The sequence below is a fragment of the Ambystoma mexicanum genome, chromosome 8 (assembly GCF_040938575.1).
Source record: "Ambystoma mexicanum isolate Mex_15411 chromosome 8, UKY_AmexF1_1, whole genome shotgun sequence".
NCBI classification, from domain to species: domain Eukaryota; kingdom Metazoa; phylum Chordata; class Amphibia; order Caudata; family Ambystomatidae; genus Ambystoma; species Ambystoma mexicanum.
The window spans coordinates 1,052,388,836-1,052,533,014 of record NC_090929.1 but is presented as its reverse complement, the minus strand read 5'-3'; the positions used below and the strand labels follow the sequence as shown (position 1 = coordinate 1,052,533,014).

General features: G+C 45.6%; 1 protein-coding gene across 1 annotated transcript; it reads right to left on the bottom strand.

Moving 5' to 3' along the window:
• Positions 1-29,817: 29,817 nt before the first annotated feature.
• On the bottom strand, positions 29,818-109,294 carry PPIF (peptidylprolyl isomerase F). Its single transcript, XM_069611025.1, has 6 exons — positions 109,017-109,294; positions 67,493-67,523; positions 65,060-65,148; positions 38,706-38,802; positions 38,143-38,218; positions 29,818-31,819 (listed from the first exon to the last, which is right to left on the bottom strand). Exons 1-6 carry the CDS (start codon positions 109,224-109,226, stop codon positions 31,663-31,665), a joined length of 660 nt encoding a protein of 219 aa, XP_069467126.1. The 5' UTR covers positions 109,227-109,294; the 3' UTR covers positions 29,818-31,662.
• Positions 109,295-144,179: the final 34,885 nt, after the last annotated feature.

Sequence of the window (144,179 nt, the reverse complement as noted above, 5' to 3'; positions counted from 1 at the left end):
TGGAAGGGTTTTTAAAATAAATTTGAAATAATGAGTTTTATAATTAATGGCAATAGTTTGCCTAATCTCATAGGCGTCCAATCACCCGCCAGCGCAGTAGCGCTTAAAAGGAAAGTAAAAATGCAGTTTTAAACAAAAGAATGGAAAGTGAAAAAACGAAAATAACAAACCCACACTGGTAGTGTGTTCCCGCAGCTCTGTGGTGCCTGTTGTCCCCGATCTGGGTAGGGCTAATGATCCCTGATGTGACCACTCCCAAAGCAGATCGGTCTACTGTGGGGAGCGAGGAAGGACTTGCAATCTACGAATGAATGCAGGTTAGAACTGAAGGAAAGCTGGGAGTTGAAGTCCGGCACAAGCACTGGCACTCCCCAAGCCCAGGCACACTAACTGCTGTAGTACACAGTATGCGGCATACAAGGAAATAAAAACCAAATGGAAGGGTTTTTAAAATAAATTTGAAATAATGAGTTTTATACTTAATGGCAATAGTTTGCCTAATCTCATAGGCGTCCAATCACCCGCCAGCGCAGTAGCGCTTAAAAGGAAAGTAAAAATGCAGTTTTAAACAAAAGAATGGAAAGTGAAAAAACGAAAATAACAAACCCACACTGGTAGTGTGTTCCCGCAGCTCTGCAGCGCCTGTTGTCTCCAATTGCATAGCTCATTGGAAATGCTGACTGGGGAACTGCATGTCTGTATGTACAAGGGGCGCTCCTGCACCTGCTCACACAGACAGAAAAGGGTGAAGTGGGGCATCTGCTTACCCACCCTCCGGAAGCTTCCTGTTCATGCAAGCAGGGGCTGTAGTGCGGGAGAGGAAACTTCAGGACCCGTGGCAGAAGGGAAGTTTGTTTACGTTCATGTATTTTCTATTTAAATTATGTGTACGAATGCATGATTGCTTGTGTAAGGTGAATGTATGATGATGGATGCTAATGTGAATGAGAGAGTGCTTGCTGTGTGTATCATGTGTACATGTGTGTATTTGCATGTTCTTTTATTTATTATTTAAACAGTGGTGGCTGGTGATTTTGTTTTTAACTGGAGGTTTGTAAATATTTGTCCCATATATGCCACAGCGACCGAGCCTAGCGAGGGCGCCCGCACCAATCAAGGGATGTTTGTGGGAGGGTTCTCCCCCTGAGAAATATGCTTAAATAATAGATTAAAATGGTGCATTTTAGAGCACATGTTTTCAGAAATATTGGGTAAAAAGCCAGTTTGCAATTTGTTTGTGGGGTAACTCATGAAAAATCCCATAGATGCAAGTCACCAAATGTGCACAGGAGCATTTCTCCAACACATTTTCATGATGCCTTTTGCCACAATGAGTGCCAGTATAACATTTTCACACTGGCTGTGCCCCTACATTTCCATGCTGACTGCACCATTATACCCTAGTATTCCCATCTAAGAACATACTCTTATTCGCTTTGGGCATGATGCCCATAATGATAATATAAGAAAACATGTCATGTATTGGAAGTATCCACACGTAGGAACATACTTCACTTGGCTTTACCATTAAAATTGCATACCAAAGTATGAAAACATGTCCAAACTGGCTGCACTAAAATGCCAGTCAAGCTACATAATAAGACTTATCATGCATGCATCACCAAAGATGCCCCATACAAAATATCATACCACAATAATAAATGACTAGACTGGCTGCATTGAAAAACCAGTCTAGCTACAGATTAACACTTATGCTTGTTTTTTTTTTATCAAAGATGCCCAATACAAAATGTCATGCCACAGAAAGAATAATACCATTGGCCCTGCTTGCTGTATAAAACAAATGCCCAATACAAAATGTCATGCGTCAGTAAGAAATGGCTATACTGGTTGTATTAAAAAAATGCCAGTCTACCTACAATATAACACTTATCATGCTTACTTTAAAAACCACGGGCAGTACAAAATATCATGCCTGCTCCATTGTGCACCAGCGCCTTGCACCGAGGGCCTGATTCTTAACTTGGCACAGTGAACATGCTAAAGAGCAAGATTCACTGCGCAAAATCTGGAAGCCCAGGCTCCACCAGTATTCTCAAGTGGGCCTGGGCGTACACATAGTGCATGACAGTGCACCTTCAGGAATGCACCTGTTTTAGTCATAATGGGCGCAATCCTGAAATCTCTGCAGCATTTTTGTAAAATAACGACATATTCGTGATTTTACCAAAATGCTGCTGAGAAAACGGGTGTATATGAACCCTTTCATATACACCAAAGTAAGCAGCTTCAATGTTGCAGGATACAACGTTGAAGCTTCTTACTTGGTGGCTATGAAAGTGTTCATATACACTGGTGTGGTGCATATGAACACTTTCATATACACCAAAGTAAGCAGCTTTAACGTTGCAGGATACAACGTTGAAACTGCTTACTTTTGGTGTATTTGAAAGTGTTCATATGCACCACACAGGTGTATATGAACACTTTCATATACACCAAAGTAAGCAGCTTCAACGTTGCATTGGGTGCAGAGATGTCTCTATTAGGATACGTTTAAATGTTTAAATGTATCCTAATAGAGACATCTCTGCACCCAATGCTTAATTCTTGTGACACTCCTCCAGAATAACGTCACCAAAATGGTACTGTATATGTGTGCGACTTTAGCGCACATATAAAACTGAGGAGTGCCAAAAGAATACCAGTCTAAACAGGCAGGTAATGAATGTGGCGGTTGCTGGGTTGGTTTTCAGTGAATGATGCCCAGTAAAAACAGCTCTGCCCGCCCCCTGAAGCCCGCCCCCTGAAGCCCAGAACACCTCACAGGCTAACATTAATTGTATGCGTGCAAGGTGCTGCAGTGCCCAATCATGGAATGTTTTACTGGGCATCTATCAGATGCCCATTAATAAATGGCATTCCTTCCCCCATTGCCCTCCAGCGCCTCACATGCACAAATAATAAATTATGTGTACATGAGAGGCACTGGGGGGCTTAGGGCTCAGGCATGACATTGCATCTGAGGCACTAGGAATCCCAGCGGACTGGGCTGGCATTCTTTTCTGGGTTTACCCAGTAAAAAAGGCCATGCCTGCCCCTGGGCCCCAGTGCCTCACACAATTAATATTATTCTGTGTATGCGAGGTGCTGGGGGCATAGGGGTCAGGTATGGTATTTTTTTAATGGACATCCATCATAGATTTCTCCGTACCTCGGTTCTGTCCCTCGGCCTGTCACTCTGACCCTCCTGGTTTGCCATAGCCCTGGGGGAACTGCTCTTTCTCGTGCATCGCCTTGCTCACCTTGCTCCAAGTGTGTCTCAGTGTTCCACCTTTTAACCATGTGGGGAGAGCTAACAGGTACAAGGTGTATGTAATTAGGATGAAGTGCCTGACCCTGCCTGATCTTATTAGTGGAACTGAAAGGTGATAGCTTGAAGGTTTTGAATTAATCATAACCACGGGCAAAGCTCTGAGCAACCCTCCGACCATCGTTTTTCAGCCTGCCAAGCCATTACAGAAGGGGAAAAACCATATGCAAATCAGGCTTGATCCTACCCCAAAAGGGGCAGTCCAGCCGGAAATGCTAGGTCACATCCCTTCTGCACGAGACCACAAGCATCCCCAGACATGTTTCAGCCTTGTTGGGTGTCATCAGTGAGGAGAAGCTTGGGTCTCTAGGCCCGGCAGACTCGGGACCCACGTCTGGGCATACCCGTCCCACTCGGGGTGACTTTAGCAAAACTGAAAGGTGATAGCTGGAAGGTTTTGAATTAATCATAACCACGGGCAAAGCTCTGGGCAACCCTCCAGACCATCGTTTTTCAGCCTGCCAAGCCATTACAGAAGGGGAAAAACCATATGCAAATCAGGCTTGATCCTACCCCAAAAGGGGCAGTCCAGCCGGAAATGCTAGGTCACATTCCTTCTGCACGAGACCACAAGCATCCCCAGACATGTTTCAGCCTTGTTGGGCGTCATCAGTGAGGAGAAGCTTGAGTCTCTAGGCCCGGCAGACTCGGGACCCACGTCTGGGCATACCCGTCCCACTCGGGGTGACTTTAGCAAAACTGAAAGGTGATAGCTGGAAGGTTTTGAATTAATCATAACCACGAGCAAAGCTCTGGGCAACCCTCCAGACCATCGTTTTTCAGCCTGCCAAGCCATTACAGAAGGGGAAAAACCATATGCAAATCAGGCTTGATCCTACCCCAAAAGGGGCAGTCCAGCCAGAAATGCTACGTCACATCCCTTCTGCACGAGACCACAAGCATCCCCAGACATGTTTCAGCCTTGTTGGGTGTCATCAGTGAGGAGAAGCTTGGGTCTCTAGGCCCGGCAGACTCAGGACCCACGTCTGGGCATACCCGTCCCACTCGGGGTGACTTTAGCAAAACTGAAAGGTGATAGCTGGAAGGTTTTGAATTAATCATAACCACGGGCAAAGCTCTGGGCAACCCTCCAGACCATCATTTTTCAGCCTGCCAAGCCATTACAGAAGGGGAAAAACCATATGCAAATCAGGCTTGATCTTACCCCAAAAGGGGCAGACAAGCCGGAAATGCTAGGTCACATCCCTTCTGCACAAGACCACAAGCATCCCCAGACATGTTTCAGCCTTGTTGGGCATCAGTGAGGAGAAGCTTGGGTCTCTAGGCCCGGGTGACTCGGGACCCACGTCTGGGCATACCCGTCCCACTCGGGGTGACTTTATCAAAATTGAAAGGTGATAGCTGGAAGGTTTTGAATTAATCATAGCCACGGGCAAAGCTCTGGGCAACCCTCCAGACCATCGTTTTTCAGCCTGCCAAGCCATTACAGAAGGGGAAAAACCATATGCAAGTCAGGCTTGATCCTACCCCAAAAGGGGCAGTCCAGCCAGAAATGCTAGGTCACATCCCTTCTGCACGAGACGACAAGCATCCCCAGACATGTTTCAGCCTTGTTGGGAGTCATCAGTGAGGAGAAGCTTGGGTCTCTAGGCCCGGCAGACTCGGGACCCACGTCTGGGCATACCCGTCCCACTCGGGGTGACTTTAGCAAAACTGAAAGGTGATAGCTGGAAGGTTTTGAATTAATCATAACCACGGGCAAAGCTCTGGGCAACCCTCCAGACCATTGTTTTTCAGCCTGCTAAGCCATTACAGAAGTGGAAAAACCATATGCAAATCAGGCTTGATCCTACCCCAAAAGGGGCAGTCCAGCCAGAAATGCTAGGTTACATCCCTTCTGCACGAGACCACAAGCATCCCAAGACATGTTTCAGCCTTGTTGGGCGTCATCAGTGAGGAGAAGCTTGGGTCTCTAGGCCCGGCAGACTCGGGACCCAAATCTGGGCATACCCGTCCCACTCGGGGTGACTTTAGCAAAACTGAAAGTTGATAGCTGGAAGGTTTTGAATTAATCATAACCACGGGTAAAGCTCTGGGCAACCCTCCAGACCATCGTTTTTCAGCCTGCCAAGCTATTACAGAAGGGGAAAAACCATATGCAAATCAGGCTTGATCCTACCCCAAAAGGGGCAGTCCAGCCGGAAATGCTAGGTCACATCCCTTCTGCACGAGATCAGAAGAATCCCCAGACATGTTTCAGCCTTGTTGGGCGTCATCAGTGAGGAGAAGCTTGGGTCTCTAGGCCCGGCAGACTCGGGACCCACGTCTGGGCATACCCGTCCCACTCGGCGTGACTTTAGCAAAACTGAAAGGTGATAGCTGGAAGGTTTTGAATTAATCATAACCACGGGCAAAGCTCTGGGCAACTGAAACACGTGTCTGGGGATGCTGTTGGTACTCTTGTTCAGAGGAGAATTGCCTAGAATTTTGGTGCTGGACTGCCACAGGGCAGGACAAAGACTGATATGTTTAGGATATTTCTTCTCTGTGAAAGATAGTGAGCTAAAGACTCTGGGCAAGTCTCTCGCAACCAGGACTAATGTCTGGCAGAGAGACTCCCAGGACCCCCCTTGTCAATTTGCATATTTAAGTAACTTTGGGTCTCACCCCAAGTTACTAGGGGAATCCAGACGTGGACCCCTTGCTCACTATTCTTAGAGAGGCACAGCTCCTCCCTACTGATGAGGTCCAACCAGACCGAAACACATGTCTGGGGATGCTGTTGGTACTCTTGTTCAGAGGAGAATTGCCTAGCATTTCGGTGCTGGACTGCCCCAGGGCAGGGCAAAGACTGATATGTTTAGGATATTTCTTCTCTGTGAAAGATAGTGAGCTAAAGACTCTGGGTAAGTCTCTCGCAACCAGGACTAATGTCTGGCAGAGAGACTCCCAGGACCCCCCTTGTCAATTTGATCTTATTAGTGGGACATGTCCAATGTATTGCATGGGTGGTACTCTTTTTAGCCTCAGACCTCCTCTGCCTCTTTTCAGTGATTGTGTAGTAGAGGGTGGGGGGATTCAGGAAGTTGGAATATCCTATAAAATAGGATGGGACAGGGGTATTTCGAAAAGGGGGATACCATGTCTCGCCATCCGGCGTTCCTCCCCACTTCCTGAGGATCCCACACCCAGGTGATCCTCCCGCACTTGTCCACCCCCAGGGTCTGGATCCAAAGACAATGGCCATCCCCTGGCCACCCGAGTAAGGGGTCCCTGGGGTCTAGGCAGTGAAACGCCATCTGGTTTTTCACATACCCTTTCCCTATGCGATGTGGACAGATCTGTTTTGCAAGGGAACTGGGAAAGAAAGTCAACACAGGGTCGGATTGGCCCCGTGGGCAGGCAGAAATCGACCCTATGGAGTGGGGGCCGGTTTCTGGCCATGCCTGGGCCGGTTTGGAAGAAACAAAAATGAAAAAAAATATATTTGTTTTTTTCCCCAATTATTATTATTTTTTTTTTTGAAAGCCTTTGATCGTTCTTAGGTCAATCAATGATTACCAACACAGGTTGGGTGATATTGTATCCATATTTTTTGTATAAAAAAGAGCTTAAGCGTAAGTGCTATACAAGAACATATCATCATTCGGCCTTGGACGTCTGCTTGGATTTGCAGTAATTTAGTGTACTTAGGAACAATGCTATTTGATGCCACTTCCTGTTTTGTCAAGGGGTGAAAGGTCGTGTTTCATCGCTTCCCGGGATGTCACTTCGGGGTGGGGTCAAAAGACATCACTTCCGGTGATGTCATCAGTGGTCAAGGGTCGTGAGGCGAGAAGTGGGCTACTTTTGTCAGGCGAGGGGTGGGCCACTTTCTTTTGGGTGACCGGGCCTATTTCTTGTCCCAGTCCGACCCTGATTCAACATTCCCCTGATCTTTACCCTTTCAATGTTCCACCGCAAAGCAGTAGGGTTGCAAGTCCAAGGACCATCACATGACATGAGGGTTACATTCTTTCCTCTGACTCATCTAATCTAAGGGTGAATGATCAGTAATAAGGGTACATTTCCTTCGCAGTAGGTAGTACCTGAGATGGAGGATCACCCATTTCATAGCAAGGGCTTCTAATTCTAACACAGTCGTTTTTCTCTCTGGGAAATAGTTTGTGACTGGTAAATAATATAGGATGGTCAAAGCCATCATGTATTTGAAATAGTATGGCTCTTAACCCAGTCACGGAGGCATCAGTCTGTAATACAAACTCTTTCGAGAAGTCTGCCACTTTCAATATGGGGCTCTGACAAAATTGTTTGAGGTTATTTTATTTTTATTTTTTTTTATTTATGTTTTTGGTTTACCAAATAAAACCTTTTACATATGTATTCCTATTTACATCCTTATTTCATTATTCACATTTCATATTATTAAAAATCTGTAAACCAATGCATAACAAAATACATATTAACCTTATAAACTTCCTACTTTGTAATCATGTTTAATCACCCTCCTTTAAAACATATTGCACACATTTCATTACCGCTAAAACTAAACTTATTTTTTTTCCAATTAAAAAAATAATCCCACCATTCCACTGCTGTTAATAATTGGATGTGTTCCAAATGTCTCTCTAAAAATCTCTTTCTTATTTCTGTCAGGGTCTTACAGGTAGTTATTTAGATGAAATAACGACTCTGTCTTCTTATCATTTCCACAATATCTACAGTAAGCATCTGTTCCATGTGTGTCTGTTTCCATGACAGCTTTACTTCTCTTGTGGGGAGCATGTTTAATCGGCAATGCATGAAAAGGTCCCTATACTAGCAAAGAACCCAAAAGATACTGAAGGGGTCGCAATAGCTTTAGATATGCAAAAAGCCTTTGACACTGTATACAGGGACATCATTTACGGGTCGCCAGAGCTCTCCCTTGCGACCTCTAAAAAAAAAAATTAAAAAAATGATTTTTTTTTTGTAATGCCAACTCCTGGGCTGTGGCCAGCACCACGTGGTGCTTTACTTCTGGAGTGGCTGGCTTTCTTGTTCAGGCCCCTTAAAAAAGAAGAAAAATAAGACCAGGAGTGCCGCAAGTCTAACACTTTCAGCACTGACCCTAAATAAGAAAGAATAGGAATACCAAATAATGTGTCTTTCTGAAATTCTATTCAATAATTGCTAGACTCATTAAAGGTTTATTTCAGGCACACTTCAGGGGGTGAGTCACTGATTTAGTCTGTTCTTAAACGCCTCAAATCAGCCTTTCATCCTTCTGAGGTCGATAAATGAGTACCAACACAGGTTGGGTGATATTGGGTGTATATTTTTTCCATATAAAGCGCCTAACCGTAAGTACTATATAATAACACATCATTATCATTTGGTCATGGACGTCTGCTTGCATTCACAGTAATTTGGTAATATGGGCCTATACACACTGGTCTTAATGATACATAGGGCGATCCATTCTTGTATGGAATGTACATCACATTATAGTGATATCGTAACCATGTTTTTCGTAGTGTACAGTGCTATGTGATGCCACTTCCTGTTTTGTCAATGGATGAAAGGTTGTGTTTCATCGCTTCCCGCGATATCACTTCGGGGTGGGGTCAAATGACATCACTTCCTGTGATGTCATCAGGGGGTCAAGGGTTGAGTGATTTCACTTCCGCTCCCCCAGGCATTTTGGTGAAATCACGTCTCCGACTGTATATTGTCCCTTTTTATTCAGAGTCCTAAGCAACTGCGGATTTGGGCCAAACTTTATAAAGTGGGTCTGTATACTTTACACACAACCATTTGCGAGGCTATGTGTTAATGGGACACTATCACCGATTTTAGAATTGGCCCGGGGTACAAGACAAGGCTGCCCACTGTCCCTACTACTAATCGCCTTAGTGATTGAGCTACTGGCTCACTTACTGAGGGCACGACACAGTCCAGCCGGGATAACGCTAGCAGGAAGAGTAGAGCTCATAACTCTATAGGCGGATGATATAATGCTGTACGTGAGGGACCCTGAGAGATACCGGCTAAAGTTACTAAGAGCTGTATGAGAATTTGGGGAGTACTCCAGTCTAAGAATAAACACTGCTAAATCTGAGGTATTTACACTAACAGATGCGACTAAAAGACCCATGGAGCTGCATGGACTCAAATGGGCGCCCCAGAGGGTGAAATAGCTGGGTGTGGAAATAGCATGCACGGCACAACTAGCGCGCACCATCAACTATGGTGAACTTGTAGACACACACTGCGCTAAACTCAACCACTGAAATCCCCTCCCGATCTTGCTTATGGGCTGGGGAGATGCTTCTTCACCAAGATACAAGGGGCATGCTCAATGTTTATATGGAAAGGACAGGCAAGGGCGAGCTGGAAATGGCTTACTAGGACATACAAGCAGGGGGGACTGTCTGCCCCCAACTTCGAACTGTACTTTCTCTCAGCGCAGGCCTATTGTACTGTGTTTTGGGTGGAGGGGTTTCCGCTGTATCACATGTGACACTGGAGACACAGGGCGAGGACACAGCAAGGCTTCTACATGAGCTGGCAGAGGGGGAAGACAAGGAATGACAATCATATGGACCCTACACTGGTTACGTGCAAGGCATGGACCATGTTAATGGGCCACCCAAGAAACACTGTGTTGTATAACCCAGGCATGACTAAATGGGGTGCATCCTACCTGCCCCCAAAGCAAGATGTGAAACTGGCCACGCACTGCAGGGACAAGGGCATAAATCACTTTAGGGACCTATTTCTCGAGAATCAATTAATTGGCTGAGATGTTATAAAAGCAATTGTAAGCGATACCCTGATGCAGAAATTACAGTACCTCAGACTCCGTTCGGCAATAGCAAATAAGTGGGAAGGTTTCCTTGAGGAGCCCCTGTCACACCCAAAATTGGGGTATGTACTCTCTCCTAGCACAGTAAAGAAACCAGACTCTACACTTTACAAAATCACTCTGTCAACCAAGGAATTGCAAGCCCCAGATGTTAACGGTAAGTGGGAAAAAGACTTGGGGCTCACCCTTACGGAGGCGCACTGTTCACAGCTATGCAGACTAACGAAAAATATATCTTGTAACTCCAGGTACCGTCTAATTCATTATAAAATACTGAAAAGAATCCATCTCACCCCGGCCCAACTTAAGAACATGCATGCTACAGCGACGGGAAAGTGCACGAAATGTGGGAGGTGAAGAGGCAGGCATATTTCACATGTTGTGGTCTTGCAGAATGCTTGCTAAGTACTGGGCAGACGTGTGCAAAGCACTGGACGAAATGTCAGATCAGCTTATGAACTGGGACCCAGTGTCATGTGTGTTGGGCCTTGTGTGTAGAATGAGCCCTATCCGGCACAGACTTTTAAATCTAGGCCTGCTCTTAGCAAAGCGAGCGATACTACTACGTTGGAAGAGCAGGGATCCTCCTGGGATTGGAAGAATGGGTGAGTGATATGATTTGGGCGAATGACAACGAGGAATTATACTGTAGCTTACAACCGATGATATGCCGCCCGAAAGATATCTGGGGCGGATTCAGACAATACCTAACAGATAAAAGCATAAGTGAGGACGAACAAGAAGAAGTGTTATAATGTGTGCATGATAAACGCCAACTATGCACACACCTGTATAAATGTAACAATAAGTAATGCAACTAAAAGCAATGTAATGTGAAAAAATCTGTGCAAGTTAAATAAAGGTTTGTTTTTTAAATCCCTAAAATGTGCCAAAAGGGAACTTTTGCAAATAAATGGGCATTTGATTTACACCTCTTATCTCGATCCCAATGTTAATCTCAATTCCATAGTGGCAATCCAATCAAGATATTGAAGCTTTTTAAAAAAAACTTTTACTCGATTCAAAAGAATCAAATCTGCTGTGATAGCACATCCTTTCAGATATTTCTCGCATTTATCCTTACAGCATTTCAATCCCTTATCTAGGGCATTTCCCCCGCCTTGTCCTAGAATGTCAAAGGCCAATGCGCTGTCCGGGGAAATGCATTTTCTATATAAAGATGAGGTTTTCCATGCTGCTATCGATTCCATGGATTGCAACCCCAGCTCGAATTGGATTGCACACACTGGCAACGAGTTGTGTAGTCGCAAGACCTTCCTCCAGAATAGCCCCTCCAGCTTTCCCCATAATTTCCATGACATGCTACCAATGCGTCTGCACCATACGTTAGGATCTGCACCCCCTTCTGCTTATAGAACTTAAGGAGAGGGAGAGCAAAGTACACCCCATACCTCCTATGCAGGGCTGCTCCCTGGGCTACCAATCTTCCAACTTTAGCTCGCAACATCGCTAGATGAGCGCTTTCATCCAGATTTCTGTTGACTATAACTCCTAGGTAGGTTATGGATTCCACCACATCCAATCTTTCCTTATCCACCCTTCATGAATAAAGGCTTAATGTGTCCTGCGTGCCGAAGTACATATAAGACATAATAAGTACTTTGGATTTTATAACATTTATCTGCATTCCATTTTTTTTATATAGATCATAAATGCTTTTAATCTGCGCTGGAGTCCAATCGAAATCTGGTCGATAAAGGTCAAGTTGTAGACATATAGGACCCTGGGCATGTTGATGTCATTTATTGAGGTTGTTATAACAAACATCATCCTCGTCGGTCCAACACATTTTCTGGGGTTCTGCATTTCGTAATTTATCTGTTAACCATGATGTTTTGTCTGAAAATGTTGGGATAAACCTGCGATAATACCCAATCAAGCCCAAGCATGCACTAAGATCTCTTTTGGTCTTGAGTGTGGGGCATCTAGAATGGCTTTCACATTTTCTTGTAGAGGCCGTCCACTACCATTCCCGAAGAAGCCCAGATATTTCACGGCTGATGGAGTCAGCTTACACTTCCTAGGCTTGGCAGTCAATACGGCCTCTCAAAGAGCTCTTATAATAGTGTAAAGCTCGGAAAGATGGTCCTGCCATGTTTTACTGTAGATAACAATATTGTCAAAGTAGACCCCACAGAAATCTGAATAGGGTTGTAGTATTCTGTCCAAGTCGATGAAATGTCACTGGGGCCCCATGCAGACCAAGAGGGTGAACTTTAAATTGGAATAGCCCTATGGGTTTCGAGAAGGCTGTTTTTTTCCTTATCAAGTCAATGTACAAAGACCTGCCAAATACCCTGCAGTTAATCTAGAGCAGACAACAACACTGCATTTTCCAGATTATCTATCAGGTCAAAGATGCGTGGCATAGGATAAGCATCAAAGGAGGAGATGGCATTCACTTGCCTAAAATCTATACAAAATCTCCAAGACTGGTCTGGTTAAGTTACCAACATGATAAAGGAGGACCATGGGCTTGAAGATGGCTCGATAATATTTGCCTTCAGCATATTCTATACCTCATTAATGACTATTTTCTTTGACGCCTCTGGGAGTCTGTGTGGTTTTAAATTAACCACTTTTCCTTTTGGGGTTCTGATGGAATGATAAGTTCCATGTACTCTCCCTGGTTTTTCACAAAATACGTCGGGAAAGCGGTAACAAGGTAATTTAAATGTTTTGTTGGTCTTTAGGTAGTTCTTGGGGAATGAGTTCTAGGTTATCACTCTCCTGGGCCCAAACAGGATAATATGGAAGATTTGGAGGCAGAAGGCTTCTCTTTGCATTCTTTCAGGCGATTTACATGATAAAGCTGGGTCTCTTGTCTTCTATCAGGTTGGGCTACCCTGTAAGTAGATGTTCCAGTTTGCTCCAGTATTTCATAGGGTCCATGCCATTTTGAAACAAGCTTATTTTCAGAGGTAGGTAAAAGAACCAGAACTTTCTGACCGACTGAAAACAATCTAAGGTTTATCTTTTTATCATAGTAAAGCTTCCGTTGTTTGTGTTCTCACAACCTGGTGGCTGTCTCTGAAAGAGAGATTTTTTGCTTCTACCCTTTCTTCTCAGGTGTCCCAGAGCATGTCTAAGACATTTCTTGGTTCTCTCCCATACAATAATTAGAAGGGGGAGAATCCAGTAGATGCTTGAGAGGTCTTTCTCACCGCAAACAGGGCCCAAGGTATCATAAGATCCCAATCTTTCCCATCCTGGTCTACTAACTTTCTTAGAATCGTCTTGAGGGTCTTAATAAATCTTTCTACCAATCCATTGGTTTGGGGATGGTACACTGAGGTCCTTAAGGTTGTAATATGTATCAATTCCTTTATTTCACCCATATGCTTACTCATGAAATTTGTCCCCTGGTCAGTTAGAATTTCTTTGGGGAATCCAACTCTAGAAAGTAATGGTATCAAATGCTTCAAGACTTGCTGGGTGGTGTTATTTCTCATGGGAAAGGCTTTTGAGTACCTGATGGCGTAATCAACGATCACAAGAACAAATTTGTTGCCCAACTTAGAGGTTTCTAGTGGTCTAATAATATCCATCCTGATTCGGGAGAGGGGAACTTCGATTATCGGTAGTGGATTTAATGGGGCAGGTAGAGGAATATGCAAGCTGGTCTTTTGACATATCTTACATGTCTGAATAAAGTTATTTATATCAGCATGTATCCCTGGCAATAGAATTTTCCACTAATGTGAACTTGGGTCCGAGTCTCTGCTAAGTGTCCCCCTGTCAAGTGAGAGTGTTGAATATTCAACACAATTTTCCAATGGGTTTTGGGTATAACCAATTGGGTTTTACTTATGCCTTCCCCTGAGGTTTCTCTACGATATATTAGTCCCTATTTCAGAAAGAAAAAGGGATTTTATTTTTCTTGGCCTTGTCCCGCAAGAATTATTTGCAAGAAAGCCTCTGCCAGCATTGGGTTGTTTCGTTGGGCAAAGGCTATGTCTGGAAGGATGGTGCATTCATCTTTGATTTTGGCCCCGATTTTAAGTTTCTCATCAGCCTCCCCAAAACCTAAGTTACCTCTCTCAGTTTCCTCAGGCTCTTTCTCAATACGGGGAAATAAAGCTCTCAAGAATCCCCTGCGCAATCTTGTCCCCAGAACGTATCTCAAAAGGGGTTTCTCCATGATTTTGCAAGAGCACTTTTAGGTCTCCCCTAAAGTCTGGATCTATAACTCCTGCTAGTACATCCAGACAAAATTTCCAGGCTAACCCAGATGTTTGGTACCAGCCTAACATCACAACCATAGGGGGTATTAGAACTAAGTCAGTGAGACTCAGTCCTCTTTTCCCTGATGGGATTGTAGCCTCTCTACTGCTTCATATCTTTGTTGATGGTTTATAAAGGGTTGGAAAACTATGTTGCCATATAACTATGGTGGGAGTATTCTCGACCATCAAAAGAAAGAGAAAAACAGTCCTAGTTTGTCCTTAGTCAAAATAAAATGGCCTATACTGATAAGCCTAATGCCTGCCCTCTTTCTAATACAATAAATGTATAAACGGAATATGTGATGCAAAAAGTAAAATCAGTGTTCAAAAGAAATGTCATTATGGCTGTAGCACAGGGTAAGGCGGCACACTAGGACCTTGCGACACACTGTGGCTTTCGGACACAAGGATGCAGTTCATTTCATGGACCAGGGCCCACTTGGGCTTCCACGAAAAGTCACAAGTTTTTCTGCTGTACCTCTCGGCTTTCTCTCAATCCAGACCAGGTCAACTTTTAACTTGCAATACAGTTCAACAAAAATTAGTTTTCTTCTGTTTACCACAATTCAGTACAGGTTTCCCTCCGCCAGGCTCAAACCTTTGACTCACAATTTGTGGGGGTTCCCTTCCCCAAGCTTCAATCACACCTTCATAGGCTTCCCTCCATCAGGCTCAAGCCTCCTTTCACTTTCCTTCCGCTGTCGAAGAGTTTCAAAACTGCAAGTCTTTTGCTCTTACCTCGACATGACCACTTCCACCTCAAACGTCACTTTTCCTCACCTACACCAATGCCTCTTGGTAAATGTAGTTTTGAGCACAGTACCTATTGCAAAGTTCAAAGACATATCTCACATCCAGGTTTCCCTCTGCCGGGATCAAACCTAACAGTCCAAACACAGCTCTCACATGCAGGTTTCCTTCTGCCAGGATCAAACCTAACAACAGTTCAAATCTTGCATCTCAGTTTCTTTCTCTTCCCGCTTCTTCTACGGCATTAGACATTTCACAGAGACTTTCGAATGGGCAATCTTCTTTCGCCGGAGCACTCCGTTACTTTGCATCTTTAATTTACAGTTCTCTACAATGCTTTGCTTTCTCTCGCGTCTTATTGGCATGCGCACAACCTCCATTCATCGGATACTGTTGCTGTCAAGTTTCATTTAATACAGACCGGACTTTCATTGCTTTCATCAACTCACCGGCTGTGTTAATTCATTTTTGTCTTTTGCGGATTTGATCCTGAAGTTAAGGTTGATAACACAAGTGCCGCTGCACCTCCCCAACTCTGCCGTTCACCCGGGGGGATGGCTGGTATCCTTGAAACACAAAAGAGGTGTGTCTCTTCCCCCTGGCTGGGCTTCCTTGCATATCCTTCAAGGCCCTTTGGAAGTAACGATCTCTCGCCAGGGTGTCCAAGGTTTCTCTGTACCTCAGTTCCGTCCCTCAGCCAGTCGCTCTGCTCCGCCGGGTTCCCCTTCGCCCTTGGAGTACTGTTCATTCTTGTGCATCGCCTTGCTCCACGTGTCTCAGTGTTCCACCTTTTAACCATGTGGGGAGAGCGAATAGGTACCAGGTGTATGTAATTAGGATTAAGTGCCTAACCCTGCTGATCTTATTGGTGGGACATGTCCAATGTATTGCATGGGTGGTGCGCTTTTAGCCTCAGACCGCCTCTTCCTCGGCTCAGGGTTTGTGTAGAAAAGGGGCAGGGTCTGAGATGTTGGAATATCCAATAAAATAGGATGGGACAGGGGTATTTGGAAAGGGGGTGCCATGCCTTGCCATTGGGCATTCCTCCCTCACTCCTCAAGGACCCCTCACCCAGGTGATCCTCCCATACTTGCCCACCCCCGGGGTTTGGGTCAAAAGGTGATGGCCGTGCCCTGGCCACCTGAGTAAGGGATCTGCATGGTCTAGGCAGTGAAACACCCTTTGGTTTTTCACAGCATCTATGATAGATATCCAGCAAAAAATACCATACCTGTCTCCTGGGCTCCACAGTGCCCAAATTCCCTTCTCTTTGGTATGCCTTGGGAATAATTTCAGTAATTGGGGGTCCAAATGTAGACATTTCCAGTGTCTTGATAATGCACGAGATTTGTGTGGTCTGTAACAATAACAATGGAATATCTTCAGAATGTTTGTTATGCTGAAGAAGTGAGTCCATCTCCACCAGGCTGGCTCTTTCAATGGCTTCTGACAAGACTTCTTTGGGGTAACGTCTCCCTATGAATCTTTCCTCAAGATGCATGCATTCCTGTTGGAATGTTATAGGATCAGAAATAATTCTTTCAAGTCTTAGGATTTGGCTATAGGGATGACTCTTATCCAGGGATCTCGGGTGTGCACTCATGGAATGGAATACATTGATAACGTCAGTTGATTTGTGATATATGTTATTAGAAAAATGATTATTTGTGATCGCTATTTGTACATCAAGTTAATGTTATGTAATTTAATTCTGGAGTGGACCTGTTTGAGGAACTGCAAGAACTTGTCAAGTTCTGTCCTTGTGCCCCGCCAGACTCCAAAAATGTCACCAATGTAGCGTCACCAAAACAAAATCTTATCAGACCAAGCAATGTTCTCTAGTGCATGTTTCTTCTCAGATAAATACATAAATGAATTAGCATATGAAGGGGCCATTGCTGAGCCCATCAACGTTCCTGATGCTTGGGCATAGAAAGTTCCTCTACATGTAAAATAATTATTGAACAGTGAGTTGTAAAAGTTCAATAATAAAGGTTCTATTAGCCCTAAAACAGTCAGGATGTAGCAGTAGCCACTCGACTACTTCAATGCCTTCATTATGTGGGATTGATGTGTAAAGACTACACATATCCAAAGTGAATAGAATCCAGGTGTCGTTAGGAGTATGCAAGCCATGTAGGATATTTAGAAAGTGTGTAGTATCCGTCTGTTGAACCAAGGGTTGTAAAATGTTAACCTATATTGCTTGAGGGTCAAATATGCTTTCGCTCCCTGCAAGAAAAGGTCTAAATGGAGGTACGGTAAGAGGTTTGTGAATCTTCGGTAATCCATAAAACACTGGAGTAATGGGAAATCGGTTGCTCAAAAAAGAATGTTTTAGGGCTGGTCCATTCAATCTCAAAGGCATTTGTTAGAGATTTCTGAATTAGTTCATGAATAGTGTTAAGTGGGTCCCCATCAAGTTTAACGTGCAACGATTGATCTAATAGGGAAGAACAACCTGAATGATAAAAGGAGGAGTCATCACAACAATCGTTGCACCTTTATCAGCTGGTTTAATAGTAAGGCTTTCATCTTTCGCCAATGTCTCAATAATTAGCAGTTGTTTATTTTTAATGTTATAAGGTATGTTCTTCCGAAAATTAACTTTGTTCAAATCCTGTGTAACTTTGGACTCAAAAAGCTTCAATGCTATGCTGTTAATTTTGGGGTAAAAAGTGCTCTTCGGACGTAATTCTAAGGCATCAAATGTAATAGTCTCCTCTTGCATTGGTGGTTGGATATCAAAAAACATCTGTAGTCTCATTTTGCGTAGTAGTTTAAATAGATCATGTTTTCAGAAAATAGGCTGGATTTAGATGTTGGGACAAACCACAGCCCTTTAATAAGTAGTGTAATTCGTTCAGAGGTAAAGGTTTTCGTAGAGATATTGGGCCTCATTACAAGTTTGGTCGTCCAGAAACAACAGCCGTTGTTTCCGGAATGCCAAACTACAAGTCTGCTGGTGGGTGCCTTTTCGCCCGCCAGGTCTGACCCTGGCGGGCAGAACGGCACCTGCCAGTAGACTTTCATGGAAGCACTGGCAGCATTATTAACGGTGCCGGTGCTTCCGCGCTCCCATTCCCGATTAACAGACTTGCCAGCGCCGGATTTACTGGACAATAGGGGCTGTAATGCCCCATTTAATCCGGCAAGTCCGGTGCGAGTAAATCACTACGGTTCTGGTGGCAGCCTGACAGTTTTACCAGCACAGCTACCGCCGGACTCGAAATGAAGCCCATTGACTACTAAGTTATGTTCAGGACTTATTTTGGGCATTGTATTAAATTTCTTCTTACCTCTTCTGTATTTTTTCGTTGTTGTAAAAAAACAGGTCTTTCAGTGAATTAAGGCAAAAGGGCACCCTAGATGTTGTTGCTAATGAAGCTGAATCGGTATTGCAGTGAATGGTTGGATCAGTGGTAAATGGTGTGGGGATTCTCTGTATGGTACTGTTCGTACTACTATCAGTGCTAGGATCAGGTCCTGATCCAGATTGATTGTACTGTGATTGTTATTGGCTCTTTCGGCGTAAAACTCTTGTCAAGTATACAAACTATCGTTCATGTAGTCAAAGGTGACTCTCCTAAATGTTCTTAATTTCCTATATTCAATGTCCTTTTTGTATGATGCCTGTTTGAGATTGATATCCTCCAAAATGGTTGTAAATTCTGAGTTCGATTTAAACTGATTTAGTTGTGTTTTTAGATCTGTAGTCTCAAACTTAGAGAGTTCATCAATCGTTAGTAAAATTGACTTCCTTGATGTTCAAATAGACATCACAAAAGGTCATTTTTCTACTAACGTATACCACAAACCAACTGATGTTAACTACTTCTTCCTTTCCTCTCCTTCCCCCAGAAGCTCACTATCTCCAGAGCTCTGGTTCTCTTTAGGCTGGACTATTGCAACAGCCTCTTTCTTAACCTTCCTGCTTCTACGCTCTGCCCTCTGCAACTCATCAAGAACAGGACTGCAAGACTTGTCCTTGGGCTCAAGCCCAGGAATCGTATCTCTCCAGCACTGAAATCTCTCCACTGGCTCCCAGTGGCTGGAAGGATTAAGTTCAAAACCCTCTGCATTGTCCACAAGGCCTTCTGGGGCCTCAATACCATCAACTCTCTCTCTTACTAAACATCTTCCTTCTTGAGCTCTTCGCTCATCCGTCTCCAACTCCCTTGGGGTCAGTCGCTTCTCCAAGCAGCGAGTTGGTGGTAGATCTCTTTCTTCGGCTGGGGCCTCTGTCTGGAACAGCCTCCCTGAAACTTGAGGAGAACCATCTCCAGTTCCAGAAGCACCTCAAAACCTTCCTCTTTGCTTCTGCTTTCTCTCGTCCTCTCCCCTGCTAAAGTCCAGGCTGAAACTGAAACTGCACTGGTCACCTAGCCACCCCCTGATCTCGGGCCCAGGTCCCCCCCGTCAGTTGCACCCCTGCACTGCCTCCCTGGCAACCCCCGCACTTGGGGACTGTATTCTGTATCCCTACAGTCCCCTACCAGCACTTGACACCTGATGTCTGCACTAGCCTTGCACTTGCCACCAGCTGGCTACACCTTCTACTTATTGCTTTTATTTATTCTATCTATTTTATTATTTATTTTTTTACTGTCGATCCTATGTACTGCACTGCCCTCTCCCTCTTCTCCCCACACTTTTCCCCGTTTCCCTTCCCCTGCACTTGCACGATCTCAAGGTCACCTGACCTAGTAAGATCGTCTCTGTCTTCCCCCTGTTCCTCCTTCCTTGCCTCGTTGCGCTTTGAAACACTTGTGTATAGGAGCGTTTTAAATGCCTTATCATATCATATCATTCATTGCATTTCACAAGGGCACACCCGAGATCTATGACTAAGTCTTCCCTATAGCCAAATCCTCAGACTTAAAAGAATGATTTCTGATCATTTAACATTCCAACAGGAATGCAAGCATCTTGAGGAGAGATTCATGGGAAGAGGTTACCCCAAAGAAGTCTTGTCAGAAGCCATTGAAAGAGCCAGCCTAGTAGAGTGGAGAGTGACTCACTTTTTCAGCATAACAAACATTCTGAATATATTCCATTGTTATAGGTCTCTAGGTTTTCAAGAAAGAGCGCACACATCTCGCAAATTATCAAAAGACACTGGAAAGGTCTACATTTGGACCCCCATTTACTGAAATCTTTCCCCCAAGCCACCCTTGATGGCACACCAAAGAGGAGGGAATTTGAGAGACAAACTTGTGCGGCACCAACTGATTCCCAAAGGACTCTCTGTACACTAAAGAAGGCCACTTTTCACCATTTATCGTGCAGTAATTGTAATAATGTGATTAAAAGTAACACTATTTCACATCTCACACTGGTGAAAAGATTGCGGTAAAACATTATGCGACTTGCGCCTCGTCTGGGATGATCTATTGCATTAAATGCCTGTGCGGCCTTCTGTAAATTGGCCAGACTTCAAGAACAGCCGGGAACGTTGGCTGGAGCACAAATCCAACAGTCATACGAATAACAGCAAATCACCAATTGCAAGGCAGTTTCAAGCACATCATAATATCTCTCAATTGATTTGTGATTCTTGAAGTTGTGAAACAAATGACAAGGAAGACAACAATAGCCAACTACTCCAAAGAGATGTATTGGATAGACCGTCTTGACACTTTTTCCAAGAGGTCTAAATGAGGAATTTAGACTCCATTGCTTTGTATAAAAACATTCTTTATAAAAGGTTACATGTGCAATCCATTGACTGGCAAGGTTGACCATATGTCATGTCATGAGTTCAGTGATATGTACTGGTTACTGTTGTACTGAATTACATATCCATTTTTCTATGAGTCATTGAATCGAGTGAGGATTTATATCCTCCTTGTGGAATCGTGACTACTTAAATTGGTATACCATGCATTGATGAATGACATATTTTACCAGTTCGTGAACTATGCATTCCTCTTTTTTGTGATTTGGTTTTTAGCATATGTACAGCTTATAATCTTTTAGGAAATTATTCTACATGGATGCTCAAATGTCTTACACTCAATGTTATTAATGGAGATGTTGGTGTCCCTTGAGGGAGCAATCAGCTATGTTAGATGATTTTATGACTATCTTTCTGTGTTGTTCAATAGAAAGGCAATGTAATCTTATTTGCTATATACGTGCATGAATACCTTACCATTATTCAGTGATGAACTTTACCATTCTATTTCAAGACACAGAGGCTGGTATTATGCTTCTCTCGCTTTACTCAAACTCAAGCAGCATAAATCACATAACTTTAAATCAAACAATAATCACAAACACAACTCCATTTCCCATAAAGTATTTTGTGTGCGAGTTTCATTCTTTTGATGTCCATGAACCAACAAATCACGTGACTCTTTCCACCAATCATCATATATAATGTCCTTTAACCTCCTTTACACTCTTGTGTCTTTCTTCTTTCTTTGCTGCTCCGGCAGCCAGTTAAGTACCTAGCGTTACATTAACCTAATGAAACGACTTATTGTTTGATGTTATGATAACGTGTATAAGACTGTAATGGATAAGCGCAGCACGTGCAGCGTTCAAGAAAGGTTTGGCAGAGCACATGCGCAAGTTTAGAGTCGATTAGGAATTTCTAACACAAACGCGACAGGAAGAACATTTCGGCGAACGTGTGATAGAGGGCACTGCTGTCATGGAAGTTCGGGGAGCACAACAGTGACTCTCTAAGGGTTCCGGTGCTCCTCATCTATTACTCCCTGTATTGAGTGACAGTTGGCCCAAACAGAGTTGATCTGCAGGAGTGAGAAGGGAGTTTTATCAATACTTGAAATAGATCAAAGGCAGAAAGGTTTCCACAGCGAACGTGCCACAGTGTTCATAGGAGTTAATTAGGTCTTGTCAGACTGGGTAGAAAAGAGCATATTAACAGTAGTGGCCAAATAAGGCACAACAGCTTTTTAAAGCAAAAAAGGAGCTTTTGAATCACGCACATAAGAAATAATATCTGCCCTAAAACAGAATAAGATGGGTACAGGCCCAAGACACCTGGAAATTCATACAGTGGCATTACTGTCCATTATATACCTCAACATGTCCAGCTCAAACGAGGAAGACTGCAGCCTGGCATGGGGGAGATACTACATCAAGCCCTAAGTCAATCCATGGGGCACAGTTCTCAGCAATTGCAGTCATGGAGGACTGGATTAAGTTGTCCAAAGGAATGGAGGAGCTGAACGGGATAAGGGGTACAGGAAAAGATAAAGGAGGAAGGAAAAACAACTGCAAAGCCGAGAAAGGCAAGATCCGCCCACCCCCGGGCTCGCCACGAAAGAGTAAGGGCAAGAGTAAGGCTGCAAGCTGAAAAAGAGAATAGAAATGGTGTGATGACACCTCTGATACCTCAGAGGGGTGTGATGAAGATGAGTGGGATAGCCCATCATCAGAGGAGGTGGAAGTGATATCTTCGGAAGAAGACGGGAGCTCCTAAGAAAAATGAAACAGAGGACAAAGAGGGAGACAGAGATGAATTTGATCCGGACGCACTCATTCACCCGAGGTCCTCAGAATGGGAACCGCCATCCAAGATTGCGGCGTATATAAAAAAAGAGGTTAAAAACACTGCTGGCAAATGAAGCCAGAAACAAATTGAGGGCCGAGTGCCCAACGCCACACCTGCCAGAAGGGAATCGCAGAAAACCCCGACATTGATGACCGCATGGTCATGTTCATGGGGAGGTACGTGAAGTACATAAAGAAAGGATTAGACAGATCCTGGCGATCATGTCAAGATAAGATGCTAGATGAGGTTGGACCACTTACAAAGATAATGGAAATGGCGAAAGAGGCGAAAGGTAAAAATGAGCTTATTGACCCAACTATCTTATCGGGTTGGGCACAGAGAGCTATCTATCTATTAGGAAACACCAACAGGGCGATTATGGCAGAAAGAAGGTCAATTCTGGTAAAGACTGATCCCAAATTGAGCGAGTTAGCCACATCTGAGGCAGCAGCTTCAGTGAAAAGGAAGCTCTTTGGAGATGCCTTTATTAAAGAGCTAACAAAATTCACCAATTCTTATGTGGCGATTGACAAAGCACAAGCCTCTCTGAAGATAGTATTTGGCAGACAGGTTTTGACAGTGCTGGAAGAGGGAGGGGCCGCTCCACCAGACGTTTCTACAGCAACATGTTCCAAAGTGACAGAACACTGGAACCAGGACAAAAGAAAGCCAAACCCTTTCTTCCTGTCAAGAAGAAGAGGAAGAGGGTGGAGACACCCTGGAAACCAACACCAGCCTAACACAGGTGACAAGAAATGCACAGGCGCGGCAAACACAAACGCATATTCCTGCAGTAGGGGGAAGGGTAGCAAAATGTGTAGAGAAATGGAGATTCATCTTTTCAGATGCTTGGATTTTAGACACCGTACAGGGCTTCCACATAGATTGGATAAGTTTACCTAAACAGGTGGCCGAAATTGTTAAGGCTCAGCACCACAGACGAAGAGTCAGTCACTAGATACAGAAATAAGAGAGCTAGCACAGAAAGGTGTTATAAAGCAGGCAACAAACATAGGAGACAGCTTCATAAGCAACATGAGGTCGTCACAAGACAAGGCCGAAAATAAACTTAAGAACACTAAACACGTTCATAGTCTACAGACATTTCAAAATGGAGGGCATACACTTGCTGAGAGACATTTTGTAACAAGGGGATTGGCTGGCGAGAATAGATCTCAAAGACGCCTATCTGACCATACCTATGGCAGCGGAACAGATTTCTGAGGTTTCGCTGGCAGGGGCAAGTTTGGGAATTCACCTGCCTACCATTCGGTCTAGCATCGCCCCCCTGGTGCTTCACGAAGGTGATGAAACCGGTAGAGACTTTCCTCAGAGAGAGAGGGATTAGACTAATTCTGTATCTGGACGACATTTGTATAATGTGCCAGGACAAAACGCTGATCAAGGAACAGATAGAACTTACTTTAGATCTATTACAACAACTGGGCTTCCTCATAAATTGGGAGAAGTGAGACCTACAGGCAGAACAGAATATGGAATTTCTGAGTTTCAGATTAGACACAGTGCAGGGAACATTAAACCTCCCTCTGAGCAAGGTTAACGACAAAGAAAGAGATATGGAACAGGTTAACATCAGAGATGATATCCCTGAGAGACTTTGCGAGAATAGTGGGACGCCTAGCTTTGTCAATACAGGTGATATTGCCGGGACCTCTACATTTCCGGGGTCTTCAGAGACTGAAAATACAACACCTCAGGAGGGGAGCATCCTACGAACAAAGGATACCCCTGTATATAGAGGCGAAAGAGGAACTGCAATGGTGGTTGCAGCACATGGATGCCTGGAATGGAAGGGCAATATCTGGCTCATCCCCGGACCTAGTGATAGAATCTGATGACAGCAGGTGAAGATTGGGATGCCAGATGCAGAGATCTGTCTACAGGGGGCAGATGATCAGGAGAAGAATTACATTTTCACATAAATTGCCTAGAGCAGCTAGCAGGATCCTTTGCAGTGAAATGCTGGACACGGGAGAAGGCACGATCGTTGCGTACACAAGATGGACAACCGGTCAGCAGTTCGCTATATAAACACACTGGGAGGCACAAGGTCAAGAATGCTAGCAGTGCTAGTGAAAGAATTTTGGCATCTGTGCCTACAGAGAGATATCAGTGACAGCAGAATCCCTGCCAGGCCATCAGAACAAGGTAGCAGACTGTAACTACTGATTTCTCAGGGATGCCAGCGATTGGAAGCTGACGAGAATGTTTTTCAGGCACTGCTGGAGAGATGGGGTACATGCAGGACAGACCTTTTTGCATCGAGGTTGAACAAGCAACTTGCTCGGTTTTTCAGCAGGAGACCGGACCTAGAGGCGTAAGAGAGACTCTTTTCTGCAACAGTGGGGTCCGGGCAAAGAATACGCTTTCCCTCCCTTTGCGATGAACGTGAGGACCCTAGCACAGGCGAGCAGACAGCGAGTATCCATGGTAATTACGCTGAATTGGAGGGGTCAAGCATGGTTACAGACCTGCTAGAGATGACCTACGACAATGTGATAGCTCTGCCGAGATTAGATCTCATAGTGAGGGACCCCACAGGAAGGTCAGGTCACGACTAGTGACGGCAGGCAGCCTCAGCTACATTGCATGGGCAATTTCAGGGGAGCCTGACTATGCCAGGATTATCGGAAGAGGCTGAACAGATTATTGATGAGGCTTGGGCACCTGGGACCAAGAAGGCATATAGAACAGCCTGGTCAGGTTGGCACAATTGGTGTGTGGAAAGAGACATACATCCCTCTAGAATAGATGTAATACATGTAGTTAATTCTTTGGCTCAGGTTGCAGCCCAGGGCAGGGTTTATAGAACAATTTAATACAGCCAGTTCAGCTTTTTTTCAGCAGGACACCCGTGAATTGAAGGGTTATCCGTGGGAGAACATCCTTTAGTTTGTAAACTGTTGAAAGGGGTTAGAATAAATAGACCTACAAAACATAAATATGATCAGGTATGGGGCGCAGACAAAGTCTTGAAATGTTTCCTATCATGGCCAGACAAGGATGAACTATCTAGGAAGTTAATTTGTTTACTTTACTTACTGTCATGCAAGAGGGTTTCATATGTAAAGGCTTTAGAGATCAACAGAAAGTCATTATCTCCTCAGGGTATAACCTTTGACATAGTGAAGAGAACTAAAACGTGGTTGAGTTCAATTTCATATCAGGTATTCCCAGAACAACCAAAATTATGTCCAATGAGATGCATTAGAGAATAGGAGTCCATGACTAGGGGAAGGAGAGCCACAGGTGTAAATCAGTTGCTCATAGCCATAAGGAAACAGTTTGGGGCAGTAGCGTCAGCCACGCTAGCGAGATGGATTAGATGGGTGATGACACAGGCTGGAGTAGACACAGATTCATATGGGGCTTCCTCTGTGAGAGAAGGAATGGCCTCTAAGGCTTTTCTGGCAGGAGCTAGACTAGAGGACATCATGAAGGCAGCAGACTGGTCTAAGGACTCGACGTTTAAAACCTTTTACTTTAAGCCAGTGGAAAAAATAGCTACGTTGGTGATAAGTAAACTTTGAACAAGCATAATACGAGCCTGCGTGTCTTGATATAGAATTCAGATTTTCCACACATTTGTTACAGAAAGTCATAATTCTATTAAAGAAACGGAGGCGAAGGATTATCCCACCCAATAACCGATGTAAATGTGAATGTGCTATATTCTGTGATGATGTTATAAAAGATGATATTGTTGGCAAAAAGGTTTATGAATACGTTTTGCATGTCGGTTACCCACGCTGGGGACAGTAGTCTGAAATCCGGTTTGTGTTTCAGGTTCTACGGTGGAGAATAAATCAAATGGGTCATAAGGTCATGGTTTACAGAAACATGAGGAACAAAAGGTTGTGGTTTACAGCGTTTACCGGTTGGGACGCAAGGTTGAATTAAAGTTGGACACAGACAAAGAAAGAGGAAGGACACAGGAGTGTAGAGGAGGTTAAAGGACATTATATATGATGATTGGTGGAAAGAGTCACGTGATTTGTTGGTTTATGGACATCAAAAGAATGAAACTCACACACAAAAGAATATGGAAAATGTAGTATTGTTTGTGTTTATTCTTTGATGATTTTAAGTTAGAGTTATGCTTCTCGAGTTTGAGTAAAGAGAGAAGGATAATCCTTTGCCTATGTGTCTTTAATAGAATTATGACTTTCTATAACGAATGTGTAGAAAATCTGAATTATTCAGTGATTAACTTTTGTAAACCTGGCCTTTTCTCTAATCTTATAGATGTCATTGTTCCTCTTTTACAATGTACGTTTATTTTATTTTTTTTCTCTATACATGCCGTTACTTATCATTTTCTATGAATTTGAATACTTTGAGTACGCCACTCTTGACATTCACTGTCTTTTGTTACAAATGGTCACTCAGTTTTCACAAGCTTCTTAGTACATTCGGGTTGGACGTGCAGTCCGTCATTTAATCCTTCAGTTTGCAGTTCCACCATCCTACTTAGTAGTCTGAAGTTCCAGTTTGTTTTGACTAGCTTTGGAATTCAGAGATGTGCTTTACGCTCTCACTGTCTGGCTAAGCGTTGCTCGGCCTGAGGTCTTTGCCTTCTACCGGGCGATAGATAAACATATGAGAACATGTTTTAAAACTTTCTTTCGTGTATTTGTATCGTAGTTGGTGCCGAACCGTTTTGAGCGTTTCGAACAAATAGTCCTTTTGGTTTTTGTTTTCCAGTGCTTCAGTTATAGTATGAATCCTGGAGAGGGAATTATACAAGATTGATTTTGGACTTGCCTGGTTGGGACGGCAATCCCCTCCGAGTTTTTTCATCTATACCATAATGTAAGTGAGACAGGCCCTTTCCGGGTTTTTGATATTCGGTAGACACAGTACGTTAAATCTTGATTTCATAGAGGACATTTGTTTACATTAGGGTATGAAAGGTGGATTAGATCGCTTGTTTGACACAACTCATTTGAATAGGTAGGTCTTACCCGACACACACGGGGTGCATTTCCTTATTTTGTATTATTTATTTTTCCACATGTGGTACAAGTCGGTGCTATTCTTTTCCTTGGCACAAACTCTGTTTCAGGTGCATTACTCTTGATTCTTTTGATTATTGACACAGGATGGCGATGAGGTCTGGTAATCTAGAACTGTTTTCATTATGTAGATAGACTTTATGTATTATACAACATAATGGCATTTTATTTGCATCTACAGCTGTATCTTTGATCCTGAAGAAGGGGTTGATACCCCAAAACGCGTTGAGCTCATTACATTTAGAATATAAAGAAGCAATTGCGGAATATCTTAAAATTCTGCGCTGAGAATTTTTTCTGCTGGAAATATCTCGGCCAGAAACATTTTCTAGACTGGACTATAATTGTTGCCTGTTAGTACAGCATATAGGTGTGCAGGGGACGGGAGACCTAATTGTTAGGACACCATTGTTATTATATGTGTCTCTTCCTAGTGTCAGGGTTGTTTGTACTTCCCCCTGCTCCCAAGTTGTTTGTAAATTATATTTCTGAGAATTGCTCAAACATTTCAAGAGTAGGTGTGCCTTTAACATACTTTTTCCATATTCTATGGCCACAACCAGTCTGAAAATGTTTTATACTGTCACATATTGTGGGAAAAGGCATGAAAAGGTTTTGGAGAAATGCTCCTGTGCACTGTTGGTGACTTGCATCTATTGGATTTTTTCAGGAGTTACCCTACAAAACCATTTGAAAACGATTTGTCTTTTTACCCAATTCTTCTAAACAATGCGCTCTAAAATGCACCATTTTAACCCAATACTCATTTGTAGCATACCTTCTTGATTTTAACTGTGCAGAGTTTTTCCTTTGCATTCAGCCCTCAAAATCCTTTCTGGGATGTAAAGTTTGGTTGGGTAGCGTTGCTGGACAAACAAGAAAGTCGATGTGGAAGTGACACTCTGTTCAACCAGCTGCCAACAAACGTATTCCAGCAGCACTGGACTTCTGTGATCCTGTTTTTGGTAGGCGTAGGATGGGTTCCCAAAATTCACCTTTACACTGCCAACGCTTGGTTCTGGCACTTAAGCCAGTTGGCATGGGGTCTCCAGATTTTCTCGGGATGGTTGTTTAAGAAAAAAAAATGCATCTGGCCAAGAACCCTTCACGCTTATGGGAACAGTTCAGCACATCTTGAATCCATCACACAACCATACACTGACAAATTCTACTATTAGGAAATGACTACTAGAAACTGCCCCAACATTAATCTGCTCAGTATAGGGGCGGGTTTGTATTGCCATTTCTCCTAACCAGCAATCAATAAATGAACTACCAATGATCACACACACAGAACACAATTATACATCATCCCCTTTTTATCCTCCCAGTTGTCTAGTAGTTTGTATCCCACTCCTGCTTCCCTGATCTTTTTCCTCTTTTCCTTTCTATCACAGACCACACTGACACCCTAGACGAGGAAACAATAGGTCATTATCCCGAGAAGTCTCAGCACCGTAACATCACTATTGTCGTGATGAGTGCCGTTTGAAACCTTTATATAGGTTAGAAGAGATTGGGGGGAAAATAGATCATCTCCAAATTGGGAAAAAAGTAATGTCACTTTGGAAGAAAAAACAAATTCGAGTAGCAACCTGGAGTCAGAAGGAGGGAAGATAAATTAACTGAACATGGCTGCCCGGTGGAATGAATTCTAGAATACTCAGCCAAGAGGCTCGAAAATGGAAAGGAATAGAGGTAACTGAATGTATACATTTATCATTTTTTTTCCGATGAAAAAAATGAATTAGAAAATAATTTTCCAACTGCTGAAAACACTCAGGGTTCATGAATCTGGGGCAGTTGCCTTGGTTTATACCTTAGGGTGGTGCATCAGTGGCGTTGCACCCATAATAGCTACCACAAGCCAATGGCCCATAACGTGCACTAACTGCAAGTCCGCCTTTGCAAGAGTTTATCTCTACCTTGATGACCCAGCAATGTTAAATGTAATGTATACATAGATGCAAAACAGTCACATACGCTAGACACATTCCTTGCTAAAATCAAAGATGCAGGCTACCATGTTTCTTTTCAGCTGAAGCACACCATTTCTGGTCCGGCCACTGTAAGCTAAACTAACCACCCATCAGAGTAATAAAGCACAAGACAAGGAGTTATTAACAAAATATTTTTTATTGAAATTAATCCCTATCCAACAAATGGTAATGTGACTGCTTTAACTACCTGTGCATTTCTGTACCGCATAAACATGGTCAATAACGTACTGTGGTAAACAGGATTACCCATCTGATCCCTCTAGTACTTTTACGACACCAATATATTGGTCTTGGTCTTAACCGGAACAAATGTTTTTTTTCCAAAAAGGGCAATGCTAGTTTGTTTCAAGCATCAATAGGAAAATGCTGCTGGTAGAGATAAAATGTGATCGAAAATGGCCCAAAAGAAGAAAAAAAAAAAAAACAATCAGTAGCTCTGGAAGGAGAAGGGGGAGGGGGCTCATATCCTCTTCACATACTACACGTAAAATCACACTCCCTACAGACTCTCAGTAAACAACACGTGGGCGAGTTTATTAGTTGCAATTATACATGCTTTAACACAGTGAAACAAGGCAAGTCCTCCAATTGAGGTAGAATGTGACGTGCATGGCTTCTAGTAACATTTACATGGTCTCATTTCACCAAGGCTTCAATTACTAGGATTCCTGCCATTCAGAGACACTTTTTGAACCCACGGTATGCCAGTTTTTGTAACAGGAGCATTAACTATTTTACCACCTTGGTAGTTTCAAATAACCAACCAAAATCTATTGCCGGGAAGAGGCAAGTTTCACAAACACATCAAAGTGATAATTGTCTCATCGGGCACAATAAGAAGATGGTGTGTGGGCATATGCGGAGGGAGCTGACGGATTAAATACTGGCACATGTACAAAATAAGGTTTACGGTTGCCAGGAAGCTTACTGGTCCTCGAACTGGTTTGAAATAATATTTTGATAAAGCTGCAATGGTAACTAATACAGTACCATGGACAATACGGTTTGCGGATACCTTCACATTAAGGGTTTGCAGCCATCGAAAGGATGGCCCACTTTCCTGCAGAGTCTTATTCCACCAAAAATCATGGCATCGTTTGAATATATAACTTCAAAATCTCTACTCCACCCATTCTAAAAATACATAGATGTCATTACCATTTTAAATTATCTTCACAGTTGTATCACAAAGCTTTTTGTTCAAGTTTGTCCAGCAATGGAGATTGTTTCCAGCTCGGAAGTGTCCCGCAAGACCGGGATGCCGAATTGTACTACCCTGTATTGGAACACTGAGATAGTGATGAAAGGCATTGCTGCTGGGTCTTGCAACACAAAAGCCTCCATTTTACCCTGCAAATATATGTGTACATGCATGCCTTTATGGGGAGTCTGTGAAATATCGTTATGCCACCTACAAACTCACAAATCAACAAAACCTAAAAAGCACCGCCCAAAGTTAAAAATCAACTGTTCCCACCTACAGGCTGTAGATCTCAGAAGCATTGGTGTAGAGAAAAATTGGTTTCCGTTTAAAGCCTACAGAGTAGTCTACCTCGTACTCCTAAACCACTGATGCAGAGGAGAAGACGCATGGGAAGTCTACCCAAAGTCAAGCCATTTGTCAAATATCTCAAAGTCCTGCCCAAAGACAACCGGCCAATCTTGGTCAAGCCAGTTCAGCTCCCATGGGGGCAGGGGAGACAGACAAAAAAAGCTGTTCCAGACACAGGCTTTACTGACATTAATATTCTCCAGCAATTCCTGGAAAAAAAAAAAGATTTCTCCTAGACAGGTTCATCACTTACAAAAAAACTCAAACACACGGCCCCACACTGACTTTTAGATGTCAACAACTCAAAAAAGTTTGCATGTCTTTGACGCATGCAAGTGCTGCCCCATTTCTTCACAGTTAATGTTCTATAAATTAGGAGTTGCAAATCCAAAGTCCATGGTTCCCTCGGATCAAGAGGAACGCTCCTGGTAGTCTGGCATTTGGCCGCAGTTGGCTATTACAATCTTTTTGGAGGTCCTGCCATTCTTGCTTCCCAGGTTCTCCATTTTCTTTACTACGTTCATCCCGTCTTTGATGTAACCAAACACAACATGCTTATTGTCCAACCTGCCGAAAGAACAAGGAGAAGTCAAACACATCCTCTCTGAAGCTAGACAGTTAAGTTTCTTAATCTTGCAAATCTGCTGGGCCAAACCGATTTAGAGACATCGGCTTTTTTGTTGACACTAATGCAAGCACAATTACTTTCAACAGGTATAGTGAGCCTTCCTATAGCCAAAATAAAAAAAAAAGTGTACCTTTGTCAATTTACAAATAGGGTGTGTTGGAGTAACCAAACATGATGCTGATTTTTATCGCCATGAAAGGATGGGTGTCTTGGTTGGCCTTTCTGGGCATCAAGCCAAGAATCGGCATATAGAGCACTTATTTATTTATTTGCATTTGTATCGCGCACTTGCAGCCCAGGGACATCGAGGCGCTGCTACAAGAATATGTGAATATGTAAGAAGTTTCACATACAGGTTGAGGCGCCTTAGGCTTCCCGGTAGGATACAGCATAGCATGACAGGTTACAGGTTACATACATGCAGAACGATAGAGAACAATATGCTGGTTCTACCTAAGAAGGGTGGTAACAATTTATAGCTTTTAGTTGAACAGCTTAGTTTTAATGGCTTTCTGGAACACTTGGTGGGATTCGATCCGTCTCAGGTGAGGAGGGAGTGCGTTCCAATGTACGGCGGCCAGTGTCGGAAAGCTGGAACCGCCTGTTCGGGCTTTCCAGATTTTAGGTGTGAGGATAGTATTGAAATAGCCTTCTCTGAGGGGCCTTGAGGCAGTATGCCTGGTGATTCTTTGCGATAGGTATGGGGGTGCAAGCTCATGGAGGCATTTGTGGGTGATGGCGAGGGTTTTAAAGACAATTCTCTCTTTGACTGGAAGCCAATGGACCGGTTTTCTCACTTCAGAGATGTGGTCTCTTCTGGATGTTCCAGTGGCTGCCTTGAGTGCTTTGTTTTACACCAACTGGAGTTTGAGGTATTTTTGGGATGTCCCAATGAGGAGGGCATTGCAGTAATCAAGCCTAGACCCAATTATTGCCCTTGCAATAGTAAGGCAGTTCTCACGGGAAAGGAAGGGTCTGGCTGCGTTTAGCACTTTGGTGTAGTACGCAGAGGATGAGGCAATGGCATTAACCTGCCTATCCATGGTCAGGTCGGCGTCCAAGTAGACTCCCAGGGTCTTGACATTGTTAGAGACTTTGATGGGGGTGCTGTCAATAGCGAAGGAAGAGTACTGCTCATCAGGTTGCCCAGGGTAGTGGATGATCCTATGAGCAGGAGCTCAGTCTTTTCGCTGTTGAGAGAGAGCAAATTGTCCGCCATCCAGGATTGGATGGTGGAGTAAATGGAGGCGAGTGTGGTAAGATCAGCATCATAGTCCCCTGTGAGTGGAATAAGCACCTGCGTATCATCAGCATAGTTGGTGTAGGAGATGTGCATTGCATCAAGGATGCTGAATAAGGGTCTTGTAAAGAGGTTGTAGTGGGTAGGTGCAATGCACGAACCCTGTGGGACGCCACATTTAATGTGGCTAGGGGTGGCACAGGCAGTGTCAGAAAATACCTTCATGACTCTCTGCTGGAGAAAGGAGGTGATCCATTCACATGCCTTTGGGGAAAAGTTGGCATCAGTAGCTAGATGGCGACACAAGGTGTTGTGATCAACCAGATCGAAGGCTGCCGACAGGTCAAGGAGCAGAAGGAGCGCAGGTTTGCCTGTGTCTCTAATATCATCCTTTTGGTTCTTTAGGTCTAAGAGGGCCGTCTCAGTGCCGTGTCGGGGGCAGAAGCCGGATTGGCGTAGTCCAAGAAGAGGGTTCTCTTCCAAAAATTCTTGGACTTGCAGGTAGGCTACTTTGTCAAGAATTTTTAGTAAAAATGGGATGGTGGTGATTGGCCTATAGTTCCCTGGGGCCGTTGGGTCAAGGGAAGGTTTCTTGAGGAGCGGGCGAACCCATGCTTCCTTAAGGCCAGATGGAACGTGTCCAGACTGGAAGGACGAATTTATGAATGCAGTAAGGAAAGGAGCTAGGATTTGTGCCGAGTCTTTGATGAGTTGGGCAGGACAGGTGTCACCTTTACAGTTAGAGGGTTTGATGGCTTTGAGCAGGGTGATCACTTCGGGTTCGGTCATATCTCTGAAGTGGAAGGTGGAGGGTGGGGAGGATCTAGTCATGGGGGTTTAGGTGTAACGCTATGTAGGCTGGCTATGAGGATGTTGAGCTTTTTGGTGGCCGCCGATTTTAGTTTGGAATAGGTGGAGTTTATCAAGCATGGCTGACTCAATGCTGTTGCACCAGTTCTCATCTTTAAGGAGAGAGGTAGGTGGCGCAGAGGGCTTTTCCAATTCCCTGAAGATAGTGAATAGTTCTTTGGACCCTGATTTGGCGTCATTGATCCTAGAGTTGAATGTTGAGGATTTGGCTAAGGTGATGTTGGCTTTATAGGAGATGGATATGGCTTTAAAGGCATTCCTTGTGACTTCTGAGGGATTAGCTTTCCACATGAAGAGTGCAGCCCTCTTCCGTGAGCGCTGGTCAAGCAGTTCTTTTGAAAACCAGGCATTAGAGCGTTTGATTTTCTTGGCTTTTTTTAGGGTAACTGGAGCTATGGAGTCAACTGCTTGGGTGACGATTTCTTTGAAGGTGTTGGCTAGAGTTTCAGGGTCTTGTGAGTGCTGCAGGGAGGGGGTAGTAGGTTTGGTAGGGCCTTTTTTAGTCTCGAAGTTGAATTGAAGAAGTGGTGATCAGACCATGGGAGGGGACTATTGGCGACCATTTGGATGGAGCAGTTATGTTGGCTGATCCAGTCAAGGGTGCGTCCTTTGATGTGGGTAGGGTCTGTGATAGATTGTGTGAAGCCCAAGCCCAATCCCAGGCCCAAGGTGGAGAGGACCTTTTTGAGGGATCTGGCGTGGGAGTCCTTGGGGTCATCAAGCCCTAGGTTAAGATCGCCCAGCAGGATGACTTGTGAGGTCTTTTTAATGTTGTCTGACAAAGAGTGGATGAGGGCGTTATGGAAGTCTGTAATAGGACCAGGAGGCCTGTAGACAATATGCAGGTTGATAGTGCAGTTGTGGGAGAAGTATATTTTAAGTGGGAGGTAGTCCGAGTTGTGGACCAATTTCCCCTTCTACTTCTCAATGGAGAGACTTTCTCGGGCAATGAAGGCTAAAACCCCCTCCTCTCTGGGGGGCACGATCTTTCCTGAAGATGGTATACCCTTGTGGAATGGCGAGAGATAGTGCTGGGCCTGAGCTCTCAGTGAGCCAGGTTTCAGTGATAATTAGGATATCGAATTTGTTATTTATGATGAGGTCATTAATGTCTAAGGCAGGTAGTGAGCGGGCGTTAACTAGGGCACACCTGAGGGTCGTATTGGTCTTAGAAGATGTGGAGGAATCATGCAGAGGGGCAGCAGAGGGCAGGGAGAACATGGCGGCATCAATAGTGGGCAGCACTTCATTAATAACATGGGACACAGAGGGCTTAGACAGCGTAGCAGCATGGGTAAAGGGCATCACAATAACATCAATAATGGCCAGCACATCATTAAACACAGGAGCCACAGGGGGCTTGGGCATAGCCAGCATAGCAACGTCAATGGTGGGTAGCATATTGTGGGGCACAGGGGCCACAGAGGCCATGGGGGTGGTATGACCAGTTATCAGAGTAGTGCGCATAGTGCCCACAGGATGCTCAGGTACTGGGAGCGTGGTGGTCCCAACGTTTTTGTTTCTTACAGTCACTGGTAATTGGACCTCAGGAATAGTCTCTGTGCGGGTTCGGGTCTCAGGACAGTATAGGGATAGGTGTGGGCGTGCTGACAACGAAGCGCATCGGTAACCTAATCTTAGGTTACGCAAGATAATTCTGGCCGTGAGGTGTGCCTGCAAGTAAGAGCGGGTGCGCGATCACAGCCATGCATTTCTGTGGCAGGCAGAGAGAGAGAGGGACTGGTTCCCCTTGCTGGGGGTGCATAGCCGTAATTGTAGTTTTTAGAGGCTTACCTTTATACAAGGTGCTTTGCAGCGCCTCCCGCACTTCAGGCAGTGAATGAATCCAGCTTACCATGGAGTTCATTGGGAGGCCAGCAATACAGGCATTTGCCAAGATTATTCCATATTTAACTAATAATTCACATTTCCTCAGACTGACATGCATGCGCTCTCCACAAAGACTGAGCTCCTGGCACCAGCTTGCCCTTCAACACACTAAAACATTTGAAATACTTTAGGTTTGTTTAGAGTTACATATGGTGCTCACAGAAGAGCATATGGGGCTACAAAGTGCAGGTGTCTCATTGAAACAGTGTACACGCGAGGTACCAAAAGGAGTCATTCAGAATTGAAAGGTGTGGTGTTCTATTGGTGCGTCAGTGACTTTTGGCACGCTACACCAGCCCAGCTTAAAGACAGGAAACGTGTGGTGAAGGGCCTGCTTCACTGGATGGCTGTCCAGTCAGAAGACATTGCAGGAAGCTTGGTATGCCAGTTGCAATGAGAGATGGACTAAAATGGAAAGGTGCGTAAAATGATGCAGACAGACCTAGTTGTTCAGATAGGGCCCGATTCATGGAAGTGTTTTATAATGGCACAATCCCATAGGAAAACGTTTCCTGAATCAGAGAGTTCCAGGACGAGAAGAGTGGCTGTGTGCTGCTCTTCCTCACCATCTTGTGCAGGAGCTGCTGATGCTTCAAGGATTCAGGTAGGAATGATGCCCTACAACCCAAGTGCTGGATCCCACTTTTGCAGGTCCCCTACAGGTTCTCTGAAGTCCGGGAGAGGGATCCCTAATCATGCATTTTACCAGACCACTTCCGGGCTAGCCAGCTGGCTTTCAAGAGGGAGAACGTATTCCAGGATGGGACCTAGATCCACAGGCAAGATGTAGGCTCCCTGTCATTGCAGACATGCAATGACCACTGCTGAGAAGGACACAATCATTCCCAAGCATACAAATCCACAAACCCTCCCAAAGAGCCCCCGAAGCTCTACAAAAGGAGACCGCATAACTTGCACACAGGATTCAGCTCCAGAAATGACAGGGGCTGGCCCCAAAGATCAATTAGCCACCAATTCCGACCTCACACGCAGGCCTGGTTGCTGAACCCTAATATGTACACATTGGGCTACTTTGGAGCTCCTAAAAGATGTAGCTACTTGCTGCTCAAACGTGCATTTAAAATGTTACCTGTGCATTCCAATATATATTCGACAAAGCATCCGATGCACTGTAAAGTACCCACATCAATTTGATTACAAATCCCCTTCCCTCTAGTCTCATTAGTCACTGGGTGTTGGCCTCCTGAACATGGCCGACAGGACCATACCCTCCCCAACAGCAGAAGTGCACAAGTTGGGCAACACATTATAGACACCCTAAACAGGTTACAGACATTACGTGAACCCATTAGATGCACCAACGCTCACATTTGGGTCTGTCTCAAATGTAGGGAGTACTTGGAAGTCATAAATGTTGAATTCATATGGTAGTGCTCATTTCTTCTCAGACCAATATGAAATATTTGCAGGCACTGTCTAAATTTAAATTTTCACTCTGGCTGCCTGTAATGGGGCGAAGGGAATAATAAAGATAGATTCAGGTGGCCATAGGGCGCCTAGTGTACAGCCAGCTGTGCCACATATCCCAGCCATACACCCCACCCGTAGGGCTTGCAAGAAGAGGGTATAAATAGTGTTCCGTTCTTCTATGCCACCATCTAAAGCGGTATGTTGTAAAAGCTTTGTGGAAGCATGTGCGAGTTTCCACCAAACGCAGGAGACATGGCAAAGCATTAGACTTCCATGCCTGCATTACCCGCACGAATCAGTGTCCCCACACGAATCAGTGTCTCCCTGCCATTTGTGAAACTTTTGGAGAGCCCCGTCTTTTCAGCCAGCATCACTTAATACGGGTCTGTGTGATTTGTTCGAATTAATTTGACCGTGGTGGAATTGAGTGAATTTTTCCTTTTTCGGTATTTGTTGCCGCAAAAATAAGAGGGGAAGACCTCCCGCAGCCCTCCCTCTGTCCCCCCATATTACCCTAAACTCACCCCCACATACATTTGCAGCACAAATTCGAGCAAAAATGCACAACGATCAAATCCGCTACGATCAAATTGGGTAATACCCTTGATCCAGACATGTCGGTCTGCTTCAACTCTTCAGAAGCACAGCAAACAAAATGCAGTGGTCTACATAGTGCGCTCTAAAGGGGTTAGGGACTAAGTGGTTGCCAGAGGGAGTGACATACTGCAAGCAGAAAGCCTGTACAAAGCATGCAAGCCAGCTACAGAAGCCCAGGCACGGGTCCTGGGGCCTCGAAAATGCATGCACTAAAAGCACCTGTGCAATACTCACCATTCAGTTTGGATAGTGCAGATGAAAAACTGAGATCCGTTAGTATTGGGGCCAGCGTTGGCCATCGAAAGAACACCTACAACAAGCAGGAAAAAACAAGGTTGATACTGGCCGAGGCACGTCAGAAAATAAGCAGAAACAATTGGAAGCTAGGCTACCAAAACAAGCATCGACCCGAGATTGGCTTGTTTTCAAGGAAAGCTGGAAGGTACAGTTTGTGAATGGTGACAAGTTGTAATCGAACCGAAGGCCGTGCCATTGAATAATTTAAAAAAAAGCATTTTTACAGTTGTAAATATGGAATTATGTTCTTGTTGTGTACTGCACTGCTAGAAAAGAGGATTGTATACAGTTGTTTCGACACGAATGAGTTTGTAGTGGAAAGAGATAGAAAAGACATGTGCCTGTGACCAGGGAATTAGTGACGCAGTTTCTGATCACCACCCCCGAGGAGTCAACCTGTGTCACTGCTGGCCACTACTTATCCAATGAGGCCCCAAAATGGATGCCGTGAGAGGCAAAGATCAGCAGGCGTACGTCAGCGAGCCAAAGAATGCATTTACCAGGACCGCTGTGCTTCAGAATGAAGTTCTCATCCGGAAATCGACTGCCGTAAATTGATTTTCCTCCAGTGCCGTTGTGGTTCGTAAAATCGCCACCCTAAAATAAAGTTTAACAAATACGTATTCATGAAACTGGATCTCGCTCCGAACATGCCAAACACCAGTAAACTAACTGAAATCACTGCAAACATTTGAAAACTGCTGACTGATATATATATATATATATATATGGACACTGTACCAAACTGTTCCCACAGTATCACAATATCCCCATAAATGATGTTGAATTACAGTGGCATAACAAACCCTGCCCACCCATGATAAGAGCAAGTCCCGCTTCCGACATACTCTCTGCCTGTGTAAAAAATAGCGTTTAGCTCAGTCATATCAGCTAAAATAAAGATATGCATTTCCAGCTAAATAACGCAAGAAAAACAAGCAATGACAAAGCCAATGGGTTTTGGCTATCACAGGTCTACTGCAGCATCAAAACCTCCAATAAATGTCATGCCTATGATTAAAAGGAAGGCGATAATGGTCATACAAGCACACGTTAATCATTATGGAAACAGGAACAAGCCTTAAGCAAAGAAAGAAGAGCAAAAAAAACTTCCGTCGAACCTCTGACAGTGAGAACACTCTCCATTAAATTGAAAGCCGAGGCAACCAATGGCACCCAAGGCATACACAATGTCCACCTGGCAGCAAATCACAATGCCCGATATATACAAAAGGAGGGACTACCACAAACTTGGTTGTGAATGTATGCGCGTACGTGATTCATCTAACAACGCAAATACCAGTAGATTTTGATCCACCATCTGTCACTTTGATCCAAAAGGTGGCCATCTTTTGGAGGCATGCTGCCATTTTACTGTGTAGTTATTTTAGAGACTGAAGTCCAAATATCAGAGCTCTCCAAACAGTTGGAAGACAAAGCTTGTTACCCTAAACATTAATGAAAAACCTTTTGGAAATACGCTTTCTTACTTTCCAAAATCTATTAATACAAGTGTTGGAGTCATGTAATTTCAAAGGAGGATCGATTTCCTCAGGAACCCATGACCCACCACACTGGGTCCACAAGGATGCAGTCCCCCAAGGGTGCCTATTCCTTCAATAGGTGAATATGTGACCTGCAAAAAAAAAATATATATATATATATATATATATATTGCAGTCTTTTGTGACACCATCAAGATTTTAGAGGATTTTGAGATATGCGATAACCCACCATAACTTTCTTGGAGTAGGATAGTTCACTTCCAGTTCTGAGCCACAACAGCATGGCAATATAAATTATTCCCTTTTGAGGGATAGAAATGCACATGGGACAGCTGCGGTTTATACTGCTGCTGCTGTTCCATTTACAAAATGGGCAATCGGCAATGACCCGGTCATAGATTTAAATCCAAATAGGCACAGGAGAAGACATTTGTTTTCCTGCACATTTCAAAGAGCATTCCATTTGAGAATGCACAGAAACGCCTCATTATTTGCGCAAATGCACAAAGGGGGCGAAAAAAAGACATTGAACATGTACATTCAAGCCCGCATCTCTGGAGCCACTAGCAACACAGCAGAACTTTTCAAAACCTGCAAAGGACTCACCAATCCACTTTCAGTCTCCACCTATCTCCTTCCTTCCCAGGCTCTCTGCACTGCCTTGGCCTCCCACTTCACATCCAAAGCTCAGGGCATCCTGTCTTCACTCTCCTCCACCCAATCTCCTCTCCCATGCCTCCCTTGGCCCCCTCCTCCCAACCCCCTCAAACACCTCCCTTCTGCCCATAGCACTGGATGAGGTCTCTAAAGTGGTCTGATCGCTGTAGGCCTCCTCCAAATAGGTGCTCCCCTGCTCCTCCAGAACCATTAAGGACAACATCTCCTCTCTTGCCCCGGCTCTTGCTGACTTCTGTAACCATTCCTTCACCACTGGCTCTTTCCCTCTAGTATTCCCCTGTGCACCCTCTGTTAAAAAAGCCATCTGCTGACCCCTCCTGCCTGGCTAACTATCGGCCTATCTCTACTATCCCCTTCCTGGGTAAACTCTTGGATAAGTTGGTCCTCCCACAACTGCCCCTCCACACTGATCTTCTTGGTTGCCTTCATGACCATCAATCTGGATTCCAGGCATCCAAAGGCACAGAAACTGCTCTCCTAAACACCCATGAAAACATGCTCGCAAATCTGACTCCAACTCTCCTGCTGTTCTCATTCTCCTCGACCTCTCCTCTGCCTTTGACACGGTCAACGTTTCCATCCTCATAAAACGACTGACACCCTCGACATTACAGACCGGGCACTGGATTGGCTGACCCCTTTCCTCACTATCCGCCCTGCCCAGCTGCAACTGGGCCCTTTTTCCTCCACCACCCTCTACCTGTGGGATCCCCAGAGCTCTATCCTATCACCATGGTTACCTATCTCGCCCCTCTGGCTCACCTGAAGGTGGAGACGTTCTCTCCCCATTTCCAGCGTTATGCCGATGACACACAGCTTTCCTTCAACCTTCCCTCTACTTCCCCAACTTCCTCCTCCCCGACTGGCCGCCATTCAGTCATGGTGTGCAGCAAATGATCTGTCTTAATGCCAGTAAGTCGGAGATCCTCCTCATTGGGATGCCTGTGCCCCTTTTTCCTCCTATCTGTCCATCCTCTTTTGGCCCTGTAACCCCCCACCATCTTGTGAGGCCAAAAACCTAGGGGTCGTCTTAGACTTCGCTCTCTTTCACCCCTCACATCATGGACCTTACTAAGAAATTTCACTTCTAGCTCCACCCCCTCAGAAGCATTTTTTCCTTTTCTCACCTTCCCCCAGAAGCTCAATGTCTCCAGAGCGCTGGTCCTCTCCAGGTTGAACTACTGCAATAGCCTCTTTCTCAAACTCCCCCTTTCCTCCCTTCGCCCTGTCCAGCTAGTCCAGAAAAGGGCTGTAAGACATATTGGCCTCAAGCCCAGGCACTGCGTATCTCCAGCCTTAAAATCTCTCCACTGGCTCCCGGTGGCTACAAGGATCAAATTCTGCATCATCCACAATGCCTTCTGGGACCTGGGACCACGCCATCTCCAACTTTCCCTCCCTAAATACTCCCATGCTAGAGCCCTACACTCCTCTAATTCCAACTCGTCAAACGCTTCTCCAAGCAGAGCAGGTCTCTCTCCTCGGCTGGTGCCTCCCTTTGGAACAGCTTCCCTGCCCATCTCAGACTTGAGCCGGACCTCCTTAAGTTCCGGAAAATGCACAAAACCCTGCTCTTCTCTACCCCTATCCCTTCCCTGCTAATCATCCCACTGCTGCTGTGATTGGTGGCCTGATCCTCATGAATCTCACATGATCCCAGGCCCTCCTCCCTGTTATTAACAGTACCCCGCCCCCCCCCCCACTGCACTGCTCTGCGGGCTCCTGCCTGGTGGTTCCCCATACCACCCTTGAGAGCCACCTGCACTAGCAATTAGCCTGAGGTCCTCCTCCTTGGCTCCCCTTAGCACTTCCTTCCCAGACCCTCCTCCAGCACTTGTCCACCCCTCTGCTCATCCTTCCATCCCCTTCCCTTGCACTTATCCCCAATGTACTTGCACAGCCAAAAGCCAAGGCCTAGTGGACCATGCCTGTATATTACCGTTTTTACCATTGTTATTATTTCACATGTTCCCTTCCCATTTAGCCTTAAGGAGCTTTTGAAACACAATTATATTACAAATGCTCAATAAATATCTCCGATTTGCACATTCACACACACTTTAGGAAAAATGCACAAGTTAGCCAAAAAAAGAAAAAAAAAAACGTTTGTACAATCTATCCCATCCTTGTTAAAATCCACATGGATTTGAAAATGATTTAACCAACTAGAGCCGTGGTGACCTACGGCTTGAATTGGCTCAAACCGATTCGAGACACTTAACAACTCAGCTCAATGCAACTCAGTCATCTAGAAGGACGCAATAGAACAGTTGACAGGGCTTTTATTCAAAAATGTACGTTTTTAGCTCCCTACGAAATGGTAGGAAGGAGTCCACTTTTCGTATGTCCAGTGGGAGACTGTTCCACAGTCTCGGCCTGAAGACCGAGAAGCTAGAGTCTCCCCTGGAGATGCATCTTTAGGGACAGCAAGCAGGTATTTATCCTCTGATCTCAAAGACCTAGTAGGGTGATGAAGGCTCAGTTTTTCCCTCAGATATCGTGGTGCACGGCCTTTTGAGGCACTTGGAAAAAAAAAGACACCCCATCTTGAACTTTATACGGTCCTCCACTGCTAGCCAATGCAGGGAGGTCAGGGTGCATTTTGCCACCCCAAACACCAGTCTCATAGCTGCATTCTGTTCTCTTTGCAGACAATGTATTTGCTTGGCAGGGCCCCGGCGAGCAGGCTGTTACAATGATCCAATTTAGAATTTACCAGGGCCCCTGCCACCATAACCCAGTCCTTCTCTGGTACATATGGGAGAACCTGTCACAGCAGCCGTATATTGTAGAATACTGCTTGAACTTTTGCTGAGACCTGCCCCTCACAGCCCATATCACTCTGCCAAAGATAGCCCAGTTTTCTCACCTTTGACACATACTTCAGGCTTGATCCCAAGAACGATGGAGGGAAGTGGGGGTGCGGGGGGGGGAAATGACTATTAGTTGCCCCCCAATAGATGTTTAAGTCCAAACAGGATCACCTTGGTCTTGCCTGGGTTAAGCTGCAGCCAATTAGAAGACAGAAGGGTATGGTTGGCGCCTAGATACTTGCCTATTTTGGTGAGGGAATCCTCTATGTCATCAAGCCTAATGTACAATTGTGTGTCATCAGCATAGGAGTGAAAACGAATATTATGTTTTTCTAAGATATCTATCAATAGACGAAGATACAAATTGAACAAAAGTGGCGAGCGTGCAGAGTCCTGAGGGACTTCGCAAAGTTGGGGGGAGTGTGTCAGATAAAAAAAACCTCCCATCTGTATTCGTTTATGCTCCCTCAGGAAGGAGGCAAACCATTTAAGGGAACTTTTTGAGGCGTTCCCTACGGTTTAAAGGTGTTCTAATAAACTCCATGGTCAACCGCGTGAAATGCTGCAGATCGGTCAAGCATTACGAGCATCCGCGGCTCATCCCATACCGTGGTTAGGTGAGAGAGAGAGAGAGAGAGAGAGAACAAGAGAGAGAGAGAGAGAGAGAGAGAGAGAGAGAGAGAGAGAGAGAGAGAGAGAGAGAGAGAGAGAGAGAGACTCTTTATGGTCTGCTGATGTTTGGGCGTTTACAGCATAGGTTTAATTGAATTTGTCTCTTCAGCACCTATAGTGCATGCATGTACATTTAAGATGGATCTCTGGTACTCAAAAAGTGAATTACGAATTCAGAGATCGCGATTTTTTTAATTTCTTTGGTATGCATTTCTTCAGCCCTAGGCTGAGACGTGTACCAAAAATCATTAAGAAACAATGGGGATAATTTGGAGATATTGAAATTTAAATAGTGCATTTTTCAGTGCATTTTTCAGTCTCAATGGAAAGCGCCATTAAAACGTGTCCAGCACGTTTTTTGCCATGAATTGGTGGATGAAACTTTAAACTGGTCACGTCAGGTTTGGCAAGATCAGTGGCCTGCAAAAGGTTGAGAAATTTCAAGCTGGGGAAAAACGTAAGAGGAAAGATTTTTGGGCATTTTTCTATGTAAAGTCAAACTTCTAAACCTGTTGAGTCGCCAAGACAGGTGAAAAATCATGTTTTTTTTTGCAAGCGAGAGCCCATTGATGTCTACGGGGAGTCGTAGTGGGGTTGACGCGAAGGTGAACTGAGTCCAGGGCGGGTGAACCATCAAATGTGGGGGAGTTAAGAGGAATGTCTACAGTTCAATGTACCCTGTATCCTTAACTACAGGCACCAGCAGGGCAGCTGCATAATGATAAGCACACACGCACACTTATGCATACTGCAAACATCTATGAAGCCTGTGTTGAGCACTTAAAATACTATACAGAGTCAGACAAATGAGCCAATGCAAACCCTGCCTCTCCAGATGGACCCATCAAGGTCACAGGCCGCTAATGTGCACATGGCCTGTGTGGTGCAGCGCGTGCTGTATTGCATACAGAATTAACCTCACGCTCTCTGCACAAGAGCATACAGTCCACAGACGATCTGACCATGACAAGGGTTCCAGGTCAGAGGTCGAGTCAATACACTACGACCCCCCCCCCCTCGACCCCCCGCACATGGAAAACTGGCTGCAGACCTTACCTCCCACCCTCTCTGGATTTCGGTGGTTTCCATGGTGCTCATGTATTAAACTGATTATAGTCATGAACCAAGCAGCGATCAGCTGAGAACTTCGCACAATAAGCAGCTTGGGAAGTACATCAGTCCAGGTGGGCCACAATCCGTGCAAATGAATGCCATTTGAGCACACCAGGCGGGAATACAGAATGTGCAATGTCAGGAAAATGTAACGCTTGACCCGTTTTAGTTTTATTGCTGGGCCTTCTACAAGCCCGCATGCCATGAGGCACACCATGAGGCAGGTGGCGGATGGATATAGCAATCTGCAGGAGGTCGTGTATGCTCCGCGCTAAGGTGCAGCGCATGCGCTGTCCGATCAGGCGAAATTCCATCGTGAGCTCCTCCCCTCGACACTAAGAGCATTGTGGGAGGCTGGGAAAGACATTTACAAGAGTACATAGTCGCAGCTGGGTAGCAGTCGAAGGCAGATAGAGCATAAAGGCCTGGGTCCCAGTGCGATAGTGCCTTGGGGACACCTCATTCAATCAGGGTCGGCTGAAGTGTTGTGGGTGAGAAAAACAGTCTGAGTGGGCGGTTAATAGCTGCAACATATCACAGGAAAGGCAACCAAGGGGTAGCTGAAACACTAACTGTCCACTGAAAAACTATTAATCGCTCTTTGGAGTCTGCGTCAGCAACTCCCTGACAGAGTAAAAAGGGAACGAGGGGAATGCTGCTGGGTACTGCAATGCCTGAGGTAGGTGACTGCCTTACCAGCAAAGGCAGCCTGTAAGGTGCATGCTTCAAAGCACGCATGTAATGTACTAAACTAGAGAAACCATTTTGCTTTGTGATAAAACCGCCAACATGAGGAAAGCAGCTCGACGCCTCTAAAACTCGAGGCCCATATCAATAGAAAAATGTGAAAGGCCCTGGTGCCATCCCTGGATTTGATCCATAGACTTGACATCGTCAGAGGTCGAAATGCATTGTAAAGGTTGAGACATGATATCATACATTTCTTATTTCCATAAAAACGTAGCACTTTTCTTCAATTTCCCAATACCTGCCTCTCTTCCCTTGACCCACTGGGTCCCCAATACGTGCGGGGTATTTAGCTCTTCCCTGAACAAATGTCTCTCCCAACTTGCCCTAGTGATGTGCGGGAAATAGGGTGCCTTAATCACGATGTGTATTTCCAGCATGCGACAATGAGGTCAATTGTACATTTCCCAAACTGGCCAAGTGACAAGATAGTCATTCTAGGTAAGCCGGAAAGGGAATTTGAACTGCTGCTTGCCTGGCGTTTTCAGTGACTGTGGCAGTTCAACCTATCAACCCTGGACTGTACTCCATCTTGGTAGGAGAACAAACCGAACGACTGGGAAACAATCCCCAATTGAACGAGCACTGCCCTAAAAAGGTACCTAGTTTCCATCTTTCCTACGGACTTGTTAGAGACATTGAAGTGCCCAGAGAGTTCAGAAGAATCGAGGTCACAGCTTGACTGGTTTGCAAAATGAGAAAAGTTTGGATTTTTAACCAATTATTTGTTATCGGTTAGAGGCCAGTCACAGCTTAATTATCCGATGGCCTTTTGGTTGACCCTTATTTTGGGCTCAAGTGTGATTTGTTCCGCAAATAAACAGTTAAATAGAATTTTAACACAACCTGCTAAAACCCCATTTGTTTTTTGAGATTGCGGCTAAAGACCATGCTGTAATCCTGGGCCAACCCAACGCCTGCTTTTCACAGAATATTGCTTGGCTACAAAATAGTGAACCACTATTTTGGTTTTCGGATACACTCCTGGTTTGACATTATGCTGGGCAACCAGGAGCTAAAGGGTGGCCACAGTTGGACCTTCCCAGCCATAGCAGGGGTTTACAAACTCAACCACCATCTCGCGCATACAAAGGGAATCACCAATCACGCCTTTCCCACCCAGTGTTACAAAGTTTGGTCACTGGTAATGTATTGGGTTATTTATAATGCGCTTAATACCTTCAGGTATCCCTCCGCAAATACCTCCCCTCGCGAGCTCTTCGCTCCTATACCTCCAACTCACTCAAGGTGTGTCGTTTTTCTAAGAAACAAGCTGGGGGTAGATCGGTCTTCGGCTGGGGCCTCCCTCTGGAACAGCCCTTCCTGCCACTCTAAAACTTGAGGAGAACATCTCCGGTCCCGGAAGCACCTCAAGACCTTCCCCTTTTCTTCTGCCTTCGCTCCCCCTCTCTCCTGCTGATCTGTTCTCTCTTGGCACCGTGCACCTGGCCACCCTCTGTCTTTTGGGCCCAGGTACCTGCTCATCCTGTCACCCTCCCGCACTGCCTCCGGGCCACCCCTTGCACTGGGGTCTGTATCTGTACCCATACAGCCCCCCCCTTTTTCTTCCTGCACTTATCGGACCTACCCTGTCTGCTGCCTTAAACCTAGCACTTGCAAATTGCTGGCTGCATTACCACTGTTTGTTGGCTTTATTATTTATTTATTGTTATTTATCTGTTTCTCCTCTGCTTCGCACTTTCCATCTCTCCCCCCTTCCATGCACTTTTCCCCTCCCCCTCTCCCATTCCCCTAAGTGTTCTCAATGTCACTGGGCCTTGTAAGATCGCCGTTTTGTTCTCCCCCGTTACCCTCCCTTGCCTTTTCGCGCTCTGAAACACTTGTGTACCAGCGTGATAGAAATAAAATATCAATCAATCAATAGCCAGAGGTTTCTAAGCGCAGACCCGGGGAAATCGAACCCCTTGCTTCCAAGAGGAGTGCGTTGCCCCTGAGCTATCCTCCCAAGACTTGCACTGGGTACCTTGCTCACGTCTATGCAAATGACACATCATTTACACATTTTCTAGCAGGATTGAGGGCCAGTGCTATCCTGGTTCTACTTCTGCCCTGCCACACCCAGCCCCTTGCATTGTGCAGACTTCTTTCTCTAAGGAGAAGGGCTTCCAGCAATCAGTAAACTATGGACACATTCCAGGCTCACCCTGCTTACACAGAAACATGCAAGGAATGGACAATAGATGGGAAGGGAGCTAGTGGATCCATAAGGAGCTGGTAGCTGGCTTAAGTGAGGCTTTTGCTTCTCCACAAGAATGAAGCCCCACAAGGACCAGACCGGGCAGGGTAGTCAGCTGGGCACTTATCACGGTTTCTGAATTGCAGTCAGGGGCTCCCAGGGTGCCCGCCTATGGAATAGGGCTTTCTAGAGCAGAGTTGTTTTTTTTAGTGGTCTTGGCCAAGGGCCTCAACACGGACCCGGTTGTAGACTGCCTTTTTGATCAGTTTCACCAAGCCACTTCACTTGGCAGAACGATGCAGTGGTTTAAAGCTCGCAGAAGGAGCTCGGCACTATATAAAAACACAATAACAAACAAGGTGTGTGAAATGTTGGCCAGAAGTTGTACTCTCCTATTCCAAGCATAAATGCCAGCATGCATCATTCCAGTCGGGAGATGCTAATCCAGTCCTGTTTTAATTTGTCATTGTGAGTTTATAATGCGGAAACGTTGGACTACAAACCCCAGAATGCAAAATTTAATTCTGGCCTGGACGGTCAACTCCTGAATGCAGTGGGTCATGTCGGCATCTTTGCTTGGAATGGGTGCCAATAGTCCAACCTACCACTAATTATGCACCTTGCCCAGAGGTCGAAGCGGGCGGGAGCAGTTGGGAGCAGTGCTCCTAAGTTTTACAGTTCCTATACTTTTATTTTATAAAGAAACAGTTTCAGAATTGTTTCATTTTCAAATAAGTGTAGGAAGAAGTTGAAACTTTCACTTTTAGTGCACTGCACTGAGCGTTCCCTTAAACAGCAGTAGCATGTGTATTGGGGTTTATATTGTGCGTGGGAGGGTGCGTGGCGATGGGGGTTTGTCGGGCATGGTGCAGGCCAGCAGGGAACATAGCTTCACTACTTCTTTTCGTACACTTCCGACCACTGACCTTGCCAGACAACTGATGGATGCAATACCTTCTACCCGACCCCTCCGAATGGGCGCTTACCCAGAGCTTCACACCCTATTCCATAGGGATTCTTGCGGCACAGCCCTTTTCATAATGCCAATTGCTTCGGCACATAAAATGGCTGCTCCAGTTTCTCCAACACTGCACCTGAGACCTGTACCCTGGCAACTGACTCTCTCCCCCCTGTACATTGCTGGCCAAGTTGCTGTGGCGCACAGTGAGTAAAGGTGGCAAACCTGGGGGTGTTGGGGAGGAGACATGGGAAAATCGTGCTGGAGTCAACAACTGAGAGGACATTTAAAAAAAAAGTCTTGGTGCAAGATACACCTTTGTGGCACGTTATTTAAGAACAGCTTATCCGAGGACTGGCAATGCAAACTCTTGCATCAGCCAGGGTGAACTCTTGCCACAGTAGGGTTGTTTGCTCTGCAAAAGCAAATCAGAACATTCAGCAGGCAGGTCAAGGCAACTGGGTGGACGTCTCCGTGCGTGCGTGCGTGCGTGCGTGCGTAATAACCCGTGCAAACACATCTGCGCCCAGAACTGCATCCAAAGAGAACCAACGTCTAACTGCTGTTCTGATCCAGGAGTCGGACACACCTGCACACGGGGATCTCGGAACGCCCAGCTCCCATCTTCGGTTGCCTCCCTCCCCACTCTCATGCCCAGTCCCTCATGAATTGCTTGCTATGCGACAGCTGCACGCACGGTCAGACTAGCGCAAGAGATTGGGCCACTCTTTTGACTGGTGGGCGAGTCAAAGGGACAAATTGTAATTAAAATTCAGCAAACAAGGGGGACTTTTTGGGGTCGAATGTTTTGGATAAGAATATTGGTTCTAGCTGCAGAGTGAAGTAACTCTCAAACTGGGCCACTTTGGCCAAAATACTGGGCCACAGTCGCACGTTGAGCCTGCACTCAGGCATTGCCCTATAGACCAGTCCAAGCTATACAAAACAAGGTCGCTGGGCAATGATGGCTGTGCGAAATGGTTTTAAAACCAAGTAAAAACAAAAAAGTAAAAAACCCAATGTAAATGCAAAAAGGTCTTACTTCCGAGATTCAACTCTTCATACAACATTGGGACTCCAAATCTCTCTTAAACCTCCCCACGCTAAACTCTGAAATCCAATGCATGATATGCTCAGGGTGCCCCACCCACTTAGCATTAGCCATTGCCAAGTATACACGCTGGTTAAGGGTACCAATGCTCTGTCTGGAGTCACCTTCGGCTTTAACTCCTTAACAGGGGCGTTGCTAGGGGGGGGCTAAGGGGGCTATAGCCCCTGATCTTTTGGTTGTAGCCCCGGATAGAATCTCAGGAGCTACAGCCAAAAGACTAGCTAGCCCCCAGTCCAAACAGTTCCGACATTTTCCAGACCTAGCAACTCTCCTGCTCCTTAATACTTTATTCGGTCTAAAAACCATAAAGTACCTTCATGGCCCTCATGTTTTGCTTCTCCAACGTTACAAAAAAAAGTCGTCAAAGCCAGGCTTTCCTGAAACATTCCATCTGTAACAGTGACTTTTGTCCTGCGAGCCTCGTTCAGACACTCTACCTCCCCTAATTACCGCCTTTATCAATGCCTCCTTTCCCACTGGTATAGTCCCTACTAGCCTCAAAGAAGCATGGGTTCTCCCTCTTATCAAAAACCCACACTAGACCCCGCAATCCCTACCAACTACCAGCTAATCACAATTGTCTGCTTCCTACTCGAAATCCTCGACTGAGCAGCCTATATACAAATCAAGCAATACCTTGAAATCAGCGAAATCTTGGGCATGCGCCAATCAGGCTTCCGCCCAGGCCATCGCACTGAATTAGCTCTTATTGGCCTTAAAAAAAGATGAAATCAGGGATGAAGGCAAGCCTGCCCTGCTACTTCCCCTAGATCTCTCAGCTGCCTTCAACCTGGTTGACCAAAAAATCCTAGATCAGCACCTATCCTCCTCTGCCAACTTCTCTTCAGGAGCCTCAGCCTGGATTGCATCTTTTCTAGGGAACAGATCCATGAGGGTATTTGCAGAAAATGCCAGTGCACCACCCGCTCCCATCTCATGCAGCGTCACGCAAGAATCTTGTGTGTCACCAACTTAGTATAACATTCACAAAACCATTATTCACACTCCATTGGTGTATCTTATACAAATTATGCAGAGGACACACAGATCTTACTCCCCCTCTCTGGAAACTACCAAAAAGATTCCTCCTTTCTCAATTCGGTCTCCATGACCCTCCAATCATGGATAGCCATGCACCAGCTTTGCCTAAATTATGAGAAGACAGAGCTTCCCATAGTGCCCCCTCAGTAATAAAAAAATTAAGCCCCCCAATACTCATCTTTCAACATTGAAAAGAAAGCAATCGCAGTCTGTCCCGTGGTGAAAACACTTGCTGTATATCTAGGCGCCTCACTTTCATTATCAAGAGAAGTGAGCCCCATAGCCTCCAGTGCCGCCTATACAACCAAACTAATCAAAGCCTCTAGATCTTTCCTCTATCCAGACAGTTGCAGGACTATAGCCTGTGCCACTATAGGATCTAGACTGGACTACTGCAATGCCCTCTTTGCAGGGAACACCGACGCCAACATCCGAAAAATGCAGGTTATTCAGAATAATACACTGCTGCGCTCAACATCCCCAGAGCGGATCACATCACTGTTGCAAGAAAACGTGCCCATTGGCTTCCGATGCATGAGCGGATCATTTTCAAAACTCTATCCATCAAACATAGATGCCTATCCAAAGTTGCCCCTCCTGACTTATCCCAAAAATTCACCAAAGCCTCTTCCGACAGACCGACCAGAGGAACACACACCCACTGTATCACAGAGCCGAAATTCAAGCGAGCAAAAGCTGTAGGATATAGCTTCCCAACATTTGCTGGCAAGCACTGGAACCTACTCCCACTCTGCGGGCTGAACAATCTTACTGGAACTTCAGGAAAGCCCAAAGAACTTTGCTGTTCACCCAACTCTTCGAAACATTGTTCCTCATCAAGAATGTGCGCCAATGCCTACTTCATACCATGTTCTTTGAGCCAGATGATACCCTTACATGTAACTGGTTTATGTAACAGCACCTTGATGCCCAGTGGTTTAATGTGCTTTATAAATGGAAAAATAAATAAGCACTCATACGAAATATACTAATTAAATAAGCCTAGCATACATTTTATACATACATTTTCAAACTCTTCGTAAAACAGAAAATAAGAGTAGAGTATACTCGCAGCCTCTTTAAAATCCAAAGTTTAAAATGTAACTTCTTATGTTGCCATTATATCTTTCATTTAAGCAACCAAGCCCTGTGGACATAGCGGCCTACTGCAAATACAATGTGGTGCTCATTGACAGATCTACAGAATTTCATAGCTTCAATAGTCGATCGAAGGCCAGCTATCCAAAAACAGGGTCTTGAATATCGGATTCTATGATCTGTCAGTTTAACACATAAGCAAGAAGTGCACATTTGTTTCCATACCCAGGCCACATAATTGGCACATTCCTGATCCGGCCTGGCGCCAGGATTTGGTAAAAAACTCCAAATGAAACATTCCCATCCTAAACCGAATATATACACAGATTGCTCATATGTTAGGTTGTTATGTTATAGTGCTTTTGTATAGCGCCTTATGTACCATTGCTATGATCTCAAAGCGCTGTGGGTTGAACGCCCTCGGGGACCGTGGTCCGTATCAGTTTAGAGAGTAATGTAGCATATAGTGCTTGGGTACACTTGGTATATGTGCAGCCAGTGCACATTGCGCGTGTTGGTTGCACAGTCTAGTGCGAAGTGTAGTGCAGTGGATGGGAGAGATCAGTGTTAAGTCCACAGCATGGAGGGTGATCTCAGAGTCTGCAATCTGGCTGCCTTGGGGCATATGCAAGAGATTAAGTGTGCGGCTAGGCTGATTTTTCTCGTGGGGTATGGCTGTGTTCTACCAGGTTCTTGAGGTGTTATATGAGCGATGTAGGTATGTGTGCAGCTAGGCCAAATTGATTGAGGGGTGTAGCTGCGTTCTATTGTTTGTTGGTGCAAAGTGGAGGTGAGCATAATGGTAGGAATGAGTGTATGTGGTTACTGGTGGGTGACATACTTATATGGGATGCTTACAGAGTCAAGTGCGCCGGGGGAGTCTAAACTGGGGGTTTATGATAATGGATTTCACACTGAAATTGGCCTCAGGGGGCCCATTTCCGGGTCCTTTATAGAATTTTAGGCTGGTTTGGAGAGTGCTTTGTGGGTTATATATGATCTCTTGAGAGCGTTTGCCCAAGCTTAGTTGCTTCTGTAACACAGGTACAGGATTTTTAGTCATTATTCCTGGGTAGTGGTTGCCTCTATTGATACTATAGCGCTAGCTAAACTTTGGAGGCCGAGTTCAGTGCGTGTAGCTTTTAGCTGCAAAAGGCAGGAAATGTATCGGTCTCCGGGCCGATTTCCGTGTCCTGACTGCCCTGCTTTTCCGGGGTGAGGGAGTTAATTTATTGGTCAGCAGTATTCCATGGATCACATGTTATGTTTCAGGCTAGTGCTTGTTCTTGTTCTCACTGGACTTTGGTCATTGGGGAATTGGTTTATGGACTTTAGCAAATCTTTCATGGATTTGCGAAGAGCCATGTTTTTTACTGCTTTACGGAAGACCATGTAATCCGGAGTATGATGAATATGGGGAGGTAGCTAATTCCATACAGTTGGTGCCATTTTGAGAAGGCTGACCCTCCCAGTCTAGCTGAGTTGGAGGCTGGAATCATTAGTAGGAGGGCGGTGCTTGACCTTAAGGTGCGTGATGGGGTGTAGCGGTATAGTCCTCTCTTGGAGGTATGATGGGCTGGACTAGTGCACTGCTCAGTGTGTGATGCATAGGATTTTGAAGGTGACTCTCCAGCTAATGGGAAGCCACTGAAGAGTGCGGCGAGCGGGTGAGCTGTGGTCTCTTCGTGTCAGAGCAAGCAGGAGTTTAGCAGCTGCGTTTTGACCTCTTTGGAGCTTGTTAAGTTGGTAGGACAGAGCGCTTAGGTACATGGAATTCACATAGTCTAGTCTAGGCATGACAATTGACCTAAGAGGGGAAGAAGAGAGAAGGAAAGATACGTCCCAGCAGCCTAAGGTAGTAGTGACAGGATTTGGATATTAGGATATGGTGGTTGGATATAATCAAGGTAACAAACAAAATCGTAATCTGGTTTATCCTCAATATAAACTGATCCCAGGTTAAGTCTCCTAGCAGCAACCAACATCAGCACTTTATTTTGCATTTTTACAGTTCTCTTTAGCCTGATCAGGATGAATTGCTCTATTTTTTTCATTTCCAGAGTGTCCCAAAGTGCAGCCCTATCAATTGCTGTCAAAAACTATCTGAACTCCACAGTCTAAGCCAATAGTGTACTGGTAATACAGATGTTACCTATTGGAATAATATTCAATTCCAGATGATGAAGTGCGGACAGTGAGCTCTGTGGTAATAATACGTTTTTAAAAGATCCATTCTCCACTTTCTCCAATACACCCATAGCCCCAAATTTCGGCACCAAAGGTTGACGCTGGTATCGCCCGCTTTCGATAGAACCCCAAAGCAGGAGAAATTGTTCCTCTCCCATATTTTACACAAAAACAAAAAGAAAGTGGGTAGCACCACCAAATATTCCCAAATTAGAACAAACTTTAGCAAGTTGAGAAGACCATCCACAGTTCTCATGGAATCCAATTCCTAAATAATCGTAAAACCTTGTTTGCTCTAGTTTACTTTCTTGTACATAGATATACAAACTTTTGTGCTTAGTGAACTGTGGCTTGAACACCAAGATTTCCAGTATTCATTTGATATCCCAAGATCCCACATGTGTCCAAGAACACATCCAATGTTGTTCTTAATCCTTGCGGTGAGGTATCACTGGTGTAAAATAAAGCCAGGAAACTATCCTTGCCCATTTTGGGGCAATCCAACACTAACTCAAAACCTTAATTACTTCTTCGATTTATATATTGAAATCAAGGGGTGCAAGGACACAGTAAAATTGCTTTTGCATATATTTTTCCCACAATATCGAGGCGAAAAGTGGGGAGGGGAATGAGCTGCTAGTTCCCTCCCTGCCTCCCTTTTTATAGATCTTATGACTTCTGCATTTCTCCAAGAGGCAGGGACTGTGCCCAATCTCAATAAAGCCTTAAAGATTTTATGCAGTATGGAGCCCCATTAAAGTCCCATCCTTATAAAATTCAAGCAGTATCCCATCCGGCCCGGTGCTTTTAAATTGACCTCATCAGTTTCTCAGTATTAAATTGAAGAATCCCATTCCCAATTCTAGTTGCTATGCTAGGATTCAGTGACAAATTTCGATTCGCTTCAGATTTACCATACAAACTTGCAAAATGCTTTCGCCACACTTCTAGCGTGATACAACACTGTAGACTTGTTTCCCCATTCACCTCTTTTTCCGCAATAATTTTCCAGTAGGAGATATAATCCCCTTCTTCATAAGCTTTTAGAAGTCTCTCCCATCTTTGGGTAGCGTGAGCTCTCTTATTCATTGCTACTATAGACTCAGTCATTTCTATACACTCTGAGCTGTATCTTGTCCACTACCCCGGGGGCCTTTAAACATACCATGATCTTGTTTTTTGCATCTCTGCAGGTTTCATCATACCAACCTGAAGTGGCTATTTCATGTTTTTTTACTCTAGAGGAAGACCCTTAGAAGTACTTTTCTTTGCTAACAGCCATCCAGCCCTGCGGGAAATTCCACCTAACCAGATACCACTAATTTTCAGTGGATTAATAGCTGGCATGTATTTGGGAAATGTATGCGACAGCTGTGGAGAAAAGGTCAGTTGATTGCAGTAGGGTTGTTAAATGGTTTCCTTGTGTCGAATGGTCTCTTTTGGTTTCAGTTTAAATGGTTGCCTCCAAGCTTAAGGGATGCCAACACTCCAAACCTCAGTCACAGCCGCTGGACCTGGGCTCAGATGTTTGTAGTGTGCAGCGTTCAGAGACCTCAGTCTGTGGGTTTTAACTCAGTGACCCTCTCAGTTCAAGGGGTTCTGACTTTAGGTTAGTTCTCCCCTCATCGCAAAGGGCTGAACCCGAGATCAAGCTTGTCTGTGGACACTCGAATAAGAACCTTCAGTGTTTTTTTTTTTTAAATCGGAGTGGCTCTGCATCGGAGATCCTTTTAATCTGATGGGCTTCGACTTGGAGACCATCCATGTGTGTGTGACAGATTCTGACTAAGCAGTACGGACTGTGATCCTCCACCCCCAACCCCTCTCCAAGTCATATGAGGGGCCTAGGACTCAAAAGAATCAACTGGTCAATGGGTTCTTGAGCAAAGACAGCCCAAGTCTTGGGCATCAGGACTGAGTCTCTCCTAGTTGTAGGGGCCCAAACTTGGATACCCTCCTTTTCTATGTAGCACTGACACAGAGCCCCTACAACTCGCACAGGCTTAGTAAATCATACTGAAATATGCAGGATCCAAGGAGTACTCAGGCCAGGAAAGTCCTTTATTTTTAATTAAAACCTACCTTACACTTATGTACAAAAATCGGGAGACCCAGTGGTGCTCACCATCCAACTGTGAACGGTCCTGTGTGGAACCCACCAGTAGTGAACATTCCACTCACAGCTCCACACGATATAACTCACTATGATCTCACACTGTGACACATACAAAGAGGAAAGGAGAGGAAACCTACCACACAGAACCTCCTAAACTGGGGAGCGTAGCCTCTAAAACCATTTGCTGAAAAGGCTAGGTATGAATTTCCAATGACTCAAGATTATGAAAAGTGTTCTGGGCTTTTCAGGGTTCGAAACTGAGGGCAATGGTGGGCCATCTAGCTCCTGCTTGCAGCCAAGCAGAGCTTGGTTAGCCTGACACCAACCACTACCCGGAGCTACTTTTGGCTGCACAGGACAACTGATGCCACTACCCGGAGCTACTTTTGGCTGCACAGGAAAACTGATGCCAAACAAACACCTATGTGAATATTAATCTGCATTTGGGATAATCTAAAAATAATTATTGGGAGACATCTATACAACATTTACAAACATAGCTGGTCATACATTATAGATAAATTCTATGTTTGCATTTTATGTGAAAGTTAGATTTGTGGAATCCTCCTCCTTCCCCAGTGGAAGCTCCTGGTCAATGGGTAATGCTGGCTACCCGGGGGTAGTAGCTTTTAGCTCCTGCTTTGACAATCTTAATTTCAATCCCTGCTTTTGCTTTTCAGATATAATCAAGAGCTATTCCTGGCTAAATGTGGGGGGAACTAACAGCTTCTGAAGTCACTGCCACGAGTACCTCATCCAGAGCGGTGTTCTTTCTTTGCATTCTTTCCTGCAGTCATCATCAAACTGCAGGTACCAGAACGTAAAGCATAATGGAGCAGCTCATGAGGGATTTGCACCCGACAGAGGGAAGGTTAAGATTTTAGCCTGCCTGTGCCTGGGCTCTAGTGCACAACTCAAAGTTAAATGGACAGAGCTCTCTGGTGCAGAGATCATGAGGCAGGCCTTCATAATTACTAAAAATCCCTGTAGACTTGCGGGGCAACTTCCTTAGTTTGCATACTCCACCTAAGAGAATGATTAACGCCTTTATGAGCCAAATACACAATTATAGCTTCTCGAACTTTAGGACACTTGCCGAGCTTTTTCCTGGAAACAGTGAAGCTAAATAATCTGGCTGCAACAGTAACATGTGCAGCCAACCGCCTCTGCCTTCATTCTGCAGCATAGTTCTACACGACGCACAGCAACGCCACCAATAGTGGCAGAAGGGCACTGCGCAAGACCACTTAAACGAGTGTGGTGTGCACCCCATCACGAGATATGCGTCTTGGCCTCTGCACAGCAGAACAAAGTGAAGCCGGCCGAAGAGAACACCAATGCCCACTTGAGAAAAGTCAAAGTGCAGGTGGGAGGGCCTTTGCTCGAAATGGTTGAATCGTCTTGTCACCAGCACGCAGTGTGGTACGCTTCATATTGGTCAGTGACTAAACCATGAGCTACAAGAGAAAATGTGAAACCTCTTTCTTTGCTAGAAACACGAGGCCTCGTTTAATTCAATGCAAGATGCATTTTTAGAACCTCTTTTGCTCACTAGACACTCATACCACCGCAAGATACCAACAAACAGTATTTACATACTCCCATTTGTACACCCATCTGTGTTGTCATTTTCCCAGCAATCGGCCCACGAGGCCTCCCTCACACTAAACAGTCGGGCATTTAGCAAGGAATGCCCTAAGTGACTAATCTCAGGTGGTACCCTTTTTGTGTTGGCTGGTCAGGACTCAGGAGCGAGGGATTGTTGGGTCCAAGGATGGCTTCCATTACATACGGGTTGTATCCGTGCGCATGCACCGGGGTGCATGCAAAATGGCTCACCATGCACAATGCATGCTCACAGATACAGGGAGAGAGAAGCTGTGTTTCAACAGAAAAGGTCTAGTGTAGGTGCACTGCAACTACGACTTTTTACATTTCTCTACACAAGCTTCACAGCGCATACCTGGTCGGAATACACAGCGGCAATGACTACCAATTATTAAATCACAAAAGCCTTTTAAAAAAAGAAGGTGCGTTATTAGCAACTTCAAAGCACTCATTACACAGACTTCAGAAGGGCTAACAAGTAGAGTTGGCCTTGCCAGGATTCAAATTGGTGGCCGGCAGAATGCACGTCGGTCGCTAGAGCAACAGTCAACTCCCAGAGCGGTCTTACCGGTTCGATAAATGCTGACTGAAAGGAGACACATGGATGGCGTCCGCACCCTGCTGCGGTTCACCGGGGTCATCCCAGGTGCAGGACATTGCTAGGCAGCGCACAGCCTACTAATTACACGTGCAAAGGACCAGGGCAGGCGACGATTCAAAGGAGACATCCCTAACCGGTTTCCTTTACAGTGGCTGGATCTGTACATCTGGGCTGCAGAAGGGTTGGACGCTATGGTTCGTATAGAAACCCGCCACCTATAGATTAGGGTGTTCGATGTCCGCCCCTCCGAGGTGATCAGGGCCTCAGAATCTTCCTTGTAATGCACAGATTACAAATTGTGTTTTTTGGTTAATGATGTTTAACTATTCCTACTTTGTAAATTAAAATGATGAATGTTTGTGAAAAGTTTAAATGTGTTTTAAAACCAAATCACAATACAAAATAAAATGCACCGATGCTTACAATATTTGTACCTGCTCTCAGAACCAGGCCATTTTTGGCTTTGCCATATAGTGCATGGAAGCGAACGATCCATGTAAAGTGGCATGATAAGCTATGTCACACTTCCCATTGCCATGTGAAATCTAGCTGTAAGGGACACTACATGGTCTTCAGCTTTACCGCTGATCCCCAGTTTATGCTCCGAGCTTTGGATTCATTTAGGGCTGGTCTCTGCCACCCCCGTTTGGTGTCTATGTATTAAACTTCAGTGTTGATCCTACTAACCTAGTGAGGACTACCACTGGCGACTACCAATAGCTTCTAGTTCTTTTGGAAACGCAACTGCCTCAATCACACCCTTCCCCTCCGATGTAAAGAGGGTTAATACCACAAGCCCCTCCCCTCCTGGTTTCCAACACAATTATGATCGACATCTCTGGAACATCTCCAGGTGGTTCGTCTTTCTAAAAACGTGCAAGCTGGCTCGGGAGGATAGCTCAGCGGCAACATGCTCGCCTTGGAAGCAAGATGACACGGAGCAACACAGGTTTGATCCCCGGGTCTGCGCTCAGAAACTTCTGGGTATTAAGCAGATTATATCATATCGTAGAAGTGGAAAGAGTACTCCAGGTGAATCCTCCAGAAATTGACAGTTTGCCCGTTGCTACTGAGCGATACCATCGTTGGTACAATTGGGGGTAATTCACCTCTAGTGGCAGGGTGCCAAGTCAGGTCAGTGCTATTTTGGGACTCTCAATCAATTGTATGTTGGTGGCGGGAAGCAGAAGGGAGGAGGTCTCTGGGACTCATTGAAGTCTGGACCGCAAGCGCTAAGCCCACTCTTGGTTGTCAGGACATGGCAACAAAAAATGCACTTGAAGATTGGGAATCCAAAGTGGCTACTCTGCCGGAAAAATCGCTTAGCAGGTTGAGCACTTGCTGCTGTAAACTGTGTGGGATTAGCAGGTCACGGGTTCGAGTCCCGGCAAGGCCAAGCCAACCTTTCATGCTTCCGAGGTCGATAAAGGAGTACCAACTTCGGTTGGGTGATATTGTATGTAAATAGTTTCTATGCAAAGCACTGGTGAAAGCACTAGAACATCATCGTTATCTGGTGCGGTTGGGGCAGCAATAGACCAGACCCGAACACCCCAATCAGATCTTTTCTCAGCTGTTTATCTTACCACAACTGCCATTTCATAGGCTAGCACAGGTACCCCTGGAAGCAGAATTTTAATGCAGAGCCGAACAGAAGGACATTCTGATTAGACATCAGCATGAGGAAAAGGAGAGGGTGGGAGGCAATCAGTAAAAAAAATAATAAAGGCCTTCCAAGGCCTTCTAGAGCAACACAGAGGAGAGTGATGACAGAGCAAATATTATCCAGTTGTCCCACAAAGTGGCTCCAGTGATCATGTTCGAAATCTGTTGGCGTGGTGCCGAGGAGGATCAGTGAAACATCTACAAGTTGCAGAACTTCAGTATCCGATAAGGAGCACAAGAGGATGGGGGGGAGAATTGATCCTCCAACCCCACTGAGAAGCACCCCAACAAATGTGAAAGTGTGTGTTAAAAGAAAAACATGCACTGCAAAAGGCGTCCTTTCTGGTCCAGCTGAGAGAAGGAACTACGTGTGGAAGTGGGTGCCCGTATAGGAGGGGGTGAACCCTATATGAGAGGAGAATGGCCAGCTCAGGCATGCATTGTATTTTTTTTCCCCCATGCTTTGCAATAAATGCTCCTTTCCCTACATCACAGGTATGGATTTCCCATGGGTCAGGATGCAGCAACCCAGTAACCTGCTCACACTCCCCTGTGCCTTCTGTCTTTGGTGGCAAACTCTGTGTGATAGGATCTCAGCCAGCGTCGGTGGACAAGGTCGTGGTCATGGATCATGCAGCTGCACCAAAGGAGCATGACGAAGCACGGCTACATGCTTGTAGGACCATGTGGTCTCAAAGGCAGAGGTGTTTCTAAGGGGGGGGGGACTAAAGCCCCAGGTCTTTTGGTTGTAGCCCCGAATAGAAGTTCAGGTGCTACAACCAAAATGCTAGCTAGCCCCGAGTCCCAGCCAGTCCCGACATTAGCATAGCCCCTGATCTTTTCCAGACCTAGCAACATCCCTGCTCAAAGGCAGGTCTGTTGGCTCTCTTTTTGCCATCAAAGGCAGAAAATGTGGTCACATGCCCGTTGGAAGGTATGTGCAAAAGGTTGCAGACAAGATCTGCATAAATCCAGAAAGTCACCGAAAACCCACAACCCCTTTCAATTATTGCTTCCAGGCTCTTCTCCCCCTGCACCCAATCATTAAGCGGCTGTTCCCACCGCTCACGAAGATCTAGGTCTCAATGGCTCTGGATGTTATGGAGGAGGTGTCTGCTGCAAATACGTGGCCAGACTTCTTTGGAAGCGGAAAGACAGGAGGATGCTGTACCTATTCTGAACAGCTACTGTGCACGATAGCCATGCACTTCTGGATGGTGAGAGCACTGCAGATCAACAGGTCACTTCAACTGGCTGACTGGCTGTCCGTGACAGGCCTAAAAGAGGCAAATTCGTGCATCTGTATAGATCCTTCAACGTAATGGATTTAAAACATGTGAACCTAGGTGAGAAGTAATGGAGCGCTGCACAAAGGGGATCACCCAAGGGTTACAAGGAGGGCAAAGGGGTGGCCAAGGACCTGGTGTGTGTAGGGGAAGTAGGAGGCAGGGGATGGGGGGGCATAAGTAAACTCCATTAGGGGCGGAAGGGTTGAGTGGAGCTGTCAGTGAGGTATGGTTTTCAGGCTCTTCCAGAAGCGTAGAGTGGAGGGGCCAAGTCTCATCCGCACAGGGGAATAGCAGGAAAAGGCCAATGGCCTGCCCCCTCACCCCTGCCCTCTAGCAGTGGTTTCCAGCATGGCAATGTTGTGGTTTGATGAATCAGCCAGTACAGCTCCATTAGGGTAGGCTGGGAGGGGGGGGTGGGGTTGAAATGTCTGTCCTGTGATGAGGGTTGACAGATTTCATTCAGAGGGGCCAACATCGAATCTGGGACTCCTAGTTTCTACCATCCAGGTAGGAGACGACCAGCACTGTTCTAGAACACTCGGTAGGGATTAAAGCCTTGACTTTGCGGAGGAACACAAGCTGGCAGCATGCTGCTTGTGTCTTCTTGGCCATGCGAGCCTTGAACAGGTCACAGTTGATAATATAGCAGAGGGATTTTGCACTCGTGAAAGTTGAAGCCTGAAACAATACAGCGGCCTGCCAGCCAATTCTAGGCTTGACGGTGCTTGGCAGGCAGGGTTCTTGGCTGGAGAGAAACATTTTTTAGATTGAAGCATTTCCATTTGGCCTTTGCATAGCCCACAAATCTTCACCAAGGTTCGGTCAGGGGTCGCCTCTCTGGTTCATCAGCAGGGGATAAACATTTGCCCCAGGCTAGGGCGGGTGATCGGACCCTTGACATAGGTGCAGGCGCTGCTTTATTCCAATCTCTTTTCAACCATTTGCATTCTTGGGACAAAATGTTCAAAGGATCCTCAATGGTATGGAGACATGTGCATGAAAAGGTCAAATGCAGCATCAGTGCTGTTCCAAAGACTGGATTTAGTCAGAAAAGAAGCGATGTTGGCCATGCCACATCCTTCCCACAAGCACTGCATCATTAACAGAAGCGCCAGAAGAGAGGCCCTTTGGAGTCAGGCTTTGCTCAAGAACATTTTTTTCCTTAACAGCAACTTCTGACATCTTCCATTAATGAACTCTGGGTGCTTTGCAGTATCAGATCTCTGGAAGAAGGACACCAGAGATGTCAGAGTAAGTACAAGTTACTCCCGTCTGACAGATACCCAACCTGCCATCCTGCATTCTCTGGGCTATCATAGCATGTTTGCAGAGCGCTTGGTCACACCGACCGGGGTATCTTGGCGCTATCAGATGTTTGTTGCCCACACAGTATTGATGTTATCGACCACAAAATGGACTGAGGGCTGAGCGGGCCTGCCTGGGTTCAAACCTTTGACCATGAGGTCAAACGCAGGGCCCTGTCGTGCATGCATCAATCAAGTGAGCCACTGACCTGGCCACCAAATTTGGCATTAGGGGAGAAAATGTGGAAGCTTTAGGTGGGGGGCAGGAGTGGTGAAGCTTCACACTATAAGGTATATAAGAAATTCTCCACATTACCAAGGGTACAGCTTTAAGCCGTGGTACATGGACTTCCAGTACAAGAGTCACTACCCGGAGTTGTACCCAACCCTACATATTTGTCCCAAATAAATGTAAAAAAGGCAGATGTATTGCTGGAGGGTCATGTGGGAAGGGGCTCAAGGTAAAAAAAAGGGCAAACTGGACAGGATGGCCATGCCACAGTCTCATCAGTGTCCAGGTACAAAGTAGGACTGGCAAGTGCCAGGCAGGGCTGAAAGGTCTTGTTCCACTGCCGGGTGCCATTTTGGAGACTCGGCTGCATGGAGCGTATCCGAAACTTCCCCTTGAAAGCGTAAAGCTCAGCATTCATGATGTTTCAGTCTTTCCTAAGTTCAGAAGGTGTTGATTTGGCCCAATGGGTTTCCAAGCATGAAACTGTGGGCACTTGCATGTAAAGACAGGACTTCCTTCTTGGGGACGGATACCACATCTGTGGTTTTCTGGGTAACAGCCTGCGCGGAGAAGGTCTGCCCAGCCACAAGGCACACGGTTACGAGGCTAGGGATTTTGAATACAGACGCTACTATTGCAGACAGATTACCATCTATTTGGAGGAGGGGGCCGAAGAGGCAAATGGCAACGTGGGAGGTGTATGAGAAAGGCCAAATACCCATACAGAATCTCCAAACACCACAGAGATTTGGGCCCATCGATAAAAGGCAGACATTCAACAGAGCCGAGGAGCTTTGTATCCCATTCGAAAGGGTGTCTTGTTTTCAAACCCCTGCCCCCCCCTCCCCAAACCCAAATGCCACAGTCAAGGACTGCTATGGCTGGCATGTACATAACTGCTAGAGTGGCAGAAGTGACACGTGCATCCATACAGCACTTTGCATTCTAGGGCTTCACCCCCCCCCCCCCCAATCCCCTATCCTAATTGGTGATGTACATTTATTTATTTTTTAATTTTGTAGGGCACACTACAGTCCAAGGACATCGAGGCGCTGTTGCAAGTAAATGTCTTAGTTACAGGTACAAGGCTTTGCTAGAGGTTACAGGTGGCAAAGGCTTTAAAAAAAACAAAAACGAGGTGCAACAAAAGCATGGCTCACTGCGAGTTACAGATAGAGACTTTGCCAGCAGCAGTAGAAGGCAGCAAGGCCATTTGGGCCCATTTATATGAACACAATGGTTTGATTAGCTTTCCTGAAGGCTGTGTGTGAGTCAGTGTTTCTCACGTGCGGTGGTAGAAGTTCCAATGGGTCGCGGCAAGGACAGGGAAAGTAGACCCTCCTGCGCGGGTCCCTCTGTGTTTTGGGGGTGGCGATTCGGTTAGTGTAGGCGGTTCTGGTGGGTCTGTCCGAAGTGGGTTTGCAATGTTATGGAAACATTTGTGCGTGATGGCAAGAGTTTTGAAGATGAGGAGCTCCTTGATAGGGAGCCAGTGGACCAGCCTCCTGGTTGCTGAGATATGATATCTTTTTTTATGTTCCCTTTTACATGTCTAGGTATGCAAAATGTTACATGCCTAAAAGCAAGAACTTGCTGTGGGTGTCGCACAGGATATGTGGCTAGGTGGCAGTTATGCAAATGAGGTGATTAGACATTGCTCTACTGGCCATATGCCAGGCTGAAGGAAACGCCAACATGCCGGCCTTGCGCAACCAGGGAAGACCCACAGTGGGTCAAATGGAGGAGCGGCATGTCCACTTTCAAAGAAAAACACACGAATGGTAGAATGGATTTAAACCCCTTCCTGAGAGAACTCGAGAAGGATGAGAAAACATATGCACGGATAGCAGAGCAAGCATGATCACTGGAACCCGCCATTTCATTACACAGCCTGCTACGACTCAAGGAAACCTGCTTACCTGACACATGAAATTAGGAATGACACGGTGGAAGGTGGACCCTCTGTAGCCAAAGCCATGCTCTCCTGTGCACAGTGCACGGAAATTTTCTGGAATTAAAAAACAAAGCACCCTTTGTAAGTAGCCTGTGGAAAAAGTGTGCACTACAGAAGAACCCTGCACTGCGCATAATGTGAATTACAGGGATTAGATGCTCTACAAGCAACTACCATCTCACTCAGCAAAGCAAGTTTGAAGCACACTGGGCCAATGCAAAGCATTAATAGTGGTGTGGAATAGTTAAGGCCCCAGTGTTCACAAACTGGCACTGTTAAAAGCCACATGCTAAAATCTCGCAAGCACTAACTGGTCGATCAGAGGCAGTCTGCTCGCTTGAACCCTCCAGCATAAGGTGCAAGTGGAGTTCTAGCCTCTAGGATGGAGCCCCACAAGGAGCAATTTGTTCAATACTAGTTTTTCTTGTTGGAGTCTTTGGGCAGAGCCCTACTCGAGGTGTAAGGGTGTCTGGATCCCAGGTTTACGGTTCTGTGCTGGTTTGCGAATACAGTTATTCTGCCTGTAAAATTATCTAGTGAGATGTTCCCAGGGCTCGAGCTTGTGCTCAAAAACTGCAACAATTCGTGGAATTAGGCTTCGTTTTTAGGTTTTTATTTCTTTTCTTTGAGGTTGAGAAACATATTCGTCGTTTGGGATTATGGAATAAAACACAGACACTGGATATGTTTTTCTGAAGCATAAGGAAAAGAATAAATACAAAGTATTCTCCTCAAGATCACAAGTGAATGTTGCAATTATTTGGTGCAAACTCGAGCCTTTGGGAGCAGCAGCCTAAATAAAGCAGAGAATACTTTAACTAGTCAGCTTCGGGTCTCTTCTCTGCCTCCTTCCATCAGCGACCTCATAACATCCTTCACCCGGGTTGACTGGATCTCTTGACTGCTTTTATCCAGATGGGATTACACATGGAGATCAGAAATGGGAAAGATTTCTAAAGCCATCCTGTGTACGAGAAATCCAAAGGGCTTCCCCAAATTGTGTTCAAGGGCATATCCACCACATGCTGGTTATTCACATGCACGGAATTGAAGGGAACTGCTGATATTTACAGCAAAATGCCAGTTCTTGTCGAAGCAGAAACCTGTGGAATTGCCCTCCATTCTGCAACCAGCCAGAACATTTGCCAGAATTACCTTGGAGTGGTCAATAATGCGGCGGTCGAATTTTTGGTGTAAGCAAATCATTCCTTTCCCCAATCCAGTGCTATCTGGTTAGGTCCATACCTTGATTATTTGCTGGCGGCACAGAATTAACAACCTCCTAGCTTCCTACTCCATTTCCTGGTCTTTCTTCCTCAATTTGGGTTCCAGATCACGCGCACTGCCCCCTTCCATGGAAGACCGGAGCATTTATTGGTTTCTGCTACGTTGCCCTCTTCAATCATCCCAGTTATTTGCTCCCTCTCCTCTTACTTCACGGTCTCAGTGTTTTTCTGACCATCAGGCACCTACAGATATTTCCCCCCTCAATACACCCTTCCAATATCCTCTCCCACAATTCCCCCATATGACATGGTCACTGAAAATACCAACCAATATTTATTTTTTCATAATGTAATGAACCACTAGTCTGTCAAGTATACAATTTCCCACAAATATATACTCTTCGTTACCAGGACCTTTTCAAAATAGCCTTTCCTTCAAACAGTAGCTCTTAGTAGAGGATCTTGTACAAATTAGAAGAATGTGGCAGCGTCCCACAACCACCCAACCACCTTTGGGAGAAAAGACCCCACAAAATCTGTGCTGAGAAATTGCAGGAATCCTTTTGAGAAATGCCAAATGCAGTCCTTAGCATAGTGGCTCTATAGTACTGCTATTGCCAGAACATTAATCTTCACTCAGCACAGTAGCCCAATAGAATTCTATTTCCCAGAATGCATTCTGGCTCATTCAGTAAAGGATGCCTCTCAAAGGACAGCCTGTACCATAACTGGTTTTCCCTTAGGGTGTCGGTCTGTGGACGATCTGCACTAGCACTCCTTTGCCCAACACCATCAACCATCCACTGGTTGTCCCAAAGGAGGGGCAGGGGGAAGCATACAGGGCAGGCATGCATGGTCTATAGATGAACTAACTTGCTCAGTTCAGGGAGGAGACGCAGTCAGATATCGAGAACCCAATGCCCAACAACTACTTGGGCATTCCCACCATAGTACGAGGAATCTTTCATGAAAGGGGATGCACTTGATCAATGAACCAGTACAATGAACCGGTCTCCAAAGATGTTTTCAAATGTATTAGATCTGGCTTAGATCTAAAGCAGTTCTTAGGCCGACCTAAAAAAAATATGGAGGGGAAGAATGCTCCTCACTTCAGCATGACTTTCCCTCTCTAGGCTTTGAGTGATTTCATGGAACATAAAAAAAAATCTTACCCGCAGTCTTGGGAACCACATCGGACTTCAACTGAAAGAAAGAAGAAGAAAAAAAAAAAAAAGCTCATTATTGCTTGTTAAATTTTCAAATGCACAATCAGTCTAATTTTAATTGACTTTTAAAAAAAAAACAGTTTTTCTCAATAGCAAGTCAATCTGAAATCCCTTCCTGGATGTTGCAAGGGCATGAAGCGTAAAATCAGCTCAGACATTTTTCTGGCTTGTCCACATCCAATTTTGAGGAGGGCAGAGAGGCTCGAATCGCTGTGCATCACACCTCATTTTTACACCAGTTCCCCCACTTCAAAATGTGTTCATAAACATTACCCCCAGTGCACTTTAATTGCTTGATGTTACTTCAGTGTGACAGGGGTAAAACGTTCAAGATGCAAGCTACTAGCAGGCAAACACATTCACTCACCTTACGCACTCATCACATGCACAAAACACACCATTACACATCGGGCAAGAGTCAGTCGCCTCTAGCCATTGGCGAGCGTTGAATGCCAATTGAGGCCCATCAGTGAGATTAGCCGCTTGGTGTTCCCCCCGCCATAGGCGGGTTGGTACGGTTATTGGTCATGATGCTTCGTGCCCGTTTCGGGAATTCAACTGTGTGTGCCCCTTACAGATACACTTCCTACTTTACACCACACCCACTTGAACTACAATTCAGCATACCATTCCAATACACGCTAAGCCATGAGAACTCCTACATCTCTCCCAACTAAATTCTGTACCACAGTCACAGCATCCTCGCACTACGGACAAATCTATCTCGCATTTTCTTCTCGGCCACAGCCAACAAAAGCCAACCAACTTTTCTTGTACATCTCATAGCACTAAAAACCCATACACTTGGCAGTGTGAATGGTTTGCAAGCCAGCAACCTATACTGTAAAAGGTTTGCGGCGTTCATAAGGATTCGTGGTAATGCCGGCCGCCATGCACGTTCATGGTGGCCGGCATGTATGATTCAGGGCGTTAAAAGGCCTGGAAACGACAATCCCCCGGAGAAGGGTACGCAGAGGCTACCTGGTGATGTCCTTTCCAAGGTGGGAAAGGGGGGGGGGGGTTTACTCTTACAATGAGCCCTCATCCCGTTTGCCAGATTCTGCATTTAACTCAATGCTAGAAGCACCTCGTTCCAAAGAAGAGTAATTGATTATGCAGAAAGAGGGAGCTTGTATGTACATGTGCATGTAGTTTCCTAAACAGGTTTCAAATAACTGGAGTGGGGAAAAGTCACTACTGTCAATTTTCCGCATTTGAGATATGGACCATTTAGCAATAAAAGCGTATCAGATGAGCACCACAAAGGAATCAGCTTTTACACCGCATGGGGCATTTACACACCTTCTGTGATAGAAACTGGCAATACCCCAGGCAAGAGGTAACCTCAGGATTCTTTAAGCCCTTACCCCCCCCCCCCACGTTCAGGGGAGGCAGTGTTGATAACAGCCTGCCTGAAAATAAGCGAGGCCCAAGCTTTGCTCGGGACGCAGCGCTGTCTCGTGGCCATTACCAGCCCCGTCTGCCCCCAAATGGCGCTTTGAAACACTATTCAGTTGTGTAAGCGCCCGACAAATGCTCATTAAAATAAAAAATAAAAAAGGGAGTGATGGGTGGGGGTTGGGGGAGGGACCTTCTCTCAGGGCACACATAGTTGCTTTTCCCCCTTTTATTGGGGAGGGGGGGTGGGGGGTGAACATCCAGGAGGGGTGGGGACCAATTTCACGTGCATGCTGATTTCCCATTTAAAAACAAAAAGCCTACACATCTAAACAGGATACACCTTAAAATAGAAAAGTGGCATAGTCCCTTCTCCATTTCCACCACAAGCAACAGGTATGCACAGATGGAACTTTTGGAAGGAAGGCGGCAGGGTGGTGCATAATCCAGAGGCGGACAGGGGGACAAGCAGGGCCCGCGGCTGACAGTGAAACCAAGATGGCAGCTAGGGGAGAGGGCAGTGCTTTAAGTGGGGTAAGAAATTGAGGGGGGGCCCTGGTTTGGGGGTGTGGCTTCCATTGTGGGAGTGGCCTAAAAGTGCACAAATCATAGTAAGGTGCGCAAACAAATATATAAATGTATTTGAGCATTTATATATTTGTTTGCGTACTACTATGGTTTGTGACTTTTCAAGCCTTCTTTTATATACATAGCAATGTTACATATTTCTATGTTTATAAAAGGTGGCTTGTAAGTGCACAAAGCATAGTAAATTACGCACACTTGTGTGCTTACCTTACTATGGTCTGTGTACTTTTCAAGCTGCCTTTTATAAACATAGACATTTGTAACATATGTATATGTTTATAAAAGACGGCTTGAAAAGTAGGCATCTTTTATAAAGCGTTGAGGACGGACAAAACCCAAGGTGGCTTTGTCCGTCGACAAAGCTTTATAAAAGATGCCTTGAATTGTGTACGTTTCAAGCGGTCTGTTATAAACATAGAAATATTTCTACGTTTATAAAAGATGGCTTAAACGTACACAGTTGAAGGCATCTTTTATAAAGCCTTGCCAAAGGAGAAAGGCGCCTCGAGCTCAGTGATCTCTGCTTTGAGCAGAGATCACAGACCCTGAGGCGTCTTTCACCCTCTGCGAACCCGCGGGCTCCGTGATCTAATCTGCATATTTGATCATGGAGCCCGCGGGTTCGCTGAGGGTCAGTGACCTGGCGAGGGAACACTAAAGGACTCTAGCTTCCTCTGATGGCCCCTCAGATGAGGGGTCATCAGAGAAAGTTACAGTGACTGACGGAAGTGCCAGCCAGGCACAGCAACGGTGTGCCTGGCTGGCACTTCTGTCAGCTTGCCTGACGTTAAAGTGGTGGGCGCATCTCCCGTCGCGGCTGCGGCCGCGGCGGGATAATGCGTCCTGCCATGGCGTGATGAGGTCGGGGGCCCCGGCAGGGCCCCGGCTCAGCCCCACTTTTTGGAGACTGCCGGGGCCCGGCCCCGGCAGGCCCCGGCCCACTTAAAGCACTGGGAGAGGGTCTGATAGGTCAGTCAGTCAGTGCCTCTTCCAAGGGTGTCCATAAGCGCCTATACACAGGCAAGGGTTTCAAAGCGCTCCGAAATCAAACTGCTGTTAAACACACAGGCCATTCTGCAGCTGAACAGTGGTAAACATGTACGAAAAAACGTAGTGGAACTAGGTTGCCTGCTGACCAGCCCCCCCCTCCCACTTACCCCATCACCACGCCCCTCCTACAGGCAATCCAAACCCCCAAACAGACACACCTGCTGTTAATGGAATGTTCAGTGCAGGGAACTGAAGTGCATGCAAGTTTCAACTTCTTCCTAGACTTGTATTTTAAAATTAAATCATTCCGGAACGGTTTCTTTTTAAAATAAATGAATAGGAACAGTCAAACCTAAAAAAAAAAAATTTAAAAATGTAATAAAGTAGAGGAGCACCGCTCCCAACCACTCCCGCCCACGTTGACCACTGCTGCTGAAGGAAAAGCACACTCTACTGTTGGAATGTCAATGGATGAAGAAACCCCACCCTCTAGCCCTTAGAATCAACACTGCAGCCGTGGCACATGCACAATACATCTATCAAGGGGCACGAAACTAACAGATCTCGACGGGGGCCCTCTAATGGTTCTTGAAACGACCAAATCAAACCAGCAAAACTACTCCTATGCAGCGAGATCAGGGGTCGAAATGGAGATTATGAGCAGGAACTAAAACTAGCTCCTGGGCGATATCGCCCATCACCTAGCAGGTAGGAACTAGCCCCAGAAACCAGGAGCTAGTACATAGCATGCCGCAAATTGAAGTTTTAAGTGAGAGGCATGTCACTTTTTCTCCATTATATACAATTCATAACACGTTAAATGTCTGAAATGTTTTCTTTTTATATACACAAGTTCCTACTAGGTACAGAAAGTGAATGTCACATAGATATGTTTGAATGGCACTGGTTCGCCTCTGGAGCCAAAAAGGTAGCTGCTGGTAGCTGTTGGTTTTATAAAACAGCCTCTCCTGGGCTTGAAGCTAATTAGCTCCCTGCAATTTTGAACCCTGGCGATTCATGAGACAAGTGGGCGGGCACAACAAGTGGGTGGGCACAACAAGTGGGCGGGCACAAGGTGGCTGCCACCCTCGAAATGTATCAAGCTAAGAGACTTGGCGAAGTCTCGGACTGACCCAACAGGTGGGGATTTTGCATCACTCCTGACCTAGTGACATTAGAAACCTCTGCTCCTCAAAAGGAGATGGGTGCCTAGCCAGGGTCAGCTCAGCCTCGCATCTTTCCGAGGTCGGTAAAAATGGACACCAGTTTTATTGGTTGGTCATACTTGTGCTGGCATTACGTTTAAGTGCTTAGACGTCTACTCTAAGACAGAAAAATAAATGAAGGGACCGATGGCCTTGACCCGAGATTCGCTTCACGGCAGGTTCATAATGTCTAACCGCCCCCACCCCCCCACCCCCAGGCTCCCTACTTGGACGGGTCGAACAGACCAGATTTCTTCCCGTCTCCCCTCACCCCATGCACCTGCCTCACCCCTAAAACCTTTCCAGCAACACCCTATTGTTTGCTATGTGAAGTTAATTAAGAGCATTTATCTGGAAAATGTACCCTGAAAATGCTATTTGTTAACATGAGTATGGATAACAGCATGCCAATTAATTATATTTATAATGGTTCTTTTATAAAAAAAAAAACATGCTTAATACCAGAGATTGGTTTCTAAGCACGGGGTTGGCTGTGGTGTTTTGCTTCCAAGACAAACGCGTTGCCCCTGAGCTATCCCCCCTCACCAATGACCCAATATGCCTAGAGAGTCCATGTAGAATAAAATGGTTGACGCACGTTAGAAACGTGCTGTCTCGCAGAGGAATGCCCCATGTTTGGACCGACGCCTAGCAAGTGTGCATTAAGCTGCACAGCTCATCTATAACACCCTTGCCTCAGGGACAGGGCAATGATGCAGGGCGATAGGAGTTCGAAACTCCCACCTGCCAACTCGTTCCTTAAATGGAGTACCATAAGTAGGTAATGATATTGACACGGATAATTGACGCGCTTTGAAGCCTTTCAGCGTGAAGAACTATGTGAAACCACCATCATATAATGCATTACTCAGCTTTTGTACTGCACTAGGCTACAGCCAGCGCTGGGCGTCTGGGAGAACAGAGGAGCAGGCCTCACGCAGCCCTGTGGTACAGACTTACCTCCACGTTAAAAGCGCTCCAGGGAAAGGAACGGCATTTCAGACGCCCCACCTTCCCATGGAAGTCTGTATTGAAGACTGAAACTGGAGTTGTCCCTCTTAATTCTTTAAAATGGAGGCTTTCTTTGCGATAATTGTACCCGAAACTGTGTACAGTTCCCCCGCTCTCCTCTGGATTATGCGGAAGAACATTGCGGTTGCCCTGGTTTCGGCAAAATGCACCGCCTGTTCGATCTCGCGCTTCGGGCCTGCGCTTTACATTGGGAATTTTACATACATCTGCAATTGACATTTTACACAAGACCCCGCAGCATAATTGCATTTAAATGACTATAACAGACTGTCCGGATGTCACTTTATTGTTCTGGATATAAGGTTTTAAATATTTTGTGGTGCTGGGATAATATGATCTGTGTTCCCTTCATACTCATTAGTTTCACTTCATGGGATTTCAACACCGGAAACACAATTTCAAAACACATGGCTGGCTTTCTTGCTGCATCAAGACACGATATAAGCAACCCTCCCACCCCCACCCACCATCTAACGCTGGTAAATCCCATAAAAGGTCCTTTCATCGCCGGATTTTTCAAGGGCTGCCACGCCGACGTGCACCAATATTCATCGAATCTTTAGGGGTGGCGGGTGGGAAAGGGCAGATAAGGGTTTGCAGCGAATGGGGCATTTGGCCCCCATCAAGGAATTTAAAAGAAATGTGATGAAAATGTCCACATTTAGAAAAAAACTCCCCCCTCTCCCCCCCTTGCCATCCCTCTCGCCTGCGTTTCCTGGCTCTGCGCCCCCAGGCAATCATCAACCAACCTTTACCACACTCGGTAGTGGGAATAAAAAAAATGTGAAAGGGGATCCCACAAGGGCCGGGGTGGGGCGGAGTTTGGAGGAGGGGCGGAGTTCCAAGGAGGCAAACATCAGAGGGGTTAGGGGGAGCTGGAAGGTGAACTCCGATCTTAAGATGTCCAAAATAGTTTAGAAATTGAGCAATTTCTTTCATGGCTTGAAAACTACACAAACCATAGTAATATACATACACACAAATATATAAATATAACATCTGCCTTGCACAACTGACATGCCTCATCTCCTTTTCCCCTCAACTTCCAGTGTTATGCAGACATTCAATTCTTTCAGACTTCCTGCTGACTCTCTCCCACCTTCTTACATCCCAGACTGCCGGTCTGCCATCCAGGCTTGGTTCTCTTCCAATGATCTCTACCTTAATGCCAGCAAAACTGAGATCCTTATAACTGGGACCACTGCTCCCTTCTTCCCTGCTCTGGTCATCCTCCCTGGGCTCTCCCCCTCCTTCTGAAGCCAGAAACCTTAAAGTCAGCTTTGGCTCCTTTTTATCCTTCGACCCTCACACGCAGGACATTGCCGAGAGGTCCCACTTCCAACTCTTCCTTCTCAAAAGAATTCTCCCATTTCTCACTTTTCCCCAGAAGCTCAATATTTCCCGAGCCCTGGTTCTCTCTAGGCTTGACTATTGCAACTGCCTCCTCCTCAATCTATCCTCTTCCACTCTGCGACACCCCCAGCTAATCCAGAATAGGACAGCCAGACTTATCCTTTGTCTTAAGCCCAGGGACCGCATCTATCCTGCCCTAAAAAGCCTCCACTGACTTTCAGTTGCTGCACGGATCAAATTCAAATCCCAATCCCTCTGCATCATCCACAAGGCTGACTGGGGCCGGGGACTACTCTATCTGCAACTGTCTTACCAAATACTCTCCTTCTACACCTCTACGCTCCTCTGGCACCAACTCTCTGTGTGCAAAGCATTCAGCTAAACAGAGCAGGAGGCTGCTCGCTTTCCTCAGTTGGTTCCTTCCTCTGGAACAGCCTACCCCCTCCTGCTGTATCTGGAGCAGGACCTTCTGAAGTTCCAAAATCACCTCAAGGCTCTCCTCTTTTCCTTCTTCCTTCCCCTGCTAATTCCAGAGTTGCTGTGATTGGTGTCTTGGACCCTTATACATCCACCGGGCCCCTGACCATTCACACCCAATCTCCCCAGCATCCGTCTTCCTTCCGCACTTGCCTCGGCTCACCTTCCGCACTGGAGATTCGCACTTTCCACCTAACGAGGCTCCTGGCGCATAGCACCTACTATACTCTGCACTTCACCTGTGGCTAACTCTCAAGCCTGGACACCTCAGCACCTACCCCACTGCCCTCTTCCTTCCTTCACTTGCATGTTCTGAATACTCACAAGGCATAGTAGGTTCGGCCACCCCTTCCTCACCCTTTATTTTTTGTATTTAATTGTACTGCTACCCTATGTCCTCTCCCAGCTGCGTTGGTGCTTTGAAACAGAATTTTATTTCCTGTATAAGTGCCTAACAAGCAAAAATTTAAAATAATATGATTTGTGCATTTTTCAAGCCATCTTCTCAAGACTACAACTACCAGAATCTATTTGGAAAAGGCAATGATCACCGAGCCCCCAGCTTTGCAGACTCGATAATCTAATGCTATGGGTGGACAGTGTGCTAGCACAGAGCAGTTTACATTACCGAATCTGGGGGCTCGATGAGCATTGTGTTTGTCAAATGGATTCTGTTCTGTGTGCACAGTGTGCCTTCTGCTCGGTCACAGGCTCTTTGACCCTTGAAGAACCTGGGGACTGTTCTCGGCAGGGGAGTATCCGGCATTGCAAGAGGGGTGGGGGAGCCATGAAAAAAGTCCTGTTACTTTTCTCCCCAAACGCAGTGCGCACAATTATCAGATCTCAACCGCACCCCCAAACCGGCCACTCCCTCCCCAATCTACTTTTTTGCTAACATTAGTGGCAGATGGCATTTTGACACATAACAAAATAAATAAAACTGCATGATTATTACATATGCAGGAAACCCATCTCTATAGAGCCTCAAGACCTCTCTCTTTACCTCGCTTCCTCCTCCTCTCTTCCCTGATAATCCCTCAGCAGAGTGACTGATGTGCAGGGCCCTTACGTGTCCTCGGGGCCTTGACCGTCCCCCTCCTTCCCCCAAATCTCATCCGCTGTCTTTCCTTCTACTGCACTTACTTGGCTCACCCACTCATTGAGGGTTGCACTTAAGTTCCTCTCAGAACTTACCCGCAGCACTTCTCCATGAGCATCGACGCACCTTATTCCTCACCCCTCTCACCCTCTGCACTTGCACGTTCTGAACACTCATGAGGCATAGTAGGTTCTTCTTCCCTTCCCCGGACTCAATTGTTTGTACTATTAATGCAACTAATCATCCTTGCTGTAATTCATTGTCTGCCTCCCCTGTCCCCCACCCTGTTTGCCCTGTGGGCGCTTTGGAACAAATGAAGGGCTCAGTCCAGACGCTCTGGGGCAAAATACTTGCAAACCTCCTAATTTGCATATGGATTGCGCCAACAGAAGTAACTTTACAGAAAAGGACATTGCAAGGAGCATCGTTTTTAATACTTGGAGGCACCATGGAAATTACTTTAGAATAAATTACCATAAGTAAACCAAGTGGCATATAACTTTGTGGTTCAACATATCTAAATTGCACCATTATATATGGAGCAACTCTATAGTCACTCTGCTTTTTTTTTACTAAAGTGGCATACCAAAATGTAACCCCGTCCCGCCAAAATCTACTGTGCCCCTTTTCTCGGACCACTGTGTAACCTGGTCCCTTTCACCATTCTCTGTACTGTATCATACTTGCCTGCCTCTGTATGTGCAACCTTCTGTAACCATTGCTGATCCTAAAGACTTAGCGCCCAGTTACCCTAGGGTTCGGCTGTGCTATACAAATAAACAAACTAAACTAATGTAAATCAACACCTACTGCACATTGTGTATACCCTCCCTATAGATACAATTGGGTGCAATGCAGATTGAACACAGAGCTCAGAAGCAACAATTAAACTCAAATCAAGCTTTCCAACTGGCATGTAGCTCAGCGGGGGACAGTCCCTACTTAAGGAATCGGCGTTCAACCCATCACCGGATATTGAAAACGAGAACCATGCCAAGGCCATTCACTCATTAACAGAGACTGCTGTTAAATGATAGGGGCTACTTTACCAAATGCAAGGGCTTGATATCAAATACCCCAGAATTTTGCAGCAGCACCACAGATTTCCGTCAAACGCCCATGTACTCGCTGCATCCGAGACAGACTCCCTGGGTATCTGATGGCAACCTATAATAAAAGGATTGCCAACAAATAAACATGCACTCGTCCCTATACACAGGAATTCTATTAAATGCCCAAGTACCCAATCAGAGATTGCCCTCAAAGGCCCAGTTATGCACCCATTGCTATGGTTCCCCATGAAGTACCCAGGCATGTATTTATTGTTCACTTGTTAGGTGCTTATACAAGAAGCAAATACTGTTTCAAAATACTCAATCTGTGGGTAATCAAATTACCAGGTGTTTCACCAAAGTCAGGTATACAAATCAAACTCAGAGTCATTCCATTGCCATGGCTTGCTATGAAACGCCCATTCCTGAATCACAGGAGAACCTACTCTGCCCCTTTGCCAGGGACGATCATCTAATGTCCAGGCATTCCCCCTATTGCCAAGTCTTGCCATGTGTATCCCAGGCATACACCCAAATGAAGCGGGCTGGCTGTACACGGTTTTGTCGCTATAAATTACACTATGGTCAGTTACCCTGTGCCCATTCAAAAACGGTATGTATATATGCTTAGGGAGTATGGGGGTGGGACCCCTACCACCCTCCATTAAAAGAAAAAACAGAAAACATGAGGGAATTTACTTGGATGAAACACAGAATAGGACGGCCATTCAAAAATCCAAGCTAACCACACCTTCGCAATGGATTGGCATCAAATACCCAGGTTCTCGCCACTTCAGGTTCGGACAATATTTGAAGACCCATCTGTTCCCCGAATAACTGCCTTTATAACTGGTCTTTGTAAGAAGACCCACTGATGACACGACTGTACGTTGAACTTGTAGCGTACACATAGCATTGGCTTTTCATGGTAAAGGTGGCCATCAAATGCCAGCCATCAACCCCACTGTCAAGGCGTTCAGTCAAATGCCCAGGTACACTCCCTATCATTAGTTCAGATACTCTGCCCATTGACGGGCATTGCCATTCCCTAGATTTGTATGGTCTATGCCCTTTAAGCTCTATGGTTAAAGTGTGTGCCTCTTTCCTAGTTGCCACATCCTCCACACCATAGGATTCACGTTACACAATCCCCCACCATTGTCAGACACCTGCAGCACCATTGCCTGGTTCAGTTTTGGTCTCTGTACATCCTTTATGTTGAAAGCGCCATATTCCCTTATGAAAATGGAGACAAGTATAAATATTGCCATCAAATGTCCAGGTACTTGGAAAACCCACCCCACGGCTGGGTCCCTGCTAATGCTGGTGCAGGATGGTGGATGCAGTGCAGCCAAACATGCAGCTATGCTGCCCTCCCCTTCCATGTACCAACATTAGAGGAGTTGTGTTTGGGATAAGAGTACAGCATTTTCTGCGCTCTCTCCTCCTGCCTCCCTGAACCCATTAACAATAGGGTAGAGATGGTAGGTAGGGCCACGGCGCACATGGACAATACAGCCTTGCATACCTGCCCTTACCACAGCCACCCACTACCGCTATCCCAATACCCTTGAATATAGGCAGCACTGCAGAGGTAGCGGGACACATCCCTACTGTCCTCAGATCCCGCCTGGCAAACTAAACCCACGGACTGGAGCAGTGGGATTGGGGACTTGGAAGGAGCAGGGGGTAATCAGTGGGGCCATGGGTTTGTGAAGGATGAACCAGAGAGAGGAGCCATCTGCCCCTCACATGGAGGCTGCTTGATCCGGGAGACCTTGGGGTCTCTTGCGACCTACATCCTGCGGACGTGGCCAGCGCTGGGAGAAATTTTGCTACTCTTGTAAACATTTTGCATCACTAATGAGCCGATATATACATGTACGTCAGGTTTTTCCCTTGCTTAGTAGAGTAAGAAGTATGGAGAAGGAAGGGTGACATTTGAATTCAGACAGCAGTCCAAGCATCCCTTGTGTCTAGCGAGTTATGCTATCAGTCTTCTGGATGGGTACAGAATCTCCCTAAAAAACGATGGACACCACAAAATAAATACACACCTCTTGTATTTACATTTTCCTAAACAAGAATATTCTTAATTAAAAGGTCACGCTTCATCATTAATTTCTCTTTCCATTTTCTGCCCACTGCCCCATTCCCTGGTCTCACTATCCGTCACTACTTTAGGCCACAGACTGATGCATGCCAACCGTAACCCTCCCATTCTATGCCCAGTCTGATGTTATGAACCACATGGGACATTCGGGCCCAGGAGGAAGCCCACATAGGATACATACAGGTAGGGCCAGTGGCATCAAGAAATGGGCAGCATGGATAGCCATGAGTCTGCTTCCAAAGACATGCAATGGCACAATCTACATAAGAGCCCCGGCACCTTGAGAACCAGGTTTTGGTAAACCGTGCGATTTCAGCTCTCGAGACTTGCAACAACTTCTGATCACCGTTTGCGACAGGATGCCTCTGGAAAGGTTAAGTTTGGGAGTTGTCCAGAGACCAAAGGATCAAAGTATCGGAGAAAGGTCAACGGTTCATTGCTAAACATGGGGCATGGGGGAATATGGAGGGTAGTTACCTGAAAAAGAGTCTGTTGTCGGACGTGTCAGAAGATCTTAAAGTGGAGTTTGGGAAACTTAGAGAGCCAGTGAAAGTCTGTGAGGGTTTGTTGGAGGAATACCAAAGAATCGAAAAGTAGAACGAATAGCTCAATAATCCCTTACCAAACATTTACAATTAGCCAGCATCAGAGAATTCCCAAATTAAAAGGTTCAGAAATTCTACCAGTATGAGCAATCAATGGGGTTGGGTGAATGAACATTCCAAATCCTGGCGTTAAGGGTCCAGGATGACTAACAGAAAGACGTGCTCTTTAGTTGAGGATCTGGTTTACTACCTGCTGCCAAAGAGGGGATCTTAAAGAAGCCTGAAGCTCCAGAACCCATAGTCAAGGTATATGGGTTCACTGGGAAGGGCTAACTAGAGGATAGGTCTGAATCAACCAACACACTGTACTGCCTCACAGCTCTACAGTTGGAGAAGGCAACAGAGGGTCCAGACCACAAACCATAGAGGACTACAAACCTCCACAATATAAGAAACACCCTTTTCCCCGTTGGAAACAACATGTCCTAGCCCTGTAAATTATAACGATCTATGTTAATCTGAAGAGTAATAGTGATCTGATTAAGTGATCACCTAATGGCGTAATAAGTACATGTTCTGTTATAGGAGGATTGATATGTATTTAACAAGTTTGGTCACTATCAAGATAATTAATGACGAGCATACAATCAGACACCTATGGTGTATTCATGTGAATGTAACAATATAGCAGTACCTCCTGATCAACCAGAGAGAGAATAGATGGGCACTGAAATGATCACACTGGGCCTAGTTTTCACACTTATTTGGTCTATTTTCGGTCTCTGAACATGGGACTATTATCTACGGGCTGGCTTTATGCCGTGCCAATTTAGTTAGACAGAGTATTACCTTAGCACAGTCTGATGCAAGTTCAAAATGTTAACACGATTCGATCCTAGCCCTGGGGGTACCCGTTCCTAACTTATTATGGGCGTCTATGTTTAGCGGACTGCATTCAATGGTCCCACACTATCTTTCTTTGTGCAGTAACCGCTTACTTGGAGATGTACAACTAATAATACTGGCCCCCTTCTTGGAGTACAGCCACAACAAGGGACCTGCCCCCTTCTCCTGAGCCTAATCTTTAACTGAAGACACACTCGGGTGAGGTTGAGGCGAACAACTACTAATGTCAATATGTATCCATCTGCTTACTAGCCCTTCCTGACATATCTATTGAACTTTTTGAACAGTGTTTTCTAGCTCATTTGAAAAACACTCACTGAGGTTTTTCATGTATTAGTTACAGATTAAGAGCTACTTGGCATCCCACCGCAACCTACACTAGTGACATTGTGAGCCCCCACGAGCACCACGCAAGGTAATGGTAACCCAAAGTGTGGTTCTCTTATTCACCTTTTAGGGAATATTACAGATTCACCTAGCTATAGAATTAGCTCCTTATCTGTTGCCTTCCCTTTTAATTTACAGGTTGCACGTGCACACTACATATTTCTTCTTACGAAGCAATTGATTTTTTTATTGGGATTTTCGTGATTATGACAACCCTCCTGATGAATGTTCTCTGAATAACTCCCTAAGAACAGAAACATGTTGAGACTATTTCCTGGAGTCATACAGGGAAACAACTTGTGTTATCTAGTAGTGATCAGAAACTGATACAGAATCAGCTATATGTTGAACGTATTGTTCACTTTATGTTTACCGACCATTTGATTGTTATCGACGAAATCCTATGCTTTTTAGGTGATGATCAAGAATGATCCTTTTGTAATGTACTTAATAGTTTTGTGATGATTGTTATTAATGGTGTGTTTTTATTAATTCTTAATGTGTATCAAATTAAAGTTTATATACAAGTGTTTTTAGTAACTTATCTAGGTGTGCAACCTGTCTTTTGAGCTCTGTCTCATATATAATTTGATGCGTTACCCCTCCCGGGCATAGACAGAGTAGACACTGTTTCCACCTTGCGGTGGACCAGTGACTACCGAGATTCCTTCCTTATTGATAGTCTACAGGTTTGCATGCCCCATGGCGCTCCTGAAAGAGGATCAGGTAGGTTCAACAACTGCCGCTTCACTGCTCAGCCTGCCGCCTTCACCAGTCATCTCACCTCATTCACAGTCACCTCATGCTCTGCTCACAACCCATTCACTATCTATATTACTTCACTCGCTGGCCACCTCCCAGGCCTCACTGATCACTACGGCACACTCCCTGGCGGACTAGTCGCCCTCATTCACTCACCTGCACTTCGGTCTCCTTCACAAGAGAACTATGCCTTGTTCACTCATCACCCCACAATCAGTCCCCGATCGCCATTCACTGGCGCTGTCCCTCATCCACTGGTCATGCTGCTCCCCTCATCCTCACGTCACCCAGCCTCTTACACTAGTCACCTTGTCTCACTCGTTGGTCGCTCTGCCTCATCACGTTTTACCCCAAGTCACTCACTGGCCACTTTTGCTTCGTTTCGCGGGTCAAGTAGTTATGTGTTAATTAGATGAGGAGGCATTTTTTGTGAAAATATGAATGTAGAGATCATTTTAAAAATGTGTTTTATTTGTCACACATGGGTGGCAGGCATGACTCGTGTAGCATGCATGGTTCGAAATTGCCGGGAGATATTTAGCTCCTGCTTGTAGCCTAGAAGAGCTTGTTCAGCATTGATCACAGAGCTACATTTGACTCCAAGGCAACTACTGTTTTATAAGCAGGATATCCGTGAAAAGTTTGAAAACAAAAAATAAACACGAATGGAGAAAATGCAGGGGGACTCCCCCGCTTCCCCACCTTACCCTAACTCCACCCATTATTGACCATACATATACTAAAATAACTACAATTTTCGGTCAAAATAATTTCTCCTTTGTTTTTTAAACTAGGTTATTTCTACGGATACCGTGATATTTATAAAAGGAGCTGGACACATCTAGAAGTCTGAAAGCATAATGAAGATAAAAGTTAGTTTGCATCTCAGGTGGAAGTTAAATTTGCGGCATGCTGTTTTGTTACAGAGATGTAGATCCTGCTTCCCAGGTGATGCCGCATTCAACCCCTGTCCATCAAATCTTTATTTCGATCCCTGAACCATGGCTCTTTGACCTCAAGTTATTCAAACATTGTAGAGGTCTGGCAACAATGGACTATGTGACCTCTCCATTTGCCTTTCTGACCGTCCCTCCTGCCCACTAACCACACCACAATATAGAATTCTGGAACCTGGCAGCCGGTTTTATTTCCTACAACTTCAGACACCTGAATCATGCGTTAGTGGTATATTGGTGTATGAACTGGCATACAAACAATGCTACAAAACAAAAACAACAAAAAAAACAAAATAAAAACTTGCTCAACCAAGGTTCGATAAAATAGGATCTTTAAACAAAACGGTACACAACTAATAAACCACCACTGGCCAACCCCACAGGGGCAACTTTGAGAAGAAGGGAGTGCGGTGAGGAGGGGAGGGGATTGGGGAGCGGGGGGGGGTACTCCAAGCTGTAGACATGGGTGCTTAGCAAAATATTTCAGCAGCAAATGTCAGTGTTACTGAAGGCTTCAAACTCACTGGGGCCCTTCAAAGTGGCCCAGTTGGAAGGGGGCATCTTCAAATACATTTATCTTCTTGTATTTGGGGCTCAACAGCACGGAGCAAGATTTCTGGGCACTTCGGTGCAGTCGAGGCGCAATGGCGAGTAGGTGTTGAGACGACAAGATGGAATGGGGTAGGCAGAGTCGAGTAGCAGTCACAATGGGTCGAGTCGATAGATTCAAATGGGACGAGTCAACTGTCAAGACGGTGACACCAGCGGTCAAGTCAGTTTTCGAGATAGGTCGAGACAACTGCTCCTGTTGGATCGATTTGTCGGTTGAGACTGGCGAGTCAGTTGCTTCAACAGAGCTGACTCAACTATTGGGTCAAGGCGATCTGCTTCAATGGGTTGAATCAGCATCTGGGCAGCTTGAAGAGCGGGTTGAAGTACTTTGAGTGAAAGGCAGCACTGCCGGTCCTGTAGCAGTTCAACTGATGAGCTGACTAGAAACGAGTCTTGAAGCAGTCAACAGGAACTGGGCGGTCTTCTAGACTTTACGGTCACTAAGAGACCAACGCCTCGGTTTTAGCGGCAAAAGGAGTCCTTTCTTCTGCCCTTCCCAGCAAGGGCGGTTTGTAGACGGCACGTGTAGGGGTTCGGTTACATCCAATGACTGTTGAGTATTAGGGCCTCAGCTACAGTAGGCTTTGTCCACACAGCAGTTCACCCCAAATGTGCCCGAGGGCGTGGGCAGGGAGAAAAGCTTGGAACTAATTTCACTTCTCTTGCATAGAAGTTTGGAGTAGACGGTCCTACAAATAAGATTGCAGTGAATCCAGCTTCTTGCAGAGTCCAAAGATGAATCCACCAAGGGAATCCACCTGCACCTAGAAACACTTGTGTACAGGCGCAATATAATTGCCATATCATATCAAGGATCCAGATTGGTCCACAGCAAGACACTTGTTGGTGAAATCCTGACCGTTCTAACAAATGCCCTTTTCCGGATGAGGTCATACCCAGAATGCCTTATGTTCTGGAAGAGGTAAAGTGGGGGGTAGTACAAGGAGGTTTGTGAACCCTAGCCAATGCAAGATGGTAAAACCTCTCTGTGGTCTGAACATCTCCCCTAGGCTATTCTAACACCACCCTTCCATTGCCTGCCTCCATCAAAAAGGACTGCGTTTGAACCACTGGTTCCCATGCGACCTTGCAGGGAGGTTTCCTGGTCCCTGGAGGAAGGTCTTGACCATCCCCGGGGTAAAAGAGAAGCTTCCTGAGCTGAACCTAACAGAGCGGTTGTAGGTTCACCCAGGTCAGCCATCTAACACACCAGGCCTAGTCATCCAGGAGTCGCTGCTCACAATACATGACATCAAAAGCTTGCGGCTGCATAGCATGGCTTGCATAGAGATTTCAAGATCTGCCAAAAGGTTGTCTGGGTTATACAATTATATTTTGAACCAGTGGTGCAGATGGTTAAAAATCCACCACTGCCTTTTGGAACCAAGTCTAAACAGCTGTGTTCAAGGTGCAAATGTGACCTTTGAAACTCCTTGCTTCCACTGCACAGCAGTGGCTGGGAATGTCAGGAGAGGGTCACAGCAAGGTACATGTCTGCATTATGACTTGAAATTGGGGAGGGAGGTGGGTGGCTCCAATTAGAAGATATCCCTTTCAGGAACTGAGATACCTGCATCATTTCTGTTGGTGGCGAAAAATAATATCGGGCTATCCCACCCCCAGCAGATTACATCACAGGAAAACATTGGAAAAGAAAGAAAAGACTTCTTGTTGTGCTTTACAGGCACACGGGAGAGGAATCGATTCCTACAGTGGCGTGGATTGCTCTACTTTTTCGATCACAGTGGCGTGGATTGCTCTACTTTTTCGATCGATTATGTATTTTGGTTCCCGATTTGGTCAGTTGCTAAGCAGTCGAACTTCAAAATTCAGATTCGGGAAAAAAAAAAAAACGACATTAGGAAACCTAGTGCCACAGGATAGAGCACCTCGCGAGCCCTGTGCAGATTAGTGGCAGCTGGACTGCACGAGCAACTCACGCACCATGGGGCGTGTTCATTCTTTTCACCAATACAAGCAGGACCTACAAGTTCCAGCATGCCACGTGACAGATTAGAAAGCCAGGACTGGATAAAGGTGCTTCTGGTGACACGTGGCATGTTGTGAACGCTCCATAATATGTGGATTTTACCAGAACAAAACTTCATGTTCTGATCTCCCTCTCCCCCTCTTCTATTGTCAACAGTTCTGTGGAACGATTGCTGCCAATAGGTATGCAGGCAAACGATGAGAGCAAGGTTAACATCTGTAATTCCGGAAATCACAGCGCGTGCTACTTCTGTGAACACTGCGGAGCGGGGCACCTCTTTGTAAAGTGAACACCCCAGATTCAACTAGCATGACATTTTGCTGGCTTGCGCCAGTCATGTATTGCAGTTTCTCAATGCTCAGGTGTGCAACTGCTCGGAATGCAGGGATGGGCAATACAATGTCTGATCAGGAATGCGGGTCTCTAGGAGGGCGCAACGTGAGACAATTGCCCTCCCTAATTGCTGCCCCACCCCCCTAATTGGACCTCTGACTCCATTCACATTGAGGGCATGTTTCAGTATTAGTTGCTCGGACAGGCTAGCTATCACGTTTATTTATTTATTTTAACAGTCTCTGTGTTAGCTTAGCCTGAACTTTCATCTGGGCCGAAGCACAGGAATAAATGGGCCATTAATATTACTAGAGTGTGTGGGGGGGGGGGGGGGATCTATATTAAAAGTGGGCTTCCCACATGTTGAGCACTCATAGGTGCCTTCTTACATTTTAGCACGGGTGGCTTTAAGTTTAATCTGTTTTTTTCTGTTAATTCACATACAAATACCCTTCCATTGTTTTACCCCTTTCTTTTAGTATTTCAGTGGATGGTATACTAAATTGCTATTAACTTGTCAAACTGATCAAAATTAAACGTTTCCATTATTTTCACAGCAGTTATTAGGAAACTGGACTGTGGATTCTGAGGGTAGCACCCTTGCTCTGAACATTAACAAGCAACCAGTCCAACCACGCCCTGGCCGGACAGTGCATTTTAAAGCCAATTTTGTAAACAATTGCAAAAAGAAATGGGATTTACAATCTGCTTTCATTTATTTTATTTTTTTAGAACACGCTTAATACCTGAATTCGGTTTCTATGCACAGATCCAGGATTCGAACCTCTGTTGCTCTGCGTGGTCTTGCTTCCAAGATGGCACCATGCCCCTGTGCCATCCTCCATCCATAACAACTCAACAATAGACATTAAACCTCCTGAGCTACCTCTAGGTATCCTTCTGCTTTAGGAAGTGGAAACATCGGATGTCGCACCCTTACTGTTGTGCTCCAATGCTAGTGCATAGTGCTAGTGCATTGGAGCACAACAGTAAGGGTGCGACATCCGAAGTGCAGTTCACTTACATGACTAATGCCAATATCATTTCATCTTCAGCCACACTGACACTGGGCACAGTCATTTAGGAGGTATAGTCAACCTGTAAACCTCTCTTTGGGGGGCAAAGTGAGAGGCCTGCCCCCACTGCTAAAGAACTAAAGGAGGGGCAAGGCTTAGATGGATCATTGTTATGGGTTATCTGTAAAAGCACTGAGGGTGCACTTTATTGAAGACCTCTGAACTGTCATGTTGGACTTGTGATGTGTGTTTGGCTGAGGAGCAATTGAGGGTGACCTTCAAGGTACTGGATGAAATAGGGCAGCATAGTTGATTGCAGACGGTTAATGAAGAAATGTAGAACAAAAGAAATTAATTGATTTAAAGCTACAGCAACAAGAGATGATAAAACATGTTCAGTGAAAACACGCAGTAAAACACTTTATGACCAAATGCCACAGAAATTTCTTTGTGTGCCTTCTTGCAACTGTTCAACAGAAGTTAGTGTCGAGAGACAGATGAATATGTCATCCATAGCTTCTGCCCCACCCCCAGCCCAATACTGCACAGGTGAGAGACATTACTCACTAAGACAACGGCACAGCCCTTATCCCAGGCAGGTACAGCAGGAGATGGACATAATCCAAGATGGCAATGATAAACAAACTAACAATGAGATAATACATGTGCATGCATTAGACATGAAGCAAATGGGTAGTTAGCATGAACAAACACTAGGTAATATATGCATTTAAACATGAAGAATATTAACATGGCAACCATACAGACATGAAGAATACCAACATAAGCAATGTATACGCTGAATGCAACATGATCGATACGCGATTATATCTTACTAACATAGAAATACCACATAATGGGCAGCCATGTTTTCCACAATGGAAGCCACAACATGGTTCTAAGTAAATGAAGGGCCTCAAGGCTTCACGAGAATTCTAAATGCCGAAATAACAAAATACATATTCAGGCAGTTGCTGACAATCAGAGCCAAGGTTACTGAGAAACTAGACAGGGTCCAAACATTGTAGAAAAGACAAGATATTTCCCAGGACACAAGAAGAATACTCCCCAATTAAAATCTGAAAGAGCACAACCAACCATTGTGAGCCATATGCGAGCAAACCATAAACCTAAGAAGACTCCATGAAGAATAATGTCCCCAGTGGTAAAAGCAACCATAACAGTTGCACCAATATTAGCTAAAATCCCAATAAATGCAGGATAAAATAATTCCAAACACGGTCTCATCACACATGACCCAAAATTGAAGAACACGGTCTATTTATTAGCAAAGAACACAGATAGGACACCTGCCTTACTCCATCCCCAGACATGAGGTGCAGCAGAAGGTCAAATACAAAGCAATCGATCTGGCTCATGGCCTAGGAATAAGGGATGTTTTTTCTTTCATTTAAAGAAAAGTCGTCCATTGACCTCTCTCCACCTACTCCTGTCTGGCTCATGTCTCAATCTGTCAGTTGTCCAAGGTTTGTCGGTGGAAAGCCAACCAATCAAAACCCTCAATGTCAGACCGCCCAGTACGTATTGTGCCAAAAGATTACAGTGTAGAGATGATGTTTTTTTATTATGATCAATTTAGAGGTGGTCCCAAGAGGAGCTATTAGGTAGTGTTAGCCAACCAGAAATGTAACCCCAAATGGAATGTATATGTAGTCAATCCCCTTAACCAATCCTTAGTCCTCGTAGGTTTATAAAAACTAACACGTTTTGAGTAGAAGACTTGTTTTTGAGAAGCACGTTGAGTGCAACATTTTAAGCCTGGATGCTGTCCCCGTCTTATTTTGGATGTTTCCATCAATGAGTCCACGTTTTCTTCTGGCTCCAGATCCTCTTCGTAAATTGGGGTTTCCCAGGCCATCTTAACATTAGCTTTTTAGGGCGTAGATTAATTTGATGCAAACAGTTTATATTCTTGAACCTAGTCTGAGCTTGCATAATGTCACATAACTACATACAGCTTGGTAAAATATAGGCTTACTTGAACCAGTTCGGCCTATTGACCATTTGTTTGTGCCCCCACCTACCTTATGCGCTCCCCGACGTGCCACCCTAATATGGATTTCTAGAGATGCCATTGATAAAGTCTGGAAGCCTTTTAAAAAAAATAATTTAAAAAAAGCCTGCACATACAACTGCAGCAGAAAAGAAATGTAAAGGAATGTGAACTGTGTTGCCCCCACCCCCTCCAGCCATGGATAAGGGGGGACACTCTGCCCAACGAGGCATTCGATAAATGATCACCTCCCTGTTTAGAAGCCTTGTTTGTTGCACTTCTGAACAGCATAGGCCTGTGAAATGATGCAGGCACAGCTGCACAGAAAAACATGAGCATAGTCTTCAGGACCTGCTTAGGCTTCAGCATGTGCCAACAGAAATAGTTGATTTTATCAATTTTGGCAGATATGTTGCGAACATGAGGGGCACAATGGATGCACCCTAGTGTAAGGTGGCCCGAGAGCAGTTTAATTGAGGCCTTGTGTTGTCCACCGGATGGTGAGTGCACTTCCTAGATCTGGTTCCTTTGGCTTTCCAGATGTGTTGGACTACAAATCCCATTGGTCCTAACTAGCAGAGTCAATGGTGCAGTATCATGGGACTCGTAGTGTAAAACACCTGGCGAGCTGAAGCTTCTTGGCCCCTCCCCTAGATCATGCATTTGTGTGGCAATCGCAGCCTTTGAAAGCTTGCATGTTAGTGAGATGGAGCTCTTACATTGCTAATAAACCACAATACCAAATCTGTTGGCATGTCTAAAATCCCAGACTCGCCCAATATTGCAAGCTAACATTCCCAAGGGGGGGGGGAGCAGGAATCCTACCTTGAAAGGCTAAATGAGCTGTTTCCGCACCTGTGGCACCTCGTCCAAACTATTCCCCTATTCTTTATTCCTGTGTCCAAATTATACAACTCGTAGGCATACATGGTTGAAAAAAATTCCCTACTCAGGGAAACAGGCATAACACATCTCCAAGATACCCCTCATGTGGGCGCACAGCCAGCGAGGCGTTAGGTTTGCAGTCGCCCAACTTTCATGGAGAGCGTGGGCGCCCAGAAGACACGGATGGAGAGCCAACTTCATAAGGATAGCGCTGAGGGAACGGGAGATTGATTTAATTGGCATAATTGAGATGGTTTATCAAAGCACGTGTTGCTTCTCAAATGCATCTTGACTTGACCTTTATTTGGTCATCAAACGCACGGTCCTTTAATTGCATCAAACTATGCATTTACTAATAACAGTTATATTGTACACACTAGAAATTGACCGTGGGTGCATCATGAGGACACACACAGGCATTACATAGAGTAAGCATAGATGGATCATGGGAAGAAGAGCATCCTGGGTGGAATGTTGGGTAGAAGAGAAGAGTGTCTACTTAACTACGAGCCCAGGTCAGTGCCTTAAAGAGGTAAGAGCCAAGCATGATGGACGAAAAAAAAATAAATCAGTGGCTATGGCGGTACAATCAGAGCAAGTGTGGGAACCAAGAGTTAATACAATTGTGGCAAGATGGAGGCCCTCCAAACACAGCTTTTCTGGACCACAAATCAGTCAACAAGTAGATTAGGTTTCATTATTCTACTTACACACTTCAGACAAAGGATTTACCGGGGTAAACTAGTGCAAAAATCAAAGTACGGGTAGAGGACACGCTGCATTCTACAAAAGGCACATTCTGCCAAAGAAGACGAAGTAACAGCAGTAGTAGTAGGTAGAACCCTTGACACTTAAGACAACACCTACCCCCATGTTGGAATGAGGGCGATCAGCGTGGAACAAAAGTGCAGGAGAGGGCGGAGCCTACAATTATTCCTTCCTTGTGGGAATTCAGGACGAACATACTCTCCTGTTGAGGGGGTAAACCTCAAGGAAATTGCTGGACAGCTGCTAAGCCAAAAGCGGGGAGAGTTTAAGCCAGCCTTCAGTAATGTAAGTATGTCCAGGTCGCAACATATATGTATATAATAAGTCAATAGAAGGAGAGGGACCAAGTGGTGGCATTTCACAGTATATATTTTCTTCATTATAAGAAGAAGTCTGTCTATCCCAATTCTAAGGTGTTTCCCTGCCTAATACAAAACTAACTATGGTGCTCGTGGTCATTTGTGTAGTCCTATAGTCGGTGCAGGAGAACGACTCCCTTCTCCTGCGTGAGCTTTCCCCGGCTACAAGAAGCTATTCTTAAATAGTTCTTGGCGATTTCCTGAACCAGTCCTCTCAGCTCTTCTAGCTGATTCTTCCACCTCCCCTTTTCTCCATGAACAATAGTCACTTGGGTTATGAATTTGGGGTGTTGACCCTTATCCTTGCTTGCAGTGTCTTTATTACTTCTCTCACTTGTACTTGGATGCTGTGATCCTCTACTATTCCTATTCAGTTGACTCTGTCCATTCGGTTCCTATGATACTTGTTTGTTCACTGGGACGATTAGACTGAATCCTTCCGTGATTTTTCCCTCGTACAAATAATTACTCTTCACTGGGATGAGTAAGCTGGGTCCTACACTGGTTTACACACTTCTGAATAATTACTGCGACGAGTAGGCTGTCTGTCTCTGAATAATTACTGCGACGAGTAGGCGGACTGTCTATGAATAATTACTGCGACGAGTAGGCTGTCTGTCCCTTCCTCCAGTGTTCCTCCCCAGGTCTCCCGCCTCTCCCATTACCCTTCTCCATATGGGCTAGCGGTTTCTCTGAACCAGGTTATCCGTCTGCTTTGGAAGGTCAAAGGGACGACCCCTAAATGACGTCCCTGGAAATGACTACACTTACCAGAATAACAAAATGTATCAATATTTCAATTGATTACTTTAGTAACTTGATGATAAATGAGTAGTGTAGTTCAACACAATTCAAAGTTGTATTCTTAATGCAGGCATGTGGGCGGCACATATGGTTGGAATGGCGGACTTTGAAACTTTACGGACATGTAAAAAAAAATAATGTATGTTCAGTATTTCTACAGCGCCAATCACCACTGTGTAGTCTTACTGCGCCTAAACTTGCCTGAGGAGTAGCACATTGGGATCCCACCAGGGTATCAGGCCTGGTCTGTAAGTTTTACCCTCTGCCTATCTACTCTGCTAAGTATGTATGCGATGTCATGGGTGCCTGCAAGCGGAATGCGGTGTGAATGTGCTCTGCAGGGTGTTCCCTGAATGACAGTTAATGAGGGGCTGGCTTGCAGAGGGGGTGGCCGCTGGATGTGCCCAAGTCCTGTAACTGGACCCATCTATGCGGTAACCGAGTAAAGAAGATTCATTTTTGTACCCAAGGCTCCGTGTGATCTATGGACCAATCCACTTTTTTAAAAGGTTGCAAGGAGAGGAGGCGATGGGAAGGGGAATTAGCCAGTGGACCAAACATTTAAAAAAAAAAATAAAACAAAAAACGTAGTGGGCAAAGAAACACAGGAGAGGAGGGGGTCAAGGTTGTGTTAGCTGGGATGCGAGTTTTTATTTTTTAAACTGGGATTACTTATTTGGAAGCATGACAAAAAGATTAAGGTAGTAAAGGAAGACTTAACAGTTGGCAGGATATAGACCACACTATGCCGGGTGGTAAATATGGTGGGATAATGTAATGCATGGTTCAATAACATTTAAAAAAACAACCACAAACAGGGGCGTTGCTAGGAGGGGGCTAAGGGGGCTATAGCCCCTGATCTTTTGGTTGTAGCCCCGGATAGAATCTCAGGAGCTACAGCCAAAAGACTAGCTAGCCCCCAGTCCAAACAGTTCCAACATCAGTGTAGCCCCGGGTCTTTTCCAGACCTAGCAACTCCCCTGACCACAAATATACACGTTTTAAGGTAAGGAAACGGTGCATAAACACGAACCACTTTAGAAGCACCGCTGGCAGGCCTGCGCATTTTCTGCATTCCCGCTATAAAAGGAGCCACATCCACTCTCCCTGGTTCTCTGCTTTCACCACAGGCCCGGGCGGCACGCCAGCAATGCTGCATCCCGGCCTCGCGCTGTGGGAACCGACTGGGAACCTGCACTGCAGAGCACTACAGGGAAATGCACGTGTGCAAGTCTACACAAATAAAACGGGTCCCGGGTTCATAGATGTATGCGTCCATGCATTATTTAAGGCCGTTACGCAGAACAAAACATGGCTACATACATGCCAATCCTACTTTTTGGGCGGGAGACTCTCGAATGTTGGCATTTTTTGCTTTCTCCCTCCTAGCCTATTTTTTTAGCCCCAATTCAATCCAATGGGGAAATTCACTTATCACGATTTCTGTCACAAAATTTCCCTCCCAGCTCTGGCAAAATATGGCATGTATGTGGCTATCATTTTGGGGCTTAATCCGGTTCTATATAGGAACGTATGTTCTCGACATCTCAAAACAGGACCATGAGGGGGCTGGGGAGGCTCTGTCAACAACAAATGTTGGCGGGCAGAGCATGACATTTCCACTGCACTCTTGAACGTCATCAAGGCTAAGCGCCCATCACAGGGCAAAATCAAGAGGATTGGAGTTCTGCCCAGCAGGTTTGTCCAGCAGCAGATTAAACCACAGTGGAGATCCACAGCGCAACGTGCGTCATACATAAAGCCAGTGCTTTAAGTGGGGTAAGAAATTGAGAGGGGTGAGGGGGGGCTCGTTTGGGGGCGTGGCATCCACTGTGGGCGTGGTCTAAAGTGCACAAATCATAGTAGGGTGCAGCATTTATATATTTGTATGCGTACTACTATGGTTTGTGTATTTTTCAAGCCTTCTTTTATAAACATAGCAATGTTACATATTTCTATGTTTATAAAAAGGTGGCTTGAAAGGGCACAAACCATAGTAAGTTAGGCACACTTGTGTGCTTACCTTACTATGGTTTGTGTACTTTTCAAGCTACCTTTTATAAGCATAGACATTTGTAACATATGGCTTGAAACGTACTCAATTCAAACCATCTTTTATAAAGCGTTGAGGACGGACAAAACCCAAGGTGGCTTTGTCCGTCGACAAAGCTTTATAAAAGATGCTTTGAATTGTGCACGTTTCAAGCCGTCTGTTATAAACATAGAAATATTTCTACGTTTATAAAAGATGGCTTGAAACGTACACAGTTCAAGGCATCTCTTATAAAGATTTGCGGGCACTTCGGGCCCAGTGATCTCTGCTTTGAGCAGAGATCACAGAGCCCGAGGCGTCTTTCACCCTCTGCAAACCCGCGGGCTCCGTGATCTTATCTGCATATTAGATCATGGAGCCTGCTGGTTCATTGAGGGTCAGTGACCTGGCGAGGGCAAACAAAGTAACTGTAACTTCCCTGATGACGCCTCAGATGGGGGGGGGGGTCATCAGGGAAGTTACAGTGACTGACAGAAGTGCCAGCCAGCCTCAACGACTCTGTGGCTGATTGGCACTTCTGTCTGCTTGCCTAACGCTAAACTGGCGGGCGCATCTCCCGTCGCGGCTGCGGCCGTGGCAGGATAATGCATCCTGCCATGATGTGGTGGGACCGGGGGGCCCCGGGTCAGCCCCACTTTTGGAGACTGCCGGGGCCCAGCCCCGGCCCACTTAAAGCACTGCATACAGCACTGACCTGTGAACCTAGGAAGCTAGTTCAGTGGCTGCAAGCAAAGGGTGTTCCCCTGGCAGTGTAATGGTACAAACTATACACAGGATTTCTCAAACAGGTTTTTGGTGCAGGCATAGACCCAAATGAGGTGCATTAGGCTGGCAGTCACACGCTATTCTGATAGCAACCCGGGCTCGTGGAGCCGTCTGTCTGCTGTTGAGGCAGATCTGGAGCCGATATGTTCTCTGGCACGAAGAGTCTACACGCACCAAGTTCACACGCGCCACATTATTCTTATCGTATAAGGGCCTAATGTTAAACTGGTAAGTGTTCGATGAACAGAGCTATCATATGGAGGCAGAGCACTAGAGCAGCAAAATACAGCCCCCATGAAACAGGCAAACAAACCAAGAAACCAGAATATTATGTACCTGTTTATAACGCACCGGTAGCCCGCAGGCATCAGGGCCCGGAGAAGACCCAGAGTAATCTAAATCGTATGGTTTCTGCTTGCCGGAAACTAAGAAGCGTAATAGTTATCATTGGAACAAATAGGTTTTCAGCAATTTCCTGAACCTCTGATAATTCACTTCAAGCCGTAATGCCATTGGCAGTTTGTTCCAGCGTTGTGCTGCCTTGACGGGCAAGGATTTTCCACGCCTATGCGCACAATTTGCTCTGGGGATATTCAGAGTGCCCCTATCCGCTGATCTAAGGCATCTTTGAGGAGATTATAGGGAGAATTGTTTCTTGAAATAACTCAAGAGCCTCTCCATACAAGCATCTGTGGATTACGGTCATGGCCTTGAAATGTACTCTCTCCTCCACCCTTAACCAGTGTAAGGCTCTCCTCCCCATTGATACATGCTCTCTATTTTTAATACACTTAAGCCGAACTGCATCGTTTTCCATGACTTGCCACTTTTTTATTTCCCACTTTGTGGCTCCTACCAGTAGGTCATTGCCATAGTCAAGACGTGGCAATATGATGGCTTTTGCTATGGTTGTAGCATTTACTTCATTGATGAATGGTCCTCTGGCTCCCATGAGGTGCATATAGTAAGCATTGTTTTTCTGAAAGTAATTGATCCGAGCCTCAGATCCCACAGATGCTTCCACAATCACCCCTAGAGTTTTCACATAAGAATGCAAGAAACAGGATGATGCAGGCAAAGCTTCTGCGACACATACCGAGCTAAGTAGCTGTTCCTGAAAGAGAAAAAAGAGGACACAGACACTTCACGTATGAAACAGGGTCCCACTCACAACACCTCCCCTACACATCTCCTTATGTTCATCTCATATCTCTTCAATAAGTCTGCTGGGTCTCTTAATTATCTGGCTCAGCCGGTCTTCTCCCTCAGCATCATTCTCTGGGAGCACTAGCTTTTCCTCCTATATGTATCCTTCGCCGCCGGTCGTCTCTTGGGTGTCCTGTTGCACCCCTGCAGGTTCCTGGTTCAATGATTTTTCTCCCCCAGGTATGAGGTGCCTGAAGAACGACACGTTTCTGGTCACTTCTTTCTTCCCGTTGGTGGCAGTGATCATTGTCCCCTTCACCCCTGTCACCTGCAATGGCATGCTCTCAAACCTGAAATATGTCCCTTTGTATCCTCTGCATCACCAAGACATCATCTCCTTCACCAAAGACATTTCTCTTGGCCCCTCTCTTCCGGTCGGTCCACTCGATGGCTAATTCCTTTCCTCGGCTGTCTCTCTCGTAGCTCGGCTTCTACGACTTCCATCTCTCCTGCTTGTGCCCGATTCACTCTGTGCACCTGCTGTAGCGTTGTACTTGCAGTATCAGATTAGAAAGCAGTGCGCCGCCTCTCCCATCTTGACCATGACCTTCAGGTCGTAAACACCTTTCTACTCACCATGCATCAGGTTGAGGAACTCGTCCGTATATTCAGGGTATGATTCCTGTGCGTGTTTGTCGAATTCACTGTATAAGTCTCCAGGGCAATCGTACTGTTCCGTGTAATGTCCTGCCTGTGGCAACTGCTCCTCGCTTGGGGCTTCTCCATAGTCCTTATTCTGGTCCATGGCTCTTCTTATCATTCTTCTCAGCAGTTGTGTGCAAAATGGCACCAGTCTCCACTCCTGTTGTGGGTTTGGTCTGGCAAGTGGACACCAGCTCACGGGCATCGCTTGCAGTTGTCGTCCAGCCTTCCCTTCCACACTTCAAACATCTTTGGCTGCCAGCTGATGACGGGACACATTCCAGAATGTGGGAATGCCTGGCCACAGCAAAAGCACAGTCGCTGTGGGCGGGGACCGGGCCGCACCTGCATGTATCCGTGCCTCTGCGACCCTCTCGGCGTGACTGGGTTGTGGTCAGGTCCTTTTTCCTGGTCTCTGGCTGCCGAGAATGCGGACACAGTCTCCTCGTCACCCTTCTTCTTGGGCATCTCCATGACGTTGCTTTGTGGACCCTCGCCATCTCTATGACCAGGTCAATTGTTACTGGCTTCTTCGGGAGCTGCTTTCATAGCACCGACGACACGAATCCCTCTATCATCATGCGTAGCCAAACTGCCTCATAATCGGAAAAGTCTGAAAACTGGCAGTGAACCAGCTTCTGTCGAAGTCAAGTGATGAATTATTCCACGGTTTCATGTGGGTATTGTTGACATTCATTGAATACATATCTCTCATAGTCTATTTGGTGGCTTTTCGTCTAGCGCCATCACAGATCATCATAGGTGGTCCTCTCTCTTGTTGGAATCGTCTTGATGATCCCCTTCATCTCCATCCCGGCAAAGTTCATGAAAAGGTCCTTCAGGACCAGCGATTTCTCTTCCGCAGCAGCCATGATGAAGTAATCAAAGTCCTCGACTCATTCAGTCCACCGTGGTCCATTGTCATGTTGAGATGGCAGGTTAAACAGGCATGGCGTCCTTAAAAAGGTCACTTTTGTGATGCTCCGCTGTGGCACCCCTTGTTCATCAGCCTGGTCCACCATGGTGGCGCTTCACTAAAACTCAAGACCTCCTGGCGTGCACTCAGCGCTGTCCAGTGCAATGCTGTGTTCTGGTCTCTGTCCACTCTTTACAGCAGCCCCACGACTGGCCCTCTGTTGTAGCCTGCACAGTATTCTTGATGCTGCCTCACATCAGTGTGCACGTGGTGGCAGACATTGTTACTTTGCTGGTCGTAGGGGCTGTGCAGTGGTGTCTCTCTGCCCTAACGGCCTCCCTAAAGCATGCTGGTACAGTAGCATTTCTTTGCATAAGCATATCCTCCATCCTCTGTTGCCAGGTTGCTGGGGGCAAAGTGCATTCCAGCCAGCCAGTGCAGCCCACTACTGGCGCAGTCACTGACCTCTATTTCCACTTCACCATCTTGCTTTTATGTTGGTTGCTCGGGACTCACTCCCAACGAGATTCAGGGACAGTTGCATTCATCAACGTAGTCTCACAGGCAGATGCTCCTCAGCAGCATGGAGACGCCGTTCTGCGTGGCACACTCTCACTGAGGCCCAGAGGCCTTCTGATGTGCGCACGGCGGGACGCCTGGACCCAGGCAACAGCATAGTCTCGGTGAAGGATGTTTGCGCTGGGCCTTCTCCGGCTTAATTAATTCCTGGAGAGCAGCACTCCCAGGCTGGGTCATCGCAGGGATTCCAACCGGCAGCACAGAACGCCCAGGATGCAGCGATGTTCGCGTCACAGACACAGGACACTGGGGAAGGTCCAGCAGTAAGAGTCAGCGGAGTTAATGGCAACCACGTAGCCTAACTGGATGCTGCAGCGGCTGCAGCTATGGAAGGACAGCAGCTCGCTCCCTCGTCACCAGTTGTTATTCAGAAAGGACACAGAGACAGGCACTTTTCACTTCATGTATCTCTTTATTAAACTGACTTCCTCCGCCATCGCTCCTCCTCTTCCTCCAATGAGAACGTGTCCTTAAAGGGCACGTACTAAACAGGGCTCCTGTCACAACAGTAGCCACCAATTGTGACATAGAACAGACAGAAGTCATCGAAAGGTCCCAGGGATTTTATTGCCATCTGCCAAGTCTTTAAAGGAGTCCACAGCAAGCTTCATCGTCCCAGGACTTTTACAGTGGTAAAAGTCTCGACCAAAGGAGAGCACCGTGAATAGTAACACTGCTGTACTTCACAAACTTTGGTTCATTTTTCTCATGGACTCAGCATCCCAGTGGCTCCTTCTTCCAAGGGGGTCTAAAGGTACTGTGAAGAGGAAGAGCATCTTTTAGCCACAGGAGTTGTCCAGTATTTGGCTTGGATCCTGTTCTCCTGTGGCCTCTGTTACTTTGGTGCGGTAGAACCTTTTAAATTTAAGCAGAAGGTTATCGAGCATTAGTAGACCGGGCTGTAAAAGACAAGTTACTCCCTAACCTTTCATTACAGGTTGCCGCGATGGGTGGGAAGGGGGAGGAAATCTTCACATTGTATATATAGTGTAAAGAAAGCATTCTGCCACTGTTCACAACAGAACTGCCTTTCTTCCCTATTCTATGCTGATACTCCTCACTTAAGAATGCACATACTTATTTAAAACTGCAGTTAGTTCAACTTTTACTGAATTTAGTTATTGCGTGGTACCACATAGTGTATTTAATTGTATAATTGCCTTTCTTCGAAAACGTATTTCCAAGTACAAAGTGTTATTATTTATATGTATATATTTTAGGTAGCAACCTTACAAACAGGCGGTGTTATCACCTAACATAGTGTGTGGACATTGCTCTGTGGGGCTGTACTAAGAACCTGCCTGCACAACGTGGTTGCTCGTCCGTTCTACCATACAAGAAACCTTGGCTGGGGTGCTCTGTGCCTTTGTCCCAACCATATGGAGGGCAGAAGTACAGATACCCCCTCCCCAGTCTTTACAACCATCTTAAGCCAGTTATAGCCTCACATACCAGGTATCATCATAACATGGCAAATACAGTTCTGGATGCCCAGCTGGTGCCACACTATGCCAAGTATCATTCACCACAGGCCTACTGGCTGCATGTACTTTCATTGCCAAGGCGACACTGCCTGCGGGCTGGCTAAGATCCAAATACTACTGTATCCTATGCCATCGGACAGGCAAAGGAAAATATGTTTGGTGGAAGAATTGCAGGTGCTGCTGGGGCTCACCCCCGCAAAGCTTTGGCAACAACTTCCAAAGCTGGAGAAAAACCACACGGTTCAGACAAGTGCTTCCGACCTCTGTCACTTTGACTTGCCAGAAAGAGTTCTCCACTTATTTACTGGCGTGTCTATTGTTATTATCACACAGTAGTAACAAACTTATAGCGCTTATCCCTGTTGCTTGGTACTTCTATATGTATAGATATTTGGTTTGCCTTGTGCACTTGTCCTCGCCTGACCTATGCACTCCCCTTGCAGTATCCCCTCCTCCTTTACCAAATCTGAATGTTCCAAGGCTTTGAAGGTCAGTTTTACCCCCTCCCCTTTCCACTCGGGGTGTGGAGGCTTCAAAGTAGAAAGAAGGGCATCTTCCTATATGTAGAAGCTGCCATCTAACACCTGCTATAGCCTCATGCCAAGTGTAAGTACAACCTCGCACGTCTGCATGGTACCATTGCATGCCCTATGCAGTATAAGATGCCCCAGTGCCACCAGTCACAATGAGCAAAGTACAGCCTCACAGGTGACGATGCTGCCATAAATACAGCCTCGCATGGACAACCGAAGGGCAGGAAATGCCTTACATGCATGGCACACTCACTTCCTGTAAGGGGCACCGTCATAGATATGCAAAGGCTTGCTGCAAACCCCCCACAAGGCCAGTTAATGCCCAATATGCACAGCGCATAATTAACTACATGTATGGGGCAACCACACATGTGCTGCCCCTCAGCCCAAATAGTGTGCGCGTGAATGTACTATGTTCCCAGATCCAATATTTGAAGCTGCGTCTAGTAAACCCTTGTTACTAGCGTCTTCTCCACCCGCACTGTTGTCTGCAACATTCTGCCGATGTGAGGAAGCAGTGTTCCCACCACTCAGCAGAGCATTTTCGCGGTCAGGGGAGGACTGTCAAAAGTAAGCGCATCCCTTGACTCCTGCCTCTGGGATCCCTGACACGGGCTGCAAGGGCAGCAGCAGGGATAGCAAGGGAGTCACAAGGGGTAACACTGGATACCCCTGGCTACCATCAACTGGTGTTGCTTCAGTATCAACCATTACTGCGCAGACTATCACTGGGAATGCGAAAATGCTGAATCGGTTACAACATTTATACGAAAATATAGATGGGGGTGGGCGGAGGGGAATCGAGGTATTAGTTATAGGGTGGATGCGGGGGAAAGGAGTCGCCCCCCCTATTTATTTTCACATACATTTGTTGTAAAAGAATTAGACATTTTTCAGATTCGCAGTGATGGATGCAGTATTTTCAAGTAGGTATGTTGCTTCCAGAGCACCCGTACTATGATGCAACATATAGGAAGCATTTCCCTAAAGAGACTGCAAGTGTCTGTGATCAGAATGTACTAATACCAAACAGCTCCTCCACAGAGCTCACTATAAATTCAGCAATTCAATCAAAATAGACGAAGGACACCCACTTCTGAATCAGTTAGTTGTCCATTGTTGAAGCATGTACAAGTCTGGCTTTCCTTGGGTGCTGCATGTCTTCATTCATCGCCACCAACTGTGATGTATTCCTGCTCTCCCAAGGCCTAATCCTTTAATCAGCGATACTGGTTTCAACAGTGAGTCAGTAAATCAGCTTCCAAAGAATCAAAACAGCTCTTGCAGCTCAGTGCTCCTCCCCAGGGATACAGAATGTGCAACTTCCCCTTCTACTAAAATGGGGGTGGATGGATGGATTGTAACTGAAGAGCGAAAATGCAAAAGGTCCGGACACGATCCTATTCAAGGGGCCTAGGGCTTTAAGTCGTCTGGAACCACCTCGACCGCAGACACCGTAATCCACAAAAAAGGACCCTGCCCATTAACTAGTTCAATGTGATAAGCAGCATTAATATCTGAGGGGTCCATCTTCTCCCCTCTCAACTATAGTGCAAACTTACAAATAAAGTGCTCAACTGTTAGACAGCCAAGTCACAGTGAAGAAACAGAGGGGCGGGTGGGGGAGGAAAGTCTCCAACAAGCTTCTTCAATTCTGAACAGATGAAGCAAAACTAAGTGGTCTCGACTTTCTCATGTGCTTTACTGGACTGCAGGAACATGTCCCATTGCCCATTGCAGTCAGTGCCAATGAATTATGTCTAAGGACAGCAAACACATTTAGTAAAGGGTGGCCTATTCATTCCGATTTGTAAATAAGGCGAGTACATTATTGGTGCCGGGTTTGGAGAATTCCACTGGCATGTGCACCAAGAAAAACCTTCAACAGCGATAGGAATCAAAAGATACTGGGATTCTGAGGGGGTGGAGGGGATTACGAGTGCTGGCCTAAGAGTAGAATCATAGCAGTCAATGGCGCGTGAAGGTAAAAAACAAAATCAAAACGAAGCGCACTAACAAAAACAAGGACTAACGGCTTTAGAAAGAGGATTTGAAACGTGCATAACATAATATAGCAAACTGGTAATACAATTGCGCAAAGAGTAAGATTCCCGTTTTATTTTCCTAATCTTGAATTGAACTACCCAGCTACCAGCATGCTGCTTAATGGGAACACCACCGCCAAATGTTCGGGAAAGAAAATGCAACTTTATGCAGTGAAGCAATCCCGTGGCTTTAGCCGACAGAATTTGGCATTCTAGAATTTGTAATCCGCTTTTGCCCAGCAGAGGTACTGTTCTACTATTCCCCTATGTGAAAAACATCTATTGGCAACAAAAAAAAAAAGCCAGGACTAACTGAAGTGGTCACATGACAATCAGGCCACTCGGCAGCTACGGGACCAATTACAATGATGGCAAAAAGTGGTAAAATTGGCAGTAACAGTAACTCTGGTACCGAGAACTTTGCTAGTAGAAAAAGTGTCTGTAATTCTCCCGGCAGAATTACCTCCGGTGGAATTACCTCCAGCATGAACTCCGCCAAGAATTGGCGGAATTAGCGCTGGGGCTAATTCCTTGGCAGAATAACCTGCAAGAACAAATCCCATTTCTGCAAAATTCCAAGTCCAAAAATCAGCGGAATTAACTCCAAAAATAGGTAGGAGGTAATTCAGCAAAAACAGTAGTTACCTCCACAAAAAAGGTGGGTGTCACAAATCAAGGAAAGGTGCACCAGAACCACTCAGGAGGAGTATAAAAGGGCCACATCTATGCCAAACACATTACCCAACACCCTGCTGCCAGTAGCTGCTGCACACTGAGACACGCAGTTGCCCCTGCCCTCCACCGAGTTGCACAGGCATAGACGAGGAAGAGGCAGAGCAGGGAGAGGAGAAGACGCCATGCAAAGAGAGCCCCCATACGCCAGGTCATACCCACCCTGTACCTCAACTGACAAGCAGCTGCACACCCTGCACTGCCCACACACATGGAGAGCCACAGAGAAGAGTCAACCTGGGTACGGGTCGAGTACAAGCCCCGAAACACTGAATGATACTGTAGCACCAGTGGAATGAAATGTGAAGGCGGGGACAATACAACAACTGTACAAGGCATGGCCGGTCAAGGCACTGTACATGCAGGACCTGCCCTCCCCCTCCCAACCTGCACATATCAACCACTCACACTGGACCAGTACATGCAATAGTATGTCTGTGATGCATGTTTCACAGCATCTTGCTCACGTGCAAGAACCCCCCTGCCCTATGAGGAGGACATGCCACCACGAGGAGACAAAAACATTTAAAAAAAAGACCCAATGCCCCCAGGCGCAGTTCTTACACACAGCAAGCAGGAGTAGGGAAGGGACGGACAGCTTGTGTGACAAAATCTGTAATTCAAACATTGATTCTCCCATTGAAGTAAACATGCCGCTCACCATTGTGCATTTGCAGGTATAGTAGGAATTGCGTGCACGCAAGAAGGGACATACAAGCATATCTCCAAGTCCACTGCCATTTATTGCACAAGTGTAAAAACATCCCCAACACGATACCCACTCCCCACCCTCATCCCCAACATGATAACCCTGCATTGAGTGTGACACATGTCCATTACTGCCTCCTCTTGCCACCCATTTACTTGGGAGTACCATCACGTGAGGTGCTGCGCACAGATCGCCTTGGTGGGGTGCTCGCCACAGATCATCCCGTAGGGGGTTCCAACATGGTACTGCCTTGTTAACTGCCCTGGACATGCTTCAGGGTGAGGATGGCCCTAGAGAGGTTTTCGTTGGTGGCTGACATTAACACACATACCCTTCAGCTCATGAGGGTGTTGCTCGCAGTCACCGCAGCAGCACGCCAACACAGTTGGTCCAGGTCACTCGACCGCCTCCTGGAGGCATTCAGCACCACCTCATGTAGTGCATGTGCATCAGTCTGTTGGTGCACCACCAATCGCTCAATTGCGTTCTGACGCCGCTCCATCGGCCTGAGCCCCTCCCAAATGTCATCCATGGCTGGTTGTTGCATTAGCCTTGGTGATGCCTTTCCTGGTGGCTCGATGCCTGCTAACAATGCATGTTGCTATCGTCTGCCCGTAGATCATTGCTCTCTGTGTTGGCCCGACTGAGGGCACCGAGAGAAGACAAGGGGGAGGGAGAGGACTGCATGGGCGAGTGAGCGGACAGGGGTGATGTCCTCTGGGACATCTCACTCACAGGGGAAGAGGCCAGGGGCACCAGTGTCACATGCCTCTGCAACAGCAGGTGTGGTGACCATGGTGGATTACCCCATCACTGCCATGACTATGGCTGGTGTACCGGTATCCCCAGAGGTGCGAGATGCATGGCCCTTGGACTGGGGCATCCTGGAGGTCTCCTTCTGGGGTATCCCCTCCATGGGTGTAGCATGCCTTGCAACATTCCCTGCACTTGGTTCTCCTTGTGTGCCTATCCCACTGGTGTCCTCCATGGGGACCTGCGTGCCTGTCAGAACACAGCAAACAGTGCATCAGTGTGACTTGATTGGTTTTAGGGTGTGTTCCTAATCAGTGTACGCATTGTGCAGTGGGGTCCAAGTGACACCACCCCAGTGTGTCCTGCTGCATGTGACTTGCAGTTTGATGGAATAAGTGACGTAATGTTGCTGTATGTAAGTCACGTGTTGTGTATGTGGGCCTTGCCATGTACTTGTTGACTGTGCAAGCAAATGTGTACCAATGCAGGGCTGGTACGTTGTTAAAAGCTTGACCTGTTCTCCTGTCACATGAGGATGCCCTGCTCACCATGGTAGTGTTAGTGTGGCTTTGTTTTTTCGAAAGCACCCTTTGCTGAAGCCTCCGGACCAGTGCCTTGTAGTGTTTTGTGTGTGTGTCACCCCGATATCTGCAACTGTTGCATGTATGCCATTTGTGTAGTGTGTGGCAGGTCATTGGCGGATTTCATTTCCACGAGATGGCTGCTGTATGCCTTGTACATGGGGCTTACGATGCCATTGTGGTTGTGTATGTCCTACATGTGGCCCACGTCCTTGCTAATAGTGTGTCTTGGATGGGGTTCACGCATGACGTGCCCATCATTGCACTGCACATAGGGGTTTCCCTTGTTCTTGCATTGGCTAGGTGACTGCAGGTGTGCCTGTTGCCATTGCCATTTCATTGGGGTTATTGAGCATGTGAGACACGATCCACTTACTCATGTACTCACCAGGATCTTCGTGGCAGCTGACCTACGATCTGCAGTGCCCACGGCCTCCTGTCCCTCCATGTGGAAGATGCTCTCCTCCCATGACGTGAGCTGTACTTGGGTCAAAATTGCCTCTGACTGTGGCCGCTGTGTCCGTGCAGTGGGTGTTAATGAGCATTCGCACCCTGCTCCTCAAGTCGTTCCAACGCTTACTTATCTCATCCATGTCTCATGGGTCATCTACCGGTGGCCCCCTTGCCCTTATCCCAGGCTATATGGCCGTCTTGTGCTGCGGGGGTGGGGAGCACCTTTTCTTTGTATCCTTCTGTGGCCTGGCCCATACAGCTCATCAGCATTGGCCACTACCTCCTCAGCAAGGACAGTGAGCTGCCGCTCATTGAATTTTGGCTTTCACTGACGCATTTCGGTCACCTTCCCTTTGCCTGAGGACATGGTCTGGGTGTGTTTTAGGCTTGGATGGCCATCACTTCTGGTGATTTTAAGTGGATTGCGTTTTTAAAAATGGCTGCCACCATGCTTGCTTTTGCCGCAATGGCAATAATTCCGCCAGCGTATTTTCCACTGAAAGGTTGGGCAATAACGGCAATCAATTGCGGATATTTGAAATCACACAGGTTGATGGGCGGAATTACCGTTACCGCCAGAGGGAGGGGGAGAGAGAAAGAGAGAGAGTGCGAGTGTGTGTGTGTGTGTGTCACAAGCAGGTTGCAATACGGCAGAGTTACTGCTACTTAGAGCACAAGGAGAGACGGTGGCAAACGTTATGCCAATATCCTTACATTGGCCAACACACAAGAAAAGGGAGGCATCTTGTTATTGAGCGTTTGGACAATCATATGTGCCCACAGGATATGTGAAGGCTGCATGAAGCTTGGTGGCCATTAACAAAGTGAAAAGGCACTGCAGCAGTGGAGAAATGTAGCTTTCCTTGCTCTCAATCCTTTAACATCAACAAATACTAAAACTAGTGCTCACAGGTGCCATTTTGCTCCCAGCATGTGTGTCATAAAACCTACACTTTTACTTGAATCTGTGCCACCTAAAGTACAGCACAAAGAAACTAGCCAGCAAGCAGCACTCTGTTGCTCCCATTCTGCCCCGCAAATCCTCAGCGCCACCCGCCCCTTTGGTATTTTATAATTTCATAAACCTGCTTTGTCCTACCTGCTCAGTCAAAACAAAGGTCGGAAATTATCGGGGGGCGGGGGGAACGTACAACACTTCACTGCTAACTAAAATGGTTTTGAAGTACGAACTGATTTGAGCGGAGACTGTAAGAACCGGGCCTGTTAACTGCTGAAAACCCTCTGGCAGTACCACTCAGGAGGTATGATCATTATATACAGAGAGGTCCTTTCATCCAAAGTAGTTTTTTTTTAGCTAACAGGAACTGTACTTCTGTTTCCCCAGGTAACGTCTGACAAGCCACTGCATGCAAAGTGGTGGGAGGCTAAAACCCCAGAATTTCACAAAGGTCATCCATAAAAACACAAATCACTATATGAAATGTGCTAAAAATGGCTAACGATTTGACCTTGAAAATAAAAAGGAAGTATGCATTTAAATTCATGATCAAAGACGACACACCCTGATTTATACAGTTCATCTGCAATTTCAACTTTTAAAAAAAAAGGTAATGCATGCCTTTCAATAAACAAACTATGTTTCTGTCAAGCCCATAGCAAAGTTGTGTTCCATGGAACTTTTGACTAACTTCTTTAATGTTTGATATTCAGCCTGGAAAGGGGGGGGGTGGAGAAAGTTGCCCTTTTCCGGCAGATAATAAACCATATTGACAGAAACACACTAGCAGATTTAAGCCTTAACATTGACAATCCGAGTGTCAAAGACTACGTTGAAAGCCAGAAGCCTAGTTCAGTTACAGGCAGTTCACTCTCCCCACACAGGTTCGAATTAAGGCAGCTCTGACTCAGCCCACCATCATTCTGATGCAGATACATTTTTGTGTCTGGACCCAGGGCACATGGTGCAAGCACATAGTTGCTGGGGGGCAACCCGGCCGACATGCAGAGAGAACCCTGTGAGTCCGTGAACACACGGTCTGATTGCGGCTTGAGGGCACCCTGGCCAACTCAGCATCACGCAGCCGAGTTGGCCAGCAGGGGCACTTGCTTAAGAGTCATCCGGCAGGGGCTCTGCTGATCACGGTCCAGCAGGGACAATGTTGCCTCGCAGGTGCACTGTCATGGTGGAGGGCATTGCAGGGCAGGCCCTCTCCTGGACATGCGGTGCCAGCACAGCACTGCAAAAGAAGGACACATCAGGCAGGAGTATGGCAATTCTGACTGATGAGCGGGAAACCACTCATCCCTTTAATTGTGTTGGTCACAGACAGGTGATATTCGCACTAGCCCTGGCAGGGACTCATATTAAAGGGGTGACACACCGCACTTAAGAACCAGTATATTGGTGAGAACACATTTTGTATAACAATAATAGCCATTTATCTGTGTCACTTTCTCTGCCATACAATGTCCATATCGTCTATTTACCTAAATATTAAACTTGACAATAACATACATTCATCAGATTTATAAAAAAAATATTGTTAAATGCCTGCATCTTAATCAAGATTATAAGGAGGTTTTTCTAACAAAAGCAATGACTTGTATGCATTTCAAGTTACAGACCATAGTTTTAGGTAATACTTTCTTTCCATCATTAGCGTTGAACAGATAAGTAGTACATGAACAGCATATTTAACACTGCTTTAGTACAGTGGGGACGCTTTGTGTTTGCCCAGGGTACCCCCCTTCAAGGTACCTCAACTGTTTTTAACAGTAACTCTATATATAGCTGCCAACATGACATAGGGGGCCCTCAGAAGCAAGAGCAATCCACCATGAAGTGCTTTTCAAAAACCTAAAATTGTTATGAAATAGATCCCCGATAACCCTCAAATGGTGGGTCCAAGCAACTATTTTACATACAGAACCTTTCACTAAATTCTCCAGTCAAATGGCAAGAGGTTGATGACAGAGGAGCCATATTTCATTATATTGGCAACATTGAAAAATAGCATGAGAAAGATATACATTATTTTAAATGTTCATTATTGGGGGGGTCACAGACTAATAATGCTTGTGTACACCTTATAATAAAAAAACATTTATAAAGTATATCACCATGATGATATTTATAATTTAATTAAATCAGGTTACAGTTTTATGAAAATACGCTGCATCATTAACCTTTCGGATCAAGAACATCTACCCAAATGTAATATCTTTACATCATACTTAATGTAAAATACTAATCGTACTTCCAATTGTGCTAGCCCCTTACCCCACTTCTTTCCTTTTTTGTATCCAAGTGTGTCTTGTTCGCCCCCCTGTCAGTCTTATCCCATCCTGCTAATATTTTCAATCGTATAAGAATTAGCTTAAAATATAATAATTGGTTTAACTACAATTTATCTTAACAATGACAAATGTTCTGTATTGTAGTAACTAATGTTCTGTATTGTAGTAACTAAGTTTTATGAATTTGTCTATGTAACCAACTCATTTATTATTTAATTGTAATGTTTAAAAATATGAATGCAAATTATTGAACATAAAAAGGATCAAGAACATTTGGCATGTAAGCAGAGAATTTCGGGTTGTTTTCAAAACGTATGCAAAACTAAACTCGCGGGAAGGGGCCAAGAGCCATTCTTTTGCAGGACCATTGTAAAGTAGACAACCAAGAATATATATTCCGAGCTACGCATGTTTTCAGGCATAGCACTAAAATATAGTTTATGTAGCAACCTGCCCGTCTAGTCTTACTACTGACCGAATTGAAAGTAAGTGCCTAACCAAATTACCAAACATCTTCATTCTCTGACCACCCCACTCTCCTTTAAAATGTCACTAACGAACCATCCATGTTAAAGGTTAAAAGAAAACAAGTCTGCCTACACACAGAGGACGTTCGTCTAAAAAGGGCATATCTTGGATGAAGTTGAGTGAGGCTGTTAATTCCTAATAGAACCTTTCTGAAATGTTAGATACATTTTTTTCGTGCTGTGTACTGCCCAAATATGTGCAACGCATGACATTGAGTACATAGGCTCTCACTTCAAAAAGATTAAAACCCTTGCAGGTGAAGACACGCGAATATTAATGTTAATTCTGTATCGGAATGTTTCAATAACTTTTCCGGTAAAAGAAGGGTAAGCACGACACGTTCAAGATGGCGGATTTATTATGCTTGACCCTGCTTTAGAAAGTGGTGCCAGTTCAAAATGAGGGAGGAGGAGCTAGAGCTGCTTTTCGCGAATCAAAGTCATGGCCACGAGTGTGTTCTGTTGTCAGTTCCTATCTCTTTGGTAGATCCCAAACGCCCCGGGTAGGAATTCACGGCAATCTATCACAGCAAGGCTGCTTGCCCTCTGTCCCCGTTTACAGCACCTTGCATTTTCGTTTGAGTGATTACCTCGAAAGTGATGCGACCCAGGGGCTCATTGTCAGCCACCACGTCCATGAACACCAATGGGTTCCTCCGTTGCCTGTTGCCTTGTTCGCCGTCACTCCCCGCGTCGTCATCTTTCTCCTTAAACTGGCTGTAGACACGGCCAAAGACGGGCGTAGAGGCGGCAGCCCTGCAGGGCTGCATAAGAAAGCGGATAGCACTGAGGGATAACATGCTGCCTGTCGGAGAAGGGTGCTAGACTGTTTCCTTACGCCAGGCAAAGCACTTTTTATATGCACCCGCCACAGTGACATCTACAGGCAGCTGGGGACAAACCACGGCCGCCCTGGCGTACAGTAGCTCACACCTCCAAGAGGAGAACACACCCCCAAACAGGAAAGGTGACCCGTGAAATAGTCTCGCATGGCATAACAAACTTGGCTCACAGTCTGATTTCGGCTCCTTCCGTCTCCTCTCTGCTACTCCCTTTTCTTAAATGTTTTTTTTCAAGTGGCCAAGTTAGGGAATATCTATGAATTGAGGGCTGTGAGCCCGTATTTATTGTGGGGCGTCTATGCTTGACCCTTCCCTGCCATAATTAGTTTGTCTCGCCCTTATCTGTATTGCTGCTGCACAATCTACATAGAATGTGTTATTTAGGATATGTGCATTCTTGTCTCTGCCCCTCGCACTCTCTGTATGAGTGTTCCCCGAATATTTTTGAGAAATCCAGGTACTAGTGTTTGGGGTCACTGGCATAACGGGGTCCCGTTAGTACATGTCCTGGGAGGGGACCCTCTTGCAGAAAAAAAAATATTTGTGTAACAGCAATTATTTCTTTATGAAGGCAGAGTGACTACAAAAAGAAACTTTCTTTTTGCAGCACAAGAGCTCACCCCATGACATGGAAGACCTCAGGCTGGAGGCCTCCATGTCGTGTGGTGAGCCCTATGACTTAAAAAATAAATAGTTTATTTTTGAAGTCACTCTGCCTTCATAAAGAAATAATTTCCGTTATGGTTTGTCCTTAACGGAAATAATTTCTTTATGAAGTCAGAGTGACTTCAAAAGTAAACAATTTCTATCTGAAGTAATAGGGTTCCCCTCAACCCCATGATGTGTGTGTGTATTTGGTGAAAGGGTGCACACACATGTATGGGTGGCTGCCTGTGTGAGTGTATGGTGAAAGGGGGCACACTAAAAATGTACTGGTGGTTGCCTGGGTGTGCCTGCATGGTGAACGGGTGCACACTTATGTGTATAGGAGGCTGCCTGTGCAAGTGTATGGTGAAAGGGTGCACACTTAAATGTATGGATGGCTGCGTGTGTGTATATGGTGAATGGTAAGTGTGCTTGTGTTCAGGGGTGCAACGATACCTACATTTCAGGCAGCTAATCCTTCAAATGTTGGGAGAGGCACTAACTTCTCGAGTGGTGGGGGAGGGGCAAACTTATTTGTGTGGGGGCATCTAACTTCTTTACACATTTTAATGAGACTATTGTAGTGCAGCTTCAATGTTACAAGCAGTTCACTCTCACCTTTAAGTCTGAAAGCACCCACTTATGGAATGCTGTGAGAATGAGCGGTCTCCTGTTTCCTTTCTACCCTTCCAATCAATCCCCTGACATGCAAGTACTAAACCCACATCACAATTTAAATAGGCTAAATAATTTGGCATTTGAATGCAGGTACTAACAGTGAAATGCTTTACGTTGGTAATTGCTGGGCACTTGTTGACAGTGAAATCCAGGTGCCGTTTAACATTTGTGTCCTGTTCTGTCCGGCAACTGCTCTGAAGGTCAGCTAGGTTAAGTCAACATAGCCCAACATTTCAGGGGGAGTGTTGAAGCCCAGTCAACTCAATGGTGTTACGCCACTACTTGGGTTTAATGCCTTGATTACTTAATGGTAATCGTCATTTCTCCTAGCCCTATTCTTCCTCGTCCCTGTACTTGTGTATGAGGCAGTACTTGTGTATGAGGCATTTTGCCTCATACACAAGTAGTGGGATGAAGTAGAGTTACATGGAGGTAATGCCTGACTTAGCTACCTGTAATCTTCATTACTCCTAGTCCCACTCTTCCTCATCCCAGTACTTACCTATGTGTCAAAGTGCCTCATACGTAAGCTGTGGGTTAAGGAAGAGGGACGTGAAGGTAATTCTGGGCCAAGGAACTGATTTTGGAGGTTGGAGTAGGGGGCGGGAGGGAGAGGGGATGTGTGGGGGTGAGATTGTGTGATAAATCATAATGGTAGTCCATGTCCAGGCTAAGCAGGCATGATATGTGATATTAGTAGCTGGAGAGGCATTTTGGTGCAGCCAGTCTAGTCATTCCTCAGTTTGGTATGACTTTTTTTAACTGCGCATTTCTGATAAAGCGGTCCTGCTAAGTGTAATTACCTGGCTAGACTGGCATTTGGGTTCTGCCAGTCTAGCCGTTTCTTACTGCGGCATTGTATATTGTTTTGGGAATCTGTGATAAAATGATATCATATGATATAAGTCATTCATAACAGGTCTGTACACAAGTGTTTCTAGGCGCGAAAAGACAAGAGAGGGAAGTTAGAGGGAGGACAAGACAAACAAACAATCTTACTAGGCCTTGTGTCATTCAGATCATGCAAGTGCAGGAACGAGAAATGCAAGGGTAAAGGGAGGGGGGAAGTGCAAGGAAGAGGGGAGGAGAAAACAGGGCAGTAATGCTCTGAGTAAGTGCAGGCGGGCAGCGCAGCTCTGGGTAGTGCAAGGAGAACAAGGGGCTGTAGGGTTACAGTTTCAACCCCTAAGTGTGTGGCAGTCCTGGAGGCAGTGCAAGGGTGACTGATCAAGAAAGAGCCTAGACTCAGTGAGACTCTGAGGGTAGGCAAGCAACCAGTCAGTACAGCAAACGGGTAGGTCGGGTAGGTCTGCAGGGGAGGGAGAGAGAGAAAGCAGAGGTTTGAGCTGCTTCCAGAACTTCAGGTGGTATGCTCAAGTTTGAGAGGGGCAGGGAGGCCATTCCATAGGGAGGCACCTGCAGAGGAAAAAGATCTACCCCCCAGCACCCACACTCTGCTTGGAGATGCATCTAACCTTTAGAGAGTTGGAGGTAGCTGGGGGAAGGGCTTGAGAAGGAAGGTATTTTGAAACAGAGCATTAGAGTAGTGTGGGCCCGACCCCAGAAAGCCTTATGGACAATGCAAAGGGTCTTGAACTTGATCCTTGCAGCCACCCGGGGCCAGTGGAGAGATTTCAGGGCTGGAGCGATACGAATCCTGGGCTTGAAGCCAAGGATAAGTCTTGCAGTCCTGTTCTGGAGTAGTTGCAGAGGGTGGAGAGTAGAGGAAGGCAGATTGAGAAAGAGGCTGTTGCAGTAGTCCAGCCTAGAGAGAAACAGGGCTCTGGAGATAGTGAGCTGCTGGGGAAAAGTGAGAAAGGGAAGAGTCCCTTTGAGGAGGAGCAGCTGCTAGTGGCACTTCTTGGCGACATCTGAGATGTGAGGAGAGAAAGAGTGAGTGGAGTCGAAGATGACGCCAAGGTTTTTTACCTCGCAGAAAGGCAAAGGAAGAGGGTCCAAGGTGGGTGGCCAGAGTGAGAGAGGGAAAGCAGGGGCAGGGTCCCAATGAGAAGGATCTCCATCTTAATGGCATTAAGGCAGAGATTGTTGGAGCAGCACCAATCCTGAATCGCGGATAGACAGTCAGGAATGAGTGAGAGAGGAGCCTGAAGGAAAGCCGAGTGTCATCTGCATAACACTGAAAGTTGGAGAAGGTAGAGATCAGGTGGGCCAAAGGGTCCAAGTACAGGTTGAAAAACCAGGCTGAGAGGATAGAGCCCTGGGGAACACCACAGGTAGAGGGAGAGGTGGTGGAGAGAAAGGGACCAAGTTAGACCTGGGAGGGGCAGTCCAAGAGGAAGGAGGTCCGCCATGCCAGGGCCTGAACCGTGATGCCCAGGTTCTCACGTAGTCAATTGATCAGGATGCCGTGTTTGACTGTGTCGAAAGTAGAGGAAAGATCAAGGAGCATTAGGACAGAAGGAATGCTGGAATCAAGGTTAGAGAGCAGATCATCACGGGTGTTCAGGAGAGCAGTTTCCGTGCCTCTGACAGCTCTGAAGCCAGACTGATGGTCATGAAGACAACCAACAGATCCACTGTGGAGAGTAAGCTGGGGGGATGGCCAGCTTTTCCAAGAGTTTGCCCAGGAAAGGGGTGATGAAGATTGGGCGATAGTTTGCCGGGCAGGTAGGATTGGCATATGACTTCTTGAGGAGTGGGTGCATAAGGGAGTGCTTAAGAGGAGAGGGGAACGTTTCAGTGGCGAAAGAGGGATTACAGAAATCGCCCAAGGCTGGAGCAAGGGTGTCAATATGGTCCTTGATCGTTCTGAAGGAGCCTGGGAGCACCTGTTTGGATGACACTTTCATAGATCGGACTCGTCTAGAAACATTGTCAGAGAGAAAAAGGAGAAAGGAGGAGGAGAGGTAGAGATGGTCAAAGGGGGGCCGAAAGAGGAAGAGGAGATAGAGGACAGGATGCCCTGAGTTTTAGTGGAGAAGTGAGAGGCCAGAGCCATACAGAGGGCCTGGGAGGGAAAAGGATAGGTAGAGACCACAACAGGATTGATCAGTTACTTGAAGATTTTAAAGCATTTGGCCGTGTTGTTAGAGGCCGCAGAGACCCGGGCTTGAATGAGTGCTCTCTTCTTTGAGTGTTTTTGTTTCGACAGGCATTTTGGTGCAACCAGTCTAGGTATGTTTAAATGTGGCCTGGCATGCTATACTGTAATGGTATTAGGTGTCTACACTAGTTTACATTGTGCAGCTAGTGGGACATGTTTTGAATGTGGCATGGCATTTTTAATAGCAAAGAATTAATGTTCCTGTGCACTGTTGGTGACTTGCATGGATGTATTAGATTGGTGGTACCCTACAAAGCAATTGTAAATACTCTGGCTTTTAGCCATTTTTCTCAGAAAAACACATATTTATATCTTTCTTCTAGTACAGTGTGCGGGATACCCCTTCAGCAGCACGTTCGTGCGTATAGTGCAACCGTGATAATCTAGGCTGGCCAAGAGTATGGCACGACCCGTCATTTGTTACCGAGTGGGGGAGGAGGGGCCCTCGGCATGGCTGGCAGGGGTGCCCCACATTTTGTGTTACGCCACTGTGTGGGGTGCATTTCAAATTTGCTGTTTGGGGCCTCCTTGCCTAAATATATGATAAAAATTAAGGTTTTCAAATGTAAAAGGGTAGTGGATAAATGGTAAGTATTTTTTTTTGTACAGAACAAGCATTTTCAGTTGTTGCAAGTTTGTATTCCCGTAGCACCTATATGATCCCACAACCAATATAATATAAGGAATGGAAGAATGAATTTAGTGCAACCTGTCTAAAAGACTGCCCTTTGAGGGAGTCTACTGTGTGCTGAATTGATTATAATGTATGATGATGTGGTCCTTAAAGCAAATAACCCAGGCACTTGTCCACTCCATGCCGTGCCATAATCAATGCAGTATTAACCATGCACAATGGTAATGACTCACCATTAATCCAGACAAGTGACAACATGAATAAACAGCATCGTAGTTCGTTCAATGGGTACAATAGGCCGCAGAATGTATTCATACATTAAATCCACACATTAAATCAAGACATGCTGCAGAAAAGAGTGACGGAACAACCTGTCAACCAAGTAAAACATTAAAAGCACTCGCCATCATTTTCTTAGGCCACAACTCCTTAGCCATTGTCCTGCTCTCGTCTATGTTAGCCAACACCTGTTGTGGGCTAAAAGAGTGCAGTAAATTGTTCACACATTCTGGGAGATGGGATGGGGAAGTGGACCTTTGTTATTCCCACACACCAACTGCCGCTCAGCATACAAAGCGGTGTCTTATCCGTTGATTGAGGGTGGGCGTGCACTCCCCTGCACTGCACATTGCCCAATGAATCTAGACTTGTTGCTTGTGTAACTGCCACACCACGACAATGTTTTTTCCCCCTTGTGGCCCCCCCTTTTCCGTTCATCAGAACCCCAAAGATATTCTGCAAAAAGCAGCCAAAACCTGCATTAGATAGATACACTCCATCAGATGCATAGTCGCCTCACGTGTCCAGTTTTGGCAGCCTGTGCCTAACGCAGGTGGAACCGGATCCTTCACAAAAAACAGGCCATTGCCTTGTTCACTTTCCTTTCCGATTTTACCAGTGCATGGTGGGACATGGCCACCCGCTACAAGCCCCTGGGCAAGATCTTGGACCATACTAACTCTGTGGAGCCCAAATCGACTGCCACCCTGCAAAGTGACCCCATCAGGCACCCTCTCTCCAAAGTGGTGAGATTGTGCCACCGAGTTGCACCAGTAAAATATCAGGCTTTCCATTCTTGCATACCAAAGAGGAGAGCCATCCTTCCAGCTGATCCCACAGCATGCCAGGCCTGTCCATCCATTCCATTTTCGTCATTCGCCACATTTGCTGCACCATATGGTAGCAAGAATCTGCCTACTGTCCGGCCCTTCTCACATAGGAAAGGCCGATCACCCATACCTTCCTTGATCTTGCTCTCACAGTGGCTGCTGGGGACAATAGGACAGAGACTCTGCACACTTGTCAACAACTAAAAAGATATCATTTTTTTGTTTAATGTAACTACACCTTTTGCACGCCATCACACCGAATATTAACCAAACCCTGTTTTTTTAAATGCCTTATCAATACTCGTATATCTCCTGAAGCATTTGGATGCTCCTCTCCCCGGGTTCATGATATTTTCTCGTCCATGACTCTTATAGCTGCAGAGGTGGCTGCTCCTATTCTAAATGAGTGTGTACTGAATTTCCTTTCATCCAGTCCAGCGACCCTCAGAGCTTTTCCCAGAACCACCAGAAACTCGAAGCAGCTCAAGAGAGTCCTGTCGCCATGTGATAGGAAAGAGCTCTTAGTGCGTGACCAAAGGGAGGGCTATTGTTGCACCAGGTGAACCAGTCAACAACTGACGTCATCTAGGCGGGCTATGTCTGCCATCCTGCTCTGCCTTTGAGCACCGGACTGCCAGGGTCAGTCCATGCTCACTCACATCCACGTCTGACCCAAAGCGCCTGTCCTCTTGGTATTCCTTACCAGCTGTCCTACCCGGAGCATGCTGAAGAAGGCCAGTGCAAATGCAGCTTTGAAGAGGGCAACCTCAAAAGAGGAGTTGCATGCATGTGCGAGAGCGTGTAACAGGACTCTACATTTTGCAAAATCTCTTGGATTCCTGCCATCCTCTTTCTTTCCCTCCAGCCTCCCCCATCTCTTCAGTGTCATTCTTACTTTGTTCAACTTGTTGGGGTCTTGTGTCCCAGAAAGCTTGTAGAAATGTACGACGGCAGCCAAGTGGGTCGCTGCCCAGTTCTTGGTCTTACTGGTGTGGTGCTCACTTGCCACGAAGAATTCCACATCCTGCAGGGAGTCCGACTGGACTACCAGTGCTTGCTGTGCTCAGTATGCCTTGATGGTTCTCCCAGTTCTTCTGGTATTGCCTGGTTGTGGTTGGCTCTAGGGCCACGCTAATAAGGCTTCTCAAATCACCCCAATCATGTCCCACAGCAGAAAGGTGAGTGGTATCATCTTTTTGTTCGTCAACAAAGCAAGAAACAAGAAAAGGTGTTGGCCACAAATTCTTTACACCCGGGATATGCCTACCTCTTATCTCAGTGTTCAAAGTTAACCAAATCAATTGCCACAACAACATGAGGACGTGGGGGCAAGATGTACATCCAGAATTCACCACCTCCACCACTGCTAAGTTGTCTGACCACAGTGTTTGCCTCCTATTCTTAAACCGGGTTCCCCACAACTGAAAGGCCGCATCTATTAGGAAAAGTTCCAGCAAGGTGATGTTTGCGGTAAGTCCACAGCTGGCCCAGCTCCCTGACCAGGCCTATTCACACCATTCCCTGCCCAGCAGTGCCCCGAAACCCTCGCAGGCAGATGTGTCTCTGAACAGTTCCTGTGTGTTGCTGTCCACTGGGATGAATCCCGGGATATCCTCACTGCTTTAGATGGGGGAAGCCCCTTTCCATGAGGCCAGGCAGGCGAGTCTGCTACCTGAGAGTCCCCCTGGGGTTGTTATTGGTGGGATCACATGGGGAGGGAGGACCCCATTGAGAATAGTGACTATTCTGGGAGAACACAGTATCTCTTTGACCCTCCCGGCCTCCCTCAAAACCCCTCCAAACCCATAGTACCCAATGTCCCCATGTGTAGTTTCAGCATGCCTCAGACAAGAACTAGTGGGACGAGGAAGAGGCTGCAAGGAATGCAGATCACTGACAAGAACTGATGCATGCGTTCTAGCCTTTGAAGCAACCCCATTGGTCAGCTGTCATTCAAAGACAGCGAGGGAATGGAACAATGGCGTCTTCGCTATCGTCTCAGCAGTAGCCAAGACAGTGACCAGGTACACACAGGACCGCAGAGCAGAGAGACAGACAGTGTCTAGGAGGGAAGCTGTCATGGCCATGGGACAAGGGTCCAGGCCTTCCTCACCCCCAAGGTCCAAATGGACCCAGTCCTGGCGCCTCTGGCAACAGGCTCATGGAAAAATGTGCTTTGCACACTCTGTGCTTAGGGCACGTGCATCAGGGCCGGGCGTGGCCATAGAACATCATTGGAAGGCACGTGCAAGAGTCCCTGGGAGGGGCAAGGTGGAGCCACAAGGTGGGGCCAAAGGGAGGGGCCAGGGCCAGCCTATTTAAGGCCAACCCACACACATGCCTCCGCTTTGCGTTATTCTGCTTTCAGCAGCGTAACGCTTACCGCTGTCCTTACCTGTTCTTCATCTCGTCGTGCATCCACTTGATTCCAGCTGCTCCATCGCTGAAGACCATGTTACCTGGATCCTGCTACTTCATCGCGGAAGGCGCTTTTTACCAGATTCCAGCTACTCCATCGCTGAAGGTGCATCTTACCTGATTCCAGCTACTCCATTGCTGAAGGCGCATCTTACCTGATTCCAGCTACTCCATCGCTGAAGGCACACCTTACCTGATTCCAGCCGCTCACTCGCTGTGCGCGCATCTTACCTGCATCCCATCGCTATCATAGTCGGAGCCTTTCCTCACCTGATCCGGGCGTCCAGCAATGCGGGACTCCACTTTCTTCATCTTCATGGTACCTTCATCCTGCAGCCACAGAGCTGCTCCCGAACATCCAGACTCCGCTCTATGCCGCCAGTCTTCTCCTGCAAGGGAAAAAGAACACAACAGGTTAGAAGCCATATAAATAAAGAACGCTTGGCCGCGCCATACCTGAGTCTAGAGTTCCATAAAGGCCAATTTACCAGCTAATTTGGGAGCTCCATCATCCTCAGGGAATTCACGTACTCGCTCCACGACTCCGATCTACCATCTTCACACCTATTGGGATGAGATAATACATTGCAAGAATTACTATTAATAATCAAGGCAAAAGACATAATATAATGAACATTAATCATAACCAAAAGACTTACCTTCTAAGTGGATTGGTCGCAGCTGGTCACCACTTCCACGGACTAGTGAAGCAACTAGGTCCACTCTACGTGCCCCTGCTACAAGAAGCGGGACGGAGAGCTCAACGTTACAAAACCACAGGTGAACTTGCATGGGAAAACGCTTGCACACTTTATTTTGGCACGAGAGGGTCGAGGGAATTCATGACACCACCACGCCATTCTCATTGCCTCTCATCTTCTCTCAGGGGCAATACCAGCATCCAGAACAGCAGGCTCAGCAGCAGCTGGGGGAAAGAGTCTATCCAGGGGAGCCAAGTCGAGGGAGGGCTCCAACCGTGACCCAACGCCCCCGCAGCGACCAGGTGAGCATAACAGAAGCACACTCATGGACGGCCTGTGACGCAGGAGGCAGACCTGAACAGAGGATAAACACTTGCAGGTAACCGAAGCTGCTCGAGTGCCTCCAAACTGTCAGCGAGTAGCAGGCGAGACGCAAAGAGGACCGGGGAAGGCCCTTGTGAGCCAGGAAAGTCACAGAAGCTCCTGGGAGACACCCAAACAACCAGAGGGAGACGGCTAAGACCCTACAGGTACCAGGGTGGCTAGTCCTAAGTTTAAGGAGACCCAGAGAGTGCTTGAAGACCACTGTGAAGGACAGAAGGAATAGCCTTGGGGGCATAGTAACCTAGCAAAAGGGGTCGGGACCCATATCAAGAAGGCATACCCCAAACAATAATAACGGGGAACACATTTTGCATATACGGATGATACTTAAAGACCTTGGCAGGGGAGTACACCAAAGCTGTGGCTTGATGAAAGGTCAGATAAAGAAAACTGTGAGAGTAACCAAGTGAAGGGGGCCTGGGACCCACGCTGGGAAAACACCCCCCAAACCTAAATAAAGAGGAATATGAACTTTACATACACAAGTGGTGCTCACAAACCGTGGCAGGAGAGTAAACTAAGGCTGTGTGTTGAAGAGAGATCTGAGAGAGAGAATTATGAGAGTAAGCAACTGAAGATGGTCTGGGACCCATGCTGGATAACGAGAAATACAAACTTTATATACATCAGTGTCACTCATAGACCTTGGCAGGAGAGAAAACAAAAGCTTTGGGTCAAAGACACATTAAAAAAGAGGACATGGAAAAGAACCAGGTGAAGGGAGTCTGGGACCCACGTTGGAGAAATGCACTCCAAAGTATAATCAAGGGGAACGCACAGCCTGTGGGTACAAGTGACAGAACCCTTAGCAGGAGAGGAAACCGGGCTGTGGGTGGATGTGAAGACAGAGGGAGAGAACCATGAATCCAAGAACATTGAGTACTCTACTAGTCAGGAGAGTAAGCCGAGATGAGGCATACTAAGATGGGTTGGGGACCCTTAGCACAGTTTGGGAGAACGAACAAGGCTACTCTTTGTTATTACAGTTCTTGGAAGCCGAGTCCGCTCAGAAAGGGTCAGGGACCCTGAACACAGCTTGGGAGAGAGTACCAGGCTATTTTTTCCTCGTCGCAGTACCTGAGAGGGATACCGAAAGAAGGGTCTGTAACCCATAATGATTGAGAAGAAAATCAGAGCACAGCTTGGGAGAAGGAACCAGGCTATCCTTTAACATCGCAATACCTAGGAGTTTGATCTGCCCACCAAGGCGCTGGGACCCTCAAGACGGCTTGGAAATGGTGTCCAGGCCATTCCTCCTTGTTGGAGGGTCTGGGATTCAGGCCTACTAAGTAAAGATGAAGACTCATCCTGACTATTAAAATACAAAGAGACATTGTTGGATAAAGGGGAAAGATTCAGGGGAAAGGGAATCAACCCCTTGAGTCTTGTGGAATATTTTCTTGCTTTTCTACACCTTTTTGGAACTTTTGTTTTGAATTACAAAGTTGGGCTGCAGGTCGTCAGTCAGTGAGGCCTTTCCCTTTTCAGCTTTTGTGAAAGTTTAGCTTGTGAGGGATAGGTTAGGATTTGGACAAATGATGGGGAACTTTACTTTGGACATTCTGACACCCCCAATTTCATTAGCTAGTTTTGTTTTAGGCAGCGAAACCCCTCTTAGAGATAGGGCTAGTTATGATTTCATTCAACCCCCACCTTGTTTTTGTTATTAATACAATTCTTTGCCAATCAACTTACCAGCCATGTGTCTGAGTCATACACCTGCACCCTCAAACCACCCGGGGCTATTTCCCCTTGAAAACACAGTTGAAATCCACCAGGTAATTCTGCCACACCTCAAGGTCAGCTCTGACCCCAGCCCCCAAACACATGTGCTGATTGCAGCTTAGCTGTTTCAGATCCAGTTGCCTGGCAAATATATCCGCTGCCGGGATGACCCTGCCAGCGAAGTTCTACTTCCTTGTTAACTCCTGCACCTCCTTCAAGGTGGTTCTCTCTGTCGCTGCTGAGGCTGAAATGGTGCTTCGGAAGCCGAGGACTTTATCTTGCAGTAGACTGCAAACACCCCCTACAGAGTAAGTTTCAACACTGAGGAATGTCAACGTGTTGGAGGGTCCCATTTTATTTTCATCTGCAAGGGCGTCACCTACTCCAGGGATCCTGCTTGTCCAACAAAAAGGAAATCATCCAAATAATGCATGGCTCCAATGCCAGGCATTCTTGTCTGCAGCACCCAATCCATAGATTTGCTGAACATCTCAGAGTATGCGCATGAAACTGAAAATTTCATTAGCATGCATTTGTTAGAATACCAATTTCCCATAAACATAAAGCCAAGAAAGTTGGACCAGTCAGGCCTGAATGGCAACTGTCTGAATGCAGACTCGATGCCCGCCTTTTCATCAGAGAACCCCTTCTAGCCATTCTTATTAAATCTAATGCATCATCAAATGATACATAGTTTACCGTACACAGTCCCTTGTCCAGCAAGTCATTCAGAGAGTCCCCTTTCGGGAAGGATGGAGGGTGAATTAGCTGGAATTGGCCCAGCTCCTTCATAGGGACCACCCTTGATGGGGAAACCATGAAGTTCAGCAAGGATGGGGCCCAAAAACTGCCTGCCACTCTGCCTAATCCAAAGTTCATTAGTAATCTTTTACTGGACCACCGAGGGTTTCTCAACTGCAGTGCTTGGATTATTGTCTTACCTGCTTAAAGCTTGCCTTTGAAAGGGATCTGGAAACCTTGAGAAAACCCCTCTCACAATGTGAGGGCTGCAGTCTTATTGTGTTATCTATATAACAAGGGGGCAGGACTTACAACAATGACGGGAATGGTGCCAGGGTTGATGACAGGCAGGCTGCAATAGGGCTGTTTTGCCATTGTGGATTTTTTTTTTAAAAGCACTCTGTAAATCGATGAACATTAGTTTTAATCTGGTCAGTTTTGTGCACACAGTTACAGTGTGCTTGCCTTGCAGAAAAAAGAAACCGTTTGCTTTAAACATACACATGTATTCTTAAAGCAAGGCCAAGGCGTAGAAATAGCCCAAGTAGCAGCTGCATTAGAAGTATACTGAGACCCCGATTTTGTGTTTGCATTTAGCCTGGAGTTTTATTGCCTGTCATGACGTAATGTAACACCAAGTGCATAACAGCTGCTTGTTCTCAGAATAACGAGTGAGGCACAGACAAAGCCATTCGCTTTGTCCGAGCCCTGCTTAAGCGTATTATGAATAAACTATGAATGAGTGTCTCATTATGCTGGTTATGGTCACAGGTGGGCATTAAGTGAGTTATTGCCCACAAATTGGCTACCCCAGATGGGACCTCGTCACCCTAAAGATCCAGTTGGACTATTCTGCCACAGTCGGAGAGCAGGCAGAGGGTGTAAGGATGTCGGGGTCTGCACTGCGTGAGGTGAACAGAGGTTTCCTGCAGCCACAACATTCGTCCACCAGCCGGTCTGTTTGACACGTTGATCTTTGCAACCAAGGTTCCCCCGCCTGTGTCTGGAAGGGAGACTTGCACTCCTATTACTGCTATTACTGCTGAAAAGAAAAGGGTGAGACTGTTTCATGCACAGATGGTTTAATGCAGAATGATGTTGTGCGGTATGATGTTATTAATATGTATTGTTGTATTTTCTATGGGAGCATTGTGTTAAATGAGCCATAGAAAAATACACCTCGTGTAGACAAGTTGAAACCATGGGATGGATGAATCATTATGAGTGTGTAGTTTATATTGATTGTAGGAGCACTGCATTAAGTGGGCCATTATCAATGCAACCTTGTGATCACAAGAAACAGTTACTGTGACAGAAATGGAAAATTCATGTACTAAAGGATGTTGTGGGTTGTGTTGTGCAATGTTGTAAGAGTCGTAAGAAAGTCTTGGTGGTGGTGTTGTTTCTGCTCAGATGGCACAGATACACTGCCAACAACCCTGATTTACAGTTCCCCGTGCATAGGTATTTTGACCTAGAAAAAATAGGACATTTAAGGGAAATGTTAGCCGCTAATGGTGACAAGGCCTTTAGACCCCTGTAATGGGGAACAGATACACAGTGGGAATATTACGCAAGATAGAAGTCCATGCGTGAAACGCAAATGAAGAAGAAGAAGCCTCAGTCAGAGAGGAATAAAGCACGTGCATATGAGCATAAACTAATGAAGAAAGAATGGGATCAGTGAGATTGGGAGGACAGGACGAGAATAAAAGGGGTATATGTAGCAAAAAAAACATCCGCCTGACTCTCATGGTCAAATTTGAGAAGGAGTTAGATCCGTTACTAGAATGTTTACTTATTAAAAGACCTGCTCTGCCCCCTCATCAGAATCAGAAACCTGTTGGCGAGGCACCCTCTCCATCACCTTGTTCCTGTAGAATCACAGCCCCAGATGAAGGCACTGCAAAAAGAGTAGTGGCAGCATGGTTCCAGAAAAGTCAGGAAAGGATAGAAATGGCTAACACATATGTGCCCCAGCAGCAAGAACCACTCGTATTTGCAATAGTACAAGAGCTGTGCAAACAAATGTGGCGGTTGAGTAAAAGGGTAAACTCTGAGGATAAAGTGCATCCCCTGCCAAATGATTATCCCGAAATAGAGCAAGCAATTAAGGATTATAAACTTGTTTCGGGCCTGTGTCCTGCAAGAGTGGCAAAATGTTTATTTTGGATCATAAATGCCCCAATACAGTCCATAGTAACTCAGATGCTTCCCATGAGAGAAGTGCCTGGGTTTGATACTGATAATCCAACACATCAGGTCCATGTCCCCTGGAATAGGATGGAGTTACTTTCTTTTACTAAAGATTGTCTAGATATTAGACAAAATCCAGAACAGTGGTACACCCAGATGGACTGGGTTCTTAACACACGTCCGCTCACGTTGGGAGATATAGATCAATTGTTTTTGTGCATCCTGCCAGCAGATATATGGCGCCAATGCAGAATGCAAGACAGTTTAGATCCTACCATAAAGTGGAATGAGCTGATGGTCGAAGCGAGCGAAAAAGGGAAGACTGGGCAATTGTCCAAAGAAAAAATAGCTCTTCCACCACTACTGATAACACGTATCCAGCAAGTGGTTTCCTGCAAGCAAATGAATTGGGATAAACTGACTACTTGCAGGCAGGAAGAAGGGGAGTCAGTTGAAAACTATTTTGCATGAAGGGGCAGAAGACGTTCTGTTCCCATTTTGTTGAAGGGTTGTTACCTCACTTAAAAAATGGCATTCTAACATATGAGTCCACCTGGCCAACCCAAAGTGCTGCTCAAATATTGACCATGGCTAGGTATTATGCAAACCGCCATGCTAAAGACAAAGGGGGAAAGGAAAAAAAGATGAGAGTTAAAAACCAGAGCATAAATGCAACCGGCTTTTCCAGAAAGAGGCAGAGGTAATATACATATACAAAGGGGAAGAGGAATGTATAGAGGAGTAAGAGGTGGTAGTGCCCTACAAAGTAATGGAGCAGGTATGATAGACGTGGGTGTCATTTTTGCAAGGCAGAGGACCTCTGGATAAAGGAGTGTCTGTTAAGCTGCAGATTAACTTTTATAAGGACCAAGGCTGGGAACAGCATAATAACAAATACTGAGACACCAGACGAGAATAACGAACAACAGCATCATTATTTTGATTCTAGGCATGGCTAGCAATATTCAGCTAGCATTTATTATGTGGATGATTACAGTAAAATAGACTACATAGCATAGGGCTGCCCTGGAGAGGGAAAACGGTGCCGACGTAATCCTGCAGCTCCAAAGGGGCCATTTCTAAAAGCTACAGTGCAAGGCAAACGGGCGACATTCCAACCTTGGCACAGGTGCGTCCAATACATCAATTTCCAATAAACTAGTGCCCCATATTCCCCTTTCTGGGAAAGTAAACGCATCAGTGGGATTCTCCAATAATCCGGTCCAAAGTTCAATATCTGACCCTGTACAGTTTACTGTAGGTCCTATATCTTGCATTGCTCAGCTTGATGTCACTGATGAATGTGCTTTAAATCTTTTTGGAATGGATTTGCTAAAACATTTACATGCAAATATATATTGCTCACCTGATGGATGTACCTAACATGTAATGCTGAGTCTTTTTCTAAATGGTTTGTCACTGTTACTAATGATTAGCCACCTAACTTAAGGGAGTTGACCCTATGATATGGGCCACTGCGTCTAATGATGTAGGATGTATGGTGGTTGACCCAGTGAAAATATGTGTTAAACCCAGTGTGGTATTACCACAAATTCCTCAGTATAAAATACCCAAGGAAGTGTTAGTAGGAATCAAGTCTGTAATACAGGTTTTTCTAGTTAAACAAATTTTAAAAGAGATTGTGGGGAGTCCCTGCAACAGCCCAATTCTTCCTGTGCAAGAACGGATTGACGGAAAGCCTTGTGTTCCAGCACAATGGAGACTGATTATCGAGCTCCGAGCAATAAATAAAATTGTAGAACCACAGTATCCGGTGGTGCCGGACATGACTTCCCTGTTCACCATGAGACCACCTTCAGCCCAATATTTCACTGTTATGGACCTCAAAAATGCTTTATTTAGCATTCCGATCCATGAAGACAGTCAGTACCTATTTGCCTTTAATGTGAAAGGGCGTTCCTACACCTTCAGTAGGGCTCCCCAAGGTTACACTGAAAGACCAAGTATTAGCAGTCAAGCATTGAAAACACAGCTAGACATGTTTACACCGACTGCAAATACCATACTGCTCCAATAGGTTGATGATTTGTTGATAGATGCAAATACCCAAGAGCAATGCATGGATTGCGCTGTGCAGTTATTACAATTTTTAGCACCACTGGGACATAGTGTCCCTAAAAAAAATACAGTTCTGCAAAACCCAGGTAACCTATTTGGGACATCTATTGTCAAAAGGACAGTGTCGATCACACCCTAAGCGCATAGAGGCTATAGTGAAAATACCTGCCGCTATCACACAGAAAGACGTCAGAGGGATTTTAGGGATGATTTCATTTTGCAGGCAATGGATTCCCAATTTTTCGCTTATAGCAAAACCATTGTTAGAACTAACCCTGAGCAGCTCTCCAGTCCCCTTGCCATGGACTGCTACTCATCAAGAGAGTTTTGACATTCTAAAATCGGCACTCCTGATTATACTAAACCATTTACATTGTTGTGCATGAAAAACAAGGCCACGCTTTATCTGTACTAACTCAACAACAAGGGGGTAAAAACAGACCATGTGCATATTTTTCTTCTACATTGGACCCAGTTTCAAAAGCACTATCAAAATGTTTAAGGGGTGTCGTTGCTGCAGCCATTTCTATGAAGCAAGCTGATGCCATAATATTGGGACACCAAGTTACGTTGTCTGTGCTACATGAGATTGATATCTTATTGCACAAAACTACAACACAGCAACTGACAAATACCAAGCTAACTAGATATGAGCTGATGTTATTGGCTCCAAACATTGCCATACAGCGTTGTAACCCTCTAAATCCTGGCACTTTGTTACCCCCCCCTTCGATAAATCAAAAGTAATGCATTATTGTGTATTAATAACAGACAATGAAACTAAGGGACAGGTAGATTTGGTGGCTACCCCGATTGATGAACCTAATGGTACATTATATGTGGTTAGATCATGTTTTAAATTACCAGATGGTACTACCACGGCAGCATATGCTATAACAACATTAAACACCATTATTGAGGCTTGTAGGATATATCGGCATTCAGCACAGGCAGCTGAAAGTATTGCACTGACCCGAGCTTGTGAGTTGAGCACTGGTGTTTTAGTTGATATTTACACTAACAGTCAATATGCATTTGGAGTAGCTCACAACATTGGCCCCTTATTGGCTGAGAGAGGATTTTTAACTTCACATGGGACAAAAATACAGCATGGTACATTGATCTCAAAATGATTGTATGCACTGACCCTGGCAAAGAAACTAGCCATCATCAAATGCAGCACACACAAGTCTGGTGTAGATGATGTAGGAAAAGGTAATGCTTTTGCAGACCAAATTGCAAAGGCAACTGCACAGTCCCCTGTATCTCTTATGTATGTTACACCATGATGCAGCCACAGAATATCATATTTGATAATACCCTTGAGATAGCGTGAGAAATTCAGGCTAAGGCCACAGCGCAAAAGCTTTAGGATTGGAAACTGCATGGGAAATGTATAGACGGTGTGTGGAGGGTGGACTCACAGAATGGAAACAGATGGAAGTTGCCAAACAAATACATACCCTTAATGTTGTCTCACACCCGCGGCTCATCGCATGTAGGAGCGGATGGCATGCTCAGACTGCTGACCACAGTATGGAGCAACACTAAATTAAGACAAGGATCAATTGCATATTGTAGAAACTGTCATGTCTGTGCTGTCCATAATGTTAGCAATTGAGAAGGTGCACCAGAAGGGCATTTTAGACCTCCAGAGTTTCCCTTTGAAGCCCTACAAATGGACTTCATTGAATTGCCTCCATGTCAAGGAAAGAAATATGTATTTGTAATAGTGTGTATGTTCAGCAAACTGGTAGATGTGTTCCCATTAAAAGATAATAATGCCTTGAGCACAGCTAAAGTGCTAGTTAAAGAATATTTGCCATAGCTCACTGTTTGGAGCGACAATGCCATTCATTTTTATAATACCACGATGGAATTGGTATGTAAGGTTTTAGGCATTAGGTAGAAATGTCATTCCATTTACCATCCATAAGCAGCTGGATTGGTGAAGAGAACAAACTCTACTTTGAAAAATAAACTGGCGAAGATGTGCACTAGCAGTGCCCTAGGATGGGTAGATGCACTCCCATTAGCACTGATGTGCATTCCATATGCTGTTGTTGCCCAACCACTGCTGTCATGCCTCAAACACCTGGTGTGATTCTGGAGCTGCCGTCCTGGCCACAAGTTCTTTGGGTTCTGCAAATGGGCTCTCACTATTCCTGACCTCCACGCCCTCTTTTCCTGCTTTTCATTGTGCCAGGTGTGCTCCTGGCCATGCCCTTGGTTGCCCTGGATTTCCAGTTGGGCTGCTTCTTGCTTTTCATTGGTGGCCGTGTCAGCATCTCTTCAACCATGTCCATGTTCTGCAGCTCGAATATCACTTTTTCGTCCAACGCATGGAACAGCTGCGGGAATTGTATAGCTGATCAGGGGAGCCTGGTTCATCGTCCTTGTCTTTCTTGCTGACAATGGGCTGCTGAACACCACTGCTGACAACCACTCCATGCCATGTAGCGCAACGGCCACCCTTGAAAGTTGTTTTATGTCTATGGCAATCTTCTCCGCCGTTGTGACACGTGGGGCTTGGTTGGGTGAATGGATCTAGGAGGTGATGCTTCGGATGACTTTCCCAGGCAACTCAGTCCACCTTGCACCCACGGCGTGTTGTGGTGCAGTAACCTGTCGATCCACGCTCCTGCTCTGACGTGGCTGGCCCCTTACGACCATGAGGAGGCCGGTGCTTGAATCCCATGGAGGACATCTGCGCTGCTTCACATGCCTGGCTCAGACAGTGTGCACGGCCTTGCACCCATGGCTCAGACAAATGGTCCTGACTGACGTGGATCTGGGGGGACAAGATGGCGATTGCTCAGGTTCCCTGCCAATTTTAGCTGATGTTCATCCTGTCTGCACAGCTGCTCTTAAAAGGTTCCGACACTCTGCTTGACTCTGACAAATGCGAGGGTTGAGTCCTTGGTTGAATCCAGCTGTGTGGCATGATCCTGCTTGGATTTGGGCCCTTTGGTTGAACCTCATTGATCATTGCCCCTGATTTAAAGATGGCATCCAATGGGAAACTTTTCTAATGGCACCACAATCTTGCTCTTCCCACCAATATGCGTTACTTTTGCTGGCTTGCAGGCCATGGTCGTTTATTTGCATGGACTTCTGAACGGCCTGCCTATGGCTGCCCGGCGGCCAATGCCATTCACACATGTTTTTCCCTCGTTCTATCATTGAGTGCCTATCTACTGTCCCACCAGAAAAGCTGAAAGCAGAGCATAACATGTCACTGATAACTGAACACTTTTTGAAAAGGTTTGTCTTAGCCAGGAAATGCACTTTTAAATTGACACAGCTTTTAATTTTTAAAGACTGATTCTACATGCATGCCATCAGCCCCACCTTATGTCCCCATTTAGTTGCAAAATCATAGATAAAGCAATGAAAGGAGTTGCTCCAGATTATCAAGTGACTTGATTATTAGCCTCTACACAGTATACCATAAAAGGCAACCAGCGTGAAGCTGAAATCGTTAATGACCATGTCAAAAAAGCTATTAAGCTTTCTTTTTCAGAGTCACGAGGGCGCCCATTTCAATTGTAAAGGCAAAAGGTCTTAATGCCTTCGCTTCGTAGATCCTCGAGAATTCTCTTTTGACTTTAGTTGAAAGTGCTCTGGCCTCTTGTATGCTGTGTGCCACGATCCAGAAATTCTTTTGTAAAAAATATATATTGTAACACAGAGCGGCTCGCTCAAGTTGCCTGCTGTGTACCTGCCAACTCTAGTGGTGCTCTAGTGATTTTGATCCTCATGCATGGACTCACATTGCGCTACACAGACAAGCAGAACATTGAATAATATGGAGAATTATAAAAGCAAAGATAGCAATACAGATTAAATGTTAGTATTGAAAGTAATGGATGTCCTTCGTTAATATGGGCTTTGTGTTGTTGATATTCAGGTCATTTTGCTTGGATGAGTGTGGAGTTGCAAACGATCATGACCAATTTATTCAACTTGGTGGTTTTGCGTGTTTGAATATTGTATGTGTTGGTGGGGAGGGGCAGTTGGTATTACCTCCAGCTATCAATGTGCAGCAATGAACTCTGCAAAAACAGATGTATAATTTTAACACGTCTTAATACATTTTGCTTCTATGGATTTATGATGACAATCTAGGGGAACACACACACACCTATGTTTTTGGTGTAAAGAGAAAGCAGATAGAGGTTTAAAAGGCATGCCTCCCCACACCCAGTCCCACCAATCCCTCCCCACTTACAAACAAATGTGCCCACAACAAATGCAACAGTACCTCCTTGTCCCAGTACTTCCTTGTTAGTTCCCACCCTCCACTTCAGGAATCTCTTCCATCTCTTCAATATACCATATATGCCCACCGACACTGACAGTATAACAAAATAATTACATGTAATAGTCAGTCCAGTTGGCTTTTAAGATCCAAAAGATTTCACCATTGTAGTCAATGCAGGCTCTGAGTATGTAAACACCATAAATTGTCTTCAGGCATGCACTCATGGCAGCAGCCCTTGCTTTCAAAGAGATGTCACATGCTTTACTTCACACAACCTCATGGATCATATCCATTGGTAAGGCAAGGTCAGCAGTGGAGGTCAATGGCATTCAGATGCAGAGCTCTAGCCAGCTGCCTTGCATTAGTCAAGGTTAAACGTCATTGAAGATATGTACAACCAAGGCATTTACTGGGCACAGGGAGAACATAGAGAAAGAATATTTAGATGTTCTGTCATCTCTGTCCTCTTGAGGAAAACTGCTCCAATAACACACCAAAGAAATCTCTATGCATTCACATGAACAAAATAATGCCTTAAACGTGCAAAAACAAAAATAATCCTTGCATCATCATGCAAACTCCAATTTGCCTGAGCTTTTGATATATTGTAGATAAAAGTAAGCTCCATGGGAATCTTAAAAAGGATTACATGTCATTTTGGAAATGGCTTAAAAATGGTGAAAACATGTAAAATCATCAAACATTGTCAGAATTCCATTATTCGATATGTCAAAATATAGGTTTTATCTAGGTAGAATAGAAGAGGTAGAAATTAGAGCATAAAACCGAAATAAGCTTTTCTCAATAAGAAGGGCTTTCATTCCACAATTTGGAATGCAAAGCCACACAACTGACCAGCTCGGGATTTGAGGGGAAGGGTTTAGAGGGCATGTAATGGAATGCCCAGAGGAAGAAGGCTGGATTATGGAATAGTTGTCAAAGGGTAGACAGAATGGGATGGGCTGGGGAAGGAGATAAAAAGGACTGATTCCACCCAGAAGGGGAAGTCTGGTCAATTGTGAGACTGAAGGCAGGGCAGCCACTAGAATGATGTCTAGTCTGCACAGGAGAATTGACTTCCAAGCTGGCCACACGAATGTAAGGTTTTGCTGACGGAATGATGCCTGACTCGGGTTGGTTATCCCCAAATCAAGAAGTTGCATCTTAAAAGGTAAATCAAGATAAAAAAGATAGAGACTGAAAAAAAACACGCACACACACACACACCCGCCACCCCTCACCCAGCCGCCCTTCCATATACACATTATCACTATTCCACAATTTCAGGATGGTGGTTCTACCCCCAGTTTCCTCACTTCTCTTCTTATCCCTGGTTTACTCTACTGCCAGGTTATCGCACTTTGGTGCAGGTTCCAGACTCGCACACTGTCTGGTTTACTTTCCTGCTAGGGCTTTTTATGTCCTCTCATGGGTGTGAGTCCCAGACTCACTGTTTGACTGGTTCACTATCCTGCCAGGGCTCTTTCGTTCTCCATTCACTCTTTCTTGCATCCAGGAAAGAATGCTTTGGAAGTACTAGGTCACCAACCCTTTCTTAACAATGTTCGTGTTTGTGTTAATTGTTCTAGTTCCTTTAATTAGGCTTTCTCATGCTGGTAACGGTATGCAGCATTCGCCCTGAAATGTCCCAGTGTCCCATTCGCTCTCACTTGGCTTACAGGTCTTCACTGGTGGCTTCGGCATTCCTCACGTCTCACTGTCTTCTTTGCTCTCGGCCTGCTGACTTGGTGTGTGTCCTGTTAGCTGCTTGGTTCCCGCTTTGATTCCTCTGCTTTTGGTGGCTCCAGCTGCCCATGGCAATAACACAGCAAACTTCTCTCTGCTTGGTTCCTCTGCACGTTATTCTCATTAGCCTCTGTGCTGCTTGCAGGATGCGCGCCTCCGGTGTCCCAACCAGCATCAGAACAAGTTGGATTCAGCAGCAGTCTTCGTCTCTCTCTAACCTTATGTTCAGCTGTGTCAGTTATAAATATCCGGGCATTGGTTAACATTTTCCAAATACTAGAACGCGGAATTGGCTTACCCACTTCTGGTCATCCTCATTACTCCATCCCTCTTCCTCGCCTCATTATTATACAAGAGGGAGGGGTAAATGTTCTTGGCCATTCGAACCCAGGAATTCTCTAACTACATCACAATAAGCCATGTTGGAATGTTGCAATGCTACATGGGTTTTGTTAAGCATTACATCAGAATGATCATTCTAATTCAGTATTTTTCTGTCTCCTTAGAGTTTGATCTCCCCTACGTGGTCTTCCCGCAGATGGCCACCCACAGGGGCAGAGTCAGGTGGCTTCTGCCTTTCCCTGGCCATGTAGGAGAAGCGTCCCTCCAGGGAATTATTGACAATGTTGCTAAATTTTTCACGCCACCTTCACATGTGGACCTGCTTATTCAATTCCCTTAGGTCTGCAGAGTCTTGATTGCCGATTGGTTTCAATATTCCTAGTACTGTATTATTAAAAGTACTGCCGATTCATTTAATAAACCCTGTTATTCCAAGTTCATGATCATCTCTGAGTAATTCCATGGAGGCTCGAGGCAACCGGTATTGCTTTAAGACAGCTTGCACCATATTAGGCTCCGTAGGTATGGTTGGGCAATGAAGAGAAGTATCTCCCACAATCATATGAATCTACAGATAACACTTTCTAAAAATCCAGAGCCTGCTTTCATAATCTGTAAATCCTTGTGTAATTAGTCAATTTCTTGCTGATAGATTTGGGCTCCCTCAGATGACTCTGGACTGATAGAATTAAACATCTGCCACACTTTCTTCAGGTGTTCAATCTCCGATTTTGTGTCATCAAGTTCTTTGGTAACTATGTCTAGTTTTTCTCCTAATTGGACATTTTGCTCTATTCTCTGCACTTATTCTTGCACAGCCACTTTATTTTGATCATTTTGCACCTGAGCGCCTTTCATCAGTTTGGTGAGTTGGTGTACTTGCTGAATAGCAGCATCTTTCTCTTCAGCTAACTTCGTCCTTTGCTTCTTGATAATTTCGATATCATTGTACAGCCGATCAAATTCACTCTGTTATTCAAAGTCTTTCAATGGAATTTTGGCATTTATATTTTGACACTTTTTCACTTGAGTTTTTATATTCACAATGTCATCCAGTAAGCCATCAGTGCACCTGGCTTGGTTAGTTAGTTTGCCCTTTAATTCCTCATGTGCTAGATGGCATTGTGCATGAATATCTTAAGGCATGTGACATCGGCCTTTAAGCACCGTTTGATTTCTTGCACCAATGCTAATTCTGCAGAGGCCGTTTGTGTATTTTGTGTCATACGGTGCAACTTGTGTCAGCTTTCTCCAATATATTTTCAACCATTTGAAGGTAAAGAAAAAGTGGGCAGAAACATTCACAACATTCTATTTTTGTTTAAGCTTTTCTGGAGGTCATGTACAATTTTGGATGGCCTCATCTAGCGGCCATCTTGCTTCCAAATATCTGGGTCCTCGCTTTCAATCATCTGTCTCATCTCTGACCTGCATTTTACAAAATCCGGTGCCTGCCATTGGCCATGCAAGAAATACCTGCTTTTTGCATGGGCAAATTCTCTACTGGCAAATTTTCATCCAATCTCACTTCTCCCTTTTTCTTTCTAAAATGGCCAAGAGTCTTGTTTATTCTTAGGTTTCTGTTTTTGTCACTGAACATGCTATCCTTCCTCGTTTCCAGTCAGGTTTCCGCCCTCCTCACTCCACGGAAACTGCTCTTCTCTTGGTCTGTGAATCTCTTCTCTCAGCTCGCTATTCTAAACATTCCTCGCTTCTTATTCTACTGGACTTGCCGGCTGGCTTCTCTTTTACTTTTTTTTGGCTCTGTTTTATCTTGGTTTCGTTCCTATCCATCTAATTCCACTTACTCAGTAACGTGTGCTGGGACCTCTTCTAATACCTTAGCTCTTCTTCACAGAGTCCATCAGGGTTCCGTTCTGGGGCCTTTCCTCTTCTCTTGCGCCTTTGTATCTTTCATGTCTTGCGTCCTTTTATATCCCCTCTCGTGTCCTACATTCTCAATCTCAATTTCTCTTAGCAGTTCTTCAACCTCCTTGTGCCCAGTCACATTTTCGCTTCTTTTCGTTGATTGCCCCTTGTCATTGGAACTCTCTTGCACTCTCTCTTAACTCTATTACTTCTTATTCTTTATTTCACACTTCTCTTAAAATCGACTTTCACCAGTCTTAAATTGAAATTATGAATAGTCTGTTATTTTACTTGGATTGTACAATAAGTGTTTTGTTTCAGCGCTTTGGTGTGAAGCGCTATATAAATGACAAGTAAAATACAAATACAAAAGCTACATCGGATTCTGCTCTGACATCCTGTAACATCAAAGATATTTACTCATAATAGAGGTTAATAATACTTTTTCTTAAAACAATTTCACCTTTTTAACTATCAAATGCTAAAATCACCACTTTTAACTTTAAATGCAATATCACAAACACTGTCTGTACAGCCTATGTGACTACACAAAAGGGACCACCGAATTCCATGCACCAATGATATCTCTCACACAAGTGTGCTTTCCGAGCACCTTCTTTGTTACTCAGTGCATTAATTCATGTACATTGGCTATGACATCAGCCTAAAATCCCGTATTTCGAGCCCCCTTCTAAATTGAGAATTTTGTATACGTTTTAATATTGTCCCATGCAGATGTGAAATACCATTCTAATACTCCTACTTATTTGTTCCCAGACCACCATTTGGGGCAAAGAACAGACAGCGAGGTAATAAAATAAATAAATAATAAATATAAAAAAATCAAAATCCATTTTAAAGATTAGTTATTTTCAGCCAATTGGGGCTCTAGCTTTACTGTGAAGCCTACTACAATATGGTATGTACAAAAAACAAAATTACATTTTACCTGTCTATATGAATCACATTAGTCTACAAAAGCATCAACTTTCAAACCCATCAATCTCTATATACATTTGCTACCAGCACTTGACACCTGTTGCCTGCACTTACCCTTGCACTTGACACCTGCTGGCCTCACCTTTACATACTTTTATTTATTCTATTATCCCATGTACTGCACTGTTCCCTCCCCCTTCCCATGCACTTGCGCGATCTGAATGACACCTGGCCTAGTAGGATTGTTGTCTGTCTTCCCTCTGTTCCCCCTCCCTTGCCTCGTTGCGCCTTGAAACACTTGTGTATAGGCGCATTATAAATGCCATATCATATCATATCATATAATGTGATAAATGCTAAACATACTAACATTCTACCTAACAAAATATCTATGCACCAACTCCCCTGTGTATATGGAAGGGTGGGTGGGTGGGGATGATAATCAATATACAAAGGGAAGAATCATACCCCTTTTAGGGAAAAGTAACACAGTTACGAATACCCTGGTAGGTGAGTACGACAGGGGTAGAAAAGGGATTAAGAAAGCAAGGGGTCAATACCCGTCCGTGAAACAGTGGCCATGAATATAAAAAGGGAAGTGCCATACCTCTTTGAAAGACCCAGAGAACGAGAGAAGTAATAAAGCTGAAAGTACGCTGGCAAAACCCCTCCTTGAAATTGTGAAACAGTGACAATCAATAGAAAAGGGAAGAACAATACCTCTTTAAGGATAACTGAGATCCAGAGGTTGAGATATTGACACATTCTAAAGAACTTTGTGCTTAAGGGAGGAGACATCCTCCTTGAAACTGTGAAGTAAAACATTGTATGAAAGGAGAAATGCAGGGCAAGTGTCACCCCCCTGTGAAGCAGTGGAACATTATTGACGCTTTCCTGAAGTACCAGATAGACAGTGGAAGACCAGAAGAAACATAGGGGAATGGAGGTTCCCCTTTCCTGGTGTAACTTTATTCCTTTTCTTTTCTGCACCTTAGAACTTTATGTTTTGGAGCATTGAAAGAAAGCTATAAGTATATGTAGTTTACAGAAGACCCCGGGTTGCACATTATATTGAGTTTAGTGTGTGAGGGTCAGATTAGGGTTTCGGACTCAGGACAGAGGACGCTTTTTTGGTTTAACATCCTGACACAGACGGTCCTAAGATTTGTTGACACAGGAGATCCCCTTCTAGGATTAGGGATAGATAGGATTTCTCCAATCCACTTTTTCTTTTATGATAAACAAAAGTCTGCAACCAGCACTTAACATGCCTCTGAGTCTTACTCTTGATCCCTTACATGTCGTGTTGGGAGTGGGAACAGGCTCATCTGACACAAACTGGGGGAGGCAAGAGGTTTTAAACTAACTAAGGATAATTCCCATCTCATAACTTGTGTATTTAGGAAATATTCCACACAGGTCGTCTTCTCCACCAATGGGAAATGTTTTTGTGTAACTCAAAGTTGGAGACAGAGTTAAACTCTGAACTAATCACGAGTCAAAATTTCCCTGGGAATGAATGAAATCTCCAAATACCTCAACATTGTGGAAGACCCCTCCTATGGAGAATGGAACATTGTAACACTCCAAAAATGACAGCCTTGAAAATTCTAGAAAATTCCTACCTTTAGGAGACAGAAACTCTGGAGCCTAAAGCCTCGCTATCCATCCACAGGGGTGACAACATTTTGGGAGTGTAAGGAGATGATAATGCCCCTCTACACCCTAACAAATCTAAAACACCTGAACAACTGAGGAAGGATTTGCTACCAGCCTGACAAATCACTGAAACCCTAGTTAGCACACTGGCCAAAGAAGATAACAAAATGTTTGGAAACATTTCCCCACCTTGTTTGGAAATCTCAGAAGATCCCAGTCCTAAGTCATTCAGAGAACTCACACCAAGAATTCCTTCGGGAAGAACTAGAAGAGGGGGAACCATCAACTCCAGAGGTAACCCCCTGTTGTTTGCTGAAGTCAGAAAATCAGGAAAGTCTGAATCCCCCTTTGACTAATCGATCTACCCAAATACCATTTTTACATGTTACCGGAAAGGACTTCTGATCTCTCTTTGGCAGGTGATAGGCAGAAAACCATCCCTATCACTTATGAAAAGGTCTCATCCCCAAATAGGTTCATAATGTGATGGAGAAAGGGAAAGAGACCACACTACCTTTTCACATCTACCATACAATACGCACTAGATACCTCATGGGAAGAATTTTCATTCATGGGGTGAACAATGGCGATCTTTGTGGGACTGTGTGTGCAAACTGAATAATTGAAGTGGCAAACAGTGCACCCAGTTTTTTTTAATGTGGTCCACAGCTTTGGTAGCTTACTCTTCAATAGGCCATTTATCTGTTATCCGGTGCCTGATGCCCAGTAGTGCCTAAACCTCCTTGAAAAGTTCATTGAAGAAGTGTGTGCTGTTATCTGATCTCAATACATTGCACACGCCCCATTGAGGGAAAACTTCCTGCACTAAAAATGTAGCAGCGCACTTAGCATCTGGATGTGCACAAGTTCCTGCCTCCACCCATCGTGAGAAGGGACACAGGACCACAATAAGGTAATGAGGTCCATTGCACCTTTCACCCATGTCCGCATAATCTATATGCAGTTCGTCGAATGGCCCGGTAGGGTGGGGCAAGGTACCCGATAGTTCTTAATGTGGGCCCTCTATTGTAACTTTAACACTTAGTGCAACGTATGGCCATGTTAGACAAGTGCTCCTGTAGGTTTGGGACAGACCAGTCCTCTTGTATGTCTGCTGCAAAGTGCTGCTTGGAAACATGTGATGGATGGTGCAAGTGGTCAAATGTGACCAGTAATAACTCATGTAGCATAACCACTTTCCCCGATATCTCTGGTCTCCATAACAGATCGGTCAGGGACTGTTTGCACTGTCTTTTTACCCAAAGCTCTTTCTCTTCTTGTGGTGCTCGACCTTGTAACTCAATCAGCTTTGCAATTGGTAAGGCATTGTATGGTGTTGTCAACTGTTCAGTGTTGTGTGTTAACACAGGATACTCTGATATTCGGTGAACTGTAAGATAAGCTGCCATTTGCATCTGCGGCAGCGTTACTGAGTGAGACCTCATCTGTGTTGTTAGTTTGGGTGGTGCACTTTACGACTGCCAATGCCACTACAGATGGGTGGAACAGTGCGTGAATGAGCTTGTCCAATAATGCAGCATGTTGAACTGGAGATCTGTCCGCTCTCCTGAATCCCACCTCTTCCACCGTGCAAGGCATGCATGCACTGTGGTGACATATGCTGAATCTGAATAAATGGCCACGTAGAACCCCTGGGACGCTTGCAACGCTTCAATAAGCGGTATGAGCGCAAAGATGCATTGGCAATCGTTTCTGCGCTAGTGTTTCGTATCCTCCATCGACTAGATGGACCACTACTGCAACAGTGTTCCGTAAACCTGTGTCCTGTTCGATTGTTGTTGACCCGTTAACGAAGAGGACCCCCCCTCCTCGAGTGGTTTATCATGCGTTTTTGGGATGTCATCCTCCTCTCCCTCAAATGTTACTCAGTCGAGGTTGGCGAAGTCCTTGTAAGAACACATTTCTGTCAGAAAGGTGGCTGGGTTAAGAGTTTTGCATCATACAATATGAATGTTGGGCTTGATAAAATAATCTCATATGCAGAAGCTTGCTGTTTGGTCAATGTGGATTTAGAGCGTTCTAAAATGGCAGAAACTGCATGCTCGGCGTACATGTTACGGAGCATCCCATAGCGATAGTAGAACTCTTCTTGATAGCAAATGCTGCAGCAGCAAGTGCCTGTTCACCTGCAAATTGGCCCTGCATTACTGAATCCAGTATAGCACTCTAATAGGCCAATGGCTTGTGGCCCATGGTGTGAGCACTGAAGTCCTCAGTTGCCTGTTGGAGTGAGAAAATGAATAGAACTCGTGCATGTAATCAGTAGTTGCTAGCACTGGTGCGGTGGAAATAACTTCCCTGAGGTCATTGAAATTAGTGAGCATGTCCTCTGTCCACACTATTTTATTGTTGTCCGTCCATGAGGCCCTGTAAAAGGGGCCTCGTGTATGCTGCATAGTCAAGTATCCATGCCCTGTAGTAATTGTAGATCCCCAAGAACATTTGCATTTCCTTCACAGTTTTGGGTTGCGGGGTTGCGTGCACAGAGGCAGCATGATCAGGAATGATCTTTTTGCCATTTACAGAAATTAACTTGCCCAAATAGAGTACTTCCTGGAGGCAATACTGCAATGTAACCTTATCACCCTTGTACCCCTTGCGAGCCAGGAGTTTTAGAAATGTTATAGCGTCCTTCCTGCACTGGTGCCCGCTGACACTGCACACCAGTAAATCATAAACACATTAAACAATGGTATTAGGTACCTGAATGTGGCCTAGATCAGCATGTAATATTATGTTAAAAATGCTGGGGGGCACAGAGTACCCTTGAGGCCATCTTGTGTGTTCAAAGCGCATACTCCCATGTGTAAACGCAGTGAGCTATTGTGAAACGCGGTGCAAAGATACTGAAAATAAGGCATTTTTAAGATCCACCACGTTACAGTGTGGGGCCTCTGGTAATTCATTCAGATGAATTGATTGTTATTGGGCATCTCAGCGCCTGGTGGGCGCTGAGATGCCCACCAGGGTGGACTGTCATGGACAGGACTGGGCACGCAAGAGTTCTCAGTGGGCTGTCCTAGTCGAGGTATGTGTTGGTGCCAGGAAACATGAAAGGGTTGTTCCCCACCACGCTCACTCCCCGGTACGATACGGCACTGTCATTCAGCACACGTCAGTCATTGGCATGTTACTCCCGTAAATAGTGTTGTGTTGGGGCATTAATGATTGTGTCACTTTCGGATGTTGTACTTGCGCACCTAGGGGTCAAGGTGGTAATTGAGTGTAGGCCTGGTGTATCTCATAGGGTATAGAGGTTGGCCTCAGGAGCTGTACCTTGGGTTGGGGCTGGGGTGGTGGGCAATAATTTCTACATGGGTAGCATCCCACCCCTTCCTGCTCCTACACTCCCTTGCGAAATGTACTCACTTCCCACAGCTCTAGCATTGTGATGGTCCCATTCCTGCTCCTGGGGGTCCCATTTCCCCAAATCCCCCTCTTCGCCATCTGAATCTGCCCTCCCTGCACTGCTGACCTCCCTGCTGCCACTCCAGGTAGGGGTACTGAGGTCCACCTCCTCAATGTCCTTGTCCTCCTCCTGTCCAAAACGCTGCTATTCTTGCACCCGCAGGCGCCAAGGTCTGCTCTGCCACTTCTGTTTGCACATTTGATGATACCGCCCTTTCAATTGCTATTTAGCTAGCTTTTTCTGTACCAGTTTTGATTTCTCAGCCTGCAACCTTTGGGCTGTTTCCTTTTCTCACTTCTTTATTCTCTTACTATGGTGTATGATTATGGTTTGAATCTCAGCCTATCCTTTCGCTTCAATTCCCACTATTTTGTCAAGAGCCTTCTGAACTTCCTTGAGCAAACCCCTTTTAATGACAAAATAAAAAAAGAGGAACTGATTAGTCCCACTGGACCCCGATCTCTGCACGCCACATCTCCTGAACCTTAATATTGTACTGCGTGGGGTCCTCATCATCCCCCATGGTAAACTGCATTATAGACTTCAGGTCTGGCATGTCGGGGTACGTTTGCCGCAGAGCGTCCCACACCTGCACCCTGATATTCTTAAAGGGCATGCCATAGTTTGTGTCATCGTCTAGCTTTACTCCCAGATGCCCTGCTTTAACCCACACATCTCCAGCTTGCTCCCCCACTATTGCGACAAGCAGACTTTTCATATCCCCCACATCTAAGAGAACCCCCGCTGTCTGTTTTTCAAAGGCATAGATCCATTTTCCAGCTCCGGAAGTAAAGGGCAGGAGCAGTTTGATCAGATTGGTCTTATCCATTTGCGCCCAGGGCACATAGTGTGTTCTGCCTAGACCTTTATGCAACAGCGGCATCTAGGTACCTGTACTCCTCCCTTCTTTACATCCAACACTTCTCTTTTTCCTTGCTACTGCCACCCAGCCAAACCTGTTTCTTAACCGCACAAGCTTTCCGTCCACAACATTATTTCTGGCCCCTGCTGCGCATCCCCCTCATCATCCTCCATTTCTTCCACAGTTTATTTATTTATTACATTTGTTACACGCCCAGACCCTTAGTTATAGGTGTCCCAATAGTCTTCCTTCAGCCCTTGGTTTGCGACAATTTCAGAACTCACTGTCCCGTATCCCACAATCCTAGCACGCCCGTCACCACCCCTCCTTCTTAATGTGCACATCCTTTATTGCCGTAATGTCTAGTCTGAACAAAATATCTCCTGCCCTCCATTCATCAAACCCATTCTCCTTCTTTCCTTTGACTTCCCCTGCCGCCTCAATCGAGCTAATTCGACCCGCGTAGCCTCCTCTTCTAACTCCTTCTGCACCTTACTGTCCTGGGGTGGGATAGCACTCAGTGTTGGTATGTAGAGAGGTGGGCCAGTAGCCGGAGTAGGCACATATGTCGGGTTTGTATATCCCGTGGCTGAGCAGGTAGTGAGTGGGTAAAGCCGTGTATGTGGGATTGCAGTCCAGGACATTACATTTGTAGCAACTCCCTATGTGGTAGGAGCCCTGCCTTCATCAGGGTCCTCTGCATCCTCTATCATATTCCACAGATCTAGTATCTCCTTTCTCTTCTGAAGTTGTTTACCGTTATATTTAGCAGCTAAGAAAGTGCTCATGTGATCTAATATCCCTCTATTGTGGGTGCCCTGTTCTGGCCAGGAGCGGGGCACCCCCTCACCTCCTTGTGTCTCTAATACCCGTTGTTTGTGATACTTTTCAATTTTGTCTTTGTATAATGGTAATGCACTATACATGTATTCAAATGGCGTCCCCACTCCCATTTTTGCAATTTGCATGCCCAAAATCCCAACCTTTGCAATTATGCGCTGCACACACTTTAATCACACAAGTCACTACCAGTCCACCATCCCCACCTCCCTGTCGCCCTCTGTCAACACTTCTGCCTCCCGCCTCCCCCTCTCTACATGTCCACACACACACAATATCACAACACACACTCTCAAACCTAGTTGTCACCACCGGTTCACCTCTGGCCTCCACCTTTTGCACAAAAATCGTAATACATTAAAACAATAAGCTAAAACAACAACCCGAACTTCCACCGGGCCCCTGTCTGCTTGTACCAGGTGCACTGCTACATAGATAGAGATGTGTTGTTTAGTTTGCAACTAATTGCCAAATAGCCGGCCTACGACTGATGACGACTGCAGCATCCATTTATTGGGCTGATTTGGTGCGGCCTTCAACGGGCTGGAAAGTGGCCATTTTGAGGGGAGATTTATCCCTCCTAAAGACCCCCGCCCACTGCCCATCCCCTCCTATAGTTGCAAGATTTACTTTTAATCTAGGGATTTTAATGCCCCACGGTTTTAAATTGCTGGGGGCAGGAAGCTGTTTAGCTCTTGCTTCTAGCCTTGGAGAGCCTGGTTAGCTGAAAACCAGCAGCAACCAGGAGCTACTTTTGACTCCTCAGGCCAACTGTTGCCTTACAAACATGTATTTGTGACATTAACTTTGAGTATTTGAGAATGTTAAGAAGAAGTAGAACACATTTAATCCATATTTAAACACAAAGGATCATACAGTATAGGCAAAAAAGCTAAAGTAGGATCTGTGGGTAGCCCCAGGTTCCCCTGCAGATGCTACTGCCTACAGGGTGATGCCCGACACCCAGGATCTGGTTTTAGCTCCTGATCATTGAATCTTAATTTTGATTCCCACCCCTCACATCACGCATACATACATACATACATACATACATACATAAACGCATACACACAAACACCTTCCTCCCTGGCCGGCGTGTTCAGGGGAGCTCCGGGGTCAGCACCTGCATTGCTCGTGTGGGGCAGGACTCGACCTTGGAGCTCCCCGGCCTTCTGTTCACTGTCTTTTGTGCCCGCAAACATTAGATTGCGGGCAATAGGCCATGAATCGACTTTCCTAAACCTTATTGATATGCTTCCAGTGCTGGTTGTTGGTGCTTTTGAGACTGCCTGCATAAGCCAATTGATCCTTGGATTGGAAGCAAAAACAGTGACTTAAATGAAATCTAATGATATAGCTGCATCTAGAATATATCTGAATGCTGTGTCTGCAATCACCTTCCCATTGATATAAACTCTGGATTTCCTTTGACACTCATCCCCTTAGATTGGGGGGACATCTGTGATGGGTATCGGGGGAAAAGCTTGAAAATAAAAACTGAAAGCGAGAAAATGTCAAATTCAGCATTGTTGAAAAGAACGTAAAGAAGATGTTGAGTAAGAGGAGCAGGGGTTGTTGGGGCGAGCGAGCGAGGGTTAATGTGTGTGAATATTTCGTTACGGGCATGTTGAATTCGTGATTTTAGAATTTGACATTTTTGTTTACGAAATAATCACGTACATCCTCTGTGATGACCTAATATTTATCACAGAGTGGGAAGGTCCTAAGGGTTCAGATGCCATACTACCAATGTGTATAATTCTGCTCTGTGTCTTACACGTATGTTACGGATCACTCTAGTAACATAGCTGACATCTCACACATCCACAGTATGTTGTCACTCTACACAAGGAAAATTATTATTATTATAATTAAATTATCATTGGGTTAGCTAACAAGAACTTTAGGGTCCTTGGAAACTTCAATATTGCATGCAATCCTGATCCTGTTAGCAACCCTGGTTGGAGTCTACAATGTGTTTCTCATTATAAAATGTATTCTTAATTGCACACAAATTATATGAAAATGAAAGGAAAGTTCGATGTTTACTCAAGTCTCTGAAAACCTGTCACGAGGAAGCACTAATGTTTATCTAGAAACATCAATGGAGCAGCTATTGGCTTCTCTAAGGCCACGTGTAAAAGCCTCAAAGGAGGTAAAATGTCCATTAAAAACAGAATGTGAATATTAAACACTGGATGTTAGTAAAAGCATAGGCCTTTTAGTTGGGCTGTATATGCCTGGAACCATCTTGGCTGGTACATGGCAAAGGAAGGAAAAATATATGTTTTAGCCGTAGGCGATTGCGCTAGCCCTTAGCATGGCTCAGGTTAAGTCGAATTGTCCATGGAGTTTAACATTTCTTAATAACTCAGTGGGAAAAAATTACACAGTAAAATGTAGAGGGATCCACCCCTGCATGAAAGATTTCGAAATTTGTAATGAACAGTTTCATATTTAAAAGAAAATGTTGTTCTAATCGCATTTTTAACAGCTTTTAACATGGGGTTTTCCAAAAGGGAAACAATCTCCCAAAATTGGCTACTTTGATTTCTCAAGATTGTATGGAGATTTTATTGGGAATTG

What these genes read in the sequence shown, in the direction of transcription:
- PPIF (XM_069611025.1), bottom strand. Translation starts at nt 109,226, where the DNA reads ATGTTATCCCTCAGTGCTATCCGCTTTCTTATGCAGCCCTGCAGGGCT. An exon ending in TTCCTAATTTCATGTGTCAG is followed by an intron (nt 38,803 to 65,059) that starts GTAAGCAGGTTT and finishes ACTTTATTTTAG; the next exon opens with GGTGGCGATTTTACGAACCA. An exon ending in TCTGAAGCACAGCGGTCCTG is followed by an intron (nt 38,219 to 38,705) that starts GTAAATGCATTC and finishes TGCTTGTTGTAG; the next exon opens with GTGTTCTTTCGATGGCCAAC.